The sequence below is a fragment of the Fundulus heteroclitus genome, chromosome 8 (genome assembly GCF_011125445.2).
Source record: "Fundulus heteroclitus isolate FHET01 chromosome 8, MU-UCD_Fhet_4.1, whole genome shotgun sequence".
Taxonomy (NCBI): domain Eukaryota; kingdom Metazoa; phylum Chordata; class Actinopteri; order Cyprinodontiformes; family Fundulidae; genus Fundulus; species Fundulus heteroclitus.
This window is the reverse complement of record NC_046368.1, coordinates 35,608,445-35,752,623: the sequence shown is the minus strand read 5'-3', so window position 1 is coordinate 35,752,623 and position 144,179 is coordinate 35,608,445. Positions and strand designations below refer to the sequence as shown.

General features: G+C 40.2%; 1 protein-coding gene across 1 annotated transcript; it reads left to right on the top strand.

The window, feature by feature from the left end:
• The first annotated feature begins 30,818 nt into the window (after nt 1–30,818).
• efl1 (elongation factor like GTPase 1) lies at nt 30,819–142,655 on the top strand. The gene is made up of 24 exons (XM_036140730.1): nt 30,819–31,357; nt 39,356–39,423; nt 39,538–39,622; nt 47,743–47,876; nt 47,986–48,123; nt 48,289–48,503; nt 50,344–50,467; nt 50,824–50,903; nt 51,392–51,528; nt 51,674–51,796; nt 70,142–70,241; nt 97,076–97,194; nt 103,364–103,527; nt 104,670–104,685; nt 106,286–106,491; nt 108,981–109,116; nt 109,787–109,918; nt 110,954–111,101; nt 135,516–135,645; nt 135,883–136,009; nt 136,188–136,392; nt 136,716–137,221; nt 138,752–138,936; nt 140,588–142,655. The coding sequence occupies exons 1-24, from the start codon at nt 31,267–31,269 to the stop codon at nt 140,774–140,776; spliced, it is 3,558 nt and encodes a 1,185-aa protein (XP_035996623.1). The 5' UTR covers nt 30,819–31,266; the 3' UTR covers nt 140,777–142,655.
• Nucleotides 142,656–144,179: the final 1,524 nt, after the last annotated feature.

The window sequence follows — 144,179 nt, the reverse complement described above, 5'->3', positions numbered from 1 at the left end:
CTTCCTCTTTAAAGATGAAAATGTACCAATGCATGAGTTTATGGATTGATGATGATGGCCAGTTGAAATTTGAAGGAATATAAAGTACAGTGAGGTGTGAGAGACGCTGGTATGAACCGTAATTCTCCATGATAGACAGCATCTAATGCAGAGAGGTGGCCACTGAGACAGGATGCTACCTTGAACTGATGTAAATTATATTATATAGTTAATGACAGGGGAAACCCTGAGCAATGAGAGTCTTAACAGCTTGCTATAATTTCTTTAGGTTATTTACGCACTTCACAATAATCTTGTTTTACTTTCGTTAAGGTAGCAGCCAGCAGATTTTTTAATTTATGGAAATGTAAACCATCGACTTCAGAATAATTTTTCCTTTGTGACATCCTGGAGCTGATTTCTGCTGTGCAGGAGACCTGCTGTGTTGAACCAGGAAATGACTCAACCCTTAACTCTCAGCTGATGAAACAGAGCACATTTGTCAATAAAATAGTTAAAAATATTAAACAAATAGTCCCAGGGAAAATGTATGTCATCAGACAGATAAATGCACTTCCAATTGTTATGAAATATACCATGAAGAAAAGCCTGTTCTGTAAAATGCTTCATAGTTCTTTTTTTAGACAAGAACAGGCTCAAAATGGAGGATTTTGATCATTTGTCCAACTGGACAATGATCACTTAGATCATTTGCAAAAATTGCATTGAGGATGAAAAGATGGAAATTATTTGTCAGTATATTTGGATTTAGGTTTAGTAGCACTGTCAATAATTTGAGAAACATTAAAAGCAAGACGGTGTGTCTTAACGCCCTCTAACAGGGAAACAGTAAACCAGTCTCAATTAAAATCACATGCCAGGATGAGTTCTTGAACATTTTAGTCAGACAAACATTAGGAAAATTAGGAGAAACTGTAAACAATGGCTGAAGGAGGTCTGTAACAAGCAAAAACAGCTAAAAGCTATCCGCCACACAAGTCAATCTTCAAAGCTGAAAGTTCTAACTGCTTAGGAAGAGATTTATAAACGAGGATCTGGGCTTTAAAGCAGTATCTAACAAATAAAGCTACACCACCTCCTTTTCTTGGGTGGTCTGAAGAATAAGTTATGTTTTCTTCAACGCCATTATTTCCTTTACTGAACAACTGCATGACCATCTGGATATAAACATTTTAATGTTTTATATGCAGTCTACTAGTACCTCCAATTATCCTTTGGGGGAGAGCAGAGGAGGCAGCTTTGCCTTCTGGTGAGAAATCACTAATTGCTCCTTTAAGGAACTCATAATGCTGCAGCAAACCAAGAAACCTTTGGACAATTTCATGCTCCAAACTTTGTGGGACCAATTTAGGGATGACACCTTTCTGTTTCAAAAGGACAACACACTAGTGCACAAAGTAAAGCCAGAGCAGGTTTTGGTGGGACGAATTGTACTGGCCTACATGGTCGTTTCTGACCTCTGGAGGGTACAGATTAAATAGAGCAGAGAATGTGAGCCAGGACCTCTCATCCAGCACTAGTGTCAGACCTGATACATGATCTTTTAGTCGATTGTATTTAATTCACATAAGCAGACTCTAAATGTTATAGAGACCCTCACCATGTTGAGATAGCAGTGTTGTAAACTTTTAGCCACAACATGACAATAGTCTCCAGAAAGAATTTAAAACCATTTCTGCGTCCATCCGTGTTGTAGGTGCCATCTTTGAATGGCCCTCACCATTGTTTTCCTTCAATTTTGAAACAATCTGTTATTTTTTGTTTTAAATGAAAACAAGAGCTTCAGGAGAAAGTCTAAATCTACTGAGTCTCAAAAATGGTATATTTTTACATTTCTAAGATTTTCCTGGTAAGAAAAATCAACAAAACTTAACTGATACAAAATTGTCTTTAAAGTTTCAAATCGATCACAAAAACGTATAATGATGCATAATGACGATAAATTCTTTCGTAGTTTTTTTTTTCTTTCAGAAACTAACAAGATGTGTGAATAGTACAGTCCCAGTCCGTCTGTTCATTTATTCAGTAAAAGTATTCATGCTCCAGGCTATACTATCACAACCTTGTCTACTTCTGAAAGTGTGAAGCATGGGGGAATGTCATGGCATGTTTCGTGTTCTTGGTTTTTCCAAGTAACTACCGTATTTTCCGGACTATAAGTGGCAGTTTTTTTCATAGTTTGGCCGGGGGTGCAACTTATACTCTGGAGCGACTTATGTGTGAAATTATTACACATTTTTACCGGTATATCATTACACCTGTTATTTTCACACCAAACAGCAAGAGGGCGCTCTAGGTCTGTGTTGAATCAGACGTAAGCGACGTAGAAGCGGAAGTGTCGCATCTTCTTCCTCCGGAGTTAACAGAGTTATTTGAAAGTGACACCGAGGATGAAGATTTCACTGGTCGTTTCTCAATATGCGTTCTTGAGCGTTCTCGTGTGCTCGTGATACATCATCAGCCTCAGCCCAAGCACTGTTCCAATTGCCGAGAACGGCAAACCGACAACGCGCCGAATTCCCCGGATGTTGTTCTCGCCCGCCCTCTTTATCGAGCATGCATCAGAGCAGACTTGTGCGTCCTTCAGACTGACCGCCTGCCCAGAATGCACCGCGGCCGCAGCTTGATTCGAGACAGCGCAAACAGAGCTGACAGCGGTAAGTTAAAAATTCCCTTTTCTGCTGCTGTTGTTCTTCAAAAGTACGTTTTAAGATCGCTTGAGGCGAGAACATTATACTTTTAAGCTTCCCTATGTGGCCTGTTTTCAGAGTTAGTGCATAATTAAAAAAAGTAGTGTTCATAATACCGCCGGTTATGATTTATTTGTTTTGTGTTTATCTGACTGACGTGTGTTGCTTTATTAACTCAATACTTGCTGGAATAAATTGTAAATGTCTCCCTAGGACGACAGCAGCATATAAAATAAATAAATAAATAAATTCTATAAATGTTTTTCCTATCTAAGTGAGTTTATTCTGAGCCAGGACACGAATAATTGAGAGGAGAAAGAGGGAAAGAAAATAATAGTAATAATAGTATATGAAAAAACAGACATTTATTTTATACAAATGTTTTATCTTTGGAACAGAATGAAGGTGTAATATATTCAACAAATTATTAACAGTTACTAACATGGTTTAAAACAAAGAAATAACTCCCATTAAGATCTACTACAAATAGACAACTCCTATAAACTTAGAATTAAAAATTGTTGGAATGGAAATTAATTTACTGATTATTTAGTGTATTTTCACAGGTGGTGAAAAAATGAAATGAAGCAGCATGTGAACATGACTCCAACTGATCTACATTAGGTCAGGTGTAGTCATATTCACTTAAACATGCAGCCAGCTGGAGCAGCTACCTGTCTTCAGCTGCCGGATGGCCATCGTCCTCTGGGTCCACCGTCTCGTCCTCCATGTCAAGCTGGTAACCTGCCTCTATACTAATATTGTGGATGATGCAGCAGGCGGCGATTACTTTTAGGGCAAACGTCGGGCGGACCTCCAGCACCCTTAAGAAGATGGAACGCCACCGTGTCTTCAGACCACCAAAGGCGCACTCAGTGATGTTTCTCGCCTTGGCGTGGTGTCTGTTGTAGCATTCCTCCGCTTGACCTGTACTAAATCTAAAATTAACTTGTAATTTAGGTAATATGCTGATATGTCTTAATCTTCTATCAAGTTAATATAATCTATCAACTGTGTGTCATTGTTGGCTCTATTTAAGGACAAGAAGGTAAGAGATCTTACTGGCAAGCTGTTTCCCTATAGGATGCACCGCAGGCCAGCCAGCAGAGGGTCACCAGCACCTCTATCTCCAGTGGCCATCCATGGACCTTATGGATGGGCAGCAGCTGAAGGAGGAGGATGATGGTGGCCCTGTTTAGCCTGAAGGCTGGTTTCAGGTCTCCTTCATTAAAAAATATTTGGAGACAGAGTTGCTGTGTCTCGGTCCGCGGGCTGGATCTTCCGGGGGGCGCGGCCTGCGAACTGAGGCGCAGTCAGGGACATGGTCCGGACTCAGATCCTGATGAGCTTCGTATGGTATGTGAACTCCTGTTTGATTGCTATGCAGATGCATATCCCTTTTGTGCAGCACACAATAGCCCCTGTGAGCAGGCTGAAGTGTATTTTTTTTCTTGTTGTTGTGTTAACTAGTTACCACCACACAGTGTTGTGGTATAATGATAGGTCTACTGTTTAGTATGGAGGATGGGATGGCAAGCTCTTTTAGCTTGCTTTGGAAGATGTTAAGATCTCCCTGCAGGTTAAGTGGCAGGGACATCCCCTTCAAGCCATTAGGCTTCAGGTGTTTTTTTTTCTGTATTGTAGTTCTTGTTCACAATACTACTTTTATTTTGTTTTTGTTTGTTTTTGGCTCAGTGTGTACATGTATGGTGTCGTGTCTTTGGGATTCATGTCACGACACTCCTTCTGTATAAAAGGTAAATTCAGGCAGTATGACATGTGATAAATTACGTCTATGTACATGGGATATAAGAGGGGTCCATAATCCATAATTTTAAAAAGAGAAAAGTGCTTTAATTTTTGAAAAAAGAACGTATCGATATAGCTCTTTTGCAAGAAACACATCTGGATGACGCAGAACATTTGAAATTGCAAAGAGAAGGTTTTAATCAGGTGTTCTTCTCATCATTCACCTCAAGTAGCAGAGGAGTGGCTATACTGGTAAGAAGAAACTTGCCATTTTCATTACTGGACTGTATTAAGGATAAAAGTGGTAGATATGTTATTGTTAAGGGTGTTTTGCAAGGTACAGTTATCTCTATTCTGAATGTGTATTACCCTCCTGCACACCCCTCTGATTTCATAACAAAGGTATTCTTAGATTTTTCTGTAATTCAGTCAGATATTGCTATTGTAGATGGCGATTTTAATTGCATTCTAAACCCACTTATTTATAGACTACCCCCTAAAGCTATGCCTCTATCTCCACAAACCAAAGCACTCAGTAATATATGTAAAGAGTTAGGACTAGCTGATGTTTGGAGAACGACTTACCCCACATATAAAGCATACACTTTTTTTTCTGCTCCTCATGGCAGTCACAGTAGAATTTATTATTTTTTCTTGTCAGGGCTTTCTCTGCTCCAAGTTCTGGCCTGCTCCATTGGCAGTATTTTAATTTCTGACCATGCCAATGTCATACTGGATCTTACCCTCAAAGGGGTAAGTAGTGGAGTTAAATATTGGAAATTGAACACATCTATTCTGAAAGATAGTACTTTTTAGGCCCGAGCAGCGAAGCGCTGCGAAGGCCTATTGTATCTGTAGTGTTTAATTATTAGGCCCGAGCAGCTAAGCGCTGCGAAGGCCTATTGTAACTGCAGATTTTATTATTATTATTATTATTAGGCCCGAGCAGCTAAGCGCTGCGAAGGCCTATTGTAACTGCAGATTTTATTATTATTATTATTATTATTAGGCCCGAGCAGCGAAGCGCTGCGAAGGCCTATTGTATCTGTGTTGTTTCTTATTATTATTATTCTGCCCCCCTAAAGAGGGGCCTTTTTGGGGGCCTTACCATTTTCAAAAACTCACCAAACTTGGCGGATGCAAGAAGACTGTTTAAAAATTTTGGATTTTAATGTCGTCACAAAAATCAAGAGAAAAATGCCTCAACGGCGCCACCTAGAAATTTTCAAAGGACCCTTTGCTATTCACTTACTTCATCGTAGAGTAATGAAATTTTGTACAGTTGTAGATCTAAGCAAGACGCTCAGAATTTACAATTAACGTCATAGTGCAAATATCACAGGAAGTCGGCCATTTTAGATTGAAAGTCGTAATTTGACCTCATTTTTGATGTTTACAGCATTGGTATTTGATCGAACTCGTCCTAGGGATTTCGAGCGAGCGGCTTGAAACTCGGTCAGTCTGATCATAAGGCATGGCCAATTAAAAGTTATCAAAACGGTGAGTTTTTGAGCATGTTGAAGGGGCGTTAGCAGGGGTCAAAGTTCACCTACTCGCCACAAAACATAAAACTGTTATATCTCCTACACAGAAACACACAGAGGCACCAAACTTTCTGTGATTGATCATCATCGCGTCTTCTACAATATCCAATGGTCAAATGATGACATCACTTAGGCCACGCCCCCTGACAACAGGAAAAACTGTTATATCTCCTACACAGAAACACACAGAGGCACCAAACTTTCTGTGATTGATCATCATCGGGTCTTCTACAATATCCAATGGTCAAATGATGACATCACTTAGGCCACGCCCCCTGACAACAGGAAAAACTGCCATATCTCCTACACAGAAACACACAAAGGCACCAAACTTTCTGTGATTGATCATCATCAGGTCTTCTACAATATCCAATGGTCAAATGATGACATCACTTAAGCCACGCCCCCTGACAACAGGAAAAACTGTTATATCTCCTACACAGAAACACACAGAGGCACCAAACTTTCTGTGATTGATCATCATCGGGTCTTCTACAATATCCAATGGTCAAATGATGACATCACTTAGGCCACGCCCCCTGACAACAGGAAAAACTGCTATATCTCCTACACAGAAAGACACAGAGGCACCAAACTTTATCCAATGGTCAAATGATGACATCACTTAGGCCACGCCCCCTGACAACAGGAAAAACTGTTATATCTCCTACACAGAAACACACAGAGGCACCAAACTTTCTGTGATTGTTCATCATCGGGTCTTCTACAATATCCAATGGTCAAATGATGATATCACTTAGGCCACGCCCCCTGACAACAGGAAAAACTGCTATATCTCCTACACAGAAAGACACAGAGGCACCAAACTTTCTGATTGATCATCATCGGGTCTTCTACAATATCCAATTGTCAAATGATGACATCACTTAGACCACGCCCCCTGACAACAGGAAGTGTCATGTTTTATTGTTAGCAGTCGCTATGTTACCCCTCTGAGCTAATCAACATGAACGAGATCCTGGCGGGCGGCCGGCGGTGCGCAAATCCCAGCGGTGGCCAAGGCCGGAGCGGCGCTTGGCTGCGAGGGCCGCTCGATGCCGCTTGCGGCTTTAATTATTATTATTATTTATTCTTGGGACTTTTGAAACGGCTTTTTGGAGGCCTAAACATGCATGAAAACTCACCAAACTTTGCCCAAAATTGTCCCCCGTGAGAAATCGCATGATTTTAGTGTAATTGAAAGCGGGCGTGGCAAACCCGCTCAACAGCGCCAACTAGAGTGAGTTGGGCCAAACCGTAACACGTAGAAAGCTGAAATTTTTTACCTAGGTAGCTTTTTTAAAGTTATGAAAAAAAGTCTATTGTGGGTATGCTCTAAAACCCACAGGAAGCCTGCCATTTTGGGTCAAAGGGTAAAATATTGACGGTTTTTGCCTCGAACTTTAACGAACTAGTCCTAGGCATTTTAAGTTATCACTTTCAAATTTTTTCAGCGTGGAGATGAGACCTTGAGGGTTAAAAGTTATCAAAGGTTTTATGAAATATGCATATTTGCCTGAGCTGTCGCATTGTAAAAATCAGGTTTGTGGAAAACCATTAAAAACGCATTAAATCAGTAAGCCCCAAGCCATGCTTTGTCTGAGAATTATGAAACTCGGTAAAGCAGATGTAACTTCTCAGTCCCTACAAAAAAGTCTCTTGGACCAATTGTGTAAACCCTAAAGAAAGTCAATTAATTTTCATCAAAGATGTCATTTTGTCATAAAAACGGGTATTATTTTTGACCACAAGATGGCAGCATAATACTTTGAACCTCTGATTTACCCATGTCTATTCTTAATCACTCTTACTTTTATTTATCGACTCTTTAGCTTTCTTATCAGCCATTTAATTACCTTTCACTCCTATATGTGCAGGAACCCAAAGAAACACAGCTGATAACCCCATCATCTGAATATGATATAATATTTGTTGAATTACTAATAAGATATCTGGACGGCTTTCTGAATTATTTCTTTTTAAACTGATCAATGATGAACTTGAATCTGAACATATAACAGCTCTTAATGGTCTCACTTCCTCAATCCATTCTACAGCAACTAATAATGCAATCATTTCTGCCGTATAAACAGATATTCCTTCATTTAATTTCTTCCCTATATGCAGTTTAAACTCTGGAATTATTACACCTACTCCAGTTTGTCGTAATTGCTTTTTTGATGCATCCGTATACATTTTTACATTATTATAAAACTGTTCTATATATTCCTCCACTATTATAGAATTACACATATACATTTTATCTTTATTTTTCTTTTCCAATATTGTTAAATCTACTATTGTTTCAGGTAAAATCCATGGTGGTGTTATTGATAATGGTACTGTTGGACTAATATTTAAATGATTTAATCCTAATTCTGTAGCTTTCTGAATAATTGTCCAACCTTATTATGAACCCTTTCTTTTTCACTGCAGGAATGTAACATTCATAGCCAACTAAACATCTCAATATATTAAGTATCCTTTTACATTTTTCAATAACCTTATCTATGTGCACTTTCCAGGATAGTTTTTTTTTACCAAACCATACTCCTAAGAATTTAAATTGCTTTACTCTCTCTAGATCTTTGTTCTGCCCTGAATATGTTTAATATGTTTAAAAGACATTTAAAAACTACTTTGAAATGTTAATATACCGTTCTCTGTTTTAAATGAATTTGCGGTGCTTTTATGTTGAAAATCTTCCAAACCGGAAGTAGGAAGTAAAGACGCAAACAAGAGGAAGAGAGCGTGTGTGCATCGTCTCAGGGCAGCAACAATGCAGTTAATCTCTCCGAAAGCAATGGTTGTAAGTGTTGCTCATTGTTTACAGATTCGATAAGATATGTTAATATCTTTTATGGTTATTTTGTGTATAAAAGCAACGGTAAAATGTCGTGGTCTGTGTGACAGCAGAGTGTGTGTGTTTACTTGCTAATTTGCCGCTTTTCTAGCCGGCTGTGAAAATACCTGTTGAGTTAATATTAAGCAGCTGATACTTTGATACGTTAATACTGATATTTACATGGCTGTTTATTAAGCCATTTTTTTTTTGTATCTTTCTTTTCTAGTTTTACACTGGATTCAAAGCAGTCAGAAATGCTGACTAAATGTGTAAGAAGATAATAAAGGAGCAAGCCGCTCACTTCCTGGCTCTTGAATAAGGAGTTTGGCTGGCTGTTTATCTGTGTTCACGCAAGAGCAAAACACATAGAGAGAACAGTACAATCTTGATTATATAACTTCAGTTGTACTTCTTGATTTCTTTTCTGAGTAAAAAGCAATACTTTTGTTTTATCTACCGAAAATTTAAAACTCCATTTGTAAGACCATTGTTCAATCTTATGAATTGCTTTTTGGACTTTCCCTACAATAAATTTAACATTCCTTCTACGTTTCCAAATAGCTCCGTCATCAGCAAACAATGAACAACCCAATTCATTTTCTATTTCTTTAAGTGCATCATTTATCATAACTGAAAATAATAAAGGACTGATAATACTGCCTTGTGTGGTTCTTTTTAATTTCTCCCTGAAAGACTCTTACCAACTCTTACCTGTATTATCCATTCTGGCCTCTGGAAATAAAGTTAAAAATCTTGGTGTTGTCTTCGACCAAGACATGTCATTTAAATCCCAAATTAAACAGGTTTCCAGAGTTTCCTTTTTTTCACCTCAGGAATATCGCCAAAATTAGAAACATTCTGTCCAGGGGTGACGCTGAAAAACTAGTCCATGCATTTGTTACTTCAAGGCTGGACTATTGTAATTCTTTACTATCAGGAAGTCCACAAAATGCAGTTCGAAGTCTTCAGCTGATCCAAAATGCTGCAGCAAGAGTTCTGATGAAAATCAACAAGAGGGATCATATTTCTCCAATTTTAGCTTCCCTTCATTGGCTTCCTGTTAAATCAAGAATAGAATTTAAGCTTATAGTTAGAGTGGCTCATGTTACCCTGAGCTACATCTGTAGTTATGCTGCTATAGGCTTAGGCTGCTGGAGGACATCGGGGCCTATTTCTCTCACTCTACTGATTTCTACTGTTCTCCAGTCTACTGTTCTCCAGTTTTGCATTGCATTACATTGAAATGACTGTTGTCATTTCAGCTTGTAACTTTTTGTTCTCTCTCTTTTTTCTTCATAGTAGGTACACCTAGTCTGACGTTCTGTTAACTGTGACATCATCCAGGGAAGACAGATCACCACTATTACCATCTAATGTATAACAGATCACTGGATCAATGTGTGCTTCTGTGCTTTTTTGTCTGTCTTGTTGTGTCTCTGCTCTGTCTTCTGTAACCCCCAGTCGGTCGAGGCAGATGACCGTTCATACTGAGCCTGGTTCTGCTGGAGGTTTTTCCTTCCTGCTAATGGGTGGTTTTTCTTTCCACTGACGCTTCATGCTTGCTCAGTATGAGGGATTTTTGCAAAGCCATGGACAATGCAGACGACTCCCCCTGTAGCACTGCGCTTCTCCAGGAGTGAATGCTGCTTGTTGGGACTTTGATGCAATCAACTGGTTTCCTTATATAGGAAATTTTTGACCAATCTGTATAATATGATTGATTTTGACTTTGTAAAGTGCCTCGAGATGACATGTTTATGAATTGGCGTTATATAAATAAAATTGAATTGAATTGTTAAGTTCTCTACCCAATGATAAATTCTTCCACAAATTCACATTTTCCTCAATTTGATCAATAATCCCTCTTTCCACATCATATCATAAGCCTTTTCTATATCTAAGAACACTGCCAAAACACTTTCTTTATTAACTTTTGCTGTTAGTACCTCATGTTGTAAACACACAATTGGATCCATAGTATTCCTTCCTCTTCTGAAACCGCTTTGATAATTTGATAAGTACCCTTTTGATTCAACAAAATAAATTAATCTTTCAATTACCATTTTCTCCATAATTTTACTTAAACATGATGTTAAAGCAATAGGTCTATAATTTTCTGGTTTTGAGCTATCTTTACCCGTTTTTGGAATTGGAACCACAATAGCCTCTTTCCAACTTCTAGGTCATTTCCCATTTTCTATTATAAATATCTAATAATATTAATTTTGAGTATTCACTTAGCTTATTTATCATTATATACCATATTTGATCACTCCCTGGGGTTGACATCTTAACTTTCCTCATGGCTCGTCTTAACTCCGCTATAGAAAAATCGATTTTAATAATACTATTTCCTTCTTCTCTGTTTATCATATGTCCTTTTTCCAATAAAGTTATAGCTCTATCCGTTTTCTACTCTTCACTAATATTATTGGAACTATGTATTTGTACAAATGTTTGTGACAACATTGTTGCTTTTTCTTCATTAATAACTGCCGTTGTTCTGTCACTAACTAAAACTGGATAACTATAATCCCTTTTAATACCATTCATTTGTTTAATCATTTTCCATACTTTCCCTATATCTGTTTCTCTTCCTAATGAATTACAATAATTTCTCCAATATTCTCTTTTTGTATTTCTTATAACTCTTTTTACTATAGCTTGCATCTTCTTGTATTCAATTAAATTTTTAAAATTCTGATTTCCTTATAGAATTTTAAAAGCTTTATTTCGGGATTTAATAGCCTGGTCACATTCTATTGTCCACCATGGAATTATCTTCTTTTTATGTATCCCTCCTTTCTTTGGAACTGACTGTTGAACAGCTTCTATGATTGAACTACAAAAGATTTTGTTTAATGAATCAATACCAAGATTCATGTCAATTTCCTTAATTTTATCTTCACTTATTTCCTTATATTTCTCCCAATCTGCTCTACTAAATTACCAGTTACATAATCTTTCACACCCTCCATATGTTGCCCTATGTTCCCCACCACAATTACAGCATTTATCCTGAACATTTTCACCACATTCTTGTATTTTGTGGTCCCCTCCACATTTTAAACAGCTCTGTTTGCCCCTGCACACTGCAGCAAATGTGACCATACCTCTGACACTTGAAACACCGAAGTGGAGGTGGAACATAAGGCCTAACTGAATAACACAAGAAACCCACTTTGACTCTATCTGGAACTTCTGGAGTAGAAAATTCCAGAAGCACAGATAAGCTGTCAACTCGCTCATTATTAACTGTTTTCTGCAATCTCTTTATATCCTTGACTTTAACATGATTTTATGTTTTAATTTCTCTAGATCTTCATTAACTGGAATTCCATAAATAACTCCTCGGGATCCTTTCTTTTCTCCCAACACTCTTTTACTTTCCACTCTTTTATTTCCAATACTCTCAACACTCATTGCTTTCCTTTTTTGTTCTTCCAATTTACAAACATTTAGCAAGCTTCCATCTCTCAGCGTTTTAGCCATTTCAACTTCCCCTATTTTCTTTTTTGTTTCCTTAGAAACTATTTTTGGGCTCAGAGCAATATTTTCATCTTCCTTTTTGAATTTTAATGTTATCTTCACCTCCTCTTTCATGATCTTTTCAGAGTCTTCAGCTGATCCAAAATGCTGCAGCAAGAGTTCTGATGAAAATCAACAAGAGGGATCATATTTCTACAATTTTAGCTTCCCTTAATTGGCTTCCTGTTAAATCAAGAATTGAATTTAAAATTCTTCTAACGTATAAAGCCCTTAATAATCAAGCTCCATCATATATCAGAGCTCTGATTACCCCGTATGTTCCAAACAGAGCACTTTGCTCTCAGACTGCAGGTCTGCTGGTGGTTCCTAGAGTCTCTAAAAGTAGAATGGGAGGCAAATCCTTTAGCTATCAGGCTCCTCTCCTGTGGAACCAACTCCCAGTTTTGGTTCGTGAGGCAGACACCTTGTCTACTTTTAAGACTAATCTTAAAACTTTCCTTTTTGACAAACCTGATAGTTAGAGTGGCTCATGTTACCCTGAGCTACATCTATAGTTGTGCTGCTATAGGCTTAGGCTACTGGAGGACATCAGGGTATATTTTTATCACTCTACTGATTTCTACTGTTCTCCAGTCTACTGTTCTCCAGTTTTTCATTCCATTACATTGAAATGACTGTTGACATTTCAGCTTTTAACTTTTTGCTCTCTCTCTTTTTTCTTCATAGTAGGTACACCTGGTCTGACGTAAATAAAATTGAATTGAATTGAATCTTTTTATGCACACCCTTGCTTCCATCATCTGTACTGTCGTCTTCAAGATTTCTTTTGTCTCCTGAATTCCCAGAACCTCTGCCTGCTTCACTACTTTTGAATTTTCCACCTTCCCGGTAACTAGCAACTGGCGTTCAACTATCCGTATCCATATAACTATGTAGTTCTTCCTCATCCTCTACAACCTGAGCCGCCATCCTGATCCAGTCACAAACTTGCTTATGCCTACCGCCAACCTTTTCCTTCGCACGCACCTGTTTCCAACCAGCCTGTCACTCAGTCTCCTACCCGAGAGCGTCCTGTCTGCTCATCTCCATCAACATGGTTTAACCTCTCCTGTCGGGAAGTCTGACCAACAACAACTCTTAATGCATCACGTGACTTTTGGCATAAATTTACTGCAGCGTGGGTGGGATTGTTTTGTAGTCGAGCAGAGACCATTTTGTACTGGAGGAAAACTTATAAATGATATTTTGAGCGCAAGGTTGGCGGACAGTTTGCAAAACAAATTTTTTTTGTGTGAAACATATATTTTTGTGTGCAAAACAAGTTTTATTTGTGTGCAACACCTTTTTTGTGTACAACCTTTCAGCTGAAGACTTTGAACTGCATTTCAACCAGTAAACTAATGTTTGAACCAGGGGTGTCAAACGTACGGCTCGCCAAACGATTTAGTCCGGCCCGGTGGCCAAATGCATTATCATTATTCAACGGCTGTATCTCCTCGCTGCATCGACCGATCTGCACCTGATTTTTTGTGAGTTGTGGGGGAGCGCTGCCAAACGGGTTCGTGTGAATCGCCCGGTTGACGGGCAGGGAAATTGCGTGACAGCTTCTACGGTGGCTGGCGGCAGGCGGTGCGCGTACCCCAGCGGTGCTTGGCTGCGAGGGCCGCTCATCGCCGCTTGCGGCTTTAATTATTATTAATCTGCCACCCCAAACAGGGGCCTTTTTGAGGGCTTTATCATATTCAAAAACTCACCAAACTTGGCGGATGCATGAAGACTGTTTAAAAATTTTGTATTTTAAGGTCGTCACAAAAATCAAAAGAAAAATACCTCAATGGCGCCACCTAGCAATTTTCAAAGGACCCTTTGCTATTCACTTACTTCATCGTAGAGACATGAGATTTGGTACATTGGTAGAGCTCACCAAGACGCTCAGAATTTACAATTAATGTCATAGTGCAAGTATCACAGGAAGTCGGCCATTTTAGATTGAAGGTCTGATTTTGACCCCATTTTTGACGTTTACAGCATTGGTATTTGATCAAACTCCTCCTAGAGATTTTGAGCGAGCGTCTTGAAACTCGGTCAGTCTGATCATAAGGCATGGCCAATTAAAAGTTATCAAAACGGTGAGTTTTTGAGCATTTTGAAGGGGGGTTAGCAGGGGTCAAAGTTCACCTACTCGCCACAAAAAATAAAACTGTTATATCTCCTACACAGAAACACACAGAGGCACCAAACTTTCTGTGATTGATCATCATTGGGTCTTCTACAATATCCAATGGTCAAATGATGACATCACTTAGGCCACGCCCCCTGACAACAGGAAGTGTCATGTTTTGCTGTATATGGTTGCTATGTTACCCCTCTGAGCTAATCAACATGAAACTGTGTCCACAGACAGAAGACATGTTGGTGTGTTGTGGATTCCAGGCCCAACTGGATTCCATGGAGCAGTGCGGCGTGGTGGCGTGGCGAAGTCACCTGAAACGCCGCTGCCATATGTCCAGACTTCCATAGGATATTGACAAATTTAATGAAAAGTAACTTAAAATTACATTAAAAGGACAACATTTTTAAAAGTCAAAAGGCTTATTTAATGCTTTGAGAACATCTTTTCTATTCGGCTACAAAATCAACTGGATTTGAGGGAGCAGGGCAGCGTGGTGGCGTGGCGAAGTCACCTGAAATGCCGCTGCCATATGTCCAGACTTCCATAGGATATTGACAAATTTAATGAAAAGTAACTTAAAATTACATTAAAAGGACAACATTTTTAAAAGTCAAAAGGCTTATTTAATGCTTTGAGAACATCTCTTCTATTCGGCTACAAAATCAACCAAAACAAGATGATCTTTTAAGCTATAAGACCATTTTGAAGATGTCAATACATAGATTTAAAGCTGGTGGGTCGCCACTGCCTCCAGTGGCCAAATGCATCGCTGCATCAACCGATCTGCACCAGATTTTTTGCGAGTCGTGGGGAAGCGCTGCTCAATGCCTTTGTGTGTATTGCCCGGTGGATAGGCAGGGAAAATGCGTGACAGCTTCTGCCATGGCTGGCGGCCGGCGGTGCGCGAACCCCTGCGGTGGCCAATAGGCCGGAGCGGAGCACAATAAAGATTTAAAAAGAATTGTAAAATATTTTTCTGGAGCTTGACTCAAAGCAAAACAATGTTTATAATTATTTGTAAACATTTGTATACTCTATGTTTATCTTGTTTTTAAGTATTTTATATTTACAATAAAATGCATAATTTATTTTTCAGACTAGTTCCATATGAGAGGTTGCAAGAAATCTTGTAACTTTACTGAATTTGCAGCTTAAGAAGATTGGGTTTGACAGACAACACCAACATTCCCCTCAATCCAGTGCACACAATACCACAACAGACCTCATCACATTCTACAGTACATCAAGAAAACTAAATCAACTAATACAAGTTCACAAGTGCACATGAAATGAAGTTAATCCATATTTGTGTGTCAGGGTGTCTAAGCACTCTCCAGAATTTGACTTCTCAGCAGAACCTGTAATAATTATAGAAAGTAATGTTATAGTTGTTCTGCCTTTTGTTAAGACAGCAAGGAATTCATGTTGTGAATACATTACATAAATATGATAATTAATTCTTAGTCAGAGGAAATCCATGGTAAAAACAGAAACGTTTTGGGTTCATATTTAATCAGAGTGAGACATCACAACTTTGTTAGATCTCTATGTGAATTACGTGAGATAGTGAGTGCTCTCACCTGTTGAAGTTGAATTTGTTCTACACGCTTCTGCCTTGGAAAATATTCGTCTTTTTACAAAAAGAATGTTTAAAGCCAGATTTGTGAATAAAGGTTATTCAGAGAACGCAAGAAAAGGAAGCTTTGTGTGGGGAACTTTTGTCCTAGCTGTCTAGCTGCATATGGCCCCAGGACAGCACAATAGTTTTCTTGAAGTATAATTTTGGAGAAGTAGAAACAAGTATTAATTTCAAAAGGTAGGTAAAAAAATAAAAAAGTTTTTACAAAATCTTAAAATGTTGGATAGTCGTTATTTCCGTCTTGCTGTGAAAATTGGTGAAATATTATCATTTTTAATGCTTAGATATAAAATTGCAAGGCAATTACTAAAATTGCTTTTTGTTGAAAATGTTTTTTGGCATGCCATACTTTATATTTATAGGTAGCCTAGATGTGCATAATAAAAGAGTGGAACTAAAACCTAGTCTAAAATTTTTATGGAGCTTTAACTTGCTAAGAGTAATAACGTTAGATCTTTAAAATGAGATAACTGTCTCATAAAATGCGATAGTTTACTTGGTCTAGAGATGATGCAATTTAATGTTATTTATATAGCGCCAATTCATGAAACATGTCATCTCAAGCTGCATTGTCCATGGCTTTGCAGCAATCCCTCATACTGTGCAAACATGAAGCAACAGTGGGGAAAAAAACTCCCCATTAACGGGAAGGAAAAACCTCCAGCAGAACCGGGCTCAGTATGAACGGTCATCTGCCTCCATCGACTGGGGGTTACAGAAGACAGAGCAGAGACACAACAAGACAGACAAAAAAGCACAAAAGCACACAATAATCCAGTAATCTGTTCTACGTTAGATGGTAGTAGCGGGTGATCTGTCTTCCCTGGATGATGCCACAGCTAACAGAATGCAGTCGTCTGCATTGTCCATGGCTTTGCAGCAATCCCTCATACTGAGCAAGCATGAAGCGACAGCGGGGAAAAAAACTTCCCATTAACGGGAAGGAAAAACCTCCAGCAGAACCGGGCTCAGTATGAACGGTCATCTACCTCGATTGACTGGGGGTTACAAAAGACAGAGAAGAGGCACAACGCAGCTGTTTAGAGCATTGAGCTTGGTCCCAGATGTTCTGAGTTCAACTCCCACAGACTGCCACTCTGGGTCCCTGAGCAAGACCCTTAACCCCTGATTGCTCCCCAGGCGCCACACAGTGGCAGCCCACTGCTCCCCAAGGGGATGTGTTAAAATACAGAAGTGAATTTCTCTATTGTGAGATCAATAAAGTTCAATTAATATTATAACTATAGAGGTAGCTCAGAGTAACATGAGCCACTCTAACTATAAGCTTTGTCAAAAAGGAAAGTTTTAAGCTTAGTCCTAAAAGTAGACGGGGTGTCTGCATTACGGACCAAAACTGTGAGTTGGTTCTACAGGAGAGGAGCCTGATAGCTAAAGGATCTGCCTCCCATTCTACTTTTAGAGACTCTAGGAACCACCAGCAGACCTGCAGTCTGAGAGCAAAGTGCTCTGTTAGGCACATACGGGGTAATCAGAGCTCTGATATATGATGGAGCTTGATTATTAAGGGCATAATGCGATGCATTTTAAATTCTATTTTTGATTTAACAGTAAGCCAGTGAAGGAAGGCTAAAATTGGAGAAATATGATCCCTCTTGTTGATTTTCATCAGAACTCCTCCTGCAGCATTTTGGATCAGTTGAAGACTTTAAACTGCATTTTGTGGACTTCCTTATAGTAGTAAAGAATTACAATAGTCCAGCCTTCAAGTAACAAATGCATGGACAAGTTTTTGAGCATTGCTCCTGGACAGAATGTTTCTAATTTAGAAGGTGAAAAAAGGAAACTCTGGAAACCTTTTTAATATGGGATTTCAATGACCTGTCTTGGTCAAAAATAGCACAAAGATTTTTGACTTTATTACCAGAGGCCACATGTGGAATATTGCTAAAGTAATACTTTAGCAATATTTCCAATTGATAAAGTGTTACTGTTACAGTATTTCTTTTGGGTGTTTATCCACCAATTCAACTGTCAAACGTTCATAAAAGCTGTCTTAATGCAAGAAACGAAACCGTTAAACACATGAAATAACAATTAACTTTGAAGAACTAAAAGGGTTTTGTTAACTTTTGACATAAAGCTTGATTAACAGCTAGTAAGATACCTTTGATTACATTGGTATACTAATGTTTAAACCAGGGTGTCAAACGTACGGCCCGCGGGCTGAATCTGGCCCGCTGAACGCTTTAGTCCGGTCCGGTGGCCCAATGCATTTTCATTATTCAACGGCTGTATCTCCTCGCTGCATCGACCGATCTTCACCAGATTTTTTGTGAGTCGTGGGGGAGTGCTGCCCAACGCGTTCGTGTGAATCGCCCGGTGGACGGGCGGGAAAAATGTGTGACAACTTCTGCGGTGGCTGGTGACCGGTGGTGCGCGAACCCCCGCGATGGCCAATAGGCCAGAGCGGCGCTTGGCTGCGAGGGCCGATCATCACCGCTTGCGGTTTTAATTCTACTTATTTTACTACTGAATTCAGACACTTTCTTTCCATTAACACTCAATCCACAGATAACCCTGCCTTATTGTGGGAAACTGCTAAAGCATATGCGAGAGGGCTGATCATTTCTTTCTCAGCCAGTAAAAAAAGGCAAAAAAGAGAAAAGCAAAACATTTTAATGGGTGAGCTTAAAGCTAAAGAAGGTACATATGTCCAATCCCCATCTCCCACTATTCTGAAAGAAATATCTGCAGTCAGAACGACCCTAGATAATCTTTTAACACAAGATGAGGAGCTCAAAATTAGACTTGTTAAGCAGAAATTCTACGAACACGGAGACAAGCCTGGGAGATACCTAGCACGCCTTACAAAAAACAGGGCAGAGTCACAAATTATTGCAGCCCTTTGTGACACGCAGGGCAACCGTATATATGATAACAAGCTTATAAATGACACATTTAAGGTGTTCTATCATAACCTCTATACATCTGAACAGCCAAGTGATGCGTATGTGGTAATGGATAAGTTCTTTGCCCAACTCAGCTTTCCCACTATACCAGCAGAAAATAAACCTGTTCTCAGCTCCCTTATTTCTAATGAAGAGGTGGTCAACGCGATAAGGAACCTACGAAATGGAAAGGCTCCTGGCCCTGACGGTTTCAGTAGTGAATTTTACAAAGAGTTTTCAGGCCTATTAGTAGATCCTCTAGTCAGAATGTTTAATGATGCATTCTCAAATACTGAGTTACCCCGGACTTTGAGAGAAGCGAATATCTCTGTCCTTCTTAAAAAGGGTAAATGCCCAGAGTCTTGTGCATCCTACAGACCCATTTCCCTTCTTAATGTAGACCGGAAGATATTGGCAAAAATTTTAGCCACACGCCTTGAAGGTGTCTTGCCCAAAATTATTAAAGGGGATCAAACTGGTTTCATAAAGGGACGTAATTCTTCTAATAATGTCAGGCGGCTTCTAAATATTATTCAGGTTTTCCAGCAAGCTCAGGTCGATGGTCTAGTGCTTTCTCTGGATGCAAAAAAGGCCTTTGACCGAGTTGAATGGTCATACCTATTCTACTGTTTGGCTAAATTTGGCTTAGGGGATGATTATATTAGATGAATCAAAGTCCTCTATAGCTATCCTCAAGCTGCCATTATGGCAAATGGGGTCAGATCAGACAACTTCCCAGTACATAGAGGAACAAGGCAAGGATGCCCCTTATCTCCCCTCTTATTTGCCATGGTTATTGAACCACTGGCAGAGGCCATTAGAGCAGCCCCCTCTATACAAGGCCTGCAAATTGATGGGATACATAATAAGATAAGCCTTTATGCGGATGATGTCCTAATTTATGTTTCAAGTCCTGGTACATCAGTACCTGCTTTACTTAAAGGCATACTATGCAACATGTTTCAGTTAATTAATGTGTTCCATACCGTTTTGGATGATTAAATGAGTCATTTCAGGTCGAACAAAGGTTTTCTCGGCCGCCCTGGTGGTCTGTGGGGGAAATACCGCACTTGCAATAGCGTACCGCGCACGTGACGTCACCGTCTCAAGAGCAACGCCCCTTTTGCCGCTTAGGTAGGGCAAACAGGTAGAGAACGCCCGTAGCAACCAGCTATTACACGCACAACAGGACCAGCGATATGACCGACTTTGCAGCTATTAAACTTTCGCAAGACGATGTCCCAGGCGCACGGTTTACTGGTCGAACTGTCAAAGAACACACCAACCTTCAGCTCAAACGATGGCTTGAGTGTCGAGGGCTTAAAAAGACCGGAAAACGGGCCGAGTTGATCGAACGATAAGCTTTGGTTTGGTTTTTTTCCTGCGCGGCGGTCATGGCGTCGTCGGCCGTTTTTTTTCTGTTTGTAATCACCGTCCAGGGATTGGTATATGTTTAATGTTTGTCTTATTTGAAATGTTTTTGAGTAAGCTATCCTGGTAGCAGGGTATCATGTTAGCGCCTGCTACCATGATAGCCTATATGCTATCATGGTAGCAGGCGCTTCATTATTAACATGTCGGCCACCAAAATACTCTTACCTGTTCACTACTTGATGTCGCTGGAATTGGGTCAGGATGTTCTTCGGTTGGGCCCTTTCCTTCAACAAAATGCTTGCTACATATGTAGGTGAATTTGGTAACTTTTTCCGGGTTGAAATGTTGTGTAGGCCGACCGCACCGGTGAACCCAGCGCACACATTTCTCCTCGGCAGTCTTGAATTTCGGGAAAGTAATGAAGAAAACATCCTTCATATGCGGCCGATCTGCGTACCTCGAGTCGCTGTTGCACGTTCCATAGCAACAATGTTTAAAAACCATGGTCTGAGATTTGGAAAAAGCAGTCGTTTACCGAGTAAAACCAAGGGTAACGCGCGTCTCTTTTACAGCGAAACAGCGGCGGACTATGCAAGCTTGCCCTACTGCGTACCACGTGATGTGACGTCATCGTGACGTTACGTTTCTAAAAATAGCTCGCTCGCGGTACGCTATTGCAAGAGCCCTCGGCCCGCACTCACAGGCTCAGAAGTCTCGTGCAAGACCGCGAGAGTCGGTCTTGCTTTACGGCGAGAACTCCATGTGTTTTTGCCCTGCCATTCACTATATGCACGCGCGAAAGCAACAACAAAGAACCGCGTGTTAACGTCAAATAAACATGCAAGCATATCGAGTTTTATTATTATTACAGCATTCTCACTTATTGTTTTCCTGTTTTTCTTTATCAAGTGAGAATGCTATACAGCATTCTCACTTATTAAGTTCCTTCAGGTCTTGATTATTATTCCGTACATTTTTCGGCATCTAACTACTCCTGCATACTTCAACCGATTTAAACAATTTTCGTATCAAAACGTTCAGCTCGTTCACGACATTACTGCTATGTCTTTTTGTAATTATAACTTTTAAAACATTTAAAATATTTAACTTTTTGTGCATTTTTTGCTCTCATTGAAATTGAATGGAGAATCCTTCAAATTCTACAAATATTTCAGCTTTTTGTCATCTTACTGCTTCAGCCTACTTTCAGCTATAAACGCCATTCAACTTTTAAAACGTAGTCATATCTTTTGGCTAATATGGTATGTTTCAACTTTTTCATATCTTTTACCATTTTCGTATAGTACGTCTTTAAAATAATTTTGGCTTTTCAAGAAATTCAGCAAATAACATGCGTTGCTATGGTCGTCAAGGAGGCTCTTTTAGAGTGCGCACTCTAGAAATACAACAAATTCTTCTTCTTCGAACAACTTCTTCTCACTCGCTCAAATTTCACCCTATCCACATAAATTATACATCAAAACGTAGGAATTTTTGTCTGGATTCGGAAAATTTAACCATCATTGGTGTGGGATTTATAGATTTTTCGCAAATCACCTCAGAGCGACACTAACCCGAAACCTTCCCCATTCATTTCCTATGGAGCGGTTTTCAAAAATGACACTTGAAAATCCAAAACATCACATGTTTTCGCATCGTCGCTACTCCTATACCGTTTCATGTACAGGCATGAGACTTTTACACATTCATGTCCAGACCCTTCTGGCACTCACAAAAAAGGAATTTTGTCGATAAATGTTACGGTTTTGCCGCAGGAACAATTTGTTCGGGAGTAGCGTTTTGGGAAAATGCTAAAACAGGATCAGACTTCCATCCCCCCAAATGAGGCACTTTTCTACATCGTCGCTACTCCTAAACCGTCTTATGTACAGGCATGAGACTTTCACACATGAATGTCCCGACCCTTCTGGCACTCATAAAACAGGAATTTTGTCGATAACTGTTACGGTTTTTCCGCAGGAACAATTTGTTTGGGAGTAGCGAATGTGCAAAATCCTTAAAACGCTTTGGAGCTTCATTCTTCCACATCATCCACTTTTTTACATCGTCGCTGTGCCTACACCGATTTTTGTACAAACATAAAAATGAGCTCCATAGTCCTCGAAAGCCTACTGATACTCACAGTGAAAGAATTATTTCGATATCTCTTATACGTTTTCAGCTACAGCGATTTGTTCGTGAACCTTTTTAGATGATTTCTGAAATTGGCTAAAAATCCCCTTTATATCATAATTTTTTCCGCCTTTATTAAACTTTTTCCAGCAAAAACCGATAGTTTTGCTTGTTCTCCTATCCGTTACGAAATAAATGCAGAAAAAATTACGTCTCTACCATTTACGGAACAGGAGATATGGAGCGTTGTTCGAGGCAAAGTTCTCCATTATAACCCAATAGGCAGAGTCTGACACAAAGTCTCTGCACTTCGGTAGACTGGCCCGCTGCAGCTGTGTCAGTGAGTTTCCATGACGACGGAACTCTGAGGGCCAGAGGGAGAAGCTCTATTGAGATAGAATGGCAACTTTCAACATCCGCTGCAGTGGCTGTGATTAATGTAGGAACCTGAAATTTGCACAGTCACTTCCTCTTAACATTTAAAAATTTTCAAGTGACTTTTAGCCATGTGTCACTTTTCTGTCCCATTTTGGATGTCACATGCTTTCCTATTGGGCCTTTGCTTCCAACAGGACCTGACATGATGCCCAGACACGACCTAATTGGCCAATACAGCACCACCCAACTGTGGGAAATGGCGCTACTGACCATTTTGGTCAAATGTTGAGTTCTGGGCCCAGATGTGGTGAGGCTTAGTTGCTAAAGGAGGCGGATCTGACCCATGAACTTTGGTCACGTTTGGTGACATTAAGTATTGGCACCCCTTTTTGAGGCACAATACCTAAAGCACTCCCCTTTTTCCCCTTTCAGTGGTCTCCAACAGGCTTTACCTATTTAGGTATATTTATAACCCCTACATTTAAGCAAATGTATAAAGCTAATTTTGTTCCCTTATTTGAGAAAGTGAGACAAGATTTGGAGCGCTGGAATTCCCTACCCGTCTCCTGGTTAGGACGCATAGCCCTCATTAAGATGAACATATTGCCTAGAGTACCATATCCAAATGATCCCTGTTTTATTTTCTAATGGAGTTGTGAAAAAAACTAAATGGCTGTCTTAGTTCTTTTATATGGAGCAAACGCAAACCAAAGCTAAAGATAGCTACTTTACAGCTGCCAAGCACTGAGGGAGGTTTAGACTTACCAAATTCCAGAAAGTATCAGCTGTGTACTCATATGCGATTTATTCATGAGTGGATCTTAAATGATAAAACTTCTACTTGGCTGGGTGCTGAAACCTCCCTATCAAAATATCCACTGAGAGACCTGTTGTTTATTAAGAGTTTTAGGACTATCAGGCTGTGCTGTGACAACCCTGTTACGCTCAACACAATTAAGGCATGGCGACTAATGCGTAGACTTGAGGGTAGGTCCAAACTAACATCAGTTTTCACTCCTATTCTTAAAAATCCCGATTTCCAACCGAGGCTGCTTGACACTGGCTTTAAACAATGGGGTAGCTCTGGCATTAACGTCCTGAAAGATTTATTTTCTGATAATTCTTTAATGTCATTTGATCAGATGGTTGAGAAATACTATATCCCCAGACGTGATTTCTTTTGTTTCTTGCAAATAAGACACTATATAGTGCAAAGCACAACCCTAATTAGTAATACTGAGATATCTCCTCTTGAGAAAGTGCTGTTTGGAACAGTTGGGAAAATGTCCATTAGGCTACTCTACAGAGCTATGTGTGATATTCCACCTGTAGCTTTGCAAGAGCTTAGAGAGAAATGGGAGAAAGAGCTTTCTGTTACAATTCATGATAATGAGTGGAAAGATATATGGACCTATGCTAGATCAGTTTCAGTATGTAACCGTGCCAAGTCGATACAATTTAAGATTTTGCATAGAATGCATATATCCCCTAACCGTAGGCACAATTTCAATCCCACTTTATCACCAATGTGTCTTAAATGTAAAACTGAAGTGGGAACATTAATTCATTGTCTTTGGTCATGCCATAAGTTACAAAGATATTGGTCTAATATTTTAACTGAAATTGAAAGGATATTAGGACTGAAGCTACAGATGGATCCAATGTCTCTTATTCTAGGCCTTCCAGCAAGATGTGTTCTGTTAAAAAATCAGAGACTGTTCTGTATTCTTACATATGCAGCTAGGAAGAATATTTTATTGCAGTGGATAAATAATAAAGACCCAACTGTTAAAGGCTGGCATAAGGTGCTTTTTGATTTGATACCCTTGGAATATTTAACATGTATGATACACTCCAAATCGAAACAATTTTCTAAAGTATGGGAACCTTATTTGAACTACCTTGACCCGAATGTATCAGCCATTTTGTTAAAAGGATTTCCTGAAAGGTCATAAAGGAAGACATGCTCTTGCACTTTTTCTATTTTTACTTTTTCCTCCATATATGGAACTGTATATGTGTAGCTGAGCCTCTGTGTGTGTGTGTGTTTTTTTTTCTTTTCTCTTGTTTGCTTGTTTGTTGGTTTGTTTAAGCCATTGCATATTTGATATTTGTCTACTTGCTGTGAAATGGAAAATGAATAAACATATTCTTTAAAAAAAAAATATTTGGAGGATTGGCACAGAGGTGTTTATCCTCACATATTTTGTTTATGTTTCTTCCTGTAAATAAACAATGCCAAATGTTACCATAATTGTTTTTTGTCACCTTTTCTATGCATAAAACTATACCTGCTTAACATGCAGATTATTATAGTTCTCAAGAAAGAAAAGGTAAAATGTATAGCAAATGTAACAAATGGCTTCCCTTCTCTGGTATTTTTACCATTTCACTGAAAAATGAGCTGAACTAACTGCACATAATTTATAGATTTATCACTGTAAAGGTGGACAGACATAAAAATATGTTTTTTTTCCCTTTCTTAATGATCAATGATGTGAAGGTCAGGAGGTGCAATAAAGTAGCTTAACCCTACTGTTATTAATGTTAAAATTGGGTCTTAATTTTAATTATTTATTGAAAAATAGTCACAATTTCAACCTGATCACGTTTGTAATACCATCTTCAATGTTTTTTTAAAGATAAAAGTAGGAAATAGGCTGTCAATCTTAAAATGCCTACCAGTTGGCGATAGATGGGTGAGCAAAGCCTGCCTTCTGAGCCTCCCCTGCCGCATCAATCTTCTCCTTGCTCAGATTTGCCTCTTCAACTGCATCACCTCCTCTTCAGCCTGCTGGTAAAGCTGACCAACGACCAAAGCAACAGCAATAATGCTCGTATTGCTCATTTTGCTTCTACAAAGTGCTGATTTTTAAAGAAGATTCAATCGCCTCTACAACAATTACAACTCCCATCAAAGACAATTTACAAACACAATTCTGTAATTTCTTTTTGGATATTTTTTATACTTTTTAGAAATTAATTTACAAAAAAAAACGTTTTCAATAAGATATGATGGTGTAGTGTATAAACAGTTTTGAACGTTAAAGAAATGCTCAAGCGCTGTGGGTGTGATGACGTCACAAGTATACTTCTGTTCCAATACACAATACGTGCTGCGTGCTCGCGTTCTCGTCAAGTCCGATCTTCCTGTGTTCTTACCGAGAACAGACTTGACGAGAACGCGAGTACGGACTCGCGTTCTCGGCCACTGGATTTTAGTTATTTGGAGTGACACGGGCGCTTTGGTTAACATCTTCGCATGTTATTTATGCTATAGTTATCTGAATAGCTTTTAATATGTTATGTTAACATACCAGGCACGTTCTCAGTTGTGTCTTGTAGCGTAAGCTAACCGTACAATTATTCAGCCTGTTGTTGCCTCCGTTCTATTTTTATTTAAAATTGCCTTTCAAGATGACATGTCTGTTCTTGATGTTGTATATTATCAAATAAATTTCCCCTAAAAATGCGACTTATACTCCAGTGCGACTTATATATGTTTTTTCCTTCTTTATTATGCATTTTATGGCTGGTGCGACTTGTACTCCGGTGCGATTTATAGTCCGGAAAATACGGTAAATTATTCTACTTCAGTTGGGGTTAAAGAAGCATCTGATGTTGTTATCTAAACTTAATTGAGTAGCCGCAGACCTAATTGAATTTGATTATAGAAGGAGTGAATTATATAAATGAATGGAATATTAAGGTACATATAGATAGATAGATTGATATATGTATATATATATATATATGTATGTATATGTATGTATATATATATATATATATATATATATATATATATATATATATATATATATATATATATATATATATATATAGACCATTAAGAACCACACTCCATACCAGTAAGTGTTGCAAACCGCCATAAAACTCCACAAGAAGAAGAAGAAGAAGAAAAGGATTAGTAACAGAGATAAAACTAAAAATATATAATCAAGAATTAGAAAGAGTAAAACACTTTAAGTTTTTGGGGTTATGGTTTGATGAGGGGATAACATGGAATGCACATATACAGAAAATACAGGACAAATGTAGGAAGGTGTTAAATGTTATGAGATGTTTGGTGGGAAGTGATTGGGGGGCTGATAGAAAAGCATTGAAGGCCATTTACTGTGGATTAATTTGGTCAGTACTGGATTATGGTTGTCTGGTGTATGGATCTGCATCGAATTCATCTTTAAAAAAGTTAGACAACATCCAGTTTCAGGCGTTGAGATTATGTACAGGGGCATTTAAAACAACTCCAACAGCAGCACTCCAGGTGGAAATGGGAGAAATGCCATTAGAGTTGAGAAGAACTCAGTTGTCTCTGAATTATTGGGCTAATTTAAAGGGTCATAGTGATAATCATCCAGCACAAAGCACTTTAAAGTCTTGTTGGGAAATGGAGAAAAGGGAGAGAAATAGCTTTGGATGGATAGTTAAACAAAAAGCAACAGAGTTAGAATTAGTTGATTTAATGTTCAGTCCGACAGTACCACTGCTAGCAGTTCCACCTTGGATAATACCTGAAACAAAAGTAGACTTTAAATTAATATAAAAGAAAAACAAGGATAGGGAGTTTATTTTGAATTCAGATACAATACAGAAATATATTAACAGTTATTATAGTTTCATTCAGATATACAGGAGTGTCTCAGAAAATTAGAATATTGTGATAAAGTTCTTTATTTTCTGTAATGCAAAAAAACATGAAATGTCATACATTCTGGATTTATTACAAATCAACTGAAATATCGCAAGCCTTTTATTGTTTTAATATCGCTGATTATGGCGTACAGCTGAAGAAAACTCAAAAATCCTATCTCAAAATATTAGAATATTTCCTCAGACCAAGTAAAAAAAAATTATAACAGCAAAACAAAATCAAACATTTGAAAATGTCCATTAATGCACTCAGTACTTGGTTGGGAATACTTTTGCACAGATTACTGCATCAATGCGGCGTGGCATGGAGGCAATCAGCCTGTGGCATTGCTGAGGTGTTATGGATGCCCAGGATGCTTCAATAGCGGCCTTTAGCTCATTTGCATTGTTGGGTCTGGTGTCTTTCAGCTTCTTCTTCACAATACCCCACAAATTCTCGATGGGGTTCAGGTCAGGGGAATTGGCAGGCCAATCAAGGACAGTACACCAGTTACTGTGAGAATCTTATGTCGTCTCTTAACCACTACCATACTGTACTTGTGATTTAGTTTACTGAACCAAGCTGAGTGTTTTTCAAGGCTCAGGAAACCCTGCAGTGTTTCGAGTTAATTAGACGATTCAAGTGATTAGTTGAATAGCCTACTAGTATACTTTTTCACGATATTCTAATATTTTGAGATAGGATATTTGGGTTTCTTAAGCTGTAAGCCATAATCAGCGATATTAAAACAATAAAAGGCTTGCGATATTTCAGTTGATTTGTAATGAATCCAGAATGTATGACATTTCATGTTTATTAATTGCATTACAGAAAATAAAGAACTTTATCACAATATTCTAATTTTCTGAGACAGTCCTGTACACAGATGCATCAAAAAGTTTAGTTAATAAGGTAGGAGTATCAGTTATTGTTCCAGAGTTTAAAATTACAATAGGAAAGAGGATCATTGATAACATATCAGTATACACAGGAGAAATGGTAGCAATTCTGTTGGCAGTACAATGGGTAGAGGAAATAAGACCTCTCAGAGTAATAATTTGTTCAGATTCATCTTCATCATTAATCAGTTTACAGAGAAGTCATTCAGATAGTAGACCAGATATTTTAATAGAAATCCAGCAAACATTATTCAGAATTCAAATGATGGGAATTACAGTTATATTTTTGTGGGTACCAGCACATATGGGAGTAAAGGGAAATGAAATGGCAGATAAGGTTGCAAAGGAGGCTACAATTAAAGAAAACATTGATATCTCGATTAAAGTTAGTAAGATGGAAGTAAAAAGCATTATTAAACAGAAGATGAAGGAAAGGTGGCAAAAGCAATGGGAGGAAGAGAGGAAAGGACAGTGGTTTTACATGATTCAGAGGAGAGTGGGAGAAATGAGATGTGCAGGGAGGAGCAGAAGGGAAGAAACAATCATATCAAGAATTAGATTTGGGCACACAGGATTAAATGGAACATTATTCAAAATAGGGAAGCATAACACTGGAAGATGTGAGTATTGTGGGGAACAAGAAACAGTTGAGCATATTATGATATACTGTAAGAAATATGAAGAAGAAAGAAGGGAAATGGTTAAAAATTTAAAAAGGAAAAGAATAAAATTTGATTTAATAGAAATGGTTAGAAGTAATTCAAGAGATAAGTGTTATGTGATTATGTTTCATTATCTTAGAATAAGTAATTTAATTGATAGGATTCAATTATTATTTTTTTTTTTGGGTGTTCGTTTTGTTTTGGTAGTTTGGTTGTAATTTGTTTTAGTTAGTATAAATGAGTCATTCTGACCCACACTCCATACCAGTTGGTGGCGGTAATGCACCATTTCGTTAAAAATGCACCATTTTCGTTGCGTCCCAACCATAGACATAATATAAGAGTAGACACCGCATTGACTGTTGCGGCGCAGGAATTACAGCCGCCATATTGGGGCGGTCGACCTGCTACCCTAACCTGCTGATTCAAGATGAACACACTAATGATATCTCAGCACTGTGCGGCGTATTTTTGTTTAAATCAACGGACTATTGACGTCAGGGCTCGAGGGATAACTTTTCACAAGTAGGATTAAAAGATATTGTTTATATTAGAATGTGATTTTTCTAATATTAGATAAAGAGATACAGGTCTACACGTCCAATTTTTTGTGACTTAGTCTCTCCAAAATTGCATCCAGTCCGTGAAGGCATCAGGCCTATAGACATTGGTGAATATATATATATATATATATATATATATACTTCGCTAATGTCTAACAAAGCTCTGATGCCTTCACAAAGCAGCTGCAATACATAGATAGATAGATAGATAGATAGATAGATATATATATAGATAGATAGATAGATAGATAGATAGATAGATAGATAGATAGATAGATAGATAGATAGATAGATAGATAGATAGATAGATAGATAGATAGATAGATAGATAGATTTTTAGTTATGGCCTGGCTCTTGGACCATAACAAATCAAAGGGAAGCCCCACATGGGATAACTTAAAATGGGATTTATTTAAAAAAAATCATAACTGGTTGGAGGTGAGGGAAAGAGAGAGAAAGAATGAGCTGAGCTCCTCTGAGCTGGTCTGATCTGAGCTCCTCTGAGCTGGGGTTGATCATCTGGGGCTTGGGCTGGAGGGGTGCTTGGGCTTGCGCTGTCAGGTGAGGAAGCTTGGTGACGTCAGTCTGGCCAGCTGCCTCCACTTCCAAACTCTACACACACACACACACACACACATACATATATACATATACACATATACATACACACATATATATATATACACACACACACACATATATATATATATATATATATATATATATATATATATATATATATATATATATATATATATATATATATAATATTGTGTGTGTGTGCGTGTGTGTGTGTGTGTTTTGCAGCATACATAAATTCTGTAAATATTCTTATACTTTTAACCACACTAAGAACATTTAAATGCACTGAACCACTTGTTATAATAGCTATAGGTTTAAAGTTTTTAGAAAAAAATACAATGTGAAAATTAGTTCAGTAATCAGCGAGTATAGTTGACTAAAATTGCTTCTGCACCTGGTTAACACATTACACTGAGCTGAGTTCTCGACCGCCCCAAGATGGCGCCCCTAAATCTCGTCAGCGCCTATAGGCGAGAGCGGTCGATGCGGGGTCTACTCTTTATATATGTCTATGGTGCCAACCGCCAGAAAGAAGAAGAAGAAGAAAAGGAAAGAAGACGACACCTACACCGGAAACAGCGGCTTCGTTCAAAAGTTTTTTCGCAAGTTTATCTGAAATTCAATTGATCACGAACAGTGTATACTTCTTACGTGAGTTTCTAAAGCGTTTTTAAAACGCCTTTAATTTGTTAGACCTGCTGTCTTTGCAGGGTATATAGTGCAACAGCAGATGAGGTCAGTTTTGTGTGGGGACTTAAGATTCTTTGGCCTGGCTATTTGAGAAGGCTGCTATATGCTAGCTCAGTGTTTGCACGTCCAGAGTCTGCCGTCTTTCATTGCCTAAGGTCTGAGCAGTAACAACACACGGTGTCTGATGGTTCGGGTGCCCACCCACTAATCAAGCCAAAAAGAGATCTGGTCGGTGTGAAGAACAGATATTTTGTATCTGTTATACACCTTGCAGTGCTCAGCGAGAGGCGACCGCAATGGGGGCCACCAGTCTGGATAAGATCAAAACCCTGCAAAGAAACCCTGCTAACATCAGAAACCTGTGCATTCTGGCACATGTTGATCACGGTGAGTGCAAAACTCGGTTTCTATACCGCGCTGTCTCTTAAAGCTAGTCTAACTTTACATTGTATTCATGGATTCGAGCTGACAGATGACAGGTTTTAGTTGGTTAGTTTTCCACAGCAGTAGACAGTGAAATGGATCTAGTGTCAGCAGCGTTGAACAGAAACGTTGGAAGAGTGTGACACAATACTTATTTAAAATGTTAGGCCGGTGTTCTGACTATCCCTTCCTACCTCGTCAGATTTTCCTACCGTGTTGAGCCTAGATAGCAACAGGTGCTGGTCGTATAATTAGAACATCATGAATTTTTTTTTCTGTAATTCCATTTGAAGAGTGAAATTTGGATATTATAATGGGTTATTACGCACAGACTAATATATTTTAGGTGTTTTTTTTCTCTTAATATTGATGATTATAACTGACAATGAAAGCAACAAATTCAGTATCTCAGAAAATTTTAATATTAAGACAAAAATAAAATAAAATTGGCCAACTGTGAAGTATGAATATGAAAAGTATGAGCATGTACAGCACTCAATATTTAGTTGTGGCTCCTTTTCTCTGGATTACTGCGGCAGTGCTATATGGCATTTGAGTAAGTCAGTATGTGGCACTGCTCATGTGTTATGAGAGCTCAGGTTGCTCTGATAGTGGCCTTTAGCTCTTCTGCATTGTTTTATCCGGCATTTTGCATATTCCTCCACACAATACCCCTTAGATTGTCTATGGGGTTAAGGTCTAGCTGAACAAGAACAGCAATATTCCGATCAAAACACAGACTGGTGTTATGCTGAAAAGTGCTTGCCTGCCGAGATATGCATCCCCTGTCGCGGGGGTGCGCCTCGCTCTGTACAACTGAATATCGACGAAGAAAACGGATTAATATGTGACCAACGCAAGTACTTGTTCTTAAATTAATGATATCAAAACATTTTATTAAACCTCGTGTGGGGAAAAAAACTGTTATTTGGCAGATTCGTTTACAAAAGTACGGGCGTTATGAACAACATTAAATCCAAAGTTTTTATCAGAGGTACGGCTGATTTATTTGTTGTGGTCTCTTGTCATTCACACACAACAATAAGCTGAGAGAGCCGACGTGAGTTTTGAAACTGCAAAGCTTTGTCTTAAGCAGAAGATCAAACGTGCATCTACACAGCACAGTGTTCATAGACCAGTGTGATGCGTTCGCAAGTGTCAGAAAGCTATGGTGCATTCAGGAGCATGGGACATTTCAAACTTACAAGGAAATAGGCTAAAACAGAATAGAACTTAACTCATACAGTAATGTATTTATCCAGAAACAGTGTGGGCTTTCTTATAATACTGAATGTTCTATAATTGTATTTCTGATATTTCTTGATTATGCACATCTGTTAGCTTTTTATTCTGAAAAATCTATAATATTACATATAATATAATATTACAGCAGCAAATTATCAAAGTTTTTCAGGGGATGCATTTTGTGTTTGTCTCTAGAATCCTTGCCGATGATATGATATCGTGTGTGTGATGAGTGCAAGTGAAATTAAACTGAGATAAGAGATTTCGAAAGAGCGATATGACTGAAATAAATTCAACATGTAAATTCAATTTCAAAGTCCAACCCTGTATTTTTATCATAAAAATTCGACTTGGTTCGTGAAGAAATGTTACGATCGTTTTGAGAACAGAACTGTGAATAATAATAAGAATAGACCTCACCTAATCTGATCTGTTTTATGTGGTGCTAGTAATTCAAATTAAACTAATTTTATGCAAATGGAGATTACCTTACCTTGTTAAAACATGATGATAACATCATCATCATCATCATCATCATCATCATCAATGTTTTAAGAATAATAATAAAAAAACAAAGGTTGTTTTTGAAGAATTGATCATTCACTTCTTTTTTTGCCTCTTATTCAATTTAAAACATGCACTCTGGCTCTATTCTTTAAATATTCACATGTCTTGAAAGCTTCCAAAATAAATCAGGGAGACTCTATTTTTCAAAATTCTCTCCCCCGGGGCTTGGGCACCGGTATAAGTGCACCCTCCTACCTGATAGTGTGTGGCCTGCTACTGTAAAAAAGTTTGACTGCCCTGAATCCAGCAATGTTCATACAGAACATTAGAAATGTATAGCAAATCCATAATACATCAGCAGCACTGATCTCAACAGTCCTTGTTAGGTCTGGCACTCCAGGCAGTCACTTTCTATGTTCCCAGGTATCTCAACACTTTATCAAACTTTGTTTTAAAGAAGTCATTCTGACCGTTAATACAAAATCTTAGTCTTTCAAGAGAAATACAAGGCCCGTTTACACTACACTTTTTTAACCGAGCCGAGACTAGTCCAAGCTCGGCAACCGAGATAACTCTTGTGTGTAAATGGTCAGCAGACTGAACTGGACCACGCTAGACATAACTGGACCGCGCTAACTGCAGATCAGTTCCTGGGGAGGTCTCGGACTGTTTTTTTTAATTTTTTTATCCCGGTTAACTGATGACGAAGAGCGCATGAGCAGACCGCGTAATCCCCTCACAGTCAGCTGACTGTCCGCGTTTTTTCCGGTGTGTCTGGCTGCACGTCCCGATTCATACTCCATTCAGACAAATTTCAGACATTCATAAAAATACTAGCTTCCTTACCATGCCACACGATTTCCAGAAATGATTCTGCTTAGCAGTGTGATGAACCTCAGTGTGTGTTGTTGTTTCCTGCGTCTGTAAATCCTTATTAGACGTTTGTTTGTCTTATCCATGTCCCAAAAGCCGACTCTGTCTAACCATAACATCCTGAATGTTACGGGCGCCGCCATTTTGATTTGCTTGGTCCCGCCTTCAATCCCAGAGAGCAGCAGTACCGCAGATCGTCACTAGGAGGCGAGGAGCAACCAAAGAACCGGGATAGTGTGGTGTGTAAACGGTCGTCTCAGCTTGGTTAACTGATCCAAGCTCAGACTGGTCTCGGCTCGGTTAAAAAAGTGTAGTGGAAACGGGCCTATAATCTGATATCAGAGACTTCCACAGATGTATTAAAAGAGGTTAATCTCCAACCCATTTAGTCATAACAGCTTTCCGGCCCAACATAAGAATTTTTTTTTTTATTATTTAGGGATATATACCAGTAGGTATATTATCAGGTTGCTGCTTAGTTATCATGCTGACCTCATCACATACAATTTGCCGAAACTGTTGAATCTTTTCACATTCCCAGAGGCAGTGAAATCTTGTCCCCAAAATAGTCTTACAATTTGGGCAGTTTGGAGAAGCCCCTGTTTTATATTTACTGTACAAGTATGGAGATATATAGACATTCTGTACAATATTATATTGCATTTCTCTGAATCTGTTACATATGGAAATTTTTGCTGGTAAGAGTAAGATTTTCTCCCACATTTCATTGTCTAAAGTTGTTTTCAATTGGAGCTCCCATAGTTTCCGTAGGAATGATAGTCTGTCTGTTTTCAGATATTGCAAGTTGGAGACAAAATGATCTTGTTTAAGACTATCTAAAAGAGTCTTTTCTAAAGAGTTACTCATCTGGAAGGTTGAGAGTTTCCATTTTAGTTTACACATAATGTCTAACCTGGAGGTATTTGTAAAATTCTTTTGTTTGTAATTTGTATGTAGCCTGTAGTGATTCAAATGTTTTAAATGTTCCCTTATCATGAATATGATAAATTCCTGCTTTATACCAGTTCTGAAAGTTAGGTCCATTGTCCCCCTTGATTAATTCAGGGTTCTTTGTTAGTGTTGCTAAACAACTCAGTTTATGTTTAATCCCAAATGCTTTCTGTAAAGAATTCCAAGTATTACACACATTAGTAATTAAATAATTATTTTTCACTATAATTCGCAGTTCACTCCTGCGTTTAACAAGTAAGTTGATGGGAGAGTACGGTTTGGTGAAGGTTGCTTCAATTTCAAACCAATGCGGTTTTGGTTTAGCAGTTGACCATAATGAGATAATTCTGTCTTGCAAGGAGGTTATGTCATTTGTAATTTTGGGAAGGCCCCATCCTCCTCGTTGTTTTGGTAATTTTAAAATATCAAATTTAATTTTAGGCTTCCTGCCAGCCCATATAAAGTCAGAGATGGCTTTATTTATATCTCTAATGTTGTTTATTTTCAAAGATATGAAGAGCATAGATAGAGAGTAAATGAATTTAGGGAAAATTGTTATCTTGATAAGATTGACTCTGCCAAGAAAGGATAGGAAGCATTTCCCAGCTCGACATCTTGTCTTTAATGTGTTTTATCATGGGATAAATATTCTCATCATAAAGTTGACTAGTTTTAGGTGTTATTTTAACCCCAAGATATGTGAAACCATCTGGTGCCCAGCGAAAAGGTTTTACGAAGGCAGGTTCATACTTATATGATAAACCGAGAGGCATGATTTCAGATTTTGTAACATTAACTTTGTATCCAGAAATCTGCCCGAACTCTTTCACGCAATTGATTAATGCAGGAATTGAGTTTCGTGGGTCTGTTAATGTCAAGAGGATGTCATCCGCATACAACAGAATTTTGTGCTGTGTTGTTCCTATCACTGTTCCTTTTGATATCGGGGATTTGTCGGACAGCAATTGCTAATGACTCTATTGCTAGAACAAACAACAGAGGTGACAGTGGTGACCCTTGAGCTGTGCCTCTGTTAAGTTGAAACTGGGCAGAGATTAGACCATTTAAGACTGAGGCAGCGGGTGTTTTATATAAAAGCTGTACCCACCAAACAAAATTGGATCGAAAACCAAATCTTTTCAACACTTCAAGGATGTATTTTCGTTCAATACGATCAAATGCTTTTTATGCATCCATCGTTACAATAGCACTTGGAATTTGGTGAAAATTAAGATAGTGAATGATGTTAAACATCTTGTGTTGTTTGATGAAGTATGGCCAGTCATAAACCCTGTTTGGTCTGCATTAACTATATCACCCACTACTCTTTCTAGTCGGTTGGCCACTATTTTTGAGAGTATTTTTTACATCCACTCCAAGTAGGCTAGTGGGGCGATAAGAGGCACATAGGTCTGGATAGGTCTAAATACATTCATTTGGGGAGTTCATCCTCTTCAAAAGATTTGTTGAATACTCATTGTAGTAGTGTGATATTTTTGCTTTTCATCTTTTTATAAAACTGAGCACCAAATCCATCAGCCTCTGGACTTTTATCAGGCTGTAGTGCATAATACAATACTTCATTTGTTTATGAGGACAAGCTGCACTGACCTTCCCGTCAGCTTTTTCTTTGCTGGCTCCAAATGGTAAATCAAATATTCCAAATTAGTTGGGCTTCTCCGCGTTTCACTTCGAGATTTTATCCCATCTAACGACCACAGATGGAAAACTGGGATTGTTTGAAGCTGCTGAGCTCCTACATTAGGATTTGCGACCTGCACCATAGGATACAATCCTTTGGACTGGTCGGTAGATAACGGATGATCTGATTTACTCAGTCCATCCAGGTATGGGTACAGAATTGAAATTTCCCGGGGGGGTTTAAGGGATTATATGGTGGTGGTCTGTCTTCTTCAGTTGCTACCATAGTTTGCGTAACTGACGTAGTTTTCTGGCGGGTTCTTTTCTGCTTAGAGCCTTATATTGTGGTAGACCAAACAGGTACTGAAGGACGGCTGACCGATGGACCGGCGCTGCAGTTTTTGCTCCATCGGCAAAAACTGTATATATGTATGTGTGTGTGTGTGTGTGTGTGTATATATATATATATATATATATATATATATATATATATATATATATATATATATATATATATATATATATATATATAATAGACATATACACATTCACATTTTTTTTATTTCCTGTTGTTTCACTAGTGCTTGTTTCTAGCTGGCACGCAACATTTTTCCATTGATTCACCTTCAACACACCATGTATTTTATATCTTCCTTCCACTTCTCCAAGTATTTTAAATTACTTTGATCAATCTGATACATAAACTTTTCATCCCCTCTGGGATTTCCCTTTTTACTTTGTCCTGAACCCATCCTATTTACTTTTGTTTTCACTCTCTATTACCTTTTCAGGGAACTTTTAATCGCCCGTAACCCTGAACGACGGAATTTAACCAGTCGTTTTAACACTTACTTGCTTTGGTTGATTTTCTCCCTGTCGGATCCCTTCAATCCCTCGTTAGCGAAAGGAGTTAACCTATGACGCTGACCCAGCGAGGAAATTACCTCCCGGGACTTTCGTCAGGTCCTCTGGACTCAGATCACCGATGGTTTTCAGCGCATTGCTCCTCTCGTCAGCGAGTCGATATGTTGGGATCCAGCTCACGGCACCAGGCTGATAGGGTTATGATAAATAACCCCTTATTATCCTACAAAGAAAACCACACAAACACAAGTTTAGACTTTTCTATAGAAGAGGGCAGAGGAAAAACCCAAACGGAGAACTTCATTCCCTGACAGTCTGGGATCATCTGCCCCAAGCCACCTCTTTCTCTCTGCCTTTATTATTAACTTCAAAGAAGGGACAGGGGGTTTACAACATCGGGTTTGGCACACAAAGAGGTGTAGGATTAGCATACACAGCTGGATAGAGCAAGACATTCCTCATCTGGGAGAAGCATTTGTTCTTCCTGTGTGGAGTTAAAACAATAGAACATTCCTGCAAGCCAGCTCTTTAAACAGACTAAATGTCTGTAACTTAATGAAAATAAAATTATTACATTCACATTTCTCTAACACCATAATGTCAACCACTATGTAAATAATAGATACACATCAATTCAAGTAAACCGAGAAGTGTCCATGTGTATGTATCTATATTAAGATAAACAGAGTATATCTTAATGTTATATAGTGCTCGCTGTCCGTTTTGCGAGTCATTCACTGTTCATTTCTATAGGAAGAATATAAGAAGATGATATATTTACCCTGATCACAGGTGGATTGATTGAGATATTAGGTCGGGAGTGTCTTCACGTAATCGTTGATTTCGTTCATAGTGGAAAGGGAGATTGGTTTTCCATTTGGTAGGAGAATCTTAATTACAGCTGGGTACAGAAACTCATATTTGATCCCCACTTCCCGGAGCCTTCTGCCGCCGTCTGCAGACTCTTGCCTCCACTTTACAGTCTCTGTGGAAAAGTGCTGGTAAAAAGACACTACCCGACTATCCATGGAGACTCTGCCCTTGTTTCTAGCCGCGTGTAAGATCCTCTGTCTGTCCGTGTCGTCATGAAGCCTGATCAGGACCGCGCGGGGGCCCCGTCTGTCGGTGGGTCTCATTGGAGGTCTCACACAATGAGCCCGCACTATTTTCAGCTGCTCCCTAGCATGTCAATGTTCAAGACCTCTGGAATCCATTTCTCAAAAAACCTGGGTGGATTTTTACCTTCAGTTCCTTCTATTAGTCCGATAATTCTGACGTTTTGTCGTCAACTCTGGTTCTCATAATTCTTGAGTTTTTCTATTGCTTTTGTCAGGGCTGCTTCTACCGATTCAAGCCATGGTGTATTTGTCGCTGCATTATCTTCCAAGTCGGAGACTCGTTGTTCCACCGTTCCCAGTTTGTCAACTATTTTGTCTAGTTTTTCTGACATATCCGTGACTGGCTTCTATATATTAGCGAGTGTAGTGTCCAGCATCTCCTTGATATTATGCGTCACCTGTCGAACCACTGCGCTGTTGTTAGTGAGGTTGGAGGGCTCTGACTCTGACTCTTCTTCGTTAGCTAACACTGGCTCTGTATTGTCGTCTGGGTTAGCTAGCGTTACGCTAGCCACAGACTTGATCTTTTTCCCTGTCTCTCTCCTTTTGGGCATAGTGAAAAAGTTGTTCAGCGACATGTCCAAAGGTTAAGAGATATTTTCACCATACTTTTGGCAACAGGCAAACTGAGAATTATTAGTTCAATTAGTGTGCTGTGAGGAGACCAACAGTGGTGCATTTACATTCCTAGGTGCATCACATGACTCCCCTTAACTAGTTTTGACAAACTAAAATTCGTAATTTGTCCTGTACACCTTTTTAGGCAAAACTACTCTAGCTGACTGCCTTGTGGCAAGTGATGGCATCATATCAAGTCGACTGGCTGGGAAGGTAAGGTGGAAAAGGAGATGGTGACTTCTGTAAGAATTCGGTTGATCACACCAGTTCAGTAGTTGTTGCTTTTAATGCCATTAACTTATATGATTTTGGTGATGGATCTCCTAGCTGAGATATCTGGACAGCAGAGAAGATGAACAAATTAGAGGAATCACCATGAAGTCCAGCGCCATCTCTCTGCACTACAGCACAGGTACTGTAACACTTATTTGCACAGATGCAGGTAATTTTATGCTAGATTGTTTTTTATTATTAATTACATTTGTCTTATTTGTTAAGGAACATTAGGTTGTTTCTCTATGTTGTCTGTAGTTTACTTCTTAACCAAAAGCCTAAATACAGATGACCATTGTGAATTAGTTTAGTGTGCAATACTTCATGTTGGTTAGTATGTTGACAGATTCATAAAGTCATTATAGAATTTTCTTTTTTTGCTTTTTGTAAAAATTAAATATATCACATAATGAAAGAATTTTTATGAGAACCTGTGTAAATGCCAAATAAAAATATTTCATTTATTAAACGAAAAAAGTTACACAAACCAACTTGGCCCTGTATGAAAATATATGTTCCCCTTAATAAATCGGTAATCAGCGGTGATCAACCATTTTTTTAATTCAATACCCTTGCTATCCAACAGTTACGATATATTTCTCTCCTGCAGACACACCAGAAATTTTGCAGAATTTTGCAGCAATTTTGTGTTGTTTTTGACAGCCATCTTAGTTTTAGTCTTCAGGACAAAAATTATTGTTAGTTTTAGTCACATTTTAGTCATTACTAAATTAGATGGTTTTAGTCCAGTTTAGTCAACTAAGATTCAAAAAGGGATCTGTATAATTGTATATACAAGATTGTCTTGGAATTCTTTCAAGGATAAAGTAATCCACTAGGATAAATATCTGGATCACACATCAGCTTAAACTAATAATAAATTAACCCAAGGGTTCCACTGAATGTGGAAGTGGTGCGGCTGTGCCGGGCGTCCTGCCAGACACCCTATATGTATGGGAGTGTTCCTGAACGGAACGCTTCTGCACAGTTGAACTCAGACCATGCAAGGATTGCGTCATCGCGTGATAGTAGTGTACTTGTAGGCTTTTAAAAGAACAATAAACCAGTAAAAATAAATATGCAGCATTTAATAAGACCAAAATTATGTGTTTAACTTGTTATACCCACCTTCAAGATCACATTTCTCGGCAATTTCAGCCCGTGCTTTGTCTTTTCTGTTGTCTTTATTGAAGGGATGCATGGTATTGTAAAAAGTGATGTGTTTTCCGCCTCTAACTTCTCTTAGAAGACATAGAACAGCTGTGTTTTTAGAGAATTGCCGAACGGCAGCACATCTGGGATGCTTTAGAAATGCACTACAGCACACTGGGTGGAACTGCGCTGACTGACTAGTTACTAACAGCTGTTGCGGTCAGCTGCAAAGGCACAGCCACACAAATGCTGCTGCCACATTCAGTGGAACCCTCAGGTAAGGCACAGCTCCTCTCTGCACTGCTTCTGTCTGCTTTCAACGGTAAAAGTGTTTCTGGGTGTTTGAGAAAGAGGCAGAAACAAGAGAGGGGAGACGAGGCTGTCTAAACTTGCTCCAAAGTTTGCCTCACGCAGTTAACAGTTGCAGCTTTATCAGATTTTTTTGCCTCAGTCAATGAGAATGTGTTAATAGCGCAAAAGATTTTTAATCACAGTAAAATATTTTTTTTTTAGGTTTGGGGCTGCTGTGTCAGCAGGAAGAGCTTTCAAGTAAGCCCGAGCTATGAGATATTTTCAGTGGGCACCTCTTTTCTGAGATGAATACCATGTTGTAAGCACTTAGCATATATCCACCAATAACTATTTTCCTTTCCAGAGCCTTGCAGTTAAAAATTAAGTCTATCCCAGCAGCCAAGTTGTACGTCTGCTGGTGAAGCGACCGGGCTCTTAAAATTCTATACAAATGCCTCTCACTAATGAGGATTCCTTGAAACATCAAACTTCTCAGAATGTCTTTGTAGCTCATCCCTAGACTAAAATAAAACTTGATCAGACTATCTCTGTCCATCACGTTTTGTTCCTCTGAGAAGGTGTTCTGTTCTGTGTAGGAAGATTATGTTTCAGTATTTTGTGCATACGTTATATATATTTTGTGCACACATTATATATATTTTGTGGCCACAAATTAGTGTTTCTTTTTTTTTTCCCATGTCAATTCTAGGGCTCTGTAGTTTCTTGTATCAACCAACCACAACTCTTAGAAGACACCATCACACCTAGCAGAGGGGTCAACCACACCTTCTCACTAAAACAAACATTTCTGTCCTCTCCTGTTTGCCCGGTACACATTGCGATTTTTGGCCGTCGCAGAACAAGAGTTCTGATGAAAATCAACAAGAGGGATCATATTTCTCCAGTTTTAGCTTCCCTTCATTGGCTTCCTGTTAAATCAAGAATAGAATTTAAAATTCTTCTTCTAACATATAAAGCCATTAATAATCAAGCTCCATCATATATCAGAGCTCTGATTACCCCGTATGTTCCTAACAGAGCACTTCGCTCTCAGACTGCAGGTCTGCTGGTGGTTCATAGAGTCTCTAAAAGTAGAATGGGAGGCAAATCCTTTAGCTATCAGGCTCCACTCCTGTGGAACCAACTCCCAGTTTTGGTCCGTGAGGCAGACACCCTGTCTACTTTTGAGACCAATCTTAAAACTTTCCTTTTTGACAAAGCTTATAGTTAGAGTGGCTCATGTTACCCTGAGATACCTCTATAGTTATGCTGCTATAGGCTTAGGCTACTGGAGGTCATCATGATTTCTACTGTTCCGCAGTCTTCTGTTCTCCAGTTTTGCATTGCATTACATTGAAATAACTGTTGTCATTTCAGCTTTTCATTTTTTGCTCTCTTTTTTCTTCATAGTAGGTACACCTGTTCTGGCGTTCTGTTAGCTGTGACATCATCCAGAGAAGACGGCTCACCCGCTACTACCATCCAATGTAGAGCAGATTACTGGATCAGTGTGTGCTTCTGTGCTTTTTGTCTGTCTTGTTGTGTCTCTGCTCCGTCTTCTGTAACCCCCAGTCGGTCAAGGCAGATGAACGTTCATACTGAGCCCGGTTCTGCTGGAGCTTTTTCCTTCCCGTTAATGGGGAGTTTTTCTTTCCGCTTTCGCTTCATGCTTGATCAGTATAAGGGATTGCTGTAAAGCCATGGACAATGCAGACGACTCTCCCTGTAGCTCTACGCTTCTCCAGGAGTGAATGCTGCTTGTCGGGACTTTGATGCAATCAACTGGTTCCCTTTATATAGGAAATGTTTGACCAATCTGTATAATATGATTGAATTTGACTTTGTAAAGTGGCTTCAGATGACATGTTTCATGAATTGCCGCTATATAAATAAAATTGAATTCAATTGAATTTTATTAAATCTAGCTGGTGCTGCAGATGAATGGCATACGCTGGTGTGATGCACACTGATGAAGTTACTTATTGTCGTATGCCATAAGCGATTTAGTATGAAGTGTTGATCACACAATATGCGCACATCAAACTTGACGTCGTACCAAAGATCATTGAATCCATATCACGATGTGGGTCATGGAGTAATCTTATAATATTGCTAAAATCGCACAGTGTACAAAGGCCATTACTCTAACTTGCTTTCAGCAACTATCTGAATCACTTTTTTATAACTTGCGATCATTGTCTGAGAGCATCAGATATTTAGAAAAAATATCTGTGTGACAACCTGACTGACCAAGGTTTGGTCACCCAGCTCTGTATCGAGACAGTCCCTTTGTCTGCGCCCCTCCAAGTCTCCGCCTTGGATGGAGAGAAATTAACTTTGATTACACATCAGACCAAGCCTCTGGAGATTATAGTCTCTGGTAATCACAGAGAGCAGCTCTCTTTTTTTGTTCTCCTGGTAAAACACTCTCCGGTTGTTCTAGGTGTGGCATGGTTAACTATTCATAATTCTCATTTGAACTGGGCCGAGTTTCTGTTAGAATCCTGGTCCCCTGCCTGCCATTTACGCTGCCTGCTGTCAGCTCAGCCAGTTTCCCATCCCTCCAATTCTCCCTCTGAATTAGAGGACTCCATCGACTTAACCCATGTTCCTGAGCAGTACCACGACCTGCGCTTAGTTTTTAGCAAAAGTCAGGCGTGCTCACTTCCTCCGCATCGCCCTTACAATTGCGCTATAGATTTGCTACCAGGGGTTCCTTTACCTAACCAGTCCAGAAAGCCGTCATTTTTACCAAGCTTGACTTGTGTAACGCTTACCATATCGTCCGGGTTCGTCAGGGGGACAAATGGAAGACGGCTTTTAAAACCCCGCTTGGTCACTTCGAATACTTGGTCATGCCTTTTGGCTTGTGTAATGCCCCGTCCGTCTTTCAGGCATTGGTTAATGACGTCCTACGGGACTTTCTTTACGTCTTTGTGTTTGTCTATCTAGATGACATTCTGATTTACTCTAGTGATCCAGTGCAGCACCAACAACATGTCCGCCAAGTCTTACAACGTCTCTTGGAAAACCGTTTGTTTGTCAAAGCTGAAAAGTGTGAATTCCACCAGAGTTCAGTTTCCTTCCTTGGTCTCATCTTAGAGGGAGGACAGGTCAGATAAGATCCAGAGAAGATTAAGGCAGTAGTAGAGTAGCCAACCCCAGACTCCAGAAAACAACTTTAGAGGTTCTTAGGTTTTGCCAACTTTTACAGATGTTTTATTAAGAATTACAGTCAGATCGCGGCCCCTCTGCATGCCTTAACCTCTACGAAGATCCCTCTTGTCTGGAGTTCTGAGGCTGAGACCTCATTTTCTGAACAAAGACTAGGTTTTCACAGGCCTCCATACTCATTCATCCCGACCCAGCCAAACAATTCACCCTGGAGATTGACACATCAGATACAGGTGTAGGAGCTGTATTATCTCAACTGTCAGATTCTGACAAGAAACTGCACCCTGGTGCCTTTTTCTCTCGCCGGCTGTCTGCAGCCGAGCGAAATTATGACATAGGGGACCGTGAACTGTTGGCCATTAAACTAGCATTAGAGGAGTGGCGACACTGTTTGGAGAGTTCCGAGCAGCCTATAGTAATCTGGACAGACCACAAAAACCTCGCTTACCTACGGTCTGCCCGACGTCTTAATCCCCGTCAAGCCCGCTGGTCCCTGTTCTTCTCCAGATTCAACCTCTCCATAACCTATCGCCCCGGCTCCAGAAACATCATGCCTGATGCCCTCTCTCGACAGTTTGTACCTCTGGAACAGGAGAGGGATCCAGTGCACATCCTCCCACCTACATGCACCTTTGGGGCTCTACGTTGGGATCTGGAGGATCGTATAAACCAAGCCCTACTGTTAGATCCTGATCCAGGTACCAGGCCCGCTGGGTTAAAATACGTCCCCCAAATCAGTCCGTCCCAATGTGTTGCATTGGAGCCACGGTTTGAAGTTCTCAGCTCACCCTGCAATATATCGTACGCAGTCCCAGGTATCCCGTCATTTCTAGTGGCCATCTTGGACTAAGGATGTACAGGAATATGTTTGTACCTGTCCCATCTGTGCTCATAACAAGCCATCTAATCAGCCTCCCTCCGGTTTGCTTAGTCCATTCCCTATTCCTAAACGCCCCTGGTCCCACATTGCTTTGGATTTTGTCACTGGACTCCCATCATCCCAAGGTATGACCACTATATTGACCGTCGTTGACCGGTTTTCCAAGTCAGGTCATCTCATCCCGATACGCAAATTGCCTAACGCCCTGCAAACTGCCCAACTACTCATTAAGCACGTGTTTAAACTCCATGACATCCCAGTGGAGATCCTTTCTGACCTTTAGTCCCCAGTTCGTCTCCCAGATTTGGCGGCACTTTTGTTCGGCTCTCGGTGCTCACTACACCCTGGCCTCCAGATATCACCCTCAGACCAACGGCCAAACTGAAAGGATGAACCAACAATTAGAAACCACCCTTCTCTGCCTCACCTACTCGTTACCCACTGAATGGAACAAGTTTTTGCCCTGGGTTGGTTATGCCCTTAATTCTCATGTTTCGTCAGCTACAGGACATTCACCCTTAGAAGAGGAGGTTGATATCTGAGGGCAACTTCAACCTGCCGATGAACTCCAGATACAGGTTTAAACCTGTTATCGACAGGGAGCTTTTTACAGCTCTGCTTCACAGGTGGTTGTAGTTGACAGGTGGGCGTGGCCCACACCTGCTGGTCGTCAGGAGCTTTCACCGCTGGCTTTTTTTAGGAGTGCTCAGACAGATGGAAGACGCGAGAGTGTTTACCCAGTCGTGGTATGCCTAGGCCTCTGACCTGTCTCCTGTGCCTTATACTTGTGAGTTCTTGGAAACCCGGTTTTTGGACTAACTTTGTCTCCTGTTGTTCTCCAGTTTTGTTGTGTTTGGATTTACTCACCTGTCTTGGCGTTGTGCTCAATGAACCAGCTCTTCAGAATCCCTGCCACTCAGAATTTGCTCTAGCATACCCCCTTGGTGGTACCAAGCCGGGCGTGAGAACCTTCTTTCCTGGATTCACCTGGTTCACTCACAACACTCCGGTTCTTCCATCTGCTCCTCACATCAGCCGTTTTCTGTGGTGCTCTCCGGACCCTCCGTCAGCATTACATCTGTCAGCCCTCCAGTTACTCAGCCACCTGTTTCCATCTACGAGTTACGGTCACAGAGTTCCCTCGTCACTTACTCTCCCCGGATAGGTCTCCCCGACTAAACGGTAAGCGGCGCAGCTTCTGGTATTTTCCCTTGGTTCGATCCTCAGTAACATTATTCCCCTTTCTTCCCGCAGTCGATCCAGCTCTGACATTCAGACCTCCCCTGTCTCTCACACTGCGTGCTTTCCCGTTTTTTGAGCCATTAATAAACATCTTAAAATTGTTTCTGCCTCCGTCTGTATCTGCATGTGGGCCAAACACTTAAAAACCATGTCTCTCTCTCTCTCTCTCTCTCTCTCTCTCTCTCTCTCTCTCTCTCTCTCTCTCTCTCTCTCTCTCTCTCTCTCTCTCTCTCTCTCTCTCTCTCTCTCTCTCTCTCTCTCTCTCTCCTTTTTTTTAAATACAGAAATAAATACATGTAAGTAGAATTTAAATTATACAGTGAGACATAAATGTATATATATCTTTTAGTTAGCTTCTTTATTTATTTGCTTTTGTAATAATTACCTTATTTATTGTCTGTTTTATTCTTCCTTTGTATTTTTTTACCCTATTTATTTGATGCTATTTATTTCTGCCTGTCCTTTTTACATTTCTGCCTGTCCTTTTTAAATTTCTGTATGCATTTCTCCCTCATTATGCAAATGAGGAGGGGCTGTGTCTTAAGTGCTCAACTTCTGCCCATTGGTTGGTTAGCATTTTACTACATCGGTCGAATCTACATGGCTTTTTCCCGCACTAAAGCATTATTTAGTATCTCTTCAAATGTTTTGCTAGTGAAAGCTTCTTATACCTTGCATTTTACCTCCTCTGTCGCAAATTTAAAGCTTTCTTCATCATCTTCGGTTAACGTCAGCTGAATGTTCTCGAAAGTTATGTAGATGACATTTCTTCGGCTTCATCTCTCCTCATGGTGAATATGTACTCCCACAGTACAGTTCTTGGGCGATGCGTTCAGCTTGATTGACGGTCAGGTCAATCAAGCTGAAGCCTTAAATAGATGCATAATTTGCCATGTGTTTTTTTTTTTTAAGTACGAAGCTTATTGGCCAACACTAACAAAAGCCTGTGCAGAGCCAAACAAAGGTGGTATACGAATTACCAGTGGCTCCGAAACATGCAGATACTAGCCAGCTGGGCCTTAAGGTGAAAACTGGACAGGTTTAAACACAGTTTTCCATTTTAAGCCTCCAAAACTGTCATTTAAGCATTCAGTGGTTTCTTTAGAATTTCAACTAGCACATTTTGCAAATAAACAAAAATAAAAAAAAATGTTCTCTGGTATTTCTGTTTGTGCTCTGCTGACTGGTTCCTAGTGTTCCTTTGGTGCCTCACATAAGAACATAAATATTAAAAAGCGTGAAATAAAAACTGACTTAAAAAATAAAAGTCCATGAAAATAAAGTAGCTTTCCTAAATAGAAATGGCACAAAATAAAATTCCATTATAAAATAAATATAAATATGGATATAAGTAAATAAATACATATCAAAATACATAAATAAAAGGATTCAATAATAAAGTAAATAAATTCAATGATAAAATAATTTATCCTCTGTGGGAAGACACATTTTTATTTATAGATATCACAATATTTAAAGTGTTTAATTTGTTTTTTGTATGACCTGTGCTGTCTGCCTAGGTGATCAGGAGTACCTTCTAAATCTGATTGACTCTCCTGGTCATGTTGACTTCTCCTCGGAGGTTTCCACAGCTGTCAGGTTGTGTGATGGAGCCATTGTAATTGTCGATGCTGTGGAGGGTGTATGTCCACAGGTAAACTATTTTCCCACTTTGAGACACCCAGTTCACACTTTGTAAGCAGTAAACATTATTGAATGACAGGGGATATTTCAGTAATTTCACATCTCTGTTTTGTTTGTAGACTCAGGTTGTACTCCGACAGGCATGGCTAGAGAACATCAGGCCTGTTCTGGTAATTAATAAAATTGACAGACTCATTGTTGAGCTGAAGCTCACCTCGCTGGAAGCCTACACCCACCTGCAGAAGATCCTGGAACAGGTCAGGGGTCTAAATCCTATCTGATGTGGCTTCCACCCTTGTTAGCACCATAAGGAAGCTTTAATTGGTGCATTTTGTATGGAACACCCTTAAAAAGGTTTTGTGAATTCTGTGGACAAGAAAAATGTTTCATCCCTTTTTGTAAAACCATACTGTTCTTTGTAGGTAAATGCTGTAACAGGAGCTCTGTTTACATCCAAAGTGCTGGAAGAGCGAGCAGAGAAAGTAAAGGAGGAGGTGGACAAGGGAAAAGACTTGAGTGGAGATCAGGTTTATGACTGGAGCACTGGACTGGAGGAGGCAGATGACTCTCACCTCTACTTTTCTCCTGACCAAGGAAATGTGGTGTTTGCAAGCGCCATTGATGGATGGGGTTTCAGGTCAGCTGCTTATTCAGTAGTGTTCTAAGTGAAATTCCAATTATTCAATGAATACAATGTCCCTCAAAATTCATGGCGCCCTTGGTATAGATCTTCAAAATACGTGCAAATATATATATCTTTCGTTGTATCACAATTTCTGACTAATACATATTTTTCAAAATCATGTGTAGCACTTCGTTTAAGCCTTTATTTAATCAGGAAACATAATCATTGAGATTGAGCACATTTTTGCAAAGGTGACTTGGCAGCAAGACATGTCATAGTAAACAAAACAAATGGAACAAGAAAACAAACATTGAGAACATAAGGTGCGATTAAAATTGACAGTTAAAATGCAAGCCTTCTAATTTCAGTAACAACTTATACAATTAAAACCGTAATAAGATTTTAAAACATAAATTTACAAATAAACATAAATTATTTGTATCTCTACTTTTAATCCTAACTGCCTTGCACCAAAACCACAACTCTTACTTAATTTTTTCCTGTCACTGCTCACAGGACCCGACTTCAGTCTTTTTTTCCAAGTAGCTTATTATTAGCTTTGATTATAACTACACTGGTATACAGCACAACCACAAACAAAAAATTATTTTAATGGAATGTATTTGACTCCATCCATCTTCCCATCAACTCTGACCATTTTTCCTATCCCTGCTGAAGAGAAGCACCCCCGGAGCATGATGCTGCCACCACCATATTTGACAGTGGGGATGGTATAGTCAGAGTTTTTCACAGTGTTAGTTCTCCGCCACACTTAGCATTTTGGCCAAAAAGTAAAGTTTTGGTCTTGTCTGACCTTCCACGTGTTTGCTGTGTACCCAGCATGACTTCCTGCAAACTGCAAATGGGACTTCTTAGAGTTTATTTTTAACAATGGCTATCTTCTTGCCACTCATCCATAAAGACCACATTTCTGCAGTTCGTCCAGAGTCAACATGGGCCTCTTGACTACATCTCTGATCAGTGCTCTCCTTGTTCGACATCTAAGTTTAGGTGGACGGCATAGTCTTGGTAGGTTTACAGTTGTGCCATACTCTTTCTATTTCCAGATAATTGATTGAACAGTGTATCGTCAGATGTTCAAAGCTTGGGAAATCTTTTTTTTTTTTTTATAAGCATACTTTAAACTTCTCCACGACGTGGAGAAAGTTTAAACCAACCTCTGAGTCCATCACAGCACAGCTGTGTTTGTACTGAGATTAGATTACACACAGGTGGGCTCTATTTAGTCATTAGCAATCATCATGCAACTTCTGAAGGCAATTGGTTGCACTCAGAGAAAAGGGGGCTGAATACTTTTGCACACCACATTTTCAGGCTTTTACCTGTAAAATTGTTTTAAAATCATTAAGTTTTCTTTCCACTTCACAATTGTATACCATTTTGTGTTGGTGTTTCACAATATGTTCATTAAAATATATTTGTTTGTGATTGACACTCATTGTCTGTAAACACTCATTGTTAATATTTCAGTTCTTTATTAATGTCTGCGTTAAAAGGCAGCTGATTTGTTATATTGACACGTTCTAAAATCTCAGTATCTTGGTGACAAACAACAGGATGCTGTTTCAGTGTAGCCAGCAATTGGATTATATTGTAATAAAAGGCTTGTATTATTCAACTTGGTATAGGAAATGTAAGAAAAAATGTAGTGCTGGAATGTTTCATAAAATAATGCTCTCATTATTCCTTAAAGGTATAAATTCTATATTTTGTGACTTCACCTCAATGAAGTCACACAAAAAGGCTTTTCAGGCTTTACCTTTGTCTGTCACCTGAATATGTGAATGATGCAGTGTGTGTGTGTGTGTGTGTGTGTGTTGTTGTTTTGCAGCATTCAGCATTTTGCGTGTATATACAGTCAGAGGATGGGAATCAGGAGCGAGGTGCTCCTTAAAACCTTGTGGGGAGATTTCTACCTCAATGCAAAAACAAAGAGGATCATGAAAGGAGCTCAGGTAATGTACTTTTCAAGAATTGGCAATTGTAAGCCTTTTCAGATTTTTTAACATTCTTCTTACATTGTTTTTTTTTTTATTGTCGAAATGGTTTTAGAATAAATCAGATCATACTCTGAACAGAGAACCGGGAAGATGAGCATTAGATCTGTAGTGCGACTGGATGTTACACTGGAAAGACAGTAATTGTTGTGAACAAGGTTATTTTGTTGACAAATATTTGGGCAGTGAAGGAAAGTTCCATTAGTCATAGAAAAACGAAAATAATCCTGGTGCAAGATTGGTTGTTCCTCAGTCAAATTCTGAGATCTCTGTTCCAGTCAGACATGTCCTCTACTTTTCCTGTTTTTCTGCAGGCCAAAGGAAAGAAGCCCCTGTTTGTGCAGCTTGTGTTGGATAACATTTGGACTTTGTATGATGCAGTTGTCGCCAGAAGGTGGGTTAAATACTCGCGTTCCAGCTTCAGAGGGCATTCCAGTTCATCATTTTGAATTGGACTGCTGTTTGACTAAACAAGCGGTTGGTGGCTGTGGACAGGCATGAGTTGTCATTGAGTGCAGTGTCAAATTGTGACCTCTGAGAATACATGGTGCGTACCAATGACATGGAGAAGCCGCTGAAACTGGAGAGAAAGGGCCAAATGGTATCCAAGAAAGACAAGGTGGTTACAGATGCTCTGTGTGTTGCCTAACACACAATCTAACCTTTATACTAAAAAGAAAGTGTATGAGTTGATGAATAAAATTGTTCTCATTATTTCTGCTGCTTCAGCTGGTCAAATGACACAACTCATATTTAAATAAGCCAGTTTTACTGAAATATTTATAGCAGAAAAAGAAAAGTAATAAAACAGGAAAGCTGAACCTTTTTACCACCATTGTTACTGTTTTTTCATGTTAAGAAGTCTGTTGTTTATTTGGGCAGAGACGAGGAGAAAGTGAAAAAGGTGTTAACATCACTTGGGATAACAGTGATGACAAGGGACCTGCGTCACTCTGACCCAAAAGTCCTCTTACATGCCATCTGCAGCCAGTGGTTACCAGTGTCCAGGGCTGTCCTCTGTATCCTCCTGTTATCTAAATATCTCCTACTACCTGTACTGTTGATTGTTTATGTATGCATTTATTTTAGCTACTCTGTCTCACTGGATCATTCCCAATGTTCTGTCAGCATTAGGATTTCAGTTTTCTTTAACAAAGACTCCAGCAATGGTGTGTGAGAAGCTTCCCAGTCCATTAGAGATGACAGCAGAGAGAGTGGAGAAGCTAATGAGTATTGGTACCCGTCGATTTGATTCACTACCTGAAAAAACGCAAGAACTGAAGACAGGTACACACACACACACACACACACACACACACACACACACACACACACACACACACACACACGCGCGATTTTAAGGCAATGGAGCAATTTCCTGCTTTATACTCATTATATAATATCCTTTAATTTTTTTCATTATAGAATATCCTTTTAAAAATGTAGTTAGTGAATTTAGTGAAATGGAATGACGTGTCCAAGTATCACCGGAAGGTGATACTTGGACACATCATCAGTGATTTACCCGGGGTCACTGGGTGTTTCGGGTCTTTAATAGTCAGACACCCTCACCAAGGCGACCCAACCGGGGGCGATCACTCCCCGGCTTGTGTCCAAGTAGCACACCACGGATCCTCCCTATGGATCCTCAGCCACCGCGAGGCCTTTTCTGTGGCCTCAAGAATGTTCTTGGTGGCTTTCCTCAACTGCAGTCCTCTAATGCCAAGGAGTCTGAACACTCTCAGTAATGAGTGACATGCAAAACCTCTGCACCCGACTTCAACAGGTTCACAGCGGGCTTTCCAGCCATTGCTCTGGCACTCTGTCGTGAGCTCCAAGTATTTAGCCCTCTTGTGCTCGTTAGCCTCCTCAATACGGTCCTCCCATGGTACAGTCAATTCCAGTAAGACCACTTGCCTGGTGCTCTCCGATGTTAACACCATATCTGGGCGGAGTAAAGTGGTAGCTATGTTAACTGGGAACTTGAGTTCCCGTCCTAGGTCAACTTGGAGCTGCCAGTCACAGGCGGTAGCGAGGAGCCCTCCTGAGGAATTGGGCTGGTGGTTTGCCTTCTGCCCCGCTCTAACAAAGGTGATTGACTGCTTCGGAGCAACCTGGGTCTTGCTGTTCTGTATCACTGTGCTGAGTGAATCCGCCAAGTATTTTAGAACTTGGTCGTGGCGCCAGCGATACCGCGCCTCTCCTAAAGCCTTCGGGCAGCAGCTCAGAATGTGCTCCATGGTCCCCCTTCTTTGGCACAGTTTACACTTGGGACTATCCGCCAGGCCCCAGGTGTGAAGATTGGCCGGATTGGGAGGACATCGTAAACAGATTGTATAAGGAACTTCGTGCGAAGAGGTTCGGCTTTCCAGAGCTCTGCCCACGTGCTTTTACGAGGGTCCACGTGCTCCCACCTAGTCCATGCCTCTTGCCTGGACATGCCAACCATCTTGATGTGACGTTCTTCCCCCACCTCTGCACGGATCTCATCTTGGACCAGTTAGCGCTTCTCCTTTCCGCTGGCATGGTCGTAGCGCAACTTTGGAGAGCTACCCAGGCCTGTCTTCCCCACTGCCACGGCTCCGACCAAGGTTTTAAGCCTCAGCCTTGCCTCCGGTCTACTGACAGCTTCTTGTGCCTGCCATTTCCTCCCGGTCTTGACAAGGATTCCTCCCAGATTTGACCAGATTTGTCAATGGCTGTGAGCCAGGATGACAAGTCACTCTTGGTTCGCAGCAATGCCGCTGCATCCTTCAGGGAGCTGTCAAAGATCTTACCCAGGCTCTTGACAGGCTTTTCGTCACTGTTGGAATCTTGGTCCCTTCCAGTGAAAAGCGGAAGTGGTTGGCCACTCTACCTTTCTTCAGGACCAAAGACCTAGACTTCTCTGGCTTGAAGCGCATCTTTGCCCATGGGATGAGCTGTCCGAGCCCCCGAAGGAGCCAACGGCACCCTGGGACAGATGTAGTCATCACTGTTAAGTCATCCATAAAGGCTCTTATAGGCGGCTGCCGGGTCCCAGATCTTGATTTGGGCCCTCTGCATTCGACCTCGGCAGACTTAACGATCATGGTCATGGCCAAGGAGAAGAGTGATACCGAGATAGCACAGCCAGTAATTATGCCCTTCTCCAGGCGGTGCCAGGCAGATATTACTTGGCCTGAGGAGACTCTCATGCTGAAGTCGTTGTAATAGTCCATGATGAGGTTGCAGATCTTCTCAGGAACGTGGTGTCTTGTCAGTGCTGTTTCCACCAGCTTGTGAGGGATAGATCCATATGCGTTGGTTAAGTCAAGCCAGACGGTTGCCAAGTCTCCTTTGCTTTTCCTTGCCTCTCGGATCAACTGCTTCACCACTCTTGTATGCTCCAGTCACCCAGGTACTCCCGGAACTCCACCCTTCTGGACAGAGGTGTCTATGTAGGCGTTCTTCAAGAGAAACTCTGTTAGACGTTGGGACACGATCTTAAAGAAAATCTTGTTCTCAACGCTGAGCTGTAAGATTATCCGAAACTGCTCAATGTTACTGGAGTTCTCTTCCTTTGGGATCCAGATGCCTTTGGCGTGCCTCCACTGGGCAGCGACTCTCCCCCTCCCCCCTCCTTGGAATAGAAACAGAATACAAATAATAGGGTGTTTTCACTGACGTCACTGGCCAACTTCCGGTCCGCCATATTGGGTGGCACACTTCCTTATCTCTAGTTGTCTTACACGTATTATCGTATCGCGAATGGATAAGTACGCCAGCACGCTAGAGCGACCAGATAAGGACGTATATCTGAGGAAATGTTCCGTGATCGACCATATGGACCCGTATGCCCTCCACGGTGCCTTGTTTAGCCGTAATCCAGATGCATTACCTGGTGTTCGGTGAAAACCCTCTGCACACTCTTGAGGAAATGAGAGCTTACAAGGGTCTAGAGGCTCACAACCAGTTCACATCTGGTTATGTACATCAAGGAAATCGCCATCATACGTGGACGGGTGAGTTTTAATAAGATGGTAAAAATGTAAACAATCCGACGCAAATGTGTCGCATGCTTCTGCGGTGGCTGGCGGCGGGCGGTGCGCGAAGGCGGTAGAGGCGGCGGAGGCAATCAACATGACAGCCGCGGAAAGTAATAAGTCATAACGCCCAAGCCCTATTATTAATATATTCTTCTTATATGTTTTAAATACTTAACAGTTAATTACCTGTGACAAAGTGAGCACCGCAGACTCTGGCGTATTCCAGCTTAACACCGTCCAAATCGGACCTGGATATCCGTGTCAGCCATAGGTGACGGCGTTGTTCAGACAGCTGTTTTTTTTTTTCACACTGATTCACTATTACGGCTGGTAGGCGATAGAAAGAGCGTTGATCTCCACCTCCACGGGCCGTGCAACCAACCATTAAACACGTTTTCCCCATTGTTCACTTCCAATACTGCCTAAGGCGTCATACAATGCAGGTCAACGGTGCGAAACGACTGCCACCCAATATGGCGGACGCGCTGAGTAGTCACGTGAGCGTGACGTCAGCTGAAAACACCCTATTGCAATTCTTTAGACCACCATTTAAACTGATTTATGATACATTTATCATAGCTAATGTGGCTTGTGTTGACACGATAACATAGGAAAAAAGTCAACAGAGAAGTGAGAAAGTAAGGAAAATAAAATATTTCTATAAACTGGAGCAGGGGTGGGTTGAGTAGCTAAGATTTACTTTAGGAAGGGTGAAAAAGTATTTGAACGAATGACTACTGAGCAGCTGAGCGGTGTTACTAGTGCCCATGTCAGATTTACTTTACTTTTTTGAAATTATCAGACAAATATGAAATAACGTGCACATTTGAGTATTTTAAATAGAGTATATGTATATTCTACTGTGTTTATTTATATATATATATATATATATATATATATATATATATATATACACACACACACACACAGCCCTGTGCTAAACAGCTGCTAACATCAAGTTGCTCATTCGTAGGTAACTAGCATATATTGTGAACTACAAACGACAGAGAAACTACTGCAAAGTTCTCCATCAAACCGAGGGGTTAACACGACCCCAAACAGAGTATAATACAACATAAAGCATGATAATTTACGGTTCTATAGACGAACACACCGCAGTTCGCCGCAGTGTCTGCTGCTCCTGAATCAATCGAATGCTGCGCATGTGGTGTGTTCAAGAACTTTCCTCAATGTAGGAATTTGCATACACAGGGATTATCTTTTGTACAGTAATACCTTTACAGCCTAAAGATATTTGCCTCAGATGTAAATGAGGTTTAAAATGTTTACTGTTTAGTTTAATGTTAATGAACAATAATAATTTTAATTTACTTGATGTATGTTTAAACTAGAAGTATTAACTGCGGAATGTTGATAAATTGACTGTATATTTTTATTGTGGTGCTAAACCATTCAGTTTGACACAAGTTAACAACAATTTTCCAAATTTCCTTTTTTTTGTATTTTTTGGTATTCTTTTTGATCTATTGTATATATGAAGATTCACCGTATATAACTGAATGCACCTTCCCTACTCTGCACCTTCTTGTATGAGCCGATATAACGAGTGAATTTCTCCATTGTGAGATCAATAAAGACTATCTTATCTTATCAATTTTCAAGTATTCCCTGATAGACATTTGGTAACAAATACTTAAGAGTTAAGGGCTGTGGACTCTTGTTAAATTTTTAGCAATAGTTGGAATTATACATTTATATAAATGTATTGTTTGTATTGCCCTCTGAAATTCACTCGCCAAACGGGAAATTTACTTGCATTTGGCAACTGGCAGGTTAATTTGGGACATTGTGTGTGTGTGTGTGTGTGTGTGTGTGCAGTGTCCGAAATTAACGGCCGGTAGATGTAAAAATCAACCGGCCAGGCATATTTTTTTACCGGCCAAAATATTAATCCTCACCAGACCTCTCAATTTTTACCAAAAATTAAGAGTGAGATTATGTTAATTTGGTGGTTGGGGGCGTGGCTGACTGGACCCTGGAAGAGAAATCTTTGTTTCCTACCTTTGATAGGAACATATTAAGTTTAATATTAAAGGCACAATATGAACTAGAACTGCAAGCAGTTATTAACGGGTTCCAAGCCCACGCACCACCCCTTTGAGCATGTTCCTGGACTTCAGCATTCAACACCCTCATCCCACAGCATCTGGTGGAAAAACTGGAACATCTGGGCTTCAGCACACTCCTTCACCACTTCCTCACCTCCTGACCACTGTCGGTCCGGGTCTGACAGACCACCTCTGATGTCATCACCCTCAGGACGGGCTCTGCTCAGGGCTGCATCCGGAGCCCCTTGCTGTTTACTCTGATGACACACGACTGCACCCCCAGGTTCACCCCCAATCACATCATGAAGTTCGCAGATGACACAAACTCATCAACAGCTCAGCTGTGGAGGTGGTTAGCAGCACCAAGTTCCTGGGGGTGCACATCACGGTCAACCTCACCTGGTCTGTGAACACCACGTCACTGGTGAAGAGGGCACAGAAGCTCTTGTACTTCCTGCAGAGGATGAGGAGAGCCCACCTGTCCCCGCACATTCTCACAACCTTCTACAGAAGTACCATAGAGAGCATTCTGACCAGCTGTGTCTCTGTGTGGTGTGGAGGCGGCAGCACCTTCCGACTGGTGGAAAACAACGGTTGTCAAGCTTCTGAAGTTGGCGCACGACACCACTATCATGGGATTTATCTCTGATGGTGACGAGTCCGCCTACAGGTGGGAGGGTGACCATCTGGTGACCTGGTGCAGGGAGAACAACTTGGAGCTCAACGCTGTAAAAATAGTGGAGATGGTTGTGGACTTCAGGAAGAACTCAGCCCCAGCTGCCCCAACACCCTCTGTGACTATATATAATATATTTCAGTCGTCAGTCAAGTCAAATTATGTTGCGAGTTCAGTTGTTTTTTTTTCTTTTCTTTGTTCAGTGGTTTGTGTTGTTACCACTGGCAAGTTCACGTCAGTAAGAAGAATGAAGTTTGTCAATGGAGGTTCAGTTCTGCTTGGGGCACAGGCTCGCCATGTCCTTTCAGAGAGAATCCATGGAATCTGATCCAGTAGTCTGATCCAGCTTTTTGATCAGCAACAACAAATAAACCTAGCCTGCACATGATAATATTATTATTGCATTCAGTATAACCGGGTGATGTTACTCTGTTAGTTTGGTTGAAATCCTGTACTGAGAAGTGCCTAAAAAGGGAGAAAATCCTAAAATTCACCAAATCTGTAAAGCAGGAGTATGTACAAGCTTCTTATAGCTACTTCCGGTTAGCAACACGCTAACCGTTAGCCGCTAGCATGGTTGTGTTCAGTATCACCGGGTGATTGTACTCTGTCAGTTTGGTCAAAGTCCTGTACTGGGATGTGCCTCAAATAGGGAGAAAAAACGTTGTTTATAACGTTGCCATGGTAACTCAAAATGGCGGGTGGTACAAGAAAATACTTCATGTGATCAGCACACATGTTTTGATATACACAATGTGGGGATTATAATACAAAACTCCAAGTCTTCCACACCTGGAATCGATCCCACAACCTCTTGCATGCAAAGCTTGCACTTTCCATCTGAGCTACACTGTGGCGCCATATATAGGCATGCATTATTGGGACCATAATGGGTTTGGTCTCCCATTGAAAAGCATTGGATGTTTGACACCTCATAGCTTGGAGATGCTTTATGCCACGTAGCCCAAATTTTTTGTGGAGCTTTCTCTCTAAAGGAAGAACAGACTCTGTGAAGCAGAAGTTGGTGAGACCTTCCTAGAGCTACTTCCGGTTAGCAACATGCTAACCGTTAGCCGCTAACATGATTGTGTTCAGTATCACCGGGGGATTGTACTCTGTCAGTTTGGTCCAAATCCTGTACTGTAAAGTGCCTCAAATAGGGGTGCCAATACTTAATGTCACCAAACGTGACCAATCTTCATGGGTCATATTGGCCTCCTTTAGCAACTCAGCCTCACCACATCTGGGCCCAGAACTCAACATTTGACCAAAATGGTGTGTAGTGCCATTTCCCACATGTGGGTGGTGTTTATTGGCCAATTGGGTCGTGTCTGGGTATCATGCCAGGTCCTGTTGGAAGCAAAGGCCCAATAGGAAAGCATGTAAAATCCAAAATGGGACAGTAAACTGACACATGGCTCAAAAAGTATAAGAGATATCAAAATAATTCTTTCACTGTATCAGCAGGCTTTTGAGGACTATGGTGCACATTTTTATGTTTGTACAAGAATCGGTGTAGGCACAGCGACGATGTAAAAAAGTGGATGATGTGGGAAAATGCAGCTCCAATGCGTTTTTAGGATTTTGCACATTCGCTACTCCCGAACAAATTGTTCCTGCGGAAAAACCGTAACAGTTATCCACAAAATTCCTTTTTTGTGAGTGCCAGAAGGATTGGGACATTCATGTGTGAAAGTCTCATGTCTGTACATAAAACGGTTTAGGAGTAGCGACGATGCGAAAACATGTGCTGTTTTGGATTTTCAGACGTCATTTTTCAAAACCGCTCCATAGGAAATGAATGGGGGAGGTTTCGGGTTTGTGTCGGTCTGAGGTGATTTGCGAAAAATCTATAAATGCCACACCAATGAGGGTTACATTTCCCGAATCCTGACAAAAATACCTACGTTTTGATGTATAATTTGTCTACGTAGAGTGAAAATTGAGCGAGTAAGGTCAAGTTGTTCGGAGTTTTGAAATCTTTAAAAAAGCTAGAGTGGGCCACTCTAGCGGTTGGAGAATTCCGTCATTGACTTTCATTGTAAACGATGATTTCGCTGATTTTTGGACATGAGCTTTGAGGAGTAACTGTGAGGAGACGATAAAAGATATCCACATCCGGTTTTCACTTCTGAGTAGGTCACAGATATATCTACAAACTGGAAGTGAAACGGTGTTCGTAGGTGAAAGCATGACGACACAGTACAGCGTAGAAAATGGTCATTTGGAGGCTTTTTTGAGGCTTTCTTTCTACCCGACTCCATTCATTCCTATGGGTTTTTTGGGGGGTGGTTTTTCGCTTATTGCGTTGCCATGGTAACTCGAAACCCCAATAAAAGTAGTAGCACACTATTCCCGACCGAGCCGCACGTTTTGGTACCTATATCGTGGGGGTGCACGCTACGGTTCGGGCCGCATTAATCGTGGAATAATAAAGAATAATAATAAAGAGTCCGTTTAGAGGTGCATAGAAATAGGTGCCTCCTGTGCAGGCGCCTAACTAGAAAAATTTCTGAAGAAATTTAGCAAGGCGCCTGCCACTTGGTGCGTACCGTACCATCAGAAATAGCAACAGGAAGCAACACTGCGAATTTCAGCTTCCTACGGTCTTCACAGCCCCCGCAACGGCCGTTGAAAGGTGCCATGTTAAGTCAATGGACCTCCTAGGAGCCTCTTGCTAGCAGCGTTGTCATGGCGACTCACTGACAGCTGCAGCCCTCTCTCTGTCTGTAAAGGCAGAAGAACCCTGGCTAAGCAGAAGTACATAGGACCTTCCTAAAGCTACTTCTGGTTAGCAACATGCTAACGGTTAGCCGCTAGCATGGTTGTTTTTAGTATCACCGGGTGATGTTACTCTGTTAGTTTGGTTGAAATCCTGTACTGAGAAGTGCCTAAAAAGGGAGAAAATCCTAAAATTCACCAAATCTGTCAAGCAGTAGTTTGTACAAGCTTCTTATAGCTACTTCCGGTTAGGAACATGCTAACCGTTAGCCGCTAACATGATTGTGTTCAGTATCACCGGGGGATTGTACTCTGTTAGTTTGGTCCAAATCCTGTACTGGAAAGTGCCTCAAATAGGGGTGCCAATACTTAATGTCACCAAACGTGACCAAAGTTCATGGGTCAGATTGGCCTCCTTTAGCAACTTAGCCTCACCACATCTGGGCCCAGAACTCAACATTTGACCAAAATTGTCAGTAGCCCCATTTCCCACAGGTGGGTGGTGCTGTATTGGTTAATTGGGTTGTGTCTGGTTATCATGCCAGGTCCTGTTGGAAGCAAAGGCCCAATAGGAAAGCATGTGAAATCCAAAATGGCACAGAAAACTGACACATGGCTGAAAGTCACTTGAAAATTTTAAAGTGTCATGAGGAAGTGACTGTGCGAATTTCAGATTTCTACATTAATCACAGCCGCTGCAGCGGGCGTCGAAAGTTGCCATTCTATCTCAATGGAGTGTCTGCCTCTGGCCCTTAGAGTTCCGTCGTCATGGAAACTCACTGACACAGCTGCAGTGGGCCAGTCTACTGAAGTGCAGACACTTTGTGTCAGAGGCTGCTATTGGATTATAATGGAGAACTTTGCCTCGAACAAGGCTTCATATCTCCTGATCCATAAATGGTAGAGATGTAATTTTTTCTGTGTTTAGTTCGTAACGGATTGGGGAAGAAGAAAAGCTATCATTTTTTGCTGGAAAAAGTTTAATAAAGGCGTAAAAAATTATGATATAAAGGCGATTTTTATGGATTTTCAGAAATCCTCTAAAAACGGTCCCGAACAAATTGCTCTGGCTAAAAAAGTATAAGAGATATCAAAATAATTCTTTCACTATGAGTATCAGCAGGCTTTTGATGACCATGTAGCTCATTTTCATATTTTTACAAAAATCGGTGTAGGTGACACATGGCTGAAAGTCACATGAAAATTTTAAAATGTTAAGAGGAAGTGACTGTGCGAATTTCAGATTTCTACATTAATCACAGCCGCTGCAGCGGGCGTCGAAAGTTGCCATTCTATCTCAATGGAGCGTCTCCCTCTGGCCCTCAGAGTTCCGTCGTCATGGAAACTCACTGACACAGCTGCAGCGGCCAGTCTACCGAAGTGCAGAGACTTTGCTCACTAAAGTCCCATTGGATTATAATGGAGAACTTTGCCCCGAACAACGCTTGATATCTCTTCATCCGTAAATGGTAGAGACGTAATTTTTTCTGCGTTTAGTTCGTAACGGATAGGGGAAGAAGAAAAGCTATCGTTTTTTGCAGTTGTATTACATTTGTTTCACCAGCAGATGGCAGCATTGCATCATATTCTGAAAATTCTTTTTTTGATACGTTTTCTCCTGATACGTATTAAATTCATTAAAAATCAACGGTTTGCTCTAAAATTAAGAATTTATTCACAGATGTCCAGGAATGCTTTCACTAAGCACTTGATTTTTTTTAAATTTTGTTTGAGAAAATATTGTCAGAGAAAGAAAATTGTAAACGTTATAGTGCTGTACATTTTAATTTCAATGTCTTTTAAATAGCTCAGAACGCCTTGATTTTTACCAAACTGAAATGCATGTTTAGCCTCCATGTGTTTTGGTATTGAGAGTTATTTCAAAGGGATTGAAAGATATTTTTGAAAAATACACTGATTTCTCCATTTTACAAACTTTTAACAAAAAAGGGATTTGCGTTGCATAGCCCGTTCTTTCTGCACTGCAGGCTTGGAACCCTAATAATAATAATGGAAAAACAGACAAAAAACAATAGGGTTCTCTGCACACAGACCAGACGAATGGCATAGGTGTTCGCCTGCGCTGCGGGCTTGGAACCCTAATAATAAATAATTTAAAAACACACGAAAAACAATAGTGTTCTCTGCTCACAGAGCAGACGAACGGCTTCGCCTGCGCTGCGGGCTTGGAACCCTAAATAATTAGCGCTGTCTTACCTCTTATAATTTAAGTCCATGCAGCGCTCTTTCTGCACAAAAATATCGTTCATTTTCCGGTAAAAGTTCTCGTTATCTTTCTTCAGTTTTAAAAGTCTCTCAGTCTCAGTGGAGCTCACTGCCAGGGAGGAAAGCCTTCCTTGATCAGTCCTGTTCCAGCTGTATGTTTAGAGTCTTTTTAGTACTTTACTTGTTTAGCATAACTTGCTAATAATACATCCAGAACTTGCTGTGACTCTACAGTTTTGGGATCACGAGTGGTGCCCCTTGAGCGCCCCCTGCCTAGAGGCCAAGGAACTGCCGGCCTTACCTACAACCAGTTCTTTGAACGCCAAGCAGCGCACCAAGGATTTACATGGAAAATAGCGAAAAGTCTGCAATTTTAAAGAGAATATAATAAAAAAATGAGGAAATTAGGGCGCGCATGTGGCGCAGCGGGTAGCGCGACCCATATACAGAGGCCTTAGTCCTCGACGCGGTCGACCCGGGTTGGAATCCGACCCGCGGTCCTTTGCCGAATGCCGAATCTCCCCCTGTTCTACTACCCCCCTTCCTGTCAGCCTACTTTCAGAAAAAGCGAGCCACTAGAGCCGCAACCCCCTGCCCCCCCCCCCCCCAAAAAAAAGAGGAAATTAGATAAAAAAAGAACTTTTATTACCAATGACTGAGTGAATCACAATTTGTAGTATGTTATCATCATTATATATTTTATTTCTTTCCATAATGACCTTACTTGCCTCCCCTGACTGCACATCACCTGTGGGAGTATAGGATGTGTGTGGTAAGTGCAAGTGTGTGTACCTTTTTTTTCAACAGGGAGGAGTGTTTGTGGAGACACTAGGGAGGGAGCACGTGAATGTGGTTTTCTGTTTTTCTTTTTGTCAGGTTGGGTTTGGACTGCACTCTCTCCTGGGACATCTCAGGTCTCCACTAAGTGTGAAGCCCATCCCCACCCCCCCGTCTTGGTCCCCTCTGTTGGCTGGTGCCTTGACCAGATGGTGTGTTGGTGGTCCTCGGAGTCCGGGGCTGGGTGCTTGGGCGGCTTTGCAGGACCTTGGCTCTGGTGGCTCTGTTGGGGCCCCGCTGGGGGGCGCAATGGCCCTGGGTCTCTGGTCTAGCTGTGGGTTTGTCACCATGGCTCCCATAGGCTTCAGCATTTTGGCTGTTGGGAGTGTTTCCTGGGGTTCCTCTCTGCTCTTCCCTGGAAAGGGGGAGGCAGCTCTCCCTGTGTTGGTCGCTCTTGGCCACCTGTTTTTCTGGGGGTCCCTTTTATTGGGGGCAGTCTAAGGCACACCTTTGCACTAATCATGGTGTCTAATCAGCATCTGGATATGGCACACCTGTGAGGTGGGATGAATTATCTCAGCAAAGGAGAAGTGCTTTTTTTTTTTTAGAAAAAAAAAAAATGCAGGTAAAAAAATATAATAATCAAATGCCGTACAATAGTGGCCTCGTACACGAAGCAGCAACCTTAAATTCAATGAATAGCACGAGCTCGAGTAGGGCTCGGGCTTGACACTGATAAAGTTGGTTAGAGGCGAGCTGTGACGTCCCTGGAGAAGGACAGGAGGAGCCGCAGGGTTTCTACTGGCGCAGAGGAAGAGGAGTGCCGTCATCAGCGGGTAGTGGAGGGGGTTTGGTTCCTCCGCTGATCGCAGCCGGCGGGGTCCAGCCGCTGTGGAGAGGCTCCGTCATCGTAGCCGCGGAGGTCATTATGCGGCCGGGAGGTGAAGAGGAGCCGAGCGCCTCAGCGCACGGAGGAGCTGCGCGCAGCGGAGTGTGCGGCTGGCGGGGAGAGCCCTCCAGGTCCTCCTCGGACCTTTCTTCAAAGCCTGGTCCCGTCGCTGCGTCCGGTGTGTTGCTGATGAGCCGGATAGGGCTGCTCACAGAGTACCCTGAACTGGCAACACGCGCAGTCAAGAAATGAATGCCATTCGGCACTACATATTTATGTGAGAGAGGATTTTCATGTCTGACCAGCCTGAAAACTAAATACCGACACAGACTATGTGTGGAAGACGATTTAAGACTGAAACTGTCGCCGATTCGGCCAGACATACAGGGGTTATTCGCGTCCTCTCAAGTACACCCCTCACATTAGAGTCACAAGGACTCCATCACGCTCCGCAGTTTTGGCTGTATTCTGAACAGGCTCGTTATAGTCTTTGTTCTTGTTTGTTACATGTTATTATGTTATGCCCTTTTATAATGCAGATGTATTTAGTATCTGCAGTCAAGTTAATAAAACTCTGATCCCTATGTTGAATGTTTCTTTTTTTTTGGGGGGGGTACGCGGATGGAGATGAAATGCTCCAAGGGGTACGCGATGCAAAAAGTTTGGGAAGCACTGGCCTATATGATTAATATAAAGTATATATACACCTAAAAGACTATTTTTGTCAACTAATCTTTAGAAAGATGGGTGAACAATGCTGGCAAAAAGATGAACATATCAGTTATTCCAATAACTCACACCATCTCATCATTAATTACATATGTTGAATATAGCCAATTAATACATTAGTTGAGTACGGTTAAACATAATGTCAGGGTTCAGTTCTGCAACCTGGACAGTTCCAGCACCTTCCTTCCTTCAGCCAGCCCTGACTCCTATGTGTGTTCCTTGTCCTTGCCTTACGTCTGCCAAGCCTCTGCTCTGCCGTCCAGCTCCAGCCACTTTCACACTTCTGCTCCAGTCTGGTACAGTCTCCTGGTTCTTGATTCCACTATTCAATCCCTTCAATAAAGACTCTTTAATTGTGGCTCTGTGTGTGGCTGAATTCGGGTTCAATCCACACAATCCTGTCAGAACAGACCGGCCAAATGTACACATTGCCCACACAGAGCCCTGAGCTTACCTCATTCCGGAGCTCCACGGCGGAGCTCTTCTGGATCCAGCTCCGGAAAAGACTGGATGCCATCGCTGCAGCCAGCCCGTCTTGGAAAGGGGCTGAATGCCTTCAACCACGCACGGGACATTTTCAAGAACCATGTTGAGCTCCTGACAACCCTTGGAATCTCTGGGCTGTTTGAGGAGTTGGAGTGGAACTATCAGGCTGCGCATTCCCAGCTCCTCAACAAGCCACCTCCACCCAGACCGCAGCTCACATGCTTGTCTGCTGTTGCTCTCCCCGTTGCTGTCTCCTCCGCTGCTGTTGCTGCTGCTGCCGAGTTTGCCGCAGCCCCAGCCACGGATCCAGCCTCAGCTCCTCCCGCTGCTGCAGCTCCAGCCTCAGCTGTTTGTGCTGCTGCTGCAGCTCCTGCTTCAGCTGTCTGCGCCGGTGCTGCAGCTCCTGACATTAAACCCGCCGCAGTTTCCTCTGCCTCATCACCAGCAGCACTCACTACCTCATCGCCCGGCTCCTCCTGGCACAGGCGCCGGGCTCGCTGGCATAAGCACACCTCTGCGGCTCAGCCTGAGTGCAACACAGCGTCTCCACTGACTGGGGCTGACTTCACTGCCATCTCCCCGGTGAGCCGGCCTTGTCATCACTGCTGCTCAGGTGAGTTCTGCCAGAGCACCACGCATTGATGAGTCCATACTATGGGACTTCGTCTATGGCGACAGAGATGATTTGTTCCCCAGTTGGCTCAATCCTGTGCCTTGTGCCGAGGGTTTGGTTGACGCCCCTATTCCCATCCCTGTCTGCATGGGGACAGCCCACGCTGACCCGTCAACGCTTCATATGAAGCCGGCCGACGAAAGCTCTGCCTCTGCTCCGCCGGCCGACGAAAGCTCTGCCTCTGCTCCGCCGGCCGACGAAAGCTCTGCCTCTGCTCCGCCGGCCGACGAAAGCTCTGCCTCTGCTCCGCCGGCCGACGAAAGCTCTGCCTCTGCTCCGCCGGCTGACGAAAGCCCTCATCCTGCACTACCGGCCGTCTCAGGGTCTCTGCTCCACTGGTCGCACCAGTGGTTCCTGCTGCACACGCCACAGCCCAAGCCAGTGTTGGTGCGCACGTTCCTGCTGCGCCGCTAGCGTCTGAGGGTTCTGCTTCGCCGCCTCAGCCCGAGGTCACCGTGGGTCCCGCCCTGCCTCAGCCCGGGGTCACCGTGGGTCCCGCTCTGCCTCAGCCCGAGGCCACCGTGGGTCCCGCTCTGCCTCAGCCCGAAGCCACCGTGGGTCCCGCTCTGCCTCAGCCCGAAGCCACCGTGGGTCCCGCTCTGCCTCAGCCCGAAGCCACCGTGGGTCCCGCTCTGCCTCAGCCCGAGGCCACTTTCGCTCTCCAGTCCAGAGAGGCGGTCCAGGGGGACCCGCCTCCAGTCTTCGCTTTCCAGTCCAGAGAGGCGGTCCAGGGGGACCCGCCTCCAGTCTTCGCTTTCCAGTCCAGAGAGGCGGTCCAGGGGGACTCGCCTCCAGTCTTCGCTTTCCAGTCCAAAGAGGCGGTCCAGGGGGACTCGCCTCCAGTCTATGCTCCCCAGTCCAGAGAGGCGGTCCAGGGAACCCACCTTAAGTCTTCGCTCTCCAGTCCATAGAGGCGGACCAGGGGGACCCGCCTCCAGTTTTCCCTCTCTAGTCCAGCGAGGCGGTCCAGGGGGACACGCCTCCAGTCTTCGCTCTCCAGTCCTGTGAGGCGGTCCAGGAGGACCCGCCTCCAGCAGTGATCCTCCAGTCCTGTGAGGCGGTCCAGGAGGACCCGCCTCCAGCCATGGTCCTCCAGTCCAGCTAGGTGGTCCAGGGGGACCCGCCTCCTTACAGCTGCGGCCGGATGTCTCCTGAACTCTATAGCCAGGCGCCGTCAGCAGCCCAATGTAGCCCGGCACTGCCAGCAGCCCATAGCAGTTTGACACCGCGTAGACTTAGTAGCTCGGGGGTTCCCCTGTGTTCTCCCCAGCTTCTATGAGAAACTTCTTGGTTCCTGCCGGCCGACTGAGCTACCATCACTTCGCCCTTTGTTTCCAGGTCGGGGCTGCCGACTGCGGCGCCCGTGCCTAAATGCATTCCCTCAATGGGGTCGCCCTCCGCGGCCCCCGCCTCTGGCCCAGCCACGACGGGGTCGCCCTCCAAGGCACCCGCCTCTGGCCCAGCCACGACGGGGTCACCCTCCGAGGCACCCGCCTCTGGCCCAGCCACGACGGGGTCGCCCTCCACGGCGCCCGCCTCTGGCCCAGCCACGAGGGGGTCGCTCTTTGCGACGCCCGCCTGGTCTTCAGTCACCATCCATGGCCTCTTATGTTCCCCAGTGGGTCTCATAATTTTTCCGTGGCCGTCAACCCCATGGTCGGCCACCTGAATACCCCTTAGTTTGGACTCAAGCCACCCATTCTGAGTTTCCCTTCGTTCGCCCCGTTGGGGTAGAATTTTGTTGGACCCGTACCCCCCAACCTGAGCCTCCCTCCGCTCACCCTGGGTAGGTTGTTTTGATTTTGTGCTCTCCTTTTGGTCGTCTGGAATTTGACCTTGAGGGAGGGGGGGGGGGGGGTGATGTCAGGGTTTAGTTCTGCACCCTGGACAGTTCCGGCACCTTCCTTCCTCCAGCCAGCCCTGACTCCACTCTGTCTAACCACCTACACCTGTCTGCTAGTAATCATCCTGAACTGTTTTCACCTGCAAGCCTCCCTATATAAACTCCCTCAGTCAGTTCCTCACTGCCGGTCCATCTTCAGTCATCCTATGCCCTCAGTCTTCTCCTATGTGTGTTCCTCGTCTTCGCCTTATGTCTGCCAAGCCTCTGCTCCGCCGTCCAGCTCCAGCCACTTTCACACTTCTGCTCCAGTCTGGTACAGTCTCCTGGTTGTTCCTTCCACTATTCAATCCCTTCAATAAAGACTCTAATTGTAGCTCTGTGTGTGGCTGAATTTGGGTTCGATCCACAAAATCCTGACACATAAAAAAACTTAATGATTAAACTGTATTTTCATACTTCATCATGATTTGCTGCTTTGTCCTTTCAATGCCTTTCGTAATCAATGCGCCCACACCCCCCTTTTGTGTTGAATGAGTGAAGTGTGAGAAATCGGCTTTAATTCTCTGTCAAATAGCTCTCATATCACTCATGCATTGACTTTTTCAATAATTATCTGCCACCAACCCGCTTTTTCTGCATCAACAGCATTGTTTCTTCTGGTTTATTATTCTCCATATGCCTTCATTAACAATTTCTAATTCCGCTCGGTGGAAATGCTTCTTATTTCTCACGTTATCTGCATTCCATTGAGGAGGGCTTTTTTATGCTCAGGCTGGCATTCAATTCAACTTAGTTATCTGATTGATTTAACCTATTCTGAAACCAAAAACGGTATGACAGAGTGAGGTAGAACTACTCAAAGTACCAGCTTTCTACTCTGTAGATCGGCAATTTTTTTGAAACCGGGCCCAGAACAGAACAGGTTGCACACTGCAACCTGCCCAACCCATCAATCAGTGGCGCGCTCCAATCAGCACCTGGTGCTCAAAGAGTGAGACCGTGGAACACCATCTCACCAGAATTGCGAAATGGCACTAAATAACATGGTTTATTATTATTTTAACAGTTCAGCTTGGCTTTTATTTACTGTGCAGCATAGATTAGTTGTGAATCCAGATGCAGGTCGCGATTTTGCATGCGCAGGGCTTCGAGGGCACATTGTTCAGGAGGAGATTTTATTCAAGGCCAGCCTTGGTTTCTCTGGCCCAGCTTAAGAGCACGGTGAAACCAAGCTTACTTGGGAGGAGTTTTTGAGTGAAGACACTGCTTCACTCAAAAAGGACAAGCCCTCTGTACACAAACACTCTGTATCAGATCTGCTGATTTATCAACGCTTTCTCTCACTTTACACAAACTATGAAAGCTGTTAAGTTTTGTCTCTGAAGTGTCCATCCATCCACCTCATGCAGGAGAAGGTAGCAGCTGTCTGCCTTTCAGTAAGAGGACACTTGGGGAAAGCAGCTGGGTGCTTTCACAGAGGTGCCCACTTGCAGCAGCTCATATTTGGCAAAACGCCTTAAAGCTCTCCCTGCTGACACAGCTGTGACACGGCTGTGTCAGCAGGGCGGCTGTGACATGGATGTGTCAGCAGGGCAGCTGCCCGCAGCCGAAAAGTAAACGCAAAATCCAAACTATAAAAATTAATTCACTGTGGTTAAAAATCTTTTGTGTTTGTCGCTCCCGCCATGGCGGAGGTATTAAAATCTCATAAAGCCTTAAGTAAACTTTGGTTTTATCTATTTCTGTCTTGCACTCTCTCTGGCTTTCTCTCTCTCTCTCAAGCAGAGGAGCTGTACCATATTTTATCAGTTTAACCTGATGTGTGATCCAGATATTAATCCAGGTGGATTACTTTATCCTTTTGTTTAAAGAAATCTGTGAGAAATGGTGAAGTGTCAGTGTCGCAATCATCGCGGGAGAATTAAACAAGTAGGACGGTAGTGAGTTGGGCGAGTCAAACCGAGTAGGGTATGTAGAACTGCAACTAAATCTCTGTGGTAATTTTTATACAGAAATATTTATACATTTTTCTCAAATATTTCTAAATCACACTACTCATTTGGACACATCTTTAATTTTTTGAGTGCACAGTTTTTAATAACTAGTAACTTTTAAATGTATTTCTGCCACTAAAACTTTGTAATGATACAAATTTGATTTAGTGTTATTAGCATTATCAGTATTACTTGTTGCCTTTGTAATTAGTTTAATCCTGACTCTCAGATTAAATTACTTTAGAAAGCTATTCTCAGGTCCTTGCTATGGGCTCTTAGTTTACATTGGGTATGTCTCTGACAGTTTTAGGGGTTTTTCTTGGAATTTTTGTAAAGGTCAATCGGGAATTTAAAGACACTAGAAATACAGATATTACAAAAAATAGTATAGTATGCCAATTGAGGTATTTGGTTTTATTACTGTTTTCTTCAGCAATGTAACATTTTAGCAGTTGAATTATAAATTAGTGAAGTTATCAGGGACCGTCTTTATTCCTGTAGAGATTGTGGATATAATCTTTTGCACTTTGGTTGTTTTTCAGCATTTCTTCAGTGTTCCAGTGGAACAAATGCTCCAGTCATCATCTTTGTGTCCAAAATGTTCGCTGTGGACACAAAGGCCTTGCCTCAGAAAAGACACAGGTAAATGTGATGTATAACCTGGCTAGTGTTTATGTCTGTGACACAGTTATGTCCATAACAAATCTGTTACTGTTCAAGAATCAACTGTCTTTATTGTCATTATGTGTCCATAATGAAATTTTTGCTTAGACACTGCCCAAAATTCACACATAATACAAAGAGATCCATAGAAAAACTAGTAATAATTTAAAGAGAATACAATAATGCAAAACAAGATGAAAAAAAAATTCAAAGTTAACCTGTATAACAAAAGATAAATACTTATCAGAAGGGTAAAAATACTGTGCGAGTGTTAACCCCTTAAGGGTTTCTGGAGAAATTTCTACCTGAAATTACATCCCTGATATAAATGAAGTACAGCTCCAAAATTATAAAGTGTAAATATAAACTTTTAGTATTTGTGTGAAGCTACGGCATTAAACAATATTTTTCAAGTAGAACCACTATCTTGGGTATATGTGATTAAACAAAAAAAAAATCCAATTATCGGAGCCTCACCTAAATATTTTTTTAAATAAATACTTCAAAACTACATGAAAACCCTTTCTAAATATATATAATAAAGTCTCAGACTTTGTATATCCACATCGTGACTATAACTGATTACAACTTGACCTGTGATTTTGGCACAATTTAGCCAAATGTGCCAAAACTGTGCCAAATGTGTTTTTCACTTTATAAAAGGGAAACAGCTCAAATAAAAGTGCTGATTTACATTTTAGGACTCCTTCTGCACATGAAAAAGCCTTTGGTAATAAGATGTACCCTGTGTTTCATCAAGTAGTACCGTTGTGCACAGTATAGATCATAAATCTCATAACTAGTATCTTCTTACAAAGCTTCTAGAGCTGCCAGTTTACTCTTCTGTGCCATTTAAATGGTAATAGATATTGAGAAAGAAAAACAGTGCAGCAAAAAGTTACATTCTCCTAATTAGGAAAAGCTGGACTGTTTCAGTTGCGGGAAAATGAAATCTTCCAAGTCTTAAAAGATTGCAGTCAACTTACAGAACAACGTAAAATACTGGGCAATTGCACAAATGTGCCAGACTCCCTGAGAAGCTAATAGACATTAGCATGTGAGAGACAATGTAATAATAATTTTTTGGATTAAGAACCTATGGTACCGGGTGGTACAATGACCATGACATTGATATGGGCTGTATGAAAAACGAAAAATGAGAAATGTAAAATGTAAAGATTTGTGAATGTTTTGATGAATTAATGTTCGAAAAAAATGGTAGTCTAAGTTTTCCATATTAAAATGCAAAATATATCATTAAAATACGAGCCAGTTTCTTGTGGTCAAAAAAAGAAAGCATTTTTGTTTTGCAATTTTTTTTTCATATGTTAAACATGTTACAACGTATGATTAGGCAAGTAGGTGAAGCAGTTGGAATATGAAAATTTTAATTTTGTCTCTTAAAGCCAAACATTTTCTAGCTATGAAAAGACAATGAAACAAAATAAAAAAAAATTCTCAAACTATTTTGACTTGAACAGCTTTTGTTTCCATTTTATGCTGTATTTTTCATACTATAAGAATCCTTACATTTTCTCAAAAATAATCCGGTTAATGATTATCGTTGTGCTTACTGTTAATTTAATAGTACTGGCCTAATCCTGCTTAGCTCTGAGGGCCCATTTTTTCCCCGGTTTAAGATTTGACAGTAAATGAGAAAAAACATTGATCCACATTGTAATATGCATATTCAATTCATTGGAATTCCAAGGAGACAGAATTTACGTTACCATTTGTTGTATTCAGTACAAGCTGACATCCTGGCTCATGGCGATGCAAAGATTCGGTCTAACTTTCATAACTCTGAACAAATCTTTTTAAGGGTGGTGATCTGTTCTTAAAACAAAGAGGCTCTTCTACTCTGCAAAGGGTCAAACCAAATGACCTACCCCCCTGCCATAAAACTCACCTGCATGTTGTCTTTACCCAGCAACAGAGGAGAGACATACCTTAAGCCTGGGGGGTTTGTTTTGTTATGCTCCAGACAACTGCCTGATTAATATAACAACTAAGATATTTATTTTCCTCAACAATTCCCTCTGTTTTGATCCTACAGATCAAACCAATAAATGAACTAGTACTAATTTAATGTCTTGGAACCCTCAAACAAAGTGTAAATTATAAGATGGAATGTCCTAATCCACTGTCCCCTCTGTAGGCGACTAGTGAACTCATACGGAAACCTACAACCCAAATGAAATACTATACCTATTTTTGAAACCAAATGAAGTTCAAATGTTACCCTTTAAAAGTAAGATAACCCAATTTATAAACTGAAAAACTACTGAGCTAATCTAAATCCTAAGACACACTAGAACCAATAAAAGTAAGCACCTTTATCCGTTAGGTGTTTATCCCATGATATATTTGCAACTACCAAGAAACTGTTAGTGTTATACCTGAAGAGGTCTTATGTACCACACTGAAAGATTTCCTATTAAATGTATGCTCTACTGTTATATTAACTAAATATTTCTAGGGGTCTTAAACTAGATTAACAAAGATATATTTTTAGAAATTAAAATAACCTGTGAAAGTTTTACAATCCGATCAAACCACAGAATAAAGTCCAAATTATCATGCAATGCATAACCAAGATCCTAACAGTACTAGTATTCAACATCTTAGGAATATGTAACTTATAAGACAAATTCAATGATTACAAAATTCACCTTTTACACAATGTATTCAATTGTTGTCATGATGTTGTCTGTTGTCTCAGAGATGTCTTCTTCTTGCCCTTAAAGGTAATTGGTTATAGTCATTTGTCCCAACCTCAATCTTCATAACGCTGCATGTTAATCATTTTCTTTCAAAATAAAAAACGAAAACAAAATAAAAATCCTGCTGCGTCATCCGCGAGTGGCTTGGCGCTTCAAGTCGCTCCCTGATGTGTTCGTGAACCCTCTGTGGCTGGCACGCATGGCTCCACAGTCTGATGGGCCTCCTAATCCTTGGCCCCCACATCTGTCTTTCGATGAGCACACACTTAGTCGATGTCTGGGGTTTGGTTCACCCTCCTTCGCATTTCTAGAATATTGTGGTTCATGTCTCCAATGCAATCTGAAACTGAACACCACAATCTTTATATATCAAATTTTTGTGTGCTACCTGTGAATCCTGGAGGTTGACATCACACCCCAAAAAACCTATTTCAGTCATATGAGAATGTATCCTGTAATGAAATTAGCTGAACACTCCAATTTGACATCCCAACAAGAAACAAACATCAAAGCTTTACCCCATGTTAATTTAGTCTGTGCATAGATGTGAGCCAATTGTTTTTTCAGATTCCCATTAATCCTTATCACCTTCCATTGTCCATCTTCATCCTGTCAGGAAACCTATGCCTAAAAATGTAATATTTAATGAGACATTTTATCACAGTTTCTCTGTCCTCTGTTGTCGCAGGCTCCTGGTCGTCCACGCAAATACTTTAAACCTCTGATGGGGACCCCCGTGTCTGTGGAATCAAAAATTAGTTAATTCGGTTTTGAAATCAAAATATATTTTTTCTGTAAGAATATCAGCATCTTCTTTGGATCAAAGTAACCACGCATCGCACCACTTTACACAAAACAGTTCTGTAACCTCTATTCTAATCCCAGAAATCCTACCCCATGTGCTGCGAAAAAAGTCGCTGTTTTAATCCTAGAGGAAACGCAAACCTCCATCAGGTTATTTTACAGCACCATTAGTCCTCCCGCAATGAATTCCTCTCTCTGTTTACCTTCAATAGATACCATCCTCATGTCAAAAAATCCTGTATCCACCCTTTAGCATCATTTGACATGCACTGTTTTTCCAACACATACTGAACCCCCATACTCAACATACATCAACTTGTTACAAATCCTGATCCAGTTAAGGCAAGGCAAGGCAAGGCAAGGCAAATTTATTTATATAGCACAATTCAGTACGGGGACAATGCAAAGTGCTTTACGTGATTAAAATATAGCAAATTAAAACAGAATAAAAGCAAGTAGGAATAAAAGGAACTCAGGCTTTCCGCACCTTTACAATTTTCTGGAAGTTTGTTCCAGATAAGTGGAGCATAGGAACTAAATGCTGCTTCTCCTTGTTTAGTTCTGGTTCTAGGTATGCAGAGCAGGCTGGATCCAGAAGACCTTAGTGGTCTGGAGGGTTGATACACTGATAACAAGTCTGTAATGTATGTAGGTGCTAAGCCATTTAGGGATTTATAGACTAACAGAAGTATTTTAAAGTCTATTCTCTGAGATATAGGGAGCCAGTGTAAGGACTTTAGAACTGGGGTGATGTGCTGTACTTTTTTAGTCTTTGTGAGGATGCGGGCAGCAGCGTTCTGGATCAGCTGCAGCTGTCTGATCCACTTTTTAGGCAGACCTGTGAAAACACCGTTGCAGTAATCAATTCTACTAAATATAAACGCATGGATTAGTTTTTCCAGATCCTTCTGAGACATTAGTCCTTTAATCCTGGAAATGTTCTTCAGGTGATAGAAAGCCAACCTTGTAACTGCTTTTGGAGGTTCAGGTCTGAGTCCATCACTACTCCCAGATTTCGGGCCTGATTAGTGGTTTTTAGCTGAAGCGACTGAAGCTGTGTGCTAACTCTTGATCTCTCCTCTATTGGTCCAAATGTTATTACTTCTGTTTCTTCAACTGAAGAAAATTTTGGCACATCCACGTATTGATTTCTTCTAGGCATTTACTCAGTGCTTGAACTGGTCCATAGTCACCTGGTGACATGGTGATGTAGAGCTGTGTGTCGTCTGCATAGTTATGGTAGCTGATGTTGTTGTTTTTTATTATCTGAGCAAGAGGGAGCATGTAGATATTGAAAAGGAGGGGACCCAGGATGGACCCTTGGGGAACCCCACATGTGATTTTTGTCATCTCTGATGTAAAGTTACCTACTGATACAAAAAATTCCCTGTCCTTTAAGTAAGATTTAAACCAGTTGAGAGCTGTACCAGAGAGGCCGACCCAGTTTTCCAGACCGTCTAACAGAATGGAGTGATCGACAGTATCAAATGCTGCACTGAGGTCCAATAGAACCAGCACGGTGGTTCTTCCACAGTCTGTATTTACATGGATGTCATTAAACACCTTAATAAGGGCGGTCTCTGTACTGTGGTGAGCACGGAAGCCAGACTGGAAAACGTCAAATCGGCTGGTCGTTGTTAAGGTGTTTAATTGTTGAAATACAGCTTTTTCAATAATCTTACTGATAAAGGGGAGGTTTGAGATGGGCCTGTAGTTCTGGAGTAGAAGTTTGTCTAAATTGTTCTTTTTCAGCAGTGGTTTGATAATTGCTGTTTTTAGGGACTGGGGGAAAACACCTGACAGAAGGGACGTGTTTATTATCTGAGTCAACTCAGACGCTATGACAGGTAAAACTTTATTAAGGAAAACTGTGGGTAGAACATCAAGGCAGCATGAAGAGGAACTTAGCTGCTGAATGATCTGCTCTAAGCTTTTGTGGTTTGTTTATTTGGCTGAATTGGGACATTTTGTCAAGATAAGTCCCAGCTGAATACGGCTTTGGTTCTAGAGTTGGTGTGGATGTACAAACTGATCTCTAATTTTTAGGATTTTCTCAGTAAAGAAGTTAGCAAATTCATTGCAGGCCCTGGTGGAGTGGAGTTCAGAAGCCAAGGACACAGGAGGATTTGTTAACCTGTCGACTGTGGAAAATAAGACACGAGCATTATTAATGTTTTTCTTGATGATCTCTGAGAAGAAAGATTCTCTTGCATTTTTCAGTTGTAAGTTATATCTGTAAAGTCTCTCTTTATAGATGTCATAGTGAACCTGGAGTCTATTCTTTCTCCACCTGCGTTCAGCTTTCCGGCACTTCCTTTTTTCACTTCTAACCCTACTGAAGCTGCTGCCCCCGCGACCCGACCCCGGATAAGCGGAAGAAGACGGACGGACGGAATTCCAAGGAGACAGAATTTACATTACCATTTGTTGTATTCAGTACAAGCGTCAGCTTGTATATCCTGGCTCATGGCGTTGCAAAGATTCTGTCTAACTTTCACAACTCTGAACACATCTTTTTAAAGGTGAGACCCTCCCATCTCTTCAGGAGGGGGTGGTGATCTGTTCTTAAAACAAAGAGGCTCTTCTACTCTGCAAAGGATCAAGCCAAATGACCAGACAACTACCTGGTTAATATAACAAATAAGATATTTATTTTCCTCAACATTACCGACCAATTTTATGTGGTACAATGTGCTCCAAAACCTGTTAAAATGTGTAAGTATGACTTTCGTAAGCCATTACGCTTAATGGATATTTGGAGCAGTATGGTACACTGTGTCACTACCTGATTGGACCCCTGAACAGTCTACAAGGCTGCCTAGCTGTAATGTTGAAACTAGACGTGCCGTTATGTAAAGACCCCCACATACTCGGCCTTACTTCATGCTGCTAAGACGTGTAATCAAGGTGGACTCTGCACTGACTCCACGCATACATGTACGTGTAGGGCTCAATTTTTACGATCGGGTATATAGTGTCACACTATAAACTACTCAGCAGCAAGAAATTTTTACATAAAACTGTTTTATATGTGACACTGAGCTTGATACACTGAGCTACTCCAAGCAGGTGGTCACAAGGACGTGCGGCATCACAATCCCTCTCACTCACAGGTGTGCAGTGGGAGCCTGCTGGAAAAGAAACGGCTCAAGGTGCTCAACTAGCTAATCACACATTTTACCATCCTTTCTGGCACTTTGTCCCACTGGCAGAAAGTGTGGGAATTCTAGGAACAAAAATGTGAGCAATAGTACGATCGACTATGAAGGGTAAAACCTTCATTGTCCGCAGATAGTCAGAGCGGAATCCTCACAGCCCACTGTATACGCATAGTGCGTCCAATTATTTGGGAGTTTGAGGCAGTCTTTGCCTGGAGAATGCGCTAGCAACAATAAACCTAGTAAGTTAAATTAATATAAAAGTTACGTTTATTTTGGCCTTATGTTAGAAACAGGGCAGTGTAGTCCAACTCTGTCTTAACATAGACAAATAATGCTTCCTCTCAGGGGAGAGCTGTGTATGTTGAAGGGCGGAGTGATGATACACACTTGGGAAGAATATTTAGTGCGCCTTATAATCCGGTGTGCCTTATGTGTGGACAAAGACAGACATAGACATGTTAATTTGCGGTGCGCCTTATAATCCAGTGCACCTTTTGATCCAAAAAATACGGTAGTTTGAAACAGAGGCAACCGGACTTTCGTTCAGTTCTTTCTGAAAACGTTTAAACACCTATCCTGGAGTCTTTGTCAGTTCTGGTTGCTCGCACTTGAGCAACGAGCAGTCAGTGCACTGCTGTTTTTAAGGACGTTGAGGCCCATTCTCCTAGGAGCATTTTAAATCAGATGCAAATCAGTGACTGAGGGTGGGTGGGTCACTGATCAGGTCACGGATGGTGTCACAGCTACACCAGACCAGGTGTACCTACTATAAAGAGAAAAAAAGACAGTGAGAACATAAAGTTGAAATAACAACAAACAATGCAAAATTGGGGAACAATATGAGCACTCAGCAGAGTGAGAAAATTGATCTTGATGTTCTCCAGCAGCCTAAGCCTATAGCAGCATAACTAAAAAGATAGCTCAGGATAACCTAAGCCATTCCAACTAATCTTGGTCAAAAAGGAAAGTTTTAAGCCTAGTTTTAAAAGTAGACAAGGTGTCTGCCACAAGGACCAAAACTTAGTTTGTGCTACAGGAGAGGAGCCTGATAACTAAAAGATCTGCCTCCCATTATACTTTTAGAGAGTCTAGGAACCACCTGCAGTCTGAGAGCGGAGTGCTTAGGAATATACGGGGTAATCAGATCTCTGATATATGATGGAGCTTGATTATTAAGGGTTTTATACGTGAGAAATATTGTGTCACTTCCTGTTTTCTGTTCCTGCAGTGTGGATTGTGGTGAAGTGTTCCAGACTTTCTAAACTTTCATCTTTAATCTCTTTGCTGTGACATCTCTCTTTTTGTAACACATAAGCATATTTAAAACACATTCTCTGTTGCTGCACTTCACATTTGGGAACTCCTTTTGTTTCACTTGGTTAGCGTTTTGTGGGCTAGTAAGAGGTCTTTAGCCTACCTTTAGCCTTACATTGACTTCCTCCCCTAGCTTTGCATCAGCGTCTCTAAATCTCCCCCTCTTTCCTGTTACCTGTGTTTTTTTTTCCCCAGGGTCCTGTCTAGCAATGTGGCAATAGGAATTGATGTCTCAATGCCAGATAGAGCTCGACAGATTTTGCTTTCACAAGTGGAGCGAACAGCATTCGCCATAGTGCTCCGCTTGATTTATGCATGTTAATAGCTTTATTGTGATTCCTGCAGGGAGAATTTCAAATTATATGGACATCACAATGGGAGAGTTTGTTCGACCTGAAATGACTTATTTAATCATCCAAAACGGTATGTAACAAATTAATTAACTAAAAAAAGTTGCATAGTATGCCTTTTAAAAACTGATCTAAAAGGAGCAAATCATAAAAATCAATATGACTCAACTTGAACTAAAAAATAAAACAATTAAATGTGGATTAATAAATAAAAGGTCTTTCCCTCCAAAGACTTTGTCAGTTAATGAATCGATTTCTGTTTATCAGATTGATTTATTTAGTTTGCAAGAGAACTATGTTAGTATAAATCAGTCAATTCCATCTGAATTATTTAAATTTCCACATTCCCATAACTACGGGAACAAAAGGAGGAGGTCAAGGTCCAAGGTCAATTAATAATTACAATTCTTTTGAACATTTAAGGTTATTATAATAAGGGATTTTAACATTAATGTAGACACTGAATATGATAACCTTAACGTAGCCTTTAATACTATCCTAGATTCAACTGGTTTTGCTCAAAATGTGCATAAACTGACACATTCTCGCCTTCATACGTTGGACCTTATGCTGACATATGGCATTGATTGTGAAGAATTAACAGTATTTCCTTACAACCCTGTCCTATCTGACCATTTTTAATAACCTTTGAGTTCAATTTAACAGTGTTCTCCACCCCAAATGAAGGTTTCATTATAGTAGACCTTTATCAGATAATGCTGTATCAAACTTTAGAGTCTGTCCCCCTTTTAATTTCCTCAGTCTCATTGAAATGACCAGCAGATGACAACAATGTTTTTTCTTCCCATTCACAAATTGACACCTTTCATCACTGGTCAGATGATGCAGGGGACCAGAGAAAATACAGAGTCTCACGAGTTAGGGAGTTCGTCCTGCAATTGGTGGGTTGGTGGTATGATCCCCTCAGTCATTGTGTCCTTGGGCAACACACTTCACCAGTGGGTCCGGTGGTACCGATGTATGGCAGCCTCGCCTGTGTTAGTCTGCCCCAGGGCAGGTGTGTCGAATAACGTAGCTCACCACCCTCAGGGTGTGAATGGAATGGGTGAATGACTGATAGTAGTATAAGGTGCTTTGGGGTCTTACAACTTGTTAAAACGCTGTACAAGTACAAGCTATTTACCATTTAAGAGGCCATGGCTATCTGTTGGTTTACGAAACTGTTTGGAGCCAGACCTCCAATTCTGACACCCTTGCCTCCAAAGCTACAAAAATACTACATTTATTACATGTACCGTTGTCTCTAAAGGAGGCAGGTAAATAACTAAACATCAGAAACAGAGAGCAGGAGTGAGGGGGAGACTTGGAAAGAGATGGAGACGCTAACGGAAGGATAGGTGAGGAAGCCATTGTAGGGCTATGCTAGCGACCTCTTACCACCCCGAGAAAAACTGTGTGAAACATGAGAAGTTCCTAAACGTGGTGCAGCAATAGAGAATGTGTTTTAAAACGTGCTTATGTGTTAGAAACAGAAATATGTCACAGCAAAGAGATTTAAGATAAAATCAAGAGATTCTGAAACACCAGTCCACATTCAACACCGCAGCAACAGAACACAGGACGTGATGCAATTAATGCAATCTTAGGAGCTCAACAGCACCTCCAGTCATAATTTATGTAGAATTTATGGATGGTTACTGAAAAGAAAAGCTGTTATGTCCAAGGGTGCTCAAAAACAAGTGGAAGTTTCCACTTACACCTGAAGGATCAGAGAATCATAGAGTGGCTGAGGTTAATTTATAGGGAAGTACCACACAATTATAACCCTAATTTAACACCATGTTCAGCACACTTTACTGAAGACTGTTTCCCGAACGTAGGTGAATTCAAGTTGGAGTTTTCAAACAAAATGATTTTGAAAAAAACTTCTGTACCAACACTGAAGGTGGTGACCACAACACTGTCATTAACCGTGAATTTATTTAATTTCTAAATGCTGTCAAATGTAAGGAAGATGTGTTTGTAATTAAAAAATCAGGTTGACTGACTTGAGTGACCAGCTAAACTGCTGGCTCTTACGCTGCCCACTGCATGATGTAGCCTTTGGTCAGGCTTTGCCTGTCTGACATCCTGCAACACAAATATTTTCACTAGCCATATCAAAATATGAGATTTGTGACAAAGTGTTGCGCCGAGAAGAGAGGTGTGGATGGAGGGGAGGCAAGAGCATCCTGGGGTGCATTTGACCAGTTTCCCGAATATGATTGTAGCGAATTGGAGTGAACTCAATGAGGTAGAGCCACATATCATTACTACAGCACCGGATGTGATGACCAGATTGTAAACAGATGTGGTGCCGTCTCCCTGCAGTATCGCAGAACTATCATAATGCAGGTCTGCTTAATTTATAAAACAGTATTAAATTATGCCAGACCGAGTCTGACCCTCTGCAATACCTCGCAGGAAAACAGCAACTCGGGATGATTGATCTACACAGATCTACAGCAACTTTAAGAGCCTCATATCAGAAAATGTACTCACGTCAATCAGCTCTATGGTCACATCTGAGGAATTGGCAAGGTTAGCATCTGCTTCAGTGAACACCAACAGTGATACTGTATTCCCAGTGTTTTCCCTCTTGGAAACATTTTTTCCACTGGATCTTGGACCATTATACATTATTTATCCCGGAGATGCCAATAGCCGTCAGCCGCTTCCTTGTTTTATCCCCTGCTGCGCATGTGCAGTGTTGTTCTTCCTCTGTTATTAGGGGAGTGGTGGTCTAGTGGTTAGAGCATTGTGCTTATGTCCCGGAGGTTCTGGGTTCATCTCCCACAAACTGCCACTCTAGGTTTGTGAGCAAGACCCTTAACCCCAGATTGCTCCCTGGGCACCGCACGGTGGTAGCCCACTGCTCCCCAAGAGGATGGGTTAAATGCAGACAACAATTTTAATTGGGATGTATGTTGCAATGACAAAGATTTTTATTATTATTATTAGGGTTCCAAGCCCGCAGTGCAGGCGAACGGCTATGCCGTTCGTCTGCTCTGTGAGCAGAGAACACTATTGTTTTTCGTCTGTTTTTCCATTCTTTATTATTATTATAAATAATTATTCTTCCCCGCTAAAATGCATTGTGCGGCCCATGCGGACTTGTAATGAACCTATTGAATCAGGTATCTAAGTATAGAACGTGCACCGCTACTCAAACCCAGAAATTCAGACCCCTCAACAACTAGGGGGCGCTATAACAAAGGACAGTACATTTTGGCCTGTAACCACCAAACTACTGGGCCCACACTCAAAAACTTGATATCACTTTGTTCATTGGATGATTCTGAATCAAAAAGGGAATTGGCACACCTTTAATTTCCCAGCTACTTTTCGCGCTACATGGCTACAAAGGTTAAACCTTTGTTGTTAAACTCCTCCTACATTTTTTGTGCAATCTGCACAAAACTTTTTATATAAGCGTGTCATGAACAAATAAAAAAAGTTAACGCGGCAGATTTTTGAATTTTGACTTTTTCGAAAAATAATGCTAAAATAAAAGATTGTTAGCTAGCTAGCTCTAAATGTAATTGCTGATTATTCTAAAACCATAACAGATTTTAACATGTCCTTCATAACCCATACTCCAAATAAGATTTGAGTACCAGATTGAGTACCAGAGTAATAGAGGCCTGGATCTACCATAACAGGTGGGCTCCCAGGTGCAGGATATGCATAAAGGTGCAGGATTTGACAGGAAAAGGAGGAGGTTATGTTTTAATATTAGTGCTGTCAAACGATTAAAAATTTTAATCGCGATTAATCGCATAATGGCGATAGTTAACTGGAGATTAATCGCAATTAATCGCATATTTTATCCTTTTATTTCTGAAAGTGTAATAGCCTGTTTGGGCATTTTAATGTGCAATTTTGCAATAAATGACACTAATAAAATACATGCTTGTACAAAACACATTTTTATGCTATTTTTCAAGCACTTTTCAGAATTGGAATGAAAACATCCTGGTACCAAATGTTAAACTCTGGACTATAATGGCTAAATGACTAATCATGACGCCCTGATGTTTACACCATGTGTAAACAAATGTGTAAATAAATACCTGTTTTCATGCCGATATATATTTTTTGCCTCTTAAACAAAGCTAGACATGGTATTATGCATAAACATATAAATTAATAAAAATTGTACATTTCGATAAAGTCATAAGTTTTGTTTATTTCTTCACTCTCTCTCTCTCACACATCTAATTCTGAGCTTTCACACCAACAACAATACAGGTCATTCCAGTCTTACACTTTGCTTGCAACCGGGCAGGAGCTTAGTACCCTGAATGAGACTGTTTAGCAACTGTTTAGTAACTCCAGGTCCTTCGTTTGGCAACGTGATTCAGCCTTAGTTTGTCAAATACAGAGAAAACAAATTAATAAGCATTAAAGTACGGTTTATGGGTTGGGTTTCTGCAATTTTATCAACGTGTAAAAGCGCATCTTCAGAACCAATGTCTGATAAAATGGTGATCTGCACCATGTAATCTACATTCAGCAGTTATCACCGGTTATTGCACCGTAAACTGCAGAAAATACGCGCAGAGTTGCTCTCTCTGCCTTTACTACCGTCGGCTCATATGGCGGAGGGATAGTTCAGCTGGATAGAAAGTGTGGGCAGTGCAGGCAGGTCTCATAATAACCGCTGTTTCGTCACTTATTTTAGAGCCCAAATAAGCGATTTCACTTTCAGAAATGTGCCCAAAAAACCCGCAACCCGTGACTCATGAAATTTAGAAGCGCTTTTAGAAAAAAGAAGCCCAAAGTCGCATGTGTCCGAGGGTAAAAGAAACCCTTCGGGGCGGGTGTGTTTTGCTACAGTTTTCTAGCACTCTTGAAACTACGGAAAGCGCCGAGGGTAAAAGAAACACAGTCCGGAGAGCGCGGCGGGGGGAAAAACATTAGGGAACGGTGTGTGTTTTGACGCGCTATTAACGGCGACAAAAAAATTGTCGGCCTTAAAATGGGTTTGCGTTAACGCCGTTAATAACGCGTTTAACTGACAGCACTAATTAATATGAAATAAATTAATAAACAATAATAAAATACTTTAATGTCTTCTTAAAACTTCTGAATTCAAAATAAATTAAATAAATTAAACAAGTTCCTTTATGATCATTCATTTATATTAGTGGTTCAAGTTATTTAATTGTTACTTGTTAAAAAAAACAAAACATTTTGGGGCCCCCCGATTGCACCAGTGGGCCCAAGCGGCCCCTTAGTACGCCTATGGCTGGACCGGCCCTGGCTGGCTGTCTTCAGCACGGAAAAGTCAACTGCAGCTTACTTGCTCAATTTGGGGAGGGTTTGGGGTTGTTGCCGGTCTGAGATGATTTGCCAAAAATCTATAAATCGTACACCAATGATGGTTACATTTCCTAAATCCAGACGAAAAGACCTACGTTTTGATGTATAATTTGTGCACATAGAGTGAAAACAATGCGCAAAAACCCCGGATCAAAACAATGACAATGAACTGGTCTATTTTCAAAGACGGCGACGACTGGTGCTCTGTAGGAAGCAGAGAGTGATGAAGTACTTAGTGACAGTGATGGAAGCTCCGTGGAGCTATCATCATCTGATAGCGATATGGATTTTTTATTAGAGTTTCTTGACAGAAACCGGACTTTTGACGGAAACCAGCCGTACCTATTTCCAGGGCAAACTTTGTCGGGTCCTACAGTATATATGTATGTGTGCGTGTGTGCGCGCGCTCCGCCGCAACACGGCTTTACCGGAGCGTGAAGCTGACACCCCACTCACAGAAAAAAACTCAGTTAAATAGACGGAATGGTTAGTGCTTCGTTTGTGCACGTTTGTGCCGTTAAAATTAGCGTTTGTGCTGTTTTGGTTTTGAAGATATTAAAGAATATTTGTTAAGTTCATCTAGAGTTCACCATCCCCCCATTTTGCTTTGAATCCAACCAAGCTGGTCAACTTCGTTAGTGCTTCGTTTGTGCCGTTAAAATTAGCGTTTATGCTGCTTTGGTTTTGCAGATAATATAAGTTTTAATTTCGGCCGGTGACGTCACCACAGGCCGCCGCTGCAAAATAAAGCGCTACATTGTTATTCCTTTGCTGGTGCTGAGCTGGAGCCAAAGCAAACCAGAGTGGTCAACTTCTTTAGTGCTTTGTGCATGTTTGTGCCGTTAAAATTAACGTTTGTGCTTCTTTGGTTTCGGAGATATTATGAATTTTAATTTCAGCCGATGACGTCATCCCAGACCGCCGCTTTAAAATAAAGTGCTACGTTTTTCTTTCTTTGCTGGTACTGAGCTGGATCCAAAGCAAACCACAGTGGGCTACTTTTTCAGTGCTTTGTTTGTGCAACAACAACCTTGGAATAAAATAAAATAAAGTTTTCATTAAGATTTGCAGCCCAATAGTTTTTGGGGAGCGTTAAGTTTTTAATATTTTGATGCTGAGCTCAATACACAACAAACCAAATTGGTCAATATTTTTAGGCATTTCTAATTCAATCTATATGCTTTATACTTTCAGCTGATAACACAGTCAATATATTCATAGTTGAACAATATTTCCCACTTCATGCATAAAGCCAATAAAAAGTGGAATGGTCCTTCAGCCTAATTAAAGGTTTAGCTTAGGTGGACAAAGGAACATTTTAGGAGATCGTTCCTTACAGTGTTGTTATACTTTATAGGCTGACCAGTGTGATTTATTTTTTTCAGTTTTTCTGTTATTGATTTTAGTTTGGGTATGTTTTCTGCGTTATATAAGCCTGTATACTTTAATTGCCCTTTTGTTAGGTGCAGACACCCCCAAATCTCCCAATTGTAGAGCAATAAAGGTTTGCTATTCTAATTAATTCAGAGGAGTAATGAACTATGACTACTAAGATCAACTATAACCAAGTTACTGTTTGAAAATGTTATAAACATTATACTCTCGAAGAAGAATAAACCCTTCTGATTAGGAAAAATAGACTTTATAAAAACAGTTGAACATTCTAATAAATGAAATGCCTTTTTTGGTGGCTCACTTGACATTGCTATCTAAAGTAAAGTTCTTTTGAGACAAAATAAATCGTAATATTTATTCAGGATCAAAGTACAAAACAATATAACACACATTTTACAATAGCGGCTAAAACAACTTGCATGATAAAAGAAAAATATAAAATTAATAACTGCTTTCTTGAGAAAAGTGTTGAGACCAAACGGTAGATCTGACCACATCTTCTTACACAAATGAGGAACATCATTAAGGATGCCAGCCATCCTGCACAGAGACTGTTCCAGCCTCTCCCCTCAGTCAGGAAACTAAAAAAACAAACAAAAACATGTTTCCCAAGAGATCTTTGCCAATAAGCAGGAATATATCAATCATTTTATAAGAATGCTGTGGGGGGGAGGCTCGGTAGATGACACAACTTCATAGTAATGTTACTGATTTATCAGTAGAAATATATTAAAAAGACTTACGTTTTTTCCAGTGTTGGCAATAACATATGATTTACCGTAGCACTTTATTTTGAAGCAGCGGGCTGGGATGACTTCATCGGTTGAAATTAAAATTCATAATATCTCCGAAACCAAAGCAGCACAAACGATAATTTAATGGCACAAACCTGCACAAACGAAGCACTAAAAAAAGTAGCCCAGTTTGATCAGATTCGAAGGAAAATGGGGAGATGGTGAACTCTGGATGACCTTAACAAATATTCTTTAATATCTTCAAAACCAAAACAGCTCAAACACTATTTTTAACGGCACAAACCTGCACAAACGAAGCACTAACCATTCCGTCTATTAACTAAGTTTTTTCTGTGGGTGGGGTTTCAGCTTCACACAGCTCTTTAACGGCGCTGCAGCAGAGGAGAGATTGCGCTGCTGTTGGGCTTTTACTGCCATCCCTCCAGATTTCCATAAACCATTGACAAATTTAATGAAAAGTAACTTAAAATTATCCTTAAAAGACAAAATGTTAAAAAATCAAAGGGCTTATTTAACGCTTTGAGAACATATCTTGTATTCGGCCACAAAATCAACAATAGTAGAATGATCTTTTAAGCTTATAAAATGCCAACACAAAATGAGGGTTACATTTCCTGAATCCAGACAGAAATACCTACGTGTTGATGTATAATTTGTGCACGAAGAGTGAAAATTGAGCGAGTAGTTCAGTGTTTTTTGGAGAATTTTGTCACCATGGTAACTGAAAATGGCGTGATGAGAAAACGATAAAAGATATGCACATTCCGTTTTAACTTCTGAATAGTTCAAAGATATATCTACAAACTGGAAGTTAAACGATGTTCGTAGGTGAAAGCATGACGACACAGAAGAGTGTTGAAAATGACAATTTTTCTGTGTTTTTTTGCGAATTTTGTTCCAACCGTAAGTCGAAATGGCATCAAGTACAAAAAGCCCTGATCGCGGCGTCGAGACGCACGTTTTGATATATAGTTTGTGTGGGTACAGCCTACGGTTCAGGCTGTATTAACGGTGACGGAATATTAATAAACAATAAAGAAATCCTTATTGGGTGCCCGCCATGCATTTTCAATGCATAGGCGGGCGCCTAACTAGAATCGTTCAACTTCTGAAGAAGTTGAAAAAGGCGCCCGCCTGGTGGTGGGCATGACCGTTAAAGGCAAAGCTTCCGAGTTCCTTGGTCGTAGTCTCTCATCGCTTGGGGATTTTAAATCAAACCTTCTGAGTGAAAAGGATTTGTCTTCATCTAAACCTGCCGACCAGGAAAACTTTGCGTCTGCAGAGCTGCAAACTACGTATTTCGATCTGAGACGCAGCTAATGACCTAATTGGCGACAGCCGACAGTCAAAGTTTGCCATTCATTTGCTACGGTAGTTCTAAACCACTACTGACGTAAATACACTTTTTGGCCACAAGCGTCATTTTGGGGGCGTTGTTTCCACCTCTTCTCTTAGAGCCGTTTTTAATAAAAAGAAGAAAAGGCAAAAATGGTCCAAACAAAAGGTCGTAACGTTTACATTTGTAGCCTCTGCCTTACATAAACACTAGAATTAAATCTTAATGAATAAAAGTATAGACAATTATTTCAGTAACTCAATTCAGTAAGTGAAATACACTATATACAGGAGTTTGACAATGAAACTGAAGTAGCCCTAGTTTGATCGGATTCGAAGCAAAATAGGGAGATGGTGAACTCTGGATGACCTTAAGAAATATTCTTTAATATCTTCAAAACCAAAACAGCACAAACGCTAATTTTAACGGCACAAACGTGCACAAACGAAGCACTAACCATTCCGTCTATTTAACTGAGTTTTTTCTGTGGGTGGGGTGTCAGCTTCACGCAGCTCTTTACCGGCGCTGCAGCGGAGGAGAGATGGCGCTGCTGTTAGGCTTTTACTGCCATTCCTCCAGACTTCCATAGGCCATTGACAAATTTAATGAAAAGTAACTTAAAATTATCCTTAAAAGACAAGATGTTGAAAAATCAAAGGGCTTATTTAACGCTTTGAGAACATATCTTGTATTCGGCCACAAAATCAACAATAGTAGAATGATCTTTTAAGTTTATAAGACCATTTTTAAGATGCCAATACGTGTAGCATATATGAGAGGACCCAAGATGGCGGTGTGAGAAGCAGCTTTTTTGCAGGCTCTGATTAAAACGTATTGTTTTATCCCAAGATAGCAAATTCCTTTGCGACTTTCCATAACCTCCATTAGAATTCAACCTTACACTTCCTTTGCAACCTTGTTTCTAATTATTGCTTTTTCAGCACTTTTTGAGTCTTTCGGTCTGAGTTGCCAACATGACGGACCATAACTACAACTTCACTGCTCTCCGCGAGGCTTGTGATGAGAGCGACATTGAAGACATTGATGTCGACGAAGCCTCTTCCAAAAAAAGTAAGATTAATCTGGACCACACGCCAACAAAGAGCCCTAAACCTAAAAAAATGAAGGGGAAAGACCAAGGTGATGGAAATATCGGTGCCGCTATTCTCCAGGCTGTTCAGGCGTTGACCGAGAAAATGGATGAACAGACTGAACTGTTAAAGAGTTTTGATAAACGCATTGAAGCTAACACCATGGCTACAAAAGAAAACAAACAAGAAATTCTTCAGCTCCAAGAAAAGATCGACGAGCTTCAAAAAGAAAAGAGCAACCGAGGACCAGGCTCGGTACAAAAGAAGGTGGAATTTGAGGCTGACAGGATTACCAGAAAAAGAGGGAGAAAACACAAGAGAAGTCGTCAATCGGAATACTTACCAGAGTTGTTCCCCTCTCCGTGGACCGGCTGCGAGACACTGTGGACGCCGAGGGCGATTATCATCCAGTTCGGGATGAGAACCGTCAGAGATGAAGTGTGGAAAAAGTCGAAGGACGCGCAGGTGTGTAGCGAGATGCATATCTGCTTCAAAGAGGACTTTTCCAAAGAAGATCGGGATGCGCGTTCCAAGCTGTGGCCTCTGGTCCAGGATGCCAGGAAGAAGGGGAAAAGAGCGTTCCTGAAGGAGGGCTATGCTCTGATCGACAATCATCGTGTGGACCCTAACTGACCAACATTCTTTAGTTATATTGGTCTATAACAGGTACTGTGAATTTACCTTGTTAGTTAAATGTTTGATTACCCGAAGGGTTGTTGCAAATGTTATTACTAAGTTCTGTTTGGGATATAAGCTAATCATTCCCGTGCAAATCCTTTTCAGCGCACTTTTGGTACTTTGTAAATGTTATCTTTTTTTTTCTTTAAATACAAGGGGACTGAAAAACAATGTGAAACGTAAGGCAACTTGTCTTTTTTGTAAGGAGCAAAAGAGTAATATTATTTTCCTGCAAGAAACTCACTCAGTGGAGGCAGACACAAAATTCTGGAAACAACAATGGGGAGACAGCATTTTTTTCAGCCATGGCACTTCACACTCAGCTGGAGTGATGATTATGTTCAACAGGTTTTCTGGAAATGTGATTAACCACATACGTGACATCAATGGTCACTGGATAATGATGGTGATTGAATATAGTGATGTAAATTATATTTTGATATGTGTATATGGATACAACAGAAGGTTACAAAACAAACAACTTTATGCTTCCTTGAGCAAGATGATAGAAGAATGGAAAATTACCTATACTACTGATATAGTTGTTTCTGGGGGTGATTTTAATTTGGTTCCTGACCTCTGGATGGATCGCTTTCCCCCAACATGTCAAAGTCATTTTTATGATGAAATCATAAGTGAATTCACCATGAAAACAGGTCTCATTGACTACTGGAGAATGAAACACCCCAATACCAAACAATACACATGGTTTAGTTCAGCCAATAATGGCCAATGCTCAAGATTAGACTTTTGGTTAATTTCTACCAACCTGATAAATGCAGTCCATAAATGTGAAATATTGGCATCACCTTTAACAGATCACTGTGGCATTTCAATTTTCTTTCAACTTGACGGGATGAAGGTGATTCCCCCCTCTTTATGGAAGTTCAATAATAGCCTCTTAGACAATGAGGAGTTCTGTAATGAAACTAAAAACTTACTACATGGAATTAATCAATTAGAAATGTCTCATTTAAATAAATGGGAGTGGTTTAACTTCAAAATTAAAGATATTGCCATTCTTAGGAGCAAATATATCTCTAAAATAAAAAAGCAAAAACAACAGGACATTATAAAGAATATAAACAGATTATGTAAAACAGACTTATCTTTAGATGAACAAGTTGAATTAAATAGTCTTCAAACCCAATTGGACAATCTATATTTAGAGAAAGCAAAAGGAGCATTTATACGCTCTAAAGCTCGCTGGCTTGAAGAAGGGGAAAAAGACTTCCTACTTCTTTAGTTTAGAAAAACAAAGACAAACGAAAAAGAAAATTAATAAGTTAATTATTGATAATAAAAGTATTGATAACCAGGAAGCAGTAAAGGAGGAAATAAGAAACTTTTATAAAAAACTGTATACAACCAAATTTTCAGTAGAGCATTGTCAAATATTTTTTGAGAAAATTGGGAAATATAGGAAAATAATTGACGGGAATTTTAAGCAACTTATGGATGACAACCTCAAAATTGAAGAGTTAGATTTAGCAATTGCAAAAATGTCAAAAGGAAAATCCCCTGGATTAGATGGTCTAACAGTAGAGTTCTATATCCATTTTTGGAATGATATCAGACTACTGCTCTATAATGCCCTTTTGGAATGTATTTCATCTGGCCATTTGTCCCCTAAAATGAAAAGAGGTATTATTACCCTAATTCCAAAGCCCAATAAAGATAAATTGTTATTAGACAATTGGAGGCATATAACACTACTATGTAATGACTATAAACTGCTAGCTCACATCTACTCTGATAGACTGGATAAGGGATTATCAAATCTAGTGGATGAGTGTCAGTCAGCCTTTGTGAAAGGTAGAGTTATACATAACCATACTAGATTAATTATTGACCTGTTAGATTACAGAGACTTTATTCCTACAGACAGCTACATATTACTCTTAGACTTTTTCAAAGCCTTTGACACACTTGAACACCCCTTTTTGCTTGAAACTTTACGGTTTCTGGGCTTTGGAAGCAAATTTTGTGACTTAGTCAAAATGCTCTACACCAACATCAGTAGCATGGTCTCTCTAAACCTGGGAATAACTCCTGGTTTTGATATATCATGCGGAATCAGACAGGGTTGTCCCATTTCCCCGAAGCTTTTCATATTAGCGACACAATTGCGGGCTTTATTAATTAAAAACTCCAATGATATACAAGGTATCACAATTTTCGATAGAGAATTTAGAATAAGTCAATTTGCGGATGATACTTGCATCCTTTTAAAAGATAAATCAATGATAGATAAAACCCTCAATAATATCTCCATCTTCTCTGAAGCGTCTGGTTTAACCCTTAATATTAAAAAATGCAAACTACTCCCTATTCATACATGTTCTGACCCCTCCATTGCCTCAATTAAAGTTGTAACTGAAGTAAAATACCTAAGGCTGACAATATCAAAAAACTTAATTAGAAGAGAAGATACAAATATTTTTAATCGAAATTTGGATATGAAAAAATCCCTTAGTCACTGGTTAATCAGAGATCTTACTATTTTTGGCAGAACTATTCTATCCAAAACTGAAGGTATTTCCAAACTGATTTATCCCTGCCACTCCTTGTATATATCCCTTAAAAACATAAATAAAGCAAACACAATAATCTTTCAATTTTTATGGAGGAATAAAACGCATTACATCAAAAAGTCTCAGTTGGCACTCCCCATAATTCAACCCTATGGAACAATAGAGTAATACCACTTAATCGTAAATCTATATTCAAAAAGGAATGGTTCAACAAGACATTTTTTATGTTACTGATTTAATGGATGATAACAGCGATTTTTTTAAATTATTCCGACTTAAAAAAAATGATCTTAATTGTTCTCTAAGAGAATATAACAAACTGTGTAAATCGATTCCACTGCCTTTAATTCATTTGATCAAAAATTTTAGGTTATATAATAATTCTCCACCATTACTGCCCACATTGTTGATTGCACAATGCAATCTGCTTGATAAAAAATGCAATAATAAATTAATTAGTAGTTTTTTCAAAGCCAGAAAATTTTTTGATTATGTTAGATTTATTCGGAAGGGAGAAATTGCTGTTAGTCTAGAAACGCTTGATAAAGCCTTCTCAAAATTTGTTAAATGGCCAATTTTACCTAAAGTTAAAGAAACTCATTTTAAAATCATAAACAAAATTTATCCTGTGGCAGAATTTTAAAAAAAGAGGTTTGGTTAATAATAACAGTGAAACTCTTGAACATCTGTTTTACCAATGTCCTGCTACACAACAGTTCTGGAATGAGATGAGAGATTGGCTTTCTTTGAAAATTAATGATGTGCCCCCATTTACATTATATAATGTCTTTTTTTTATATGGACCATCTTCCTTTGCCTGTTTCTGACACTATTAACATCATCCTGCTGTTGGGTAAATATCATATCCATTGTGCTAATTGGAGAAATGCTCAACCCTCCTTTCGTTGGTTTATCAATGACTTTAAAACCTTTTTTTCATCTCTTAAGAAGATAAAAAAGACAGACATGCCAAAAAATTTAGTTTTGACCTCTCCCAACTTCTGCTATTCTAATTGCACCTACTGTTTTTGTTGTTTATATTTCAATGTCTCCTATTTTTGATTTCGATAGTTGTCTTGACATAAATCCCCTGTTGTTTTGTATTTGCACTTTTGTTTTGTAATTAATCTTCATTTGTTTATGTACATTTTGCCATCCTCTATGAGAGTATTTTTTTCATGTCAATGTTATTTGCTTAATAAAAAAAATAAATAAATAAAAAATACGTGTAGCATATAGCTCAGTGGCGTGTAGACTAGCCACCGCATTTCTACCATAATATAAAACCGACATTCAATAAACGACTCGTCACTTAGTTGCAAGGAAAACACCCAATGGAACCCTTCGTCTGGGTTAATTGGACTTGATTCAACAATATCCTTCAGTAATTTAGGAAAAACGGCAGCACAGCACAGCAAGCAATAGCAGCCACAAGATGGAGGAGTTCACCTCTGACCCGGAACTCAAAGAGTACTGCTTGTTGTCTGCTCACACAGCGCCACTCGTGGACAGTTTAGGAACTGCAGGAACGAAGTACGTCTTTTTAAGTAATCATTGTTGAATGATGATAATGCATTTTTCTAGCGATGATTTCTGTCACGAGGACATAATGCAGTGTTGTGCTGGCAGCCATCCCAACTAATAAAAATAAGATTTAAGATTAAAATAGTACATTATAGTAGTAAAATAAATACAATTATTGTGGTTTAAGGACAAGTTTGGTACCTGCATTAAGGTTAATTTCAAAAGGTACTTGTCATTTTCAGACTAAAAAACATTCTAAAAAGATGTTCTAATTCAGTGAATATGACTGGATATTTAAACAGAAAATAATAATGAAATTAAGTATTCTTTCAACTAGCAGTTTTTGAGTATGACTAAAATTCGAGGCAGTGAAGGAGGGTAACTGATAAGTGATGGCTGATGGTGGAGAGCTTGCAGGCCTGGCTTCGGTGGAGAAGCAGCAAACAACTGTGGCAGGAAATGTGTCTTTCATTTCAATGCAATGCAATGCAAAACTGGAGAACAGTAGAAATCAGTAGAGTGAGATAAACTGGCCCTGATGTCCTCCAGTAGCCTAAGCCTGATTGTAGGATGTCCCTGAACTCTCGTTACATTACAAAGTTTACAATAATAAGGAGAGCCAGCGAAATGCTTGAGGCAGGATTTGACAGGAAAAGGAGGAGATTAAGTATAAATATAAAATAATTTAATAAACAATACATAAAATACTTTAATGTTTTCTTAAAACGTCTGAATACAAACTGTCCCAAAACATGTTAAATAAATTCCTTTATCATCATTGATTTATACCAGTTGTTCAAGTTATTTAATTGTTACTTGTAAAAAAAAAGTAAAAAAAATAATTGTAAATTAGAAATGTACCATGCTCCTGAATGCACCATAGCTTTCTGACGCTCACGAACGCATCACACTGGTCTGAGAACGCAACGCGGAGTAGAGGCACGTTTCTGCTTAAGACAAAGCTTTGCCGTTTGTAAAACTCATGTCGGCTGGCACGGTTTATTGTTCTGTGTGAATGACAAGAGACCACAACAAACGAGCCTGCTAATGAGCCAACAGCCGACAGGAGAAGGTCTGCATCGAAGCAGCATGGAAAATTGGTGTTATTAAAACATGATTAAATACTTCAATGTAGCATGAAAAAATAAAATATGTGAATAAAAAAGTTAAAGGCATGAGGTGAACTGTATTGATTTAAATTGAAAAATCGTTTTTAAAGCCAAAGGGAAATGAAATATTGGGTGAAAATGTAATTCTCTAAAATTGGCACAGCTTGGATTCGAACTTTCGATCTTCTGCTTCGCAGCCCGACACCTAACCCACTCGACCAAAATGCCAGTGCCGTGCTCAGCCGTGCATTATTGAAAGGTCGACTGTGTTAAGAAGTGTTTTTTGTGAATTTTGTTCCAACTGTAAGTCGAAACGGCGTCAAGTACAAACAGCCCTGATCGCGGCGTCGAGACGAAGGTTTCGATATATAGTATGTGGGGGTAGACCCTACGGTTCGGGCTGTATTAACGGTGACGGAAGATTAATAAACAATAATAAAGAAACCCTTATTAGGTGCATAACATAAGGCCTCCGCCATGCATTTTCAATGCATAGGCGGGCGCCTAACTAGAATCGTTCAATTTCTGAAGAAGTTGAAGAAGGCGCCCGCCTGGTGGTGCGTATAACTGAGGTTATTGAATAGTTACTTGTAAAAAAAAAAAAAAAAAAAAAAAAAAAAAAAAGGAAAATTTGGGCCACCCCCCTTTGCACCAGAGGGCCCAAGCGGCCCCTTAGTACGCCTATGGCTTTGAACGGCCCTGGCTGGCTGTCTGCTGCAAGGAAAACTCCCAACAACTGCAGCTCAATTTGGGGAGGGTTTGGGGTTGTTGCCGGTCTGAGGTGATTTGCAAAAAATCTATAAATCGTACACCAAAGAGGGTTACATTTCCTGAATCCAGACAAAAAGACCTACATTTCGATGTATACTTTGTCTACATAGAGTGAAAATTGAGCGAGTAGGCTGAAGTTGTTCGGTCTTTTTTACATAATTTTCACTTTGGGGTTGTTGCCGGTCTGTGCATGTAGAGTGAAAATTGAGCGAGTAGGCTAAAGTTGTTTGTTGTTTTTTTAGACAATTTTGTCACCAGGGTAGGTGAAAATGGCATGATGAAAAAAATCTATAGGTCCTACACCAATGAGGTTTACATTTTCTGAATCCAGACAAAAAGACCTACGTTTTGATGTATATTTTGTCTACGTAGAGTGAAAATTGAGCAAGTAGGCTGAAGTTGTTCGGTCTTTTTCGCATAAGTTTGACTTTGGGGTTGTTGCCGGTCTGAGATGATTTGCAAAAAATCAATAGGTCCTACACCACTGAGGTTTACATTTCCTGAATCCAGACAGAAATACCTGTGTTGATGTATAATTTGTGCACGTAGAGGGACAATTGAGCAAGTAGGCTAAAGTTGTTCTGTGTTTTTTGGAGAATTTTGTCACCATGGTAACTGAAAATGGCGTGATGAGAAAACGATAGAAGATATGCACATTCCGTTTTCACTTCTGAATAGTTCAAAGATATATCTACAAACTGGAAGTTAAACGATGTTCGTAGGTGAAAGCATGACGACACAGTAGAGTGTTGAAAATGACAATTTTTCGGTCGTTTTTTGCGAATTTTGTTCCAACCGTAAGTCGAAATGACGTCAAGTACAAAAAGCCCTCATCACGCCGTCGAGACGAACGTTTCAATATATAGTAAGTGGGGGTAGACCCTACGGTTCGGGCTGTATTAACGGTGACGGAGGATTAATAAACAATAATAATAAACAAACCCTTATTAGGTGCATAACATAAGGCCTCCGCCATGCATTTTCAGTGCATAGGCGGGCGCCTAATAAACAAACCCTTATTAGGTGCATAACATAAGGCCTCCGCCATGCATTTTCAATGCATAGGCGGGCGTCTAATAATAATGAAACCCTTATTAGGTGCATAACATAAGGCCTCGGCCATGCATTTTCAATGCATAGGCGGGCGCCTAATAATAATAATAAAGAAACCCTTATTAGGTGCATAACATAAGGCCTCCGCCATGCATTTTCAATGCATAGGCGGGCGCCTAATAAAGAAACCCTTATTAGGTGCATAGCATAAGGCCTCCGCCATGCATTTTCAATGCATAGGCGGGCGCCTAATTATAATTAATAATAATATCCATAATCATACAGGTGTAGTTGCATAACACAAGACTCCACCCCTAAACATCCGAAGACAGTGTGTCTTGTTTTTTGATCATTTGACCATGCTTCCAAAACAGTGTTTAAAGTATTTGGACTGTAGATTCTCAATCAATAGAATAACATTGTTTAACACACGGATAACTGTGTGTGATGCTTGGTGGTCACATTAACATTAACGTTTTAGACTTGCTGTGTGGGGTAACATTCTTTGCTTGGAATACACTCATTCCTAGGTTCCTTCGTCAACAATGGAATGTTTGGGGGATTAATTCATGCAACAGCACTGTAATCTATATTGTTTGTAATTGGACTGATATCTGACTTTTTCGACTCAGGTATGGGTCTTTTAGATCCTAAAGACTATTTGCATGCTTTAACCTTTTCAGGAAGCGTTGTTGGTCAGTGCAATCAACTAATTTTAAGAAGAGAAAAAAAGATGTGGGAACATTATGTCTTGTCCGTGTGTTATATGTAATCGTTGTGCATCCTGAGCCAGTGAATGTCTAATCAAAAGTTTAATGTTTGTAACACAGAAAATGTGTTGACAACAAGGATTCTTTATCTTGATTCTTTATTTACTCCTGTGTTTTCAGGCCTCTAAACCTGGAGGAGATTGCTCAGCGCAGAGAAGTGGCTAGGCAAAGACATGCTGAGAAGATGACTGCTGGGAGCCTTGAAGGGGCCCTTATTTCAGACAGAACTCCTGCAGGAGGTCAGTGTGCGGTGCTCAGCACAGCTAAAGTTGGGGACACACAACACAATGTTTTGTCCAATTTGTTTCTCAGTCAGAGAAATTCGCCCCAATTAACTGTTAGTTTGAGAGGGTGTAAAGACTTGAGTTTGTGAATACGTAAGGGGAGCCCACCGGGTTGTTTGAACTGATTACCATCCCAAGTGCAAACTGACATTGCTTACAGCTAAGAAAAAGGAGACTGGGGCATAACAATAGCTGCAAGCTGTTTTTTCCCTAAAAATGTATTCATATTTGTGACCCGCCACACCAAAACTATAAATAAGTTGGCAGAGCACAAACTAAGAAAAACATAAAAAACCTTTAATTTGTGAGAAAATAGTGATTTTCGTTTTATTGCTAAATATGCTTGTTGAAGTTATGAGAGAGACAGCAGGCTCAATTTGTAGCAGCGGCATCTGTTACTGGCACTTCCGGTGGTACTTTCAAAATTACCACCGGAAATTTCACTTAGGTGAAAGTGACCATATGTAGAGATTCTTAGTGGCTTTTATTTTGAAATTCAACATTAGATGTGGATACAATTTGTTGAGCAGCATCTGGAGATGTTCTACCGTCATGCTGAAGTGACCTTATCTACTGAAAATGTCCAGTTTTGTAGCACTATTGACAGCAACGTAGGTCAAATTGACTTAATGTAGATGTTTTGAGTGGGCCTCTGACTCCAACAGGTCCTGTTGGAGTCAGAAGCCCAATAGGAAAATTTACCCCTGTAATTTACCCCGCGAGCAGCACTTTGTTTCTCTGGAACGATAAAGGTTAGAGATGTAATTTTTTCTGCGTTTATTTCGTAACTGGACAAGCTATAGGTTTTTGCTGGAAATATTTTAATTTAGGCACAAAAAATCATGAAAAAAGGTAATTTTGAGGAAAATGCTAAAATCTCCAAAACATTGTCCCGAACAAATGGCTCTAGCTGAAAAAGTATAAGAGATATCAAAATAATTCTTTCACCATGACTATCAGCAGGCTTTTGAGGACTATGGTGCCTATTTGTATGTTTGTACAAAAATCGGTGTAGGCACTGGAAGTAAAGGACGCATGCAAACTGGGAATTTTAACAAAAAAAAAATCTTTATCCATAAAAAATGAAAATGTTCCTTTTCCAAGTCATCCACAGTTTACACGGTAAAACTGTATTGCTCCGTGGCTAGATAATCCATCCATAGTTTTTTCTAATACAATATACGGCTCGACAGGAAGCAAGCCTTTCAAAGTAAACTAAACTTCACAATAAAATGGCCCGAACAAATCTTCTTACTATAGGATAAAAATAAAAAGCAAACCATCATACAAATAACTTAAATATTTTCTATTTATGGCTCTAACACCACTTTTTCCTCTATAAAAGCCACTGTTAAATGATGTGTTTGTCTGTTTATAACAGCCACCAAGAAAATCTCTCTACAATTACACTGTCGCGCTGCGCTAAAGGATCCTGTCTATTGCGCAATACGCGAATAATTCGAAAAACTCTGCAAATTATTCTTGCACTTTCCGCAACAGGTTGCAGTCGTAAAAATGGACATGGCTACGACAGACTACCCTATCTCCTCCGCTTATACAGCCATGATCTAATCTTGTTTACATGAAATAAGCCTGCTCTGGAGCAGGTTTAAGCTGGCGCACATGTTGCTATGACAACAAGTGCAGGAAGTCTTTCGAAGAACCAAACGATCCAAGATCATGCCAAATCGTCAACAATGAAATCCTGCTAACTGAGTTAGCGACGTATGAAGAACAGACCCCTGCTCAGTGCGTTCTCTGTAAACAGTTTTATCTTGCGCTGGCCAACTTCTTCTGCTCAGTTGCAGCCATACAATACAACTTTACCATGAAATTCACAGTCGTGAAACAGTTCTTGGCACCACAACTCAACTTGCAATCCATACATTTATGTAACTTTATATCACATATATCATTCTCAATAACTCAGTTTATCCAAAAGGTATCTTATTACATAAACTAGTACCGTCATGAGTACTGATTACTCCTTTATAGTACTTTTGAAAGTTCTGAACCCTTTTTAAGTCACTTATCAATTGTATTTTAACTGCAATCCATTTTACACAAATATCTTTTAACATATTCCTATCATCTCAGCTTAATGAAATCCAAAGAACATATATTTCATAACTTCTTTCACTCAGAAAACATACAGGGCAGATACATTACAGCTATAACTCAAAATACCAACGTTGGGGATGCCAGCTGGAATCACGGGCTATCATAGCCCGATGCTGACGTTAGCTGCCCATGTAGCTCTCCAGTTTGATCCTTCACAAGCTCATATTACATATTCACTTAATGCAGGTTACAATCACCACCCCGTGTTTTACTGGTAGTACTCGCCTCTCTATAATTAAGCTTGTTCTTTAGCTTATAACCCTCATGTAAAGGGGTTCTGCAGCTCAGCCCTGTGACTCTCACGTAACCAGCAGCAACATTAGCAATGCTACAGCGCAACACTTTTCGCCCGTGTTTTCCTTCTTTAACTATTAATCTTCTTACCAAAACACTTATGGTATGACTAATGTTATTTTAAGTCCATATATTTCCCACCCAGCTTACCTGCAAAACAGAGAAATACCGCAGGTTACAGAGCTGCTCAGTGCATCCTCTGTAAGCAGTCTTCTCTTGTGCTGGCCAACTTGTTCTGCTGGTCAGAGCGTGCGCTACTGGTACAAGCGGCACCGAGCGCCCTCTGCTGGCGACACTTATATCATACTTTTTACTAACACTGTATAAGTTGTCCTTAGACCTTAAAATAAAATTGGGGGCTACCATTTTAATGTATTTCACTCTTTCATAGTGCCACACTGGGTATCAATGCTATTGCTGGATGTGTCAGAACTTTCTTCAATTGAATAAAAACAAAACTGAAGTAATAATATTTGGACCAATAGAGGAGAGATCAAAAGTTAGCACACAGCTTCAGTCGCTTCAGCTAGAAACCACTGATCAGGCTCGAAACCTTGGTGTAGTGATGGACTCAGACCTGTACCTCCAAAAGCATTTAAAGACAGTTACAAGGTTGGCTTTCTATCACCTGAGGAACATTTCCAGGATTAAAGGACTAATGTCTCAAAAGGATCTGGAAAGACTAATCCATGCGTTTATATTTAGTAGAATTGATTACTTCAACTGTGTTTTCACAGGTCTGCCTAAAAAGTGGATCAGACAGCTGCAGCTGATCCAGAACGCTGCTGCCTGCGTCCTCACTAAGACCAAGAAAGTAGAGCACATCACCCCAGTTCATCTCTGCCTTACATAAACACTAGAATTAAATCTTAATAAATAAAAGTATAGACAATTATTTCAGTAACTCAATTCAGTAAGTGAAATACACTATATACAGGGGTTGGACAATAAAACTGAAACACCTCTCATTTTAGTGTGGGAGGTTTCATGGCTAAATTGGACCAGCCTGGTGGCCAGTCTTCATTAATTGCACATTTAACCAATAAGAGCAGAGTGTGAAGGTCCAATTAGCAGGGTAAGAGCACAGTTTTGCTCAAAATATTGCAATGCACACAACATTATGGGTGACATACCACAGTTCAAAAGAGGACAAATTGTTGGTGCACATCTTGCTGGCGCATCTGTGACCAAGACAGCAAGTCTTTGTGATGTATCAAGAGCCACAGTGACTTCCAGAGCCATGGCTTCCATTATATGTCCCCTATTTGGAAAAAAGCAGTGACAATATGCACACAGAGACCAGGAACATGATAGCAATAATCCTCGTTGCATTAAATCCAAGAATGCCCTATAACAAACACGGAAGCTTTTTTATAAACAGCAGAAGCAACAAACACCACATGCAAAAATGTTAACCAGAAACTGTCTTCTTAGTTGTCGACCAAATCCACGTTTCCAGAGGGATGGATCCGCTGTTTCTTTGTTAATCTGTCTAGTGAGGTGAAACATATTTACTCTTCCATATATGTATAGATATTTACTGTTATATATATATATATATATATATATATATACATGAATATATATATATATATATATATATATATACATGAATACATACATACATATAGAGTAATTAATATAAAATAAATTAATAAACAATACATGAAACAATTTAATGTTTTCTTAAAACTTCTGAATACTAAATAAATTAAATAAATTAAACAAATTCCTTTATCATTCATTTATGTCAATTGTTCAAGTTATTTAATTGTTACTTGTAAAAAAAAAAAAAAAAAGACAATTTGGGGGCCCCCCATTGCACCAGTGGGCCCAAGCGGCCTCTTGTTCGCCTATGGCTGTGACCATGGCTGGCTCTCTGCAACATGGAAAACTCACAACAACTGCAGCTCAATTTGGGGAGGGTTTGGGGTTGTTGCCGGTCTGAGGTGATTTCCGAAAAATCTATAAATCGTACACCAATGAGGGTTACATTTCCTGAATCCAGACAAAAAGACCTACATTTTGATGTATAATTTGTGTACATAGAGTAAAAATTTAGCAAGTAGGCTGAAGTTGTTCGGTCTTTTTTTACATAATTTTGACTTTGGGGTTGATGCCGGTCTGAGGTGATTTGCGAAAAATCTATAAGACCTACAGCAATGAGGGTTACATTTCCTGAATCCAGACAGAAATACCTACGTTTTGATGTATAATTTGTGCATGTAGAGTGAAAATTGAGCGAGTAGGCTAATGTTTGTTGTTTTTTTAGACAATTTTGTCACCAGGGTAGGTGAAAATGGCGTGATGAAAAAAATCTATAAGTCCTACACCAATGAGGGTTACATTTGCTAAATCCAGACAGAAATACCTAAGTGTTGATGTATAATTTGTGCACGTAGAGTGAAAATTGAGCAAGTAGGCTAAAGTTGTTCTGTGTTTTTTGGAGAATTTTGTCACCATGGTAAATGAAAATGGCGTGATGAGAAAACGATAAAAGATATGCACATTCCGTTTTCACTTCTGAATAGTTCAAAGATATATCTACAAACCTGAGGTTAAACGGTGTTCGTAGGTGAAAGCATGACGACACCGTACAGCATTGAAAATGGTCATTTGGGGACTTTTTTGAGGCTTTCTTTTTACCAGACTCCATTAAATTCCTATGGTGTTTTTGGGGGTGGTTTTTCGCTTATTACGTCGCCATGGTAACTCGAAACCCCAATAAAAGTAATAGCACACATCTTAAGATCGAGCCGCACGTTTTGATGCCTATATTGTGGGGGTGCATGCTACAGTTCGGGCCGCATTAATCGTGACGGAAGAAGTAAAGAATTTTAATGATAGAGAACTTTTAGAGGTGAATAGTAATAGGTGCCTCCATGCAAATGCATTGAAGGCAGTGCCTCCCCCTGCTATGGATTTGCATTTGCATTTGCCTATTACTCTATTAGGTGTAGAGTAATAGGCCCTGGCCATGCATTTGCATTGCAAATGCTATGGCAGGCACCTAATTACATAAAGCAGTAAAAAAATAATATTTCAACTAACTGAAGTCAATAAGTGTAAAAATAAAAAAGGTTGATACACCTCAAACATATTGCTTTTATTTTGAAAAGTAGTCTCAGGTGTTACTACCATAATGCTTAATGTTTGCCTGACCTACAAAAAATTTTTTTTTATTGAATATGGCTATACTTTGCAACTTTATGTTAAAAAAATCACACACAAGGGGCGCACTCGTGGCGTAGCGGGTAGCGCGACACATGTTTGTAGGCCTTTAGTCCTCGACACGGATGATCTGGGATCGAATCCGACCCGTGGTCCTTTGCCGCATGTCTCTCCCCCTCTTCCACCCTCTTCCTGTATGTCCACTGTCAATAAAAGCGAGCCACTAGAGCCGCAAAAAATGAAAATAAAAATATAAAAAAAATAAAAAAATCACACACAAAACCTAGGGTTATAAATATGTACATGTTTGAGATTTTATGCCATTAGTAATTATGTATGAAATTGTTGCAGTCCTTGTTACCCCCCCTTACCAACAAAATGCCTTTGTTCCTTACCCAGTCCCCTTTAATTACTTTCCATTACTTTTTACAGTGATGCAAGGTCTTTTTTCACAAATAAAGGTTGAAAATGAAGTAAACAAGGTAACTGCAACCAGCGTCTGGGTTAAAATTATTTGTCTTTTGTGTTCTACTGTCAGCTAAGATGATAAGCCTGACTCTAAAGGACTCCAAGCCGGAGGAGGAAGAGGAGCTGAAGGAGGTCTTCATTGCATTCGCACGAATCTACAGTGGGATGGTCAAGAAAGGGCAAAGGGTTTTTGTTCTGGGACCAAAGTATGATCCTGCTCAAGGCCTGAGCTTGGTAAATCACTCTTCTTTCAAACTTTACATGACCTGCATTATATATCTATATTATTTTTGTTTGATACATAGTTTTCTGGTAGAGAAATATAAAGTATGGTATAACAGGGTTTGTTGCATCAGAAATAGGAGCAGAGGGTCCCCAAGAAAATGTTCAGAGGGTGCCACATGGAGCTGTTAAAAATATCTGGGTGGCACACCAAAATCAAAACCAATGACTGATTCTAAAATACTTTGATGTACTATTACAATATTCTATACCAGGAACTACAAAAAAAATATCATAGGCCATTTGTCTTTTCTTTTTAAAAATGGATATCATAGACTGAACGGAAAAAATAAATGCATTATGATTATATATTCTGTAGTGTAACATTGTCAAAAAAGTACAATAAGGGCAAATATACCAGATATGTGTCAGTTGCATTAAATGAATGCCCTATAACAAACACGGAAGCTTTTTTATAAACAGCAGAAGCAAAAACACCTCATGCAAAAATGTTAACCAGAAACTGTCTTCTTAGTTGTCGACCAAATCCACGTTTCCAGAGGGATGGATCCGCTGTTTCTTTGTTAATCTGTCTAGTGAGGTGAAACATATTTACTCTTCCATATATGTATAGATATTTACTGTTATATATATATATATATATATATATATATATATATATATATATATATATATATATATATATATATATATACATGAATACATACATACATATAGAGTAATTAATATAAATAAATTAATAAACAATACATGAAACAATTTAATGTTTTCTTAAAACTTCTGAATACTAAATAAATTAAATAAATTAAACAAATTCCTTTATCATTCATTTATGTCAATTGTTCAAGTTATTTAATTGTTACTTGTAAAAAAAAAAAAAAAAGACAATTTGGGGGCCCCCCATTGCACCAGTGGGCCCAAGCGGCCTCTTGTTCGCCTATGGCTGTGACCATGGCTGGCTCTCTGCAACATGGAAAACTCACAACAACTGCAGCTCAATTTGGGGAGGGTTTGGGGTTGTTGCCGGTCTGAGGTGATTTCCGAAAAATCTATAAATCGTACACCAATGAGGGTTACATTTCCTGAATCCAGACAAAAAGACCTACATTTTGATGTATAATTTGTGTACATAGAGTAAAAATTTAGCAAGTAGGCTGAAGTTGTTCGGTCTTTTTTTACATAATTTTGACTTTGGGGTTGATGCCGGTCTGAGGTGATTTGCGAAAAATCTATAAGACCTACAGCAATGAGGGTTACATTTCCTGAATCCAGACAGAAATACCTACGTTTTGATGTATAATTTGTGCATGTAGAGTGAAAATTGAGCGAGTAGGCTAATGTTTGTTGTTTTTTTAGACAATTTTGTCACCAGGGTAGGTGAAAATGGCGTGATGAAAAAAATCTATAAGTCCTACACCAATGAGGGTTACATTTGCTAAATCCAGACAGAAATACCTAAGTGTTGATGTATAATTTGTGCACGTAGAGTGAAAATTGAGCAAGTAGGCTAAAGTTGTTCTGTGTTTTTTGGAGAATTTTGTCACCATGGTAAATGAAAATGGCGTGATGAGAAAACGATAAAAGATATGCACATTCCGTTTTCACTTCTGAATAGTTCAAAGATATATCTACAAACCTGAGGTTAAACGGTGTTCGTAGGTGAAAGCATGACGACACCGTACAGCATTGAAAATGGTCATTTGGGGACTTTTTTGAGGCTTTCTTTTTACCAGACTCCATTAAATTCCTATGGTGTTTTTGGGGGTGGTTTTTCGCTTATTACGTCGCCATGGTAACTCGAAACCCCAATAAAAGTAATAGCACACATCTTAAGATCGAGCCGCACGTTTTGATGCCTATATTGTGGGGGTGCATGCTACAGTTCGGGCCGCATTAATCGTGACGGAAGAAGTAAAGAATTTTAATGATAGAGAACGTTTAGAGGTGAATAGTAATAGGTGCCTCCATGCAAATGCATTGAAGGCAGTGCCTCCCCCTGCTATGGATTTGCATTTGCATTTGCCTATTACTCTATTAGGTGTAGAGTAATAGGCCCTGGCCATGCATTTGCATTGCAAATGCTATGGCAGGCACCTAATTACATAAAGCAGTAAAAAAATAATATTTCAACTAACTGAAGTCAATAAGTGTAAAAATAAAAAAGGTTGATACACCTCAAACATATTGCTTTTATTTTGAAAAGTAGTCTCAGGTGTTACTACCATAATGCTTAATGTTTGCCTGACCTACAAAAAATTTTTTTTTATTGAATATGGCTATACTTTGCAACTTTATGTTAAAAAAATCACACACAAGGGGCGCACTCGTGGCGTAGCGGGTAGCGCGACACATGTTTGTAGGCCTTTAGTCCTCGACACGGATGATCTGGGATCGAATCCGACCCGTGGTCCTTTGCCGCATGTCTCTCCCCCTCTTCCACCCTCTTCCTGTATGTCCACTGTCGATAAAAGCGAGCCACTAGAGCCGCAAAAAATGAAAATAAAAATATAAAAAAAATAAAAAATCACACACAAAACCTAGGGTTATAAATATGTACATGTTTGAGATTTTATGCCATTAGTAATTATGTATGAAATTGTTGCAGTCCTTGTTACCCCCTTACCAACAAAATGCCTTTGTTCCTTACCCAGTCCCCTTTAATTACTTTCCATTACTTTTTACAGTGATGCAAGGTCTTTTTTCACAAAATAAAGGTTGAAAATGAAGTAAACAAGGTAACTGCAACCAGCGTCTGGGTTAAAATTATTTGTCTTTTGTGTTCTACTGTCAGCTAAGATGATAAGCCTGACTCTAAAGGACTCCAAGCCGGAGGAGGAAGAGGAGCTGAAGGAGGTCTTCATTGCATTCGCACGAATCTACAGTGGGATGGTCAAGAAAGGGCAAAGGGTTTTTGTTCTGGGACCAAAGTATGATCCTGCTCAAGGCCTGAGCTTGGTAAATCACTCTTCTTTCAAACTTTACATGACCTGCATTATATATCTATATTATTTTTGTTTGATACATAGTTTTCTGGTAGAGAAATATAAAGTATGGTATAACAGGGTTTGTTGCATCAGAAATAGGAGCAGAGGGTCCCCAAGAAAATGTTCAGAGGGTGCCACATGGAGCTGTTAAAAATATCTGGGTGGCACACCAAAATCAAAACCAATGACTGATTCTAAAATACTTTGATGTACTATTACAATATTCTATACCAGGAACTACAAAAAAAATATCATAGGCCATTTGTCTTTTCTTTTTAAAAATGGATATCATAGACTGAACGGAAAAAATAAATGCATTATGATTATATATTCTGTAGTGTAACATTGTCATAAAAAGTAGAATAAGGGCAAATATACCAGATATGTGTCAGTTGCATCTGAAATGATGAAAAAAAACACTTGGATATAGAATAATATGCAAAATTCCTCAAGTAAAATGAGCTATATATATCTATAATAGAGTTGCTCACACTTTTTCAGCTTGCGAGCTACTTAAAACATGCCCAAGCCACTAAGAACTACATACCATGAAAATACAAAACATCTATATTTATTTATAAAATATTGAGTATTTGTGATTGCTCTTGTTCTTTCTTTAGAGCAGGTATTGTGCTACTGGTGGCAGTAGCACTATATAAAAAGCCTTTTTCAACTTTTGAAAATGGCTAGAGAGATCATACTAATAAAATTCAACTAACCATAACCATTGGTGCCTGATAATGACACAAAAGGGGAGTGAAATATAAAAAAAAAACTTTTTTTGTTTCCCTGACCTTACCATTGCTATTATCAGCTGCATCTCTAAACACTGTAGACTAACAGTCTACAGTGCAGTTAATATCAAAGCTAACAATAAGATACAGCTAAAGCAGTCCACTTGTCAGGTTCTGTCAGTTGTAACAGAAAATTACATGAATACAGGTGTATCAGTTCTAGAAGCTGAAACCAATGATTTAAACACCTGTGCTCTCAAGATACTCTCTCTTGCCAAAAGTATTTGCTCACCTGCCTTGATGAACTTAGGTGACATCCTGTTCTTAATGCATAGGGTTCAATATGATGTTGGTCCACTCTGCTGCTTATAACAAAGTTCTGGAATGTTTTTTTGGGAGTCTGGCCATTTTTCCAGAAGCGTATTTGTGAGGTCATACACTGATGTTGGATGAAAAGGCCTAGCTCTCAGTTTCTAATTCATATATGTTTATGTAGCGCCAGTTCACAACACATCATCTCAAGGTACTTACATTGTCAGTTCAATCAAATCAAACAGACAGATTGATGAAAATGTTTTCGAAGGAAACCCAGCAGATTGCATTGAATCATTAACTCCTCAATGAGTGTGTAGCCATAGTGGGCAGTCATCTGCATTGTCATTGACTTTGCAGCAATCCCTCATACCAGGCATGCATGGAACGACAGTAGAGAGGAAAAACTCCCCTTTAACAAGAAGAAACCTCCAGCAGAACCAGGCTCAGTGCGAACAGCCATCTGCCATGACTGACTGGGGTTAAAGAAGACAGAGCAGAGACACAAAAACAACACATCAGCACTGATCCATGTATAATTTAAATGCTAGAGAGGGTAATGAAAGATGATCTGCCCACCAGGATGGCATCGCAGCTCAACAGAACGCTAGGTAAAAATGTATAGGTATGCTGAAACATTCAGAGCTTTTTTTTAACTGAAACTAAGGGCTCAAGCACAACTCTTGAAAAACAACACCACATCAGAATCCCCCATCCAACTTTACTTTTGCCACAGTACAGTTAGACAATTACTGACAAGTACGCTTGGTAATTGGTAACTGGCAAAAACCCAGATCTGTCCATCAGATTGCCAGATAGAGAAGAATGATTAGTCCCTCCAGAGTACGCGTCTCCACTATTCTAGAGTCCAGTGGTGGTGTGCTTTACACCACTGGATACGACACTTTGCATTGCTCTTGGTGATGTATGGCTAGGGTGCAGCTCCTCGCCCATGGAAACCCATTTCATGAGCTCTCTACGTGCTGTTCTTGAACTAATCTGTAGAAGTTTAGAGGTTTGAAGCAATTGACTCTGCAGAAACAGGGCGACCTTAGTGCACTATGTGCTTCAGCATCCACTGCCCCTAAACATGTCATTTCACATGTCCTACCACTTTGTGTCTGTTGCTCATTCGCAATTGCTTCCACTTTGTTAGAAAACCACTGACAGTTGACTGTGGAATATTTTTAGGTAAGAAAAACTTACGTGTAAAAATATTTTGCATAGGTGGCATCCTATCACAGTACCAGGCAGGAATTTACTAAGCTACTGCAAGCAACTCATTTGTTCACAAATGTCTGTAGAAACAATCTGCTCAATAAGAGATTTCCAATTCAGTAATTGAAAGAATTGAAAGAAAAAAACATTGTACACTTTCTTTCTAACTTGTCATGCTCTTATTTCTTCATACTAGCTGCCAGGGGGATGTAGTGCATTTGACTGTGTTCCAGAAGTACCACATCTGTCCTGTTGTACCATGGAAAACCTTTACTTGCTTATGGGCCGAGAGCTGGAAGAGCTAGAGGAAATTCCTGCTGGAAATGTCTTGGGTAAATTTGTCTCCTTTTGTAAAGGGTAAACTATAGTACTTTTCTAGTCATATTCACTCAAAGCGCTCCACACTATAGCCACATTCACTCAATCGCACACACTAACATTCATACAGATTGGTAGACAACTTGTGGTTAAGGGGCACCAAAAAAAGAGTTCCATCTCAGCACCTACAGCTTTTTTGTGATTCAGTAATCCAGTGTCTGAGATGCCTTTTGTCTTCTCTCTTACTGTCCAGTTATTGAACAGCATTGGCACAGTTCATGTAAAATCTCTTACAGATTTCCCTCAAAGTCTGAGTGATGCATTATTTCTTTATTGATTTAATTACACTGTTTTCTGTTCCACTCTAAAGATGCCACTCTTTAACCTGAGGCAGTGCCAGCAGCCATGTTCCCTGAGCTGTAACAGACTGTCAGTTACTGACAAGTCCTTAATGTCAGTTCTTGGGGGCACAACCATTTCTCTATGAAGTATTTGCTCTGTAATTTTTTGTTGGCCAAGCGTTACTTCCGAAGAGTTTTTGCTCAGAAATAACAGCTAGAATAGGACTGTTGTCATCTTATTTAAAATAAACACAATGGATTTGCTTTGTTACTGCCATGTGTTCCTAACATCTAAATTTATGTAGGCATATGGCCAATTATGTTCTGTCATTTGTGTTTTCAGGTATTGGAGGTTTAGAGGAGTGTGTCTTAAAGACGGCTACCCTGTCAGCTTCACTTGCTTGCCCACCCTTCAGTCCGCTCAACTTTGAAGCTGCACCCATTGTACGGGTTGCTGTAGAGCCAAAACATCCAAGTATGTTTCATTACACATTTGGTTGGTTTGTGATTTACTCTTTAAGGATAAAATACCTGCTGGTATCTATCAGTCCACATTTCCCCTAATTTCCTTTTGAAATCACCTTTATTAAGGTGCATGTGTTTGTGTTGAACTCAATATGCCCACACAGTTGAGTGGGATAGGGTGGGTTATGTTATTCAGCCTGTCATACTCAAATCCTTGTGAGGCTCACTTGAAAGTTGCTCTGAAAAGTGTAAGTCTATATTTGATTTTTAAGTTATTAAAGTTATCAAGTATAGAAATAAGCAGCGATAAAGTCTCTAAAGAAATCCCAACAGCCTCTTAAGGATGAGTTGAATTCAAAATGTCTTTAGACATGGTTCAAGCAGGCCTGTCCTCAGTAGATTCTAATGTTTAAATCTATATTTTATATCTATACTATCTACTTTGTGCCATCTAAGTATGATCATATCAGCCATCTTGAAGCTTAATACTAGTCTGAATGAAGTTAAACTTCTTTGAGATTTCTTGCCCACTCGATGCAACAGCAGTTGCTTTTCCTTTGAGATTGATAAGTTATTGATGTTTTTTTTAACCATTCTCCAGACTGAACATGTTCCTCTCAGCATACTTTGGGAGGTGGTGGAGCATGTGGATAGTATAAAGTTCTGCAGCAGAGCAGAGCGCTCCAAGGTGCAGCATTGGACAGCTTCTTTTCCAAAGCTGTAAGGGCTATTGTCCCCTGGTGAGAGTCAAATAAACCTCCAGCCCAGTTTGTAGTCTTTAAGATGTTTACAAACATGCTGCTGGTTCCACAAGATCTGATTGAAAATTTATCACACTGTCTCTCACATGCTAATGTCTTTTTGCACTCCCAGTTTTTCAGGGAGTGTTTGGACATCCATGCACATTGCACAGTTCTTTAACTTAAGGATAAAAATGTTAAAGTTTTGGATTATTAAGTGGACTTATACCATCTTGGTGCTATGGTGACTAAACTAAAAAGGCAGACATGAAAATAAACCTTTTCATATTAATTGTATGTTTTAGATGATATGCCAAAGCTGGTTCGTGGGATGCGTTTGTTGAACCAGGCAGATCCATGTGCTCAAGTTTTGATACAGGAAACAGGAGAACATGTTCTGGTTACTGCCGGTGAGGTCCATCTACAACGTTGCCTGGATGACCTCAGAGAGAGGTGAGTGTTTTATTGCCTCAGTACTGAAAAGAAACCTTTTGTTTTCTGTTGTCTCATTGTCAGACCTATTAAGGTCCAGGTGCATAATCTCATCATGTCTTCATACTTTGCAATCTTAGATTAGGAAAAGGGTGTTTTAAGATTTCCCATTGAAACAGCAACCGCAAACAGCAACCATAGTCTTTATGTAGTTGAAACATTTAAAACTGAGACAAATCATTTCCTTTTTTATGGATTTATATCAAATGTCTGCTGGGTGAAGTCAAGGGTGGGTAGATGATGCTGATTGCTCCGTCTGACCTTGTAAAACCTGTGTGGGATACAAAGTGCCCAAACTTAGGTATCAGTCAAGTTTTTCTACCCTGTGGCTCTGTTCAGTGTGTTTGATGAGCATACATCAACCGTGGCCAGCTACTTGCATTGTACCGTTGACGTTTCAGCACTCATACCGAGCATGCATATAGTGACAATCTTAAGCGGTCTTGGTTTTTAAAAGCAATTTTTTACGATTAATACAGTCTTTCACTTCTTTACTTATTTAGGTTTGTTGTTTGGAAATACCTAAACCATCTTTTTTGGAACCACACAATCAGCACAGACCCTTATATAGTCTGTTATTGTTTCCACAGTTGCATCAGTATCTGGATTAGGAAAAATTTGTATATAAGAAAGAGCCCTTCAGGGTCTCAATGACATCCTCAGACCACAGAGACACCTTCTTAATTTGTGGTTTACTGCTTTTTATTGGTTGTTTGATATATATATATATATATATATATATATATATATATATATATATATATATATATATATATATATATATATATATATATAAATAAATAAATAAATAAATAAATAAATAAATAATATATATAAATAAATAAATAATATGGTGTTGCTATGAAAATTCACTGACATGCAGCTTGGCCCCATTTGCAGCCCCTCAGTCTCCCACACTTTCCCATGCTCCGATTCCCCCTTTTTAAAACAAAAGTTGGTCTAAGCATGGTGACGATGTAAAAAAGTGTATAATTTTAAAGAATTTTAGTCTGAGGCTGTTTCAGCAATTTGCAGATTTGCTACTCTTAAACAAACCTTCCACATGGGAAAAGGTTAAAAGTTTTCCAAAAAAATTATTGGATTTTGAATGTCAGAAGGGTCTGACGATAAACTGGTGCAAGGCTTATGTCTGTACATGGAACAGTTTATGAGAGGCAACGATTGAAAAATGTTTGTTTTGGATTTTCTGTTCTGATTTTTGGAGAATCTCCCATTGGATTTCTATTGCAGGTGAGTGGACTTTTCATTGCTCTGGGGCAATTTGCGAAAAACCTTTGAAAACCATGATAACTAAAGGATCTGCCTCCCATTCTACTTTTAGAGACTCTAGGAACCACCAGTAGACCTGCAATCTGAGAGAAAAGTGTTCTATTACATATGGGGTAATCAAATCTTTTTTGTGGATCCAGCCATGGGCCTCAGAGACCCAAGGCCCAGGGGCGCCCTACGCCCACGGGGGCCCTGAAAGTGCCACTGGGGTACAGGCCCTGCAAAGCAGCTGAGGGGAGCAAACCAACGCCCACCTGAGCACACAGTCGAGGACCACCAGCGGGCCAAGGCGCCAGCCAACCCCAGCCAATCTGACAAACAGAAAACCACATACATATTCACATGTTTCCACCCTAGTGCCTCCCCACGCGAACACTCCTACAAAAAAAAAGGAAACGCAGTACACACACACACACACACACACACACACAACACACACATCCTGTACTCCAGGCACCAGCACCCAAGAGGGGTATCCAGCCCCCAGACCTGGGAGATTCAATTCAATTCAATTTTATTTATATAGCGCCAAATCATGAAACATGTCATCTCAAGGCACTTTACAAAGTCAAGTTCAATCATATTATACAGATTGGGTCAGATTATACAGATTGGTCAAAAATGTCCTATATAAGGAAACCAGTTGATTGCATCAAAGTCCCGACAAGCAGCATTCACTCCTGGGGAAGCGTAGAGCCACAGAAGGAGTCATCTGCATTGTACATGGCTTTGCTACAATCCCTCATACTGAGCAAGCATGAAGCGACAGTGGGAAGAAAAACCACCCATTAGCGGGAAGGAAAACCTCCGGCAGAACCGGGCTCCGTATGAACGGTCATCTGCCTCGACCGACTGGGGTTACAGAAGACAGAGCAGAGACACAACAAGAGAGACAAAAAAGCACAGAAGCACACATTGATCTAGTAATCTGTTCTACATTAGATGGTAGTAGCGGGTGAGCCGTCTTCTCTGGATGATGTCACAGTTAACAGAACGCCAGACCAGGTGTACCTACTATGAAGAGAAAAGAGAGAGAACAGAAAGTTAAAGCAGAAATGACAACACATAATGCATAATTGAAGAACAGTAGAACTCAATAGAGTGAGAAAATTAGATCCTGATATGAACCCCAACATCAAGATGGGGTCGGGGAACCACCACAACCCGACATACCCTCACCTGTTTGAATGAGGTGGGTCTGCACCTGTTAAAATCCACCACCAGCTCATTTGTTTTCCCTGTATTTAACCTGAGGTGGTTCTGCTGGCACCAGTCCACAAAACTCAGGATCCGCTTTCTGTCTTTTGAGTCGTTGGCCCATAGCCCATATGATCTCGGATGTAGCTTTATAATAACAACCACATGAACATCTCTCCCACTGAACACTGAATTAAATGACTGGATCATTTCAGAACAAAATAACTGTAACTTGCCTCTGAGATTTCTCGCTGCTAAGCTAGCTGCTACGTTACAAGACACTACGTTCTCCAACACCTGACCGTACTCCGGTCCTAACCCCCACCCCGATCCCAGCTCAGACGACCCACGGGCCCATCCACCCGGAGATGGGGACAACTTGAAACGAATGAGCCAACCAACCAGAGCACACCCCACAAACCCTGAGGTGCTAGCTCCCCCATACCCTGCCCTCCATACATGGAGGCATGTCTTAAAACCAATAGGGTGTCAGCCATTTTGCGTTAAAGGGTAGTTTTTGGATGTTTGGCCTTTTTTATACATGTCAAACTTTGACAAAATGCTTTGCTATTGGTTTGAATTTTTTTCAATATGCTCTTAAAGCAGACCCATAAACTTTAAGTTAATTAAATGGTGAGTTTTTGAGCATGTCTAGGGGCCATAACATGACCTTGAACTTCCTTCCTTGCCAAAACAAAATTGAATAGCTGTAACTTTAACATAGGTTGAATTTAATCAAACCTGGCATGATTGGTCTTGAGTGCCTGTGTTCAAGTCCTGATGTGATTAGAGCCCCACCCCCTGAGTACATCAAGTCACTTTTCCAGTGGGAAAGTTTTCCCACTTGAAACTGTCAGAAAACCGAGAACAAGTTGGTCCCATTTGCCAGGCTACATATGTGTACCGACTATAAAATTTGATACCAGCCAGACTAACTTTGCCTCTCTTCGATGCGGCTGAAGTTCGTCTGGGACTGCTCCCATAAAAGGCTTTTTTAGGGGCGGGGTTAACAGGCGCAAAGTAAACCACTCAGAGAAACTGCAGATGTGACATAAAAAGGGCACAATCAGAGTTCTGTTGTCAACATTTCACAATATAATTCAACTTGGCGTGCCGCCACTATGTGCCGCACCGTAGTGTCCGTTGAGCAGGCACTACGGTGAATGATTCTTTTTAAAACAGAAGAAAGCACTTTAGCAAACGGATACCCTGTAGCAGCGTCTATCTTGTTTGGTTTGGCTGGGGGATTCTTGGGACGTTGCACGTGTTGTCATTATGCACTGTTTTAATTTATTAAATCTTTAACAAATAATTCTCAATCTGTCAGGTATTGCTCAGTGAATATCAGCCCAAACAGCTCATATTTGGACAATAGCTGAAAGGGTGATTCAAGCAAAGGCATTCTTTTAACAGCAAACTGCACACATATGGAATAAATGAGTGACAACTTCTCTTCAAGTTCAAGAACGTATCGACAGAAATAAAATGAGCATCCAGAGAACACCACTATAGAATGCTATTTATCTGAAATAACACTATATTTCAGTCAACAAATCCTCTCTACTTGACTCGTGAAACTTAACTAAAACTACGAAGTAAAATTAAGATAAAAATAAGCTAATGAACTATGTACACACAAACAATACAAAAGACAAATGAAATGGTTGAAAACCATCATTAGAATGTTTCAGTGAATCCTGGTTCTCTGCAGATCTAAGTTAGGGAACCAAAGTTCCACCCAAAGAATGTTGAATGAGATCAAATTAGCTTGACTAATTTAGAACATTTGGTGTGTGTTTCATCCCATTCACAATGCAAACCCTGGGTTAAACAAAATATTATTCGAGAAAAAACATTTTAAAAACAGTTTGCTCAGTGAAAATCAGTACCTTTAGTTTAGGACACTTTTATTAATGCAATTATTGCTCGCTTCATGGGTTAATCCTAAAGTTATACAAAACCCCATTAAAACAACATTAATATTCCATCAATCAATGGCAAAGTGAAACGAAAACAAGTAGGTATGAAGCATAGTTGCGTCGACTCGGTGTAGCACTGTTATCCAGGAAGCTAGTAGCGCTATGCCAGCGGACATTTGGCACTAATTTAAAAAGACCTTAAGTTTTTTGTGGTTGGAATAATAATAATAATAATAATAATAATACATTTTAAAGGCGCCTTTCTGAAAACTCAAGGTCACCGTACAAAAAATATATAAAAACACATCAATGTCAAAAACAAAATCGAAACAGAATAAACATTTTATAAGATACAAAGGCTGGGACAGGGAAATTGACATTAAAGAGAATTGGCAATCTTAAACAGATAAGTTTTGAGTTGTGATTTGAAATGGAGAAGTGACTCCGTGTAAGTAGGGGTGGTAGAGAGTTCCAGAGGTGGGGGCAGAGCGGCTGAGTGCTCTGAAGGGACAGACGGTGTAAAGCAGATGAGGATCTAAGAGCACGGGAGGGGGTGGAAACATGCAAGAGGCCTGACTGATATGGGGGGGGCGAGGTGGTGAAGGGCCTTGAATGTTACCATGAGAATTTTATATTGAGTGAGGGAACTGCACGGGGAGCCAGTAGAGCTGTCGAAGGACCGGGGTGATGTGGTGGATCGAGGGAGTTCTTGTTATAATGTGGGCGGCTGAGTTCTGGAGCAGTTGAAGTTTATGGAGTGTTCTGCCACCAGAGCCATGGACTAGAATTCAGATTGAGTTGTGAACATGTACCCTTTGGGGGAAGTCGGAATGGGTTGTGAGCTAAGGAATTTCACACCTCCACACAGAGATAGCCTCTCTCAGCGGGGGGCGGGGGTGCCTGCTATGAGCCTAGACCACTCCTCACTGTCTTACACAGTTTTTCCTGGGACTCTGAAGGAGAGAGAGTCAGCCCTGAGAACCAGCCAGCCATGTGAGCCACATGGGGCTCAAGGCCCACAAGCTGCACAGAACGGGCCTTTTGTGAAACTCATCTCCCCTCATCCTCCGACTGAGTAGCACAATCTGCTAAGTTTGCAGTCTCACTTCTGCACACCCAGCTGCTGAAGTAAAGAATGCCGAAACAGCGCAGAGCGAGCTGCTATCCTCACCAGGCCAAGCTGAGACAAGAGCTGAGCTAAAGTTGCCCGCTGTGACTGAGTCAGAGACTGCATGCAGGACTCTAGAGCTGCAGACCTGGGAGATGAACTCCTGTTTCTGCTGCTATGTCTTATCTTTCTGAGCACTTTCTTCATATCACCCGAACTCTGAAAACCATGGGTCTAGTAAGCTGGTATGATGCTGATGCTATTGATAAAATGTTTTCGATGGGTAGACAGCGTAAGGGGGACCCGTCCTGTCCCGTTTTGACTCTTCATGGGATACACCCCATATTTTTGGATGAAGGAGCAGAGCCGAAAAGCTGGATGCAGGATAGCTCAGAACTCTGCCCCGCTCCCTCCTCCCCCGCTGACATCTGCAGATGCTTTCTGAACTGTTGGCTGCTTGATAACATCAAGGACAATGGCCTTTGGAGAGTGTTCATGGAAATATAAACACTTTCACCCAAACAGACACACATAACTGTTGCTCACAACAAGATATGAACTTACACATGACCAGTCTCCAATGTTAACCTTTCTGCTTATGTGTCTCATAGTATTTGTGCTTCTCGTGCCAGAGGTTTTTGATATCTCAAACGGTATCCTGTTATTAGGATAAAGTGTGAAATATGTGTTTTCCCCTCTCCTTTCCTATTGTGACTACTATCTTTCCACAGAGTCAATGGCAGCGCCTTGTGGGCTCCATGTAAGGCGGTGTCCTTGGCAGCGTGGCCTCAGTAAATCGTCTCCCCCTGAAATGTTTGTGATGTATGTTATGGTATGGCGGTTGTAACGAAACAGTAATTTCCCTCTGGGATTATTAAAGTATGTCTGATTCTGATTCACCGGACAATACCTAACAGATAGAGAGTTCATTATTAAACATTAAATAACTTTTAAATGGTGTGTAATTGCAAAACAGGAGTGTTTTTGAGGAAGGCCAAAGAGGAGAGAGTTATAGCTACTCAAATAGTAGCTATAACAAATATAACTCAAATGGTTGTGATCCAAGGGTAGTGAGCCTGTAATGATTAACACTAACAATGCATTTATTAATTAGCTGTTAAGAACTTATTTATGTTGGAAAAGTGTGATCCGGTTGTTGACCGATTAGACTTATCCAGCAAACGTTGATAACTCAAATTATAATTTGACTTATAATTTGACCATTCAATTTGGCAGTTGAATGGTCTCTTAGAGACCATTCAACTGCAGGATCAAAATAACCACAAACAATTACTATTTGACACGTTATTATTTATTAAACTAATAAGTCCCTGTTACAGCAATTATTCTACTTAATAAAACACTAGGAAACACTACTCGCTACTCAAAGATCATGCAAAAGAAAATAAATGCGGAATTTTGATCAGGATGCGGTCTCGCCTCAGAACAAAGGATTAATTGACGAGGCTGTGGACAAGTATGGTGGCAGTGTGTAGGGTAAGGGAGGGCTGGAGGTGATTGATGCTTCTTAAGTGGAAGTAATGAGCAGAACAGACAACGCAAACATTAATATCCCATTTGTGTATAAAACCGTTTTGTAAATAAAATATTTATAACCGTAAAAACACACTCAAACCACATCAGCATAGTATAATTTCAAACAAGCTAGCGGGAGCTATGCCTGTTAGCCCCAGGTTGAAAACACAGTGAAAACACATTAAGTAAAGAATTCTAAGCTTTCCATTTTTTATTTCTCTGCCAAACCTCTGCGGTTGTCTCTGGTTGTGGCAACGGGGCATCCGGTTGCAGTGAATTGCTCCAAGGTAAAGCTGGTTATCTGAGCAGTAAGCAGGTGGCTAGCTCAAAAGGGGAAAATAGACGTTGTTTTGGAAGCCAGGCTTGGCTGGGCAAGCTGTACACTGCTCTGAGGAGGGGGTGCAGCCACTGAGCTATATAATACACTGGAGTGCTAATCACCGTCTGTTTGAACGAGTCACTTTGAAGCCACCAGCCGCCATATTGGTACTCCCTATTTCCCCCCAGTAACTAGGGAATATGTGCGCTACAGCATCGAATAACGAGGATTTTCTCATGTTCAGGGGGGGCTTAAGACTTTTAAAATGTCAAAAATTTTACTTTTATGTTATGTTCTAAAAATATCAAGTACTGAGAAAGTCATGTGCTGAAATATTTTGCATTTTATTCATTTAAATATATATGTTTAACATTTATAAATATATAAATAACAATATACAAAAACATATATTTACATACATATATATACATATATACATATACACATACTTATATATACATATATATATATATATTTAATATGAATAACATGTAAAATATTTCAGCACCTAATTTCCCAGTAGTTGATAGTGTTAGTACATCCACTGACTGTAGAATTACCTGTGAAACGTTTTCACACAGCCAGAAAACTGCTTGTTGTTGCAAGCAAATCCTATGGGATTCTGTAAGAGTAGGGAGTAGCAAGATGGCGGCCAGTGACTTCAGTTTTTCGGCAAAATCAGCACTCCAGTGTATTATATAGCTCAGTGGGTGCAGCATGGGTTCTCTGATTCCAACGTCTGGGACCTCTTTCCTGGCATGGCTCTCTTCATTCTCTGGAGTCTGCCACCTACTCAGCTTTCCTGCAACAGTTAGCTTCAACCCAGCCTGTCATCTTAAATCTCTGCTTTTTTTTTTTTCTTGAGCCACTGTATATATGTGGACACACTGTATATACCTCATAAACCGTTTCCTCCTTTTGGCACCTTCTTTTGATTATTGAGCCGATGTGACACATAAATTTCTCCGCTGTGAGATCAATAAAGTCTATATTATCTTATCTTATATGTGGCAGTTCTCCGAATTGCAGTCGGATCCTCCGCAGAGTGTTGTTCCCAATGCTGCTAGGGCAGCGGGCGAAAAAAAATCAGCTTTCCTCCAAGCTTGGCCTGGCCGCAGGAGAGGAGACCGCTCCTCGCCATTTCGGCTCAGCTTTCCTGCAACAGCTGAGATAGGTTACAACCCAGATCCCTGGCAAATCCCTCAAGCTTTTTTATATGGCCCGCCAAACTTGTCTAATTAAAAATTTTTATCAAATGTCATTCATTTAGCATTTTCCTGCATTTCCTGCACTTTTGCATTAGGTTGCACACTTCAACCACATTGGCCTTTGTTTTGGATATTAACACTTCTTCACACTCTTTGAACTCTTCTGTAAAAATGGACAGTGGCAAGGACAGTGATTCATTGTGTGGAGCTGATTGATGAAGATATAGTCAGTGATTTAAAAAGACGAAATCCTTTAAGTTATATTTACTGGCACTGAATGAAAGTAATGATATAAAAGCTCCTCATTTTTATATGGGGGTTTAATGACAGTTTTGAGATAACAGAGGAGTTTTTGACCATGGAATCCCTGAAAGAACAAACACAGGAAGAGGATTTATATTACCGGTTGTCTGCTGCCATAGAAAGAATGAAGCTGCCTTGCCAATATCACCACGGACGTGTCGCCAAATTTGAGTGGAAAAAATGTCGGGCTGCTGAAACAAATCCAGGAAAACGTGAAATAGGAAAACACTGAACAGAATGTAATTTTGCTTCACTGCATCATCCATCAGGAATCTCTGTGTAAATCCACATTTCAGCTTAATCATGTCGTTAATCCAGTTGTAAAACTTGTTAACTTCATACGAGCAAGGGCACTTTTAGCATCGTCGGTTTACGATTCTGGAGGAAACCGATGCTAATCATCAGGACTTGCTTTACCACTTTCGTCTCTGCTGGTTAAGTTTGGGCATAGTGTTCCAATGAGTGTGGGGGCTGACAGAGGAGATTTGGGCATTTTTGAAGTTATTGGGGAAATCCGAGGAATTTCCTGAGCTGAGGGACAAGAACTGGCTTTGTGACTTTGCTTTTGCTTTTATTTTCACATATGATTGAGCTGAACTCAAAGCTACAGGGGAAAGAGTAGTTTGTGCACAACATGTACACACATGTGAGATCCTTCAAATCCAAGCTCACCTTATTCTCTGGAGAAATTTAAAAAAAATCTTTCGCTCATTTCCCCATGTTAGCCTGGCTCCCCGAAACGTGAAAAAATACAGAAAATTACTAAACCACCTACACGGAGAATTCTTCCGTCGGTTCTCTGATTTTGAAAAAATTGACGTCACTTCAGCTGTTGTCCTGTCCATTGTCACAAGATCCTGAAACAGCACCACAGGTGCTGCAGTTGGAGCTAATTGATTTTCAGTCAACTCTCTTAAACTGAATGACTTTTATTCCTCACTGTTTGGTTCTACCTACGTGTGACCAGACGTTCAGCGTCATGAACTTCAACAAAGCCCATCACAGATCCACGTTACCGGACTAAAACCTAAGCTCTATCCTGAGAATTACCACAACAAAACTAACTCCACACTTTGATGCTCTGGTAAAAAAGGGAGACCAACAGCCATCCATGTGTTTTTTTCCCTGCCATTCACTATACGCACGTGCGAAAGCAACAACAAAAAACGTTTGTTAACGTCAAATAAACATGCAAGCATATCGAATTTTTTTTTTTTTTTGGAATGTTGGCGAGGCGGTAGCGTGAGTTTGGCGAGGCAGCCGCCTCGCCAAGACAGCGCTGCGGGAAACCCTGCTTCACTTAGCCTGGCTGGCACTGCAAATGTTTGTGTTCGAACCCATTCGGACCCAGGTGGCTGTCTCTCTAATGCTACTCTTGAGGAACAGCGTGCGAAGGAGGGTGATAAACCTGGGCAGCAAGTCTTTATAGGGTAGTTCACTGCTATTGTGTTCATCCGGGTTTTTCGCGCATGCTCGCCGGACTGGTAGGCAAAAGGCGAATACAATGGCGGACGCAAACAGAGAAACTGACGAGTTCTCCACGTATTTTTCTTCTTTAGATAACGTATCACAAGATCGTTTTAAGGTTGAAGATCGTTTGGTTGATGGTATCAGATTGTCAGATCCACACAGCAAAAACCTGAAGGGAAGGAGCGAGTCTGTGAAATGCTGGCCAAGTGTTCCCGTACGGCGACATATACAGCTGCCTTATAAACACGGCAGGCCAGTACAGACGAGAGAGCATGAATGCCCCTGAAACCACTGGACGACTACAATTATTTTATATCGGGACATAGACATCAGCACCCCCCGCGACCCCATGAGGGATTAAGCGGGTCAGAAAATGGATGGATGGATGGATGTTTTTCACACGTTTGTGTAACAGCACAAAGTGGCGTCGGACACAGACAGCGCCTCAGCAGAGAAGAAGACCCGCCCGGTAGGTTAAAAAAAACATTGTTCACTAAGGATTATTTTGGTGTTTTTGTCTTGTTAAAATGGGTGGGGGTGTCGGCGACATTGCAGCGTAAACACAGAAGTACTAGCGCCCGTGAACGGGGGCGTAATGGAGCTGCCCGGAGAAGCGGGCCGGAGAAGCGGTTGCTACAGCAGCAGCAGCTGTTTCTCCAGCCCGTCTAGCGATCGCCAACCTCCCCACCGCCGCTATTTAAGTAGAACAATGACTAGAGCAGAATTAAGTTGTATTTACCGGAGATGAAGTGTAGACTGCAAATTCTGTCGTAGTATGATGGCTCCCCCAGTCCATTAAGAGTGTCTGCCTGCGCTCTTTTCATTGAAAATATCCATTTCTTTCTTCGTCCTTCCTCCTTCGGTAAACGACAGAAACGTACATCCAACGATTTGGAATGCCTCTGTGTGCAACCGGGAGCACAACAAGTCATGGGCATTGTTTAGATTCCAAAAATAAACTAACTAAAAGTACGCTCTAAATCACCCGTTTTGTCATGTTGTAGACGAGAACAGTACTGTTTTTGCCTACCCACGGGACCCGGATGTAGCGCTGACGTCACGCGAGAACTACCCTATACTGTGAGCCCCCCTGCTGTGAGAGGCAGTCCCTGGCTGCCTCTAAAAGTGTCACATTTAATTTTTATTCCACATGGTGACTGCACAACATCCCACCTCAAATCTGATAATGGAGATCCGAATCTCCATTTTCGGATTTGCCAAAGGTTTATCAGCCATGATCTGGACAGTAAAGAGTCACTGGGTTACTGTGGACAAGAAGACAGTTCATTCAAGGTTCAATTCCATCAGCAACTTGTCTCTGGGAGTGATTGAGCAATGTTTGGCAGAGAACTGACCCTAGCTATGAAGAATTTATCATAGTTTGAAGGTTTCTGTGGCAGGATTGAGGTAGGTCTGACCCTCTTTTATATTTATATATACATATTAGGGCTGTCAAATGATTATAAATTTTAATTGCATTATGTCAATAGTTTACAATTGTCAATTAATCACAAATTTGCATATTCTATCCTTTTATTTCTGAAAGTGTAAAAGCCTATTTAGGCATTTTAACGTGCATTTTTGCAATAAATGACACTAATAAAAATCATGCCTGTGTAAAAAAAAAAATATATATATATATATATATATATATATATATATATATATATATATATATATATATATATATATATATATATGTGTGTGTGTGTTTCTAGTACTTTTCAGAATTGAAATTAAAACATCCTGGTGCCATAAAATGTTAAACTCTGGCCAATAATGGCTAAATCATTAATCATAACACCCTGATGTTTACACAATGTGTTAAGAAATACCTGTTTTCACGCCGAAATATTTTTTTCGCCTCTTAAACAAAGATAGACATGGTCTTACGCATATACATATAAATTAATACTAATTTTACATTTCAATAAAGTCACAAGTTTGTTCATTTTTTCACTCTCTCTCACACACATCTAATTCATAGTTTTCACACCAACAACAATAATTTCTTTGTATATTTTTGCATGCTCTTTATATCCACGTTCATACTCAGTTTTTTTTAAAGACTGGAAAACGGTTTAAAATTTCCAGGTCATTCCAGACTCTTACACTTTGCCTGCAACTGGGGCAGGAGCTTAATAACATTAAAAGAGAACTGTTTAGCACATCTTGCATGTGCTGACACTGTAACTCCAGGGTACTTCATTTGGTAATGTGATTCAGCCTTACTTTGTCAAATACAAAGACAACAAATTAATAAGCATTAAAGTATAGTTTATGGGTTGGGTTTCTGCAATGTTAACAGTGTGTAAAAACTCATCTTCAGAACCAATCTACTTTCAGCAGTTATCACCGGTTATTGCAACTGTAAACTGCAGAAAATACGGGCAGAGTTGCTCCTCCCTCTGCCTTTACTCCCTCAGCTCATATGTCAGTCTGGAGGAGGATGCGCTCCAGCACGTAATGAGGTGGAGGGATATTTCAGCTGGTTATACTCAGTGTCTATAGTGCAAGCAGGTCTCTTTATAACTCTTATTCATCACTTATTTTAGAGCCCAAATAAGCAATTTCACTTTCAGAAAACAAGCCCAAAAAAACGCAACCTGCGACTCATGAAATTTACAACCGAGTTTAGAAAGAAGCCCAAAGTCGCATGAAATAAGCGGACTTGTTAACAGTGAGCGAGGGTCTGTTTTTTCTACAGTCTCTAGCATTCTTGGAACTATGGAAAGCGCAGAGGGGAAAAGAAACACAATCCGGATGGTGCTGCTAAGGAACTGTGTGTTTTGACGTGTGATTAACGCACAACAGAAAGATTGTCGCCGTTATGGTCTAACAAAGTTAACACGTTAAAACTGACAGCCCAAAATTTTTAAACACTATCGTAAAAACTATAGTTTAACCGTGATAATTTCTTGAATCCAAAAACAATAGGGAAGGGTTAAAACAGAATAAACAGTGTTATAAATTATTTTCAACCTTATCATATGCTGGGGCATGATAAGTTTCTGGGTCGCTTTTGGATTCAATCAGTTGCTGTTTAATTTAGTTAAACACGCGTCAAACTCCATGAGAAAATCTCTGCAGAGACTTTCAACGTTTTTCTTTGTGATCACTTCTTGGGAGTGGCTTGAACTTTTACCAATGTTACCTTTTGATTTCGCATTGTGATAAAGTTGGTTTTTATCTGGCTGCTTAGGGTTCTGTGAGATCTCCGCACCTATCCGATCTCCACACCTATCGGTCTGCTGGATCACTGGAGAACTGAATTTGTGCTTTTTCTTAGGCGTATTTTCTGTTTGAAGATGTATGATTATAAGCTTTCATTGTATTCTGTCTAACTGCAATTTAGTTTCCCAAAGAAATTGAGCGTATCGTTGGATCTCTTATTTAAACTGTGAACTCAAACATCATTAATTTCCAACTTTTGTTTACCTGCCTTCATTAATCCACAGTAAGGTCATTAGGCGCCTGCCTATGCATTGAAAATGCATGGCGAAGGCCTTATGCTATGCACCTAATAAGGGTTTCTTTATTAGGCGCCCGCCTATGCATTGAAAATGCATGGCGGAGGCCTTATGCTATGCACCTAATAAGGGTTTCTTTATTATTAGGCGCCGCCTATGCATTGAAAATGCATGGCGGAGGCCTTATGTTATGCACCTGATAAGGGTTTCTTTATTAGGCGCCCGCCTATGCATTGAAAATGCATGGCGGAGGCCTTATGTTATGCGCCTAATAAGGGTTTCTTTATTTTTATTGCTTTTTATTCTTCCGTCACCGTTAATACAGCCCGAACCGTAGGCTGTACCCCCACAAACTATATATCAAAACGTGCGTCTCGACGCCGCAAAGTGTGCTATTTGTACTTGACGCCATTTCAAGTTACCGTGGTGACAAAATTAACCAAAAACAACTTCTCAAAACCACTTCCTAGACACAGTTGACCTCTCAAAAATGCAGAGCTCAGCATGACACTTTTTTTTGGTACAGTGGTTTAGGTGTTGGGCTGGTGCACCAAAGGTCGCAGGTTCGCAACCCGCTCGGGGGTACCCAATATTTATTTATTTTTTTACAAGTAACAAATAAATAATTTGAACAACTGATATAAATGAATGAATGATGAAAAAATTGCAACAGCAAGAACTACCCCCCGGCCAATACAGCACCACTCACCTGTGGGAAATGGCACTACACACCATTTTTGTGAAATGTTGAGTTCTGGGCCCAGATTTGGTGAGGCTTAGTTGCTAAAGGAGGCCGATCTGACACATGGCCTTTGCTGAGCTTTGGTGACATTAAGTATTGGCACCTTTTTTGAGGAACTTCCCAGTACAGGATTTGGACCAAACTAACAGAGTACAATCACCCGGTGATACTGGACACAACCATGTTGGCAGCTAACGCTTAGCATGTTGCTAACCGGAAGTAGCTCTAAGAAGGTCTCACCAACTTCTGCTTCACCGAGTTTGTACTTCCTTTAGTAGTTTGTAATGCCTTTAACATTTTTATTCACATATTTCATTTTTTCATGCTACATTGAAGTATTTAATCATGTTTTAATAACACCAATTTTCAATGCTGCTTGGATGCAGACCTTCTCCTGTCGGCTGGTTTTGACCAAGAAAAATCCCTTTCACACTCAGAAGATTTGATTTAAAATCCCCAACAATAAGAGCCTACGACCAAGGAACTCGAAAGCTTTGCCTTCCGAGGGCGCCCTTCTTCTAATGGAGGTTCTGAACTCCATTTATATGACCAAGATCCTTTAACCTCATCACTATTTACAAAATTAATGTTGATATACACGGTATTTTGCATTTAAAGGAAATACAAAGATGGGGTAGGGGAAGAAATTGTACATGATTCTTCATATCATTCCTACACTATCATTTTATGCTACATCATGTCTATATTCTGGGTGCGATTTGCCGGGGGGGATGGGGGGGATTTACCCCCCCTCTGCTTGTGACGTCCCCCCCTCTGGTCATTCATGTTTTATCCCTGGGGGGGATACATTAGTCCCCCCCTCTCGTCTGAATTTAAAAATGTATATAAATTAGGGCTGTCAGTTTTAACGCGTTAGACCACAAAGCCCACTTTTTTTTGTCGCCGTTAATCACGCGTCAAAACACACACACACCGTTCCCTAATGTTTTTTCACCGCCGTGCTCTCCGGACTGAGGTTTCTTTTACCCTCGGCACTTTCCGTAGTTTCAAGAGCACTAGAGACTGTAGCAAAACAGACCCACGCTCACTGTTGCACAGACTGTTTATTTCATGCGACTTTGGGCTCCTTTTATTCTAAAGGCGCTTGTAAATTTTATAAGTCACGGGTTGCGTTTTTTTGGGCATGTTTCTGAAAGTGAAATCGCTTATTTGGGCTCTAAAATAAGTGACGAAACAGCGGTTATTAAGAGACTTGCCTGCACTAGACACTTTGTATCCAGCTGAAATATCCCTCCGCCATAGGAGCCGATGGTAGTAAAGGCAGACAGAGCAACTCTGCACGTATTTTCTGCAATTCACGGTGCAATAACCGGTGATAACTGCTGAAAGTAGATTACTTGGTGCAGATCACCATTTTGAGCAGACATTGGTTCTGAAGATGAGCTTTTAACATGCTGATAACATTGTAGAAACCCAACCCATAAACCGTACTTTAATGCTTATTAATTTGTTTTCTCTGTATTTGACAAACTAAGGCTGAATTACGTTGCCAAACAAAGGACCTGGAGTTACTAAACAGTTGCTAAACAGTCTCTTTCAGGGTATTAAGCTCCTGCCCGGTTGCAAGCAAAGTGTAAGACTGGAATGACCTGGAAATTTAAAACCTTTTTCCAGGCTTAAACAGTATGAATATGGATATAAACAGCAAGCAAAAATATTCAAAGAAGTTATTGTTGGTGTAAAAGCTCAGAATTAGATGTGTGTGTGAGAGAGAGTGAAAAAACGAACAATAAAACTTATGACATTATTGAAATGTAAATTTTTTATCAATGCCTAATACCATGTCTATCTTTGTTTAAGAGGCAAAAAAATATATCGGCATGGTATTTATTTACAAATCTATTTACACATTGTGTAAACATCAGGGCGTCATGATTAGTCATTTAGCCATTATAGTCCAGAGTTTAACATTTGGCACTAGGATGTTTTCATTCCAATTCTCAAAAGTGCTTGAAAAATAACAAAATAAAAATATTTTTTGTACTAGCATGTATTTTATTAGTGTCATGTATTGCAAAATTGCATATTAAAATGCCCAAACAGGCTATTACACTTTCAGAAATAAAAGGATAAAACATGCAATTAATTTGCAATTAATCTTGAGTTAACTATCGACATAATGTGATTAATCGATTCAAATTAAAATTTTTAATCGTTTGATAGCCCTAATATAAATACATGTCTTGTGTCCTTCACATTTGTTAATTTAATTTTTTGTTGTCTGTTTTTAAAGGGTATTATTATGTTTTCTGCTCAAAGGGGTTAAAGTAAACTAATACCCACTCCCGAGTCCAGAGAGTAGATGGCACAAGTTGAAAAACAATAGTCTAACCTACTGGATCTAGCTAGCTACCTGAAAGAGCAGCTGCTAGCTAACCAAGTAATGAATGAGAACGTGTGGCAGCATGAACGTCAACAAAGGGATGTTTCTATACCACACTCAGCCTCACACATCACATGGATAAAAAGATAAAAGCAATTTTTGCGAATGGCAATATTGAAAACAAAATTCTTAAAAGTAGTTTTATGTCGTTATTCGCTTTTTGCATTATAATGAGGGACAAGAATCGCCTAATATTCCCACCCCTTCACTCTGAGATGCCTTCCAATGGAATTAACAACATATAATTTGATTTCATTGAAGAAAAAAAAATATGAATTATTTTTCTTTACAAAAAAATATCACTTATATTTATCCTAAATTATATTTTTCAAACTGTGTGCAGATTGACTACCGGTCAAATTCAGTTTCTCATAGGTCAATTAAAGGTCAAAAAGACAAAGTTAGGTTTACAGGAGAAAGTGGGAACGAAAAGCTTAAATAGGCTTTATTCCATAATTAGGCCACCTGACTATAGCTGGGAAATAAAGTTGGCTATGTTCATGAACTGATAGAGACATTTGAACTAACCTTTGACGATGCACGGAAGAATGCTCCTGATCTAAGTGAGAGTTTTCCAAGGTGTGAACTCTGACATGTGGTGGTGGGTTAGGTTGGTGTTGGCCACCTGTATGACTTTCCTGGCCCTTAGAGGGTAGCACAGAGTCAGGACAGATGGTATGACTTAGGTGTGACAGCTGCTCATCCCTCCAATTTGAATTAACTGTGTCTGCAGAGTAATTTACCTTATACTCTTTGGGGCTTTCCACCGCGGTATGGTGGATATTAATTGTTATCAAGGAGGAAAGCACACAACTCATTAATTAAGAGAAAGATGCAGCTTTGGTCTTGCAATTTTATTCAAAGGCATAGAGCATTTGAATGGCTGTCCCAACGCTGGCGGAAACAAAGTGAGAGGAAAAGGCCATGCTACAATTTTATTACATTGTGGGTTAACATAAATATAGTTCAAATGGTGGTGATGTTAGCTATAAGCTTGTAAGGATTTATACTACTAATGCATTAGTTAATTAGCTGTTATGAACTCATTTATGCTGGAATAAATGATCTGGTCGGACTTTTAACTGACGAGGTTTATCCGGCAGGCTGTGAGTACCCCAATGTAACTGCAATTAGAGTTTAAATCCTTATTCCTTATCACCATCCAATGATATTGTCTCTGTATTAATATCAGATGTTAACTCCAAAGGAGGTTAGCTCTGAATTCTGAATAACCATGCAACTGTGAATTAGATTGAACACAAAACAAATTCTATTCCGCAGTTTTTTTTATTGAACCAAAAGCAATTCCCTGTTACAGTAATTCTCTGATTCAACGACTTTGGAAATCTTACTCACTACTAAACTACACATACAAAATATATGTGGAAATAAAAGAACAAACAAAAACAAATGGATTAACATGAGCGGTTAGCGAATCTAAGTCCAGCTCACGGTCGTTTAACACCACATTTCAGTCACCCAAAACCTATCCAAGATGGCGACTATGATGACGTATGATCTACCAATTTGCGTGATGCATGAGAGGAGGTCCTAATGACGTAACCACTCTTACGCTGATGGGGTAATACCTCGCTTCGAGAGGGCGTGGGTAACTGGGGAGTTTAAACGGAGACCGCGAACTGAGCTCGGACAAAAAGATTGCACCCGCTGATGAGCAAAGCAAAGAACGAACAAAGAGAGAGGAAAAGGATAAAAAAAAAGTTGAACAATCGACTCACGGCGGAGTCTCCACGGACAACGAACGACAAACAGCCAAGTCACTTTCACAAATGCATGCACATACAAAGAAAATATTCAGCAAAATAAATCCAACTTTGTCGTGGAGTAAAAAGCATTGACCTACACCTAAAAAGTTTCCAACGCCTGCCCAGGGACTTCTAAACACCCTGTGGGTGAAAAAGAAATAAAAGGGGAGAACCCTGTTACTTCGAGGTGATCCAGGAGTGAAATCCCGGCTTCGGGGTTGGCAGCGCGCCAGGGAAGAAGGCAGATTGTCGTGCGTGGCCGCAATAAATACATTTTCCCTAGTAACGTTATCTCTCCGCTCCATTGTTAGGGTGGAGGCCATTTTTGGGCCGTGTTGCATGATGGGAGTTGGTGGCCATTTTGACTACATTGCTCAATGGGAAATGCAGTCCGTCATGTCCCGAATTAATGCAGTCGTCACGTCTGAACTGGCATTACAACCTGAAGGGTGGGGGACTCACTTCCCTGGTAAGGTGCAGGACCCTGACATCAGGAGTTTTGAGATCCTCGATCTCCGCTTCCTCCATCCTCACCTTGGCCTTTGAGAACTCAGGTTTGGCAGCACTCACTCCCCTGGTGGGCAAAGTCCTCTGATAGTGTTCAACTGAGAATATTTTTAATCTTCTAGTTGTGACTTACGCTGATATAAAAATGTAAGCTGTCCCACAACCTCTTGAATCTGAGTCCTTTTAGTCAGATTCCCAATTAAATCAATTACTTAATCTTTTCATCACATGCAGCAAGGTATAGAACTATCACTCCCCTCATCTGCAGATAAGCTGATGAGATCTGCAACAACAACCTTCTGCCTCTCTGTCTGCAAAGTCAGCCACAGGTGTACCTTCAGATATGAGAAGTTCAGACTCCATCTTCCTAACACAAAAACAACAAACACAAGTTATGACAAAGCTATCAAAAACAACAGAGGATCCAATCCATGCATGCCTAGCTATGCATGCATATTTAAATACACATTTTGCAAATACTTATTTGTGTGTGCAGAAACAGGTGCCTAGGTTGACAGTTCAACCTGTGGCTTATGACTATACTATTCTTTCATTGTTAAGATGCTAAGACATCTGGGGGTGGCTTATTGTGTAGACCTCACTCCGGTGGCTTACCCCGCTCGCATTTAGACATTTGGGGTCCAGGGTGGGGTGCATGGGGGGCTGCGCTGGCACCAACTACCTTCCGGAGGGGGGTGGACTGCCGAGCACTCCCCTTTTTGGCCATCCCAGTTTTAAACACCGTTTAGAACAACATGCAACAAGGTAGGTAGCCATTGTTGTGCATGCGTGGGTTCTCTCCTCCCATAGTCCTCCCACAGTCCAAAGACATGACTGTTAAGTTAATGGTCCTCTCTAAATTCTCCTTAGGTGTGAGTGTGTGCGTGAATGGTTGTTTGTCTGTCTGTTTGCCTGCGATAGACTGGCGACCTGTCCAGGGTGTACCCCACCTCTCGCCCATTGACAGCTGGAGATAGGCACCAGCACCCCTCGCGACCCCAATAGGGATAAGCGTGTTAGAAAATGTATGGATGGACACATCCATACATCCAGCATAAATTGTAATAAAGCTTGTTGCATATATCAATCAAGCAGAGCACTATGGCAAAAGCAGTAAGGCTCCACTTGTGAAAGTAAAATCTGTTGGGCTCTTTTTGGCATTAAGACAACAACTGTTATTGTCACAACGCCAGATACGACACAAAAAGAGATGCTAAACCTTTAGGAAGTACTAGCTCTATAGTGCCTGCTTGATCCTTCTTCAGGAATTACTATTGTTTTTCGAAGCCTTAACCTTTTCCGGAATTACTAGCATGTTAAGCTTATGCTTCTCACCTTTCTTTTAAGGGAAATTAGCAATTTAGCCTTATGAGCACCCCCTATCTGCATCTGGACTCAAATGTGCAACAAAATGTGGTCCAGACAGTAAGATTAGTTACACCTAACAACTTAAATGATTCAAGCATTTGAATTTTGTTTATTTATAGTTGATCACATCACTAGCTGAGAAAAGTCTAAAAATGTGACATGTGATATTGTCATATGTGTGGAGCACAAGCTTTGTGTACGAATGCCCAGCCAGGGATGGCACATGTTGTGCCATTACTCACTGTTTTAAGTGTTGCTTAATAAATAACCCTCAGTCTCTTCGGTATTGTCCAGTGAATATCATCCCAAACAACGGACAATAGTGGAAAGGGTGATTCAAGCACTGGCATTCTTTTAACAGCAATGAGTGACAACGTCTCTTCAAGTTCAAGAATTTAATATCCCAGTAATAAAATGAACATCCAGAGAAATCACCACTGCTGTTTATCTGCTGTTTATCTGAATTAACATAATATTTCAATCAATAAATCCTCTCTACTAGGCTAGTGAAACTTAACTAAACTACTAAGCAAAATTAATATAAAAAGAAGCAAAGGAACTATGTACACACAAAAAACAAAAGAACACAGACAATAGTTGAAAACCACCCTCCGAATGATTCTGTAATTCTGGTTCACTGCTAATCTAAATTAGAGAACCAAGGTTTATTTTAAAGACTATGGAATGAGGATAAATTAGTTGGACTAGCTTAACAACATTTTATGTGTTTCAACTAATTTACAATACAAATCCTGAGTTAAACAAAACATTGAGAAAATAACATTTTAAAGAATGATTTGCTTAGTAAAAATCAATACTTTTAGGACACTTGATTTTATTAATGCAATTATTTCTCTAGGAAGCTAGGGGGCACTGTAGCGCTAGGTCATTAGCTTGAGGGGTAATCCTAAGGTTATATAAAACACCATTAAATTCACATTAATCTTCCCTGTCAATGATGTGATAATGCTCATTGCATCATCGAACGATGGCAGGATGAAACAAAAACAAACATGTTAAAAATGAACTGTAGTTACATTTACTTGGTGGTGGCAGTAAGTTCTAAAGAGGGGCTTACTAGAATTATGATGCCGGACATTTGGTACCTAACCAGAGCTCTCAACTATCACGCATTGACCGTGTGTCACACGCAACAAATGGCACTCGAGATGAAGTCATTCTGGCCGGCTGGTCTGTGAATAATGGTGTGGGATCAAAAGGGTCTTTCCTGGATACACAGTGGCCTGCGCTTGGGCTGTGGACACAGGGACCTCTGCGTGGCCTTCCTAGCTTGACTGTGTTCTTAGACTTACTGTATGGGCATGCACAGGTTGCAGTGGACGACTTCAGATCAGCTTTAGAGTTTGGCCTAGCCGAAGGAGACCACTCTGTGCCTTGTCAACTCAGCTTTCCTGCAACAGCTGAGAAAGGTTACACACAGGCCGTTTCCATGACAATCGGCTGGTTAGGTTCCAGTGTTGAGCAGCAGGCTGTACTCAACTGCAATTCTGAACTGCCCCCATGTTTGCAAGTTTCCCCAATGTGGATGCTTTCAGAGTCTACGGACAAAGAGAAAGATGTGATCTGAGGGGGCTAGGTGCATAGTAGTGTTGGCACCCCTTACTTTGATGGGCAGTCTCCTGGGTGCCTGTAAAAGTCTCACATTTCAGTGGCTTTAAACTTAGTCTGATTTTATTCCACATGGTGATTGCTCAGCAAGGCCAGATTCTGACAATTGCATTTGTTTTTGGGCAAGCTTACTCGTGTTTTTCTGTCTGTCTTAGAGTCTCACTGGTTTGTCTCATTGGCAATTCCAAACAGCCAAATTTGTGGTCATTCTGCCAAAGCCAGACTTCCAACTTCTCCGAGCTCTATTCCATCCTGCCAGCAAGTTCAGGAATCACAGCTGGCCTGCAGTTCTGTGTACACACCATGTCAGTCTGAGTGTTGGTAGCAGACTTATCCCTTACATAGTTCAGAGAGCCTTGACATGGGCCAAAACAGCTGCAAACGTTTTCAGAATTTCTCTATACTCCAGGTAACTACCAGCTCCAAAAAACATCAATCCTGTTATAAAACCAATTTTGGGTGCATTTTCAACAGTCTCGACCAATAAAATGGGCAGAGAGCCTCCTCCAAGGAGTCCACTGTGTGTCCAGCTGCAAATCTCCCGCTGGGGCACAGAGGCATTCAGAGTCCAGCTGACCAGATCCATAATTTACAAATAGAAGGATATGTAAAAAGAGGCTCCAAAATGATTTATATAAGCAGAATCAGGACAGATACGGGAGAGGAAAGGAGAAAGAAAAGCATCTGCCTTCACCGAGCGCAGGAAGAGAAAAGAAATTCTCATAATTACTGATCGTTATGTATAGGCTTGCTCACAATACCACAGAGTGGTAGTATCAAAAAGCTGGCCACCCCAATGCTGATTTGCAGCTTTAACTCTGTTTTATTATTTTTTTGTTTTTATTAGTCATCTTTTGAATGGTGTAAGGTGCTATGTAAATACATTTTGATTAAATGTTTCAGACCTTCAAACACATTTTAGTATCCGACAAAGAAAGCCTGATTTAATCCAAATAGCAGTCAACAGAACCTGACCTATCTGGAAAAAGTTGTGGCCTAATTGCCCTCTTTTGTTTGTTTGAGGAGACCCTGCCAAAGTTTCAAAGATTCTTTGTTATTGTGTGTTACCAGGGGGAAATTTATTTTTGGCAACTCTGACTAATAGTACACGTAAGACAGACAAGCAAACAAACAGGCAATGAACACAGGTTACAGTTTTTTTTTCCATTATAGTGTTTAAGAGAGATTAAAAAATAAAAAGATGAAAAGTCAAAAGTTTGTATGTCATTTACAGAAATGTACATTTAGATATTCAGAGATGATAGTGTGCAAGTAGGCAATAACATAACAAGGTAATTGTAATGTATGATGAGCTAGTAACAGTGGGGTGATTTTAAAGCATTGGAATGCAGTCTCCCATCAGGGGGTGATTGCCCTCACAGCTCTCTGGAAAAAGTCAAAATCTGGACCTAAACATTTTTCTTTCATTCTGTTTCTTTGCCAAATTAGATTTAATTTGGCAGGTCTATTCAACAATCAAGACACTTTATTATTGTAATGTAACCATAATATTTTGTTAAGACACTGGCTCAGAATACACACATAACATATAGACTCAAATCAAGACATAATGTTCAAGTTAATTGCAGCGACAACGCCTCAATGAGGCTGAAAGCGTGCAAGTAGTCCTTAGCATCTGATAAGATGTAAATGTTCAAGTCAAAGGCCAGGTACTAGTCACTTCACAGGATGTAAAACCCTGTGCAATTGCTTGGATGTACCAAACAAACGCTCCCTAAGGAGCTAAGAGTGTGCAAATAGACGTTATCATGCCAAAGACATTGTAATATTTTTTTACGGGATCAAGAACCTGTGGAACCAGCTGCATGTTTGTTAATATGTAAACAGATCATAAACTGGGCTGGTGGTTTATTTGATTTTCAGCAGTTGACGTTAGCCTTAACAGCTATTGTGATATATCCACAAATATACATTGTAATATTTCAGGTTTATTTGAAAAAATAACAGCTGTGTATTTATTGACGGATCAAGTAGATATAGCTTTGATTTTCTTGCTTTGTTTTGTGTCTTTGTTAATTAATGAAAGTTGTGAATAGGTTTGACATGAGGTTTAGTAAAGTACTAGACTGATAGTGTAACACAAATTTCTCCTTCACTTTCTTGAATTTGTTTCTAAAGGTTTGCGAATATACAGATTAGTGTGTCTAAGCCCATCATTCCATTCAGAGAAACTGTGGTACAGCCTCCAAAAGTGGATATGGTGAATGAGGAGCTCAGCAAGCAACAAAAAGTTGCTGTCATTCATCAGGTGAGTCAACCATTAAAAAGGAAACTACTGTTTTTGTTCAGCATGTTGAAGATGGAAGACAGGGTCATTGTCTTCTCCAGATACTGCGAGGTCATTCAGTAGAATTGTACAAGAAGTAACTTTTACTCTTATTCATACATGAAATTTTGATGAGGTTGTGAGTCCTTATGAACTGAAGAAAAAACCTCCAGCCAAAAAAAAACAAGTCATTAGTTTACAAGTCAGTTGTTTTTTCAGGTGAGAGAAGAGCCTTCTCACTATCGTTCTTCTGAGTCCCAGCATGTGGACCATGATGGTCTTGTTACCCTCACCACTCCCAACAGATTGTCCACTGTCTGTGTGCGGGCCATCCCATTACCACAAGGTAAAACACACAGTCCCAATGAATTAAGTTGTTTTTGATGTTTCAAGTTAAAATCAAACATAAAGGATAGGAAAGGTGATGCAGAGTTTGATTGCTAGTGAATCTAAATGTAAATGTAGTTTTGATGGCCAGAAACCTGTTGGAGACTTCAGGTCAACTGCTTTGTCTTTCTGGACAGAGGTCACTGTTCTTTTGGAGAAAAGCTCAGAGTTAATTAGAACTCTGGAGCTGATAAACTTGTCCCTCAGGGAGGGGAAGACCATGGACATAAATCTCAGGACCCTGGAGGCCATTGCGGAACTGAAAGAGCATCTTGAGATCTTGTTACAAGGAAGAAAGTGGCGGAATGCCGTGGAAAGGATCTGGGCTTTTGGGCCTCGCAGGTCTGTCTTGGTTGCATTTCACTGAACAAATTTAGCAATTTATTTTTCTTACCTTTTTCCCCTGAATATTTTCTTTTATGTTATGGATTGTAGTAGCTGTTCCGCTCATTGTTACTTGTCTGCCTATTTTATTACACAATGCGAGTGTTGGACTCCGAAATCAAATTCCTTGTTTGTACTCATGAACTTGCCAAAGTTTATTCTGATAAAAAAAAAAAAAAAAAAAACTTGATTATCAATGATGGTGCAAATTCTTAAAGCCTTTTTAGTATTAATATTGCTCCATGTTTTTGGCTAACTAGATTATTTTATGTCCTTTTCAGGTATGGGCCCAATATTCTTCTGAACAGCATTAAAGACTACAACCGAGTGTCGATGTGGCAATGTCTTAAGGGCAGACACAGTGAGTCAGCTGGAGCTCCAGCTTCTCCACTCCGAGACTTTGATAACAGTATTGTCAGTGGTTTTCAACTTGCAACTCTGTCTGGTCCCATGTGTGAGGAACCCCTGATGGGAGTTTGCTTCTCTGTTGAGAGGTGGGATGTCCAGTCTTTAGCTTTTTCGCAACATCCACACGCCTTGAAAGAGGACTCTGTTTCCCATGAAGCTTTTGGAGTCAGTTCACATGAAAACTGTGTAGATCTGACAGCAGAGCGTGACCTGACTGAACGAAGAACAGACGCTTCCTCTGCATACTGCTACGGGCCAGTTTCTGGTCAGCTGATTGCTTCCATGAAGGAGGCATGCCGGCAGGCATTCCAGGCCCAGCCCCAGAGACTAATGGCAGCAATGTACACCTGTGAGATCATGGCAACTGCAGAAGTGCTAGGTAAGAGTATATTTTTCATAAGGCATCATTGCATAAAAACCTGCAACTTCTGTTAAGAACTGTTTTATCATTTGAGCAAATTAGAAAATAGCTTTGTTTGTTATCTTTCTCTTTTCCTTCCTCCTCCTCGTCCTTCAGATCCAATCATTGATTTTGTTCTGTAATGGATGCTTTGAGAATTATTTCTCAATGGAATAGGATCCATTTTCTGTCACCTCTTTTTTACCATTAAAGTTCATTTGAATTTGGTCTGTTCTCAATGACATCTTACCACTTCTATGAAGTAAAACCAGCCTAGCTTGGTAACTAATGCTCATGATTCAAAGAATTTAACCAGTTGAGAAAATTTGCAATTCAAAATATAATAATTGGATCACAAATTATTAAAGGGGCCATTATAACAAAGTAAATTTTTCTGTGGTTTTGGGGATATAATATGATCTGTTGTGCACTGATTAGGCCGTGTACCAAAGGACCTGTTCATGGACGGGCAGCTTTGTTTCTTTGTTCAAAAATTATCAAATCAGAAAACGGTTTATCTTTCTACGTAATTCATATTCTCCAATCAGAGCACACCATCAAGCAAACAGCCTTTCACTCCCCTCTCCCTCCTCACCCCAGCTGATACATCATCTGGCAAATTTCATTCAGCTGCATTTGCTTCCTGTTCGAGCCAATACTGGAACGCTGATCTGTGGCTGCCGCTCTGTCTGCCAAAGCCGTGGAGCGTGAATATCCAATATACAACCTAAAACTAACTTCACGGCACTCCAATACGGGAATGTGTGTTCATATGTTCAGCGCACTTTACTGAAGCTCTTTCCTGAATGTTTTCAAACAAACAAAGAAATGTGTGTACCAACACTGGAGGTGGCGACCACAACACTATCGTTACTATTAAGTTTATTTAATTTTGAATTGCTGTCTCATCTGATAAACACATGAGCACTGTGTATAGCAGCAGGGCAACCAGCTCTCTGCAATCTGTCCGACATCCTGAGATCAAATTCTTCCACTAGCAATAAGATCACAATATGGATTTGTGACGGAGTATTGTGATGAGAAGAGATGTGTGGATGGATGGAGGAAGAGCATGTGGGGGCGTGTTTGAACAGTTTCCCAATTTGTCGCCAATTAGAGTGAAGTAAGCTAGGTAGAGCCACATATTATTACTGTACCCAACCCTTTTACTGAGAAGGGAAATCTGGCCTGCCAAAACAGCCCCCTACAAAAAGGGGCTTATGAAATTCTTTGAAGAATTTACATTTGCAGCCATATCAACTACATGAAATAACTTATACAGTGATGTCACGGATAGATGGAGTGATGTTATGGGCCCTTTACTATTTATATTAATGTTAAATAGAAAACCCTCAAAGTTCCTCTAATTATCCTTCAGCCTGTTTAGTTTTAAGCAGTAAGATCCAATTTTGAAAAACAGTTTGATAATTTATCTTCTTGGGGATCTCTTCAGTTGTGCTGCTAATGTGGTTGTCCTGACTTCTTTGCATCCCAATTCTACTTCATCAGGCCGAGTTTATGGTGTACTTGGAAAGCGAGAGGGTCGTGTCCTCCATGAAGAGATGAAGGAAGGAACAGACATGTTCATCATCACAGCAGTTCTTCCAGTTGCTGAAAGCTTTGGGTTTGCTGATGAGATCCGCAAGAGGACCAGTGGATTGGCCAGTCCACAGCTGGTTTTCAGCCACTGGGAGGTGAACTCTAGCCATTCTTTTATGAAAAGGCAGAATTTGTTAGTCCTCTTCTTTAAAGGTCCTTTGATCACATCCTTCTTTTTTCCAATTATGTGACAATAAGGTTACTTCCAAGCTGGTTTGATTAGTTTTCTTGAAAAGATTTCTACACCAAATAGCCCAGAGTATCAAAGTAAAAAGATATTTTTTGAGATTTTTGTAAATTTAGAAAACAATGTTTTACATATTTGCTGTATGGGTGTTTATAACATTTACTATGACACTCAAAATAGAGCCCAGGTGCATCTGATTACCACTGATCATCTTAATGTGCTTGATGGTGATTTAAATGAGGAATCAGGGAATTAAGTCAAAGGAATGGTTTTAGATCTCTCAGGCCAGATTCTGTAAAGTATACCAAAGATTAGGCCGTACTAACTATACCGAAAGGCTGCCCCTGATTATTGGAAAATGGAAAAAGTTTTGACCCATCAGGACACTCCCTTGATCTGGCTGCCAAACAACTCTGAGTTACTGGGTAAGAAGGGCCATGGTCAGAGAGATGACCAACATTCCTATAATCTGAAAGGTGAAGCTATTGTATTCCCATTATTGTGGAGGTAGGAGGCCCATGCAGAAGGTCATTCAGGCCTTTTTGATAGAGGGGCCAGATGGAGGCTATTCCTCACAAAACAAATGACTTTTACCAAAAAGCATCTTGAAGATTCTCAGACCAGAGACACAAAACTTTCTGGTCCAGTTCGCCAAAATAGAAAGTTTTGGCCTAAACTCCAAGTGTCATATTTAAAAAAAAATAAACGCTGCTCATCACTTGGCTAACACTGTCCCCAATATAGAGCATAGTGATAATAGCATTATGTTGTGGGAAAGGTTTTTTTCAACTGGAACTGGTTGATTAGTCCACATAGAGCTGGTTCTAGAGACTAATAAACGTTCTGACAAAGGCTATTAATGTACACAGTAATCAGAAGAAATATTTTGAGACGATCAGGCCTTTTTGTCCTCAAAAATGCAGCCTCAGAATAGCTTGCTCTGCTGTGTCTGTGTATTTGTATGATGTAATATGTCCTACAACACGAGTGCATATGCATTTATTTAAAGGGATGCATGTGCAATATATAACCAGTGTGTAATATCTTTCTGTTTGTGTTTGTATGTCTACTTGTGGTAAGAGCTGTAATTGGTTGATACAAAAAAAAAAAAAAAAAAAAAATTCGCTCCTACCAATCAATGGAGAGACTGGATTAAGAAATGTGTGCAATGATGATGAAACTTAACAAAATTAAATGTCGCACAGCATCAAATTATTTGAAAGTAGCTTATATACATCCACATTATTATTTTAATTTGCTGATTAATTTTACTCTCCATACTGGTCACCATACAGGTCATCTTACTGCTTCATCTATTTGATATTAATGCTCTCACATCCACCACATAAGATAAGTTTAAAAACAGTTAAGTTACAGAATCAGAAGTACTTTAATAATCCCAGAGGGAAATTGCTGATTACAGATTGGATTGTAACAAAATGGATAAAAAGTCAAGGGGGTGAATACTTTTGTAAGGCACTGTACACACCTAACTGTAACTTATTTTCAGTAATTATGTTCATTAACACATGGTGACTGCCTTTCTTTCTGTAAACCAGGTGATCAGCAGTGATCCATACTGGGTTCCTACCACAGAAGAAGAATATCTGCATTTTGGAGCAAAAGCAGATTCTGTGAACCAGGCCCTCAAATATGTGAATGCTGTCCGCCGGCGGAAAGGTCTTTATGTGGAGGAGAAGCTCGTTGAGCATGCAGAGAAACAGAGGACACTTAGCAAAAACAAGTAGAGGAAACTGTGGTGTGTCCTGTCACAATGTTGGCATCTGTCTATTCAGCAACATTTTTTGTGATGCACTATGCTCTTCCATGAGTCTTTAGTGTCACCATTCAGTGTAAATGTTTTATGGCAAGAGCAGGACTATGACTATCTTACATTTCTGAATGATGGACATTAATGATGTTAAAATACTGACAATAAAGTCGATTGATCATAAGGGAAGGATGTAGTTAAAACAGTGTTTTTGATGAGGGAAAATATGCAAACCATTTGATCCTGACATTTCTTCATTTTTATGGATGTTAACTTTTGACAATCATGTAAAATCATGACTAAAACAATTACTTATGTTCCCACTCAGATTGTCCAATGTTCAAACATGTGTGTGTGTGTGTGTGTGTGTATATATATATATATATATATACACACACAACTACAATGTAACTGAAGTGCAGACTTTAAAGTTTAATACAAGGTTTGAACAAAAATATATGCTTAAACATGCAGGAATTGTAGCTATTTTAATACAAACGCTCCTCATTTCAGGAGCTCAAAAGTAATTGGACAAATAAACATAACCCTAAGTAAAAGTACTTTTTAATATTTTGTTGACAATCCTTTTCAGGCAATGACTGCCTGATGTCTGGAACCCATGGACATCACTAAGTGCTGGGTTTTCTCCTTTGTGATGCTTTGCCAGGCCTTTACTGCAGCGGTCTTCAGTTGGTTTGTGGGTCTTTCTTCTTACGTTTTGTCTTGAGCAAATTAAATGCATGCTCGATTGGGTTGAGGTCTGGTGATTAACTCGGCCATTGCAGAATATTCCACTATTCCAATATGGACTATTGTCCATCTGTACTGTGAAGCATCCAATCAACTTTGCTGCATTTGGCTGAATCTGATCAGAAAATATATCCCTATACACTTCAGAATTCATATGGGTGCATCTGTCTTGTCACATCAAAAAACTCAAGTGACCCAGTGCCATTGGAAGCCATGCATGCCCATGCCATTACACCGCCTCCACCATATTTTACAGACGATGTGGTGTGCTATTCCATTTCTTCTCCAAACCCATCATTTTGGTACAGGTTGATCTTAGTCTCATCTGTTCAAAGAATGCTGTTCCAGAACTGGGCTGGCTTCTTCAGGTGTTTTTTTGAGCAAAGTCAATTCTGGCCTTTCTATTTTTGAGCCTGATTAATGGTTTGCACCTTGTGGTGAATCCTTTGTATTTACTCTCATGAAGTCTTTTCATTGTAGACTTAAATACTGATACACCTACTTCCTGGAGAGTGTTTTTCACTTGAGTGGATGTTGTGAAGGGGTTTTTCTTCATCATGGAAATGATTCTGTAATCATCTACCACTGTTGTCTTCCGTGGATGTCCAGGCCTCTGAGTTCCCAAGCTCATCAATGCAGTCTTTTTTTCCTCAGAATTTACCAAAGTGTTGATTTGGCCACTCCTAACATTTCAGCTATTTCTCTGATGGATTTTTTAATTTTTTTCAGCCTCAGGATGGTCTGTTTCACCTCTTTTGACCACATGTTGTGTGTTCACAGCAACAGCTTCCAAATGCAAATGCCACACCTGGAATCAACTCCAGACCTTATAACAGCCTAATTGATGACAGGTTAACGAGGGAAGAGCCCATGTAGCCTTGTTATTTATTTTGCAGTCTAATTGTCCAATTACTCTTAGTCCCTTGAAAAAGAGGTGGCTACATATTAAAGAGCTGTAATTTCTAAACCCTTGCTTCAATTTGAATGTGAATACTCTGAAATTACAGCTGAGAGTCTGCACATTAAGCCCATATTGATTATATAATTGTATCCTGAATGTTTTCATAAACAGCTAAAATAATAAAACTTTTGTCAATGTCCAAATATTTCTGGGTCTAACTGTATATATGGTTGAAGTTTTCTTTTTGTATGTAATATGTTTTTTACATATATTTTTTGTTTATATAGTGACTTTTTCACAGCATGACACATTGCTGAATAGAAAATGTGACTGTACATTAGTCTCTCTTCTTAGAGCAGCATGAATGTATTCTGTATCTATGATAAATATTGGTAACTGTAGCATCGAGATAGATGTAAGTATATCAAAATAGTTTGATCGCTGACTGATTCATCCTGACAGTTTGAAATGGAGCCAGAAAGAGACAGAAAGACTGAGCTAAGCTTGTCCGAGCTGGTCTGGTCTGAGCTGTGTTGCGCCCAGCTGGGGTTGATCATCTGGAGCTGGAGTGGTGCAGAGCGGAACGGCGCTTGGGTTGGGCTCGGCTTGCTCTGCCAGGTGAGAAAGTTTAGTGCTTCTTAAGCTGGGCCTGACGTCAGTCTGGCCAGCTGCCACCACTTCCAATCAGCCCCAATTAAAAGCTCTACACAGGGATGTTTAGTACGGAAGCCATACTTAACGTTGTACTTAACGGCCTCTCTCGGCCTCCGTATGATTCAGACAATTTGTGCGCTAAAAAAGAATGGAGCTGTCTAACAACTAGGATGTGTGGAAACACTGATAAAACCTTGTGGGGAGACCAAATTTGGTCCTGATAAGTAATTTAGGCGGCTCTAATGAAAGTGGGCTGTTAAAGGATATAATGGTTATAATAAACTTATCAAACCTCAGAAAGGCAGAAATTGGAAGCCAAATATGCTGCAGATTAACATTCAATAAGCCCGGTCATTAGTAACAGCAGTAACACTGTTTAAACTCAGTGAAATTCAAATTTAACATGATTCAGACTATTTGTGCACTAAAACAGAAGAGAGCAGTCAATAAACTAAGTTGTGTGGAAACAATGTTTAAACCTTGTGGGGAGACCTAATTTGGTCCTTCTGACACCTAAATAAGTCATTTTGGCTGCTGTAATGCAAAAGGCCACTAAAAGAATGTAATGGTTATAATTCACTTCTCACAGCTCAGAAAGGCAGAAATTTTATGCCAAATATGGTGCAAATGAACATTCTATGTGCCCGGTCATTAGTAACAGCAGAACACAGTTTAAACTCAGTGAAATTCATATTTAACATGATTCAGACGAATTTGGGCGCTAAAACAGAAGAGAGCTGTCCAACAGCTAAGGTGTGTGGAAACACTGCTTACACCTTGTGGGGAGACCTAATTTGGTCCCTCTGACACCTAAATAAGTCATTTTGGCTTCTCTAATGCATAAGGCCACTGAAAGAATGTAATGGTTATAATTCACTTCTCACAGCTCAGAAAGGCAGAAATTTGATGCCAAATATGCTGCAAATGAACATTCTATGTGCCCGGTCATTAGTAACAGCAGAACAATGTTTAAACTCAGTGAAATTCATATTTAACATGATTCAGACGGAATTTGGGCGCTAAAACAGAAGAGAGCTGTCCAACAGCTAAGGTGTGTGGAAACACTGCTTACACC

Bases quoted from the DNA above. Each gene is read 5' to 3' on its own strand.
- efl1 (XM_036140730.1), top strand. From the start codon at position 31,267: ATGGGGGCCACCAGTCTGGATAAGATCAAAACCCTGCAAAGAAACCCT. The intron at 48,124-48,288 runs GTCAGGGGTCTA...TGTTCTTTGTAG, and splicing joins TGCAGAAGATCCTGGAACAG to GTAAATGCTGTAACAGGAGC. The intron at 135,646-135,882 runs GTGAGTCAACCA...TTGTTTTTTCAG, and splicing joins AAGTTGCTGTCATTCATCAG to GTGAGAGAAGAGCCTTCTCA.